The sequence below is a fragment of the Hemicordylus capensis genome, chromosome 5 (genome assembly GCF_027244095.1).
Source record: "Hemicordylus capensis ecotype Gifberg chromosome 5, rHemCap1.1.pri, whole genome shotgun sequence".
NCBI lineage: Eukaryota > Metazoa > Chordata > Lepidosauria > Squamata > Cordylidae > Hemicordylus > Hemicordylus capensis.
Genome location: NC_069661.1, coordinates 72,423,863 through 72,568,041, shown reverse-complemented (window position 1 = coordinate 72,568,041; position 144,179 = coordinate 72,423,863). Strand labels below are relative to the sequence as shown.

The 144,179-nt window shown below is 45.6% G+C and overlaps 1 protein-coding gene across 1 annotated transcript; it reads left to right on the top strand.

Annotated features, from left to right (window-relative positions):
• Positions 1 to 24,185: 24,185 nt before the first annotated feature.
• Positions 24,186 to 109,843, top strand: LOC128328161 (uncharacterized). Its single transcript, XM_053257863.1, has 3 exons — positions 24,186 to 24,200; positions 104,281 to 104,456; positions 108,002 to 109,843. The coding sequence occupies exons 1-3, from the start codon at positions 24,187 to 24,189 to the stop codon at positions 108,631 to 108,633; spliced, it is 822 nt and encodes a 273-aa protein (XP_053113838.1). The 5' UTR covers position 24,186; the 3' UTR covers positions 108,634 to 109,843.
• Positions 109,844 to 144,179: the final 34,336 nt, after the last annotated feature.

Here is a 144,179-nt window from a genome sequence, read left to right as displayed (position 1 = left end):
CTGATAGCATCCATTCCACGCCACATTGAGGCAGTAATTGCTGCAAAAGGGGCCCAAACCAAGTACTGAATACATATGCATGCTTATACTTTTCAGAGGTCCGATATTGTTCTATTCTTCAATCCTTGTCTTATTGGTTCCATGTAATATTCTAATTTTCTGAGATTGTGAATTTGGGGTTTTCATGAGCTGTACACCATGATCATCACAATTATAACAAATTAAGGCTTGACTTATCTCGCTTTGCATGTAATGCGTCTGTCTCATATATCAGTTTCACCTTTTAATTTGCATTACTGAAATTAATGGACTTTTGCACGATATTCTAATTTTCCGAGTTTCACCTGTATGTAAAATAATAGCATAAAGAATAGAGGACAAAAGGTTTGCTTCTCTCTTTTAAGGTTTTTGCTTTCTCTATCTTGAGCGTGGCTTAGTTATGACAAATGCCAACTATTAAAGCAAAACAGCATTATGAAAAAGGGCCTTGTGGGACACACGCCTTTGGAATGTTGTTTGAGTGGGTTTTCCCTGACAATATATTGCAGCAATATATAACAGAACAGCCATTTCTCTGAAGATGCTTGAGCGCTCACCAAATATGATGTGCTTTAAAACAAATCTCCGCTTGTTTACCACTGTCTGTGCCAAATAGTACTATGATGGAGAAAATGTGGGCCTGGCTGGATGTACAGTATACAAATCTAAATCTGAAGGCAGATTGAAAACATTTTGTGCCATGAATATGGCTGCAGGGACATTAGAGGGGTAATTCAGGGGTGGTATCAGGAGTTATTATGATTGGGCAGTTGTTGAGGTCCACGCCCCACTGAGAGTTCCTTAACATTGCGGATTCTCCTCTTTACCTCCCATTGGCTTATCTGCTTTTGGCAGGTTCCAGAGTGCCCTTTGTAGCCTTCTCAAGCCATAGTGAGGATTACTTGGCAGGCAGCAATCCAGAGCATCATGTGGTGGTTCACTGGTGTAGCTAGTACAGAGGAAAGCCTGTGTTCACTCCCTAGAACAGGACTTCATGTGTGGTGCTTACAAAGCATGCACCCCACCCCTACTCAACTACAGCAGCAGCAGGGCACCTTCTGCCACCTCTGCTGCCTGCTTTCACCTCTGTCCACGATCAGGCTCTCCTCACCCTGTCCACCTCCTCCCTTCCCTCTCCTCCTCCTGTATTAGTGTGACACTTGGATGTACTTCTAAGCATTATTCAGGCAGAGGAGGAGGAGAGGGAAAGAGCCTCCTCATTCTGTCTGCCGCCTCCTCTTTCCCTCTCTTAGAAGCAATTCAAAGGATCACATGGGCAGAGAAGGAGGAATGGGAAACAGAAGGAGATGGACAGGCTGAAGGGGGTTGGGTGGGTGGTGGGAGTGGATGGTCCCCTCGGGTGGATAGGCCCATGTTCAAGGGACACTCTTGAACACAAATAGCTCCACCCCTGTAGTGGTTGCACTGGTGGATCCCATCAGGCATCTGGAATGCTGATGCCACCCCTCTGCCCATGTAAGCCCCTCCCTCATACATTTGCAAGGGCCTTACTTGGGAAATGGGGCATCAGTGTAAAGCACTTTGCAGTGGCTGTGCTGGCAACCTCCATATATTGAAAACGATAATTCAAACTGCCTGTCTTGTTACTCTGACAGGGTGTACACATTGCATTGTTGCTGAAGAAGTTGGCTCCACCTGCACGGCTGCCACAAGGCAGTCCAGACTACTGTCTTTGCTCCCACCACCCATTAAGCCAAATAAGGGGAAGCTTTCCAAGCACCCTCCCTATCCATAAGCAGGCTTCCTTCAGAATCATGGCAGAAGCCTTTGGAAAATCCACCCCTGCAGGGGTGATGGACCTATTAGGATGTTCTGCACAAAAATGCTGCGGGATCCAGTAGGTTTCCAAAAGGCCTTGGAGGGTTTTTAAGTTGGTGTGGCCAGTGATTCTGTCGATGCCCTGGTGGGAACCTGGAATAAGGAACTCACTTGTTCTGGATGTGGTTACACTCCCCCGGAAGGAGCAGATATGCAGCTTGGGAGTACTACTGGACCCAGGCCTCACCCTGGTGTCTCAGGTGGAGGCCATGGCCAGGAGTGCTTTCTATGAGCTTCGGCTGATTCGACAGCTGCATCAATTCCTTGAAGAGGATGACCTCAAAACAGTGGTGCACCAGCTGGTAACCTCCAGGCTCGACTACTGCAATGCGCTCTATGTGGGGCTGCCTTTGTTTGTACATAGTTCGGAAACTTCAGTTAGTTCAGAATGCAGCAGCCAGATTGATCTCTGGGTCATCTTGTTATGGGTCACTGGAGAGACCATATTATGCCTGTTTTGAAACAGTTGCACTGGCTGCCAATATCTTTCCGGGCAAAATACAAAGTGCTGGTTATTACCTTTAAAGCCCTAAATGGCTTAGGTCCAGGTTTCCTCAGAGAGCAGCTTCTTCTGCATGATCCCCACTGCATGTTAAGGTCATCTGAGGAGGTCCGTCTCCAGTTACCACCAGTACGTCTGGTGATGACTCGGGTGGGCCTTCTCTGTAGCTGCTCCTGGGCTGTGGAATGCGCTCCCTGCAGAAATCCATAATTTGAACTCTTTACTGACCTTCAGGAGAGCCCTTAAGTCCTATCTGTTAGGCCTGGACCTGTAGAATTTTTAAATTGTTGTAAAGGTTTTTTTTAATGTGCTGGGTTTTTTAGGGTTTTTAAATTGTTTTTTAACTTATTGGTTTATGGTATTTTAGGATTTTTGTTTTTGTTGTTGACTGATTTTGACTGTTTTTGTTTGGTTTGTAAACTGCCCTGGGCCAAATTGGGAGGGGCGGTATGAAAACGCAATCAATCAATCAATCAATCAATCAATCAATCAATCAATCAAAGCCAGTTTGTGGATGGGGATGCCTGGAAGAGATTATCCCAGAGTGACTCACTCAACCAAGTGGTAATCTCTTGACCCTGTGGTCATCTCTTGATCATCCCCCTCTCTATGAATGGGAACCCTCCTGTAGAAGTTCTTTAATCATTACTGGGGCTCCAGGAGAAAGTTCCAGTTAGTAAATGGAGAGGGCAGGAGAGGGCATTGCCATCAACACAGAGATTGTCTCAGTTGAGAGTGTCACAACCTTGGCACTACATGAAGGCAGGCATAGTCAGGACCTCAGGACTCAGTTGTGAGCCTTTTAAGGCCCTGGGCTCCCGGCCAGTGCTCGATGTGGCTGACCCTGATACCAGGTCTGCTTCTGAGCAAATAAGAAACAGAGGTCAAAATGAAAACAGCAGCTGCCTCCAACCACCTCTCTCTAGCAAGTGATGAGGAGTAGCAGCTGGTGGCAAAGGTAGGGGTGAGGACATGAGTCCATGGAGTTAGGAAAGCCATTGGGACTGTCTTGCCCAAGAGCTCTCCCAAAACCTGGTGCAAGCACTGGGGAAAGTCATGGTGTTGGAGATATGTGTATCCCTTTCAGTCTGAGGAAAGGGCAGTGAAAGGTGCCTAATCTCCAAGTCACCTATGTGCCCCCAGAGGTTATTGTGTGCAGGCTCACATTTTCCAGTGATGCCTGCTCCCGCAGCACAGCTGCCTATGGTGACTGAGATAGAAGTAGAGGGAAGCCCTGATAGGGAAGAAGCTCTTCCCTTGGTGGGCATGGAGGAGGAGGTGACAGCTGCTAGTGCAGCAAGATTCCCCTTTTCCTCTGAACTAATCCCCCTTTTTAGTGCGACCCCCCTCAGCCGAGTCCAAGACTGAGGAGGAGCCAGAGGAAGTAATTCCTGTTGAACATGGACCTTCTCAGCCCTGGACAGAGGGCAGTGGGGGTACTGGTGCCCAACCAGCACACCAGCACCCAAATGGTCCAAGACCATTGGCAACACTGTGTGGGACCACTTTGAGCACTGCCAAAGTGAGCCTACATTTGCTGTCTGCACCCACAGCAGGGGCAAGGACACCAAACATCTGGGACATCATTGATGTGGGCTGATCTACTGACCCAGAAAAAATTGAAAAATTCATTTAGAAAAAACATAGGGCAATCAAGGCAATTTATTCGGAGCAATATGCTAAGATTATTGTAAATGGGGAATTATCAGACAATTGTAAAATACAAAAAGGAACTAGACAAGGATGTCCACTTTCCCCATTACTTTTTATATTAGTATTAGAAGTGCTCTGTAGAAATATTAGAGAAGATGATCAAATACAAGGCCCGAAAATTGGGAAACAAGAGTATAAATTAAGATATTTTGCGGATGATGTGTTTTTAAAAAGAAAATCCATTGGACAAGATCGGAAGACTCTTGGAAAAAAATACAACAATTTAGCCAATTGGCGGGGTTTTATATAAACAAGATTAAAACGAAGGTGTTGACTAAAAATATGGATCAGAAATCTAAGGATAGATTTTCGGAAATAAGTGAACTGAAAGTGAAGAAGAAAATTAAATATCTGGGTGTTTGGCTGACAAATAATAATTCTTTGTTGTTCTCAAACAATTATATTATAACATGGAATACAGTAAAAACTGACTTACACAGATGGTCTAATATGAACTTATCTTTAATGGGCAGAATTTCAGTGGTGAAACTGAATGTCTTACCCAAAATGTTGTTTCTCTTTCAGACTATTCCTATAATTAATACTTTAACTTGTTTTAAGCAATGGCAGAAGGATGTAACTAAATTTGTTTGGCAAGGGAAAAGACCAAGAATTAATTTTTAAAATTTAACAGATGCAAAAGAAAGAGGCGGTCTTACCCTACCAGACTTAAGGTTGTATTCTGATGCGGTTTGTTTGACGTGGTTAAAAGAATGGATAACATTAAGAAACTCTAGAATACTTGATCTGGAGGGATTCGACAGAAGGTTCGGATGGCATTCCTATTTGTGGTATGACAAAAGTAAAGTACATAAAGATTTTCTTAACCACTATATAAGAAGGAGTTTAATGGGAGTTTGGGTAAAATATAATGGTTGGAACCTAAAACTCCGCTATGGTTATCCCGATTGAAGCTTTAGCACGTAAAGAGGTAAATATGCAATCACAATACTTATAGGGACTTGTTATGTTTTAAAGAAAAGGACTGTAAGTTAAAAAGTTTAATTGAAGTACAAAATTGGGTTAGTAATTGGTTTCAGTACCATCAGTTAAATGAAGTTTATAAGAAAGATCTTAATGTTGGATTTGAGGATCAGACGTCGAGATTTGAGAAGGAACTGTGTGAAAACGATGAAAAATTAGTTTCTAAAATGTATAAGCTCTTGCTTATGGAGGAGACAAGAGACGAAGTGGTTAAAACGACTATGGTAAAATGGGCTCAAGATGTGGGCTATAATATAGAAATGGCAGCCTGGGAAAAATTATGGAAAACTGATTTAAAGTTCACTGCATGTTATCTTTTAAAAGAAAATTATTATAAAATGATGTATAGGTGGTATTTGACACCTAAAAAACTGGCATTAATGTATAAAAATGTTTCAAACAAATGCTGGAAATGTGAACACTCTGAAGGAACTTTTTTTCATATGTGGTGGTCTTGTAGGAAGGCTAAGGCCTTTTGGGATATGATATATAATGAGTTAAAGAAAAATTTTAAAATGACATTTCCTAAGAAGCCAGAATCCTTCCTGCTGGGAATAACGCAAGGAGTGTTTTCTGCAACCAACTTAACATTTTTTATGTACGCTACTACGGCGGCCAGAATAATATATGCGCAGAAATGGAAGAGTAATGAACTGCCTTCAAAAGAAGATTGGCTGATAAAAATTCTGGAATATGTGGAGATGGCAAAACTCACAGTACTGATAAGAGATCAAAATTTGGAATGCTTTAAAGAAGATTGGAAACCATTTTTATTATATTTAAAGAACAATTTCCCTAATATTGATTTTACAACAGGGTTTGAAATTTAGTAATAATAGCAGGTTGGGTAGATCAAAATCGAGTTTGTAAGGTTTAAGATATATGTTTTGAATTATTATTATAGCAAGGGTTAATTCTATAGTTGGTGATTCATGAGGAGGTGTGAGCAGGAGGTCAATATTGGTTTAATGTGATGTGAATGTTAAGATATTGTTAAAATCAATAAAAATTTAAATATAAAAAAAATTCATTTAGAAAAAAACCTGATTGCCCGATTGCTTTGCGGGTTGGGTGGTAGATATCACTCAACTCATTTTTGTGTCCCTAGGCACTACCCATCATCATCATCATCATCATCATCATCATCATCATCATCTAATGGGCCATCTTATTCACAATGGCAGAACCAATTCAAACTGATTTGAGTCCAATTCGAATTTGAATCAGACCATTGGCTAGTTCCATAGAACTGGTACTAAAATTGGCAGCCCTAGTTCAAGTCCAGTTTGAATTCAAACCAAACTGCCGGTTCTGGTTTTGTGCACACCCCAACCTGCATCCTCACCATGCCACTTTATAGAGATTTGGATTTGGCAGCATACTTCCAGCAAGGACATAGGCCTGCAGCCATTCTAGCTGTGACTAGTTTGGTCTTCAGTTCACCAATCATATTTACGATATTGAAATACTTTTGGCATCTTTGTGATGATATTCAGGACTTTCAGAATCCCTCCTGGATTTATTTCCAGATGAATTCTGCTGTGAAATACCATTACTAGATCCTGTGATTGTACATCTTGTGTTGTATTTTTCCTGTGAAATACATCAGCCTTTCACTAAACCTGTGCTGGAATGGTTGTTTTTCTGATGCCCCCACTACATATATATCCTGTCTGCAGTAAAACTGAGGTAGAGCTGGAGGAATCTAAGAAGTTGCATCTGTTTGTGATTATACATAAAACCAAGGCATGCTCAATTTCTTCCTTAAGTACAAGGTTGCAGCTTGGCACTGCTTTAGTCAGTGCAAAGCTGTGATTGATGTATATCTTCAGAACTACAGCTGTGACCTATAGTATTGTAAAAAGCCAAATCCTGATTTTGTTACAACCAATGGCTGACTGCCAATCTAAGCTACTCATGAGTCATCCCATTGAAATTAATGGGGCAAGTTAGGACTCACTTGTCCCATTAATTTCAGTGGGACTACTGATGAATAATATAGCCTAGAAGTCAATCACTGTTATTGGTTTTAGCCATCCAGACTTTTTTTTTTTTACACAAAATCAATTTCTTGCCTTGCTTGCTCCCGGCAAGTGGCATCTTGCTTGTTCCTGACACTGATGTATATTCACTTCCCAAACTTCACTACTAAGAACATAAGAACATAAGAACAGCACTGCTGGATCAGGCTCAAGGCCCATCTAGTCCAGCATCCTGTTTCGCACAGTGGCCCACCAGATGCCACTGGAAGCCACAGGCAACAGTTGAGGGCGTGCCCTCTCTCCTGCCATTACTCCCCTGCAACTGGTACTCAGAGGCACCCTGCCCTTGAGGCTGGAGTTGGCCCACAGCCCTCTGACTAGTAGCCATTGATAGACCTCTCCTCCATGAAGTCATCCAAACCCCTCTTAAAGCCATCCAGGTTGTTGGCCGTCACCACATCCTGTGGCAGAGAGTTCCACAAGTGGATCACGCGTTGTGTGAAAAAGTACTTCCGTTTGTTGGTCCTAGACCTCCTGGCAATCAATTTCATGGAGTGACCCCTGGTTCTAGTGTTGTGTGAGAGGGAAAAGAATCTCTCTCTCTCTCCACTTTCTCCATACCATGCATGATTAGACCTCTATCATGTCTCCCCGCAGTCATCTTTTTTCTAAACTAAAAAGCCCCAGGTGTTGTAGTCTTGCGTCATAAGAAAGGTGCTCTAGGCCCCTGATCATCTTGGTTGCCGTCTTCTGTACCTTCTCCAGTTCAACAATGTCCTTTTTAAGATGTGGTGACCAGAATTGTACGCAGTACTCCAAGTGTGGTCGCACCATAGTTTTGTATAAGGGCATTATAATGTTAGCTGTTTTATTTTCAATCCCCTTCCTAATGATCCCTAGCATGGAATTTGCCTTTTTCACAGCTGCCACACATTGAATCGACATTTTCAACGAGCTGTCAACCACAACCCCAAGATCCCTCTCCTGGTCTGTCACCGACAGCTCAGATCCCATCAGCATATACTTGAAGTTGGGGTTCTTCGTCCCAATGTGCATCACTTTACACTTGCTAACATTGAACCGCATTTGCCATTTTGTCGCCCACTCCCCCAGTTTGGAGAGATCCTTTTGGAGCTGCTCACAATCCGTTTTGGATTTCACTACCCAGAAGAGTTTGGTATCATCTGCAAATTTGGCCACATCGCTGCTTACCCCTGCTTCTAGATCATTTATGAATAAATTAAAACAACTGACTGGTTGTCAGTCCTTGATCCCTTCCCACTCCAATTCCTGTGCTACAGGGCGAGCTGGGCGGTGCCTACCTGAAAGGGCACTTACCTGAATGGAGTGCCAAATTGAGTTCCGTGGCTCACTGTTTGCAACTATAGTGTTTTGCAGTGAGCTAGGGAGAGAAAGAAGAACTGATAATCTAGCCAGGGCGAGCGGCACTGAAGGCAATCCTCAAGGTACTATTTATCCTAGGGCTGGCCCTGTATGGCCCCTATAGATTTTAGGCCCTCTGGGCAAGGATTGTGTCTTCACGGAACATAGCAGTGGCCTGCACAACACATTTATTTATTTAGTTAGTTAGTTTTTACATTTCTGTTCTGCTCGTCTTTTAAGGAGCCCAGAGGCTCCTAGGTGGGAGTGGAGTGTATGTGGTTATGTTTATCCTCCCAGCGACCCTGTGAGGTAGGTTAGGCTGAGGAAGTAGTGACTGGCCTAGTGAGGTTCATGGCTGAATGGGGATTAGAACTCTGGTTTTCCCGGTCCTAGACCGAAACTCTAACCACTACGCCGTGCTGTTTCTCCCATATGCATTCAAAAGCTATCTCAGTGGCTGGCCTCTTCATTCATCTCTGGATGCTACTGTAGCAAATAAGAATGCTGCCATAAATCCTGCTGGCAGCAGAGGACTGGATCCCCTTTTCATTGGGATGGCAGTGACATGGCTCAGAGGGCTGACTTCCCTCCCACTTCCAACATATTGCGGTGAAGAATATCTTGGAGTAAAAAAAAAAAGGTAGAGTCACAAAATGGCATGAGAGGGTAGTGGGAGGAATTGTGCCCTTCATCGTCATCTTTCATGTTACATTGTCCAGTACTGCAAATAACTTCCACACAGTCATGGGTGACTGAGATATCGGATGGGGGGGATTAAATTTACCCATCAACCAAATACTGTTGAGTGCTACAATACCTTAAGGGAAAACTTCTTTATTCTCCCAAAAAATAAATCACTGCACTTCTGTTGTGCTAAAAAATAAAATAAAATCATCATCTTGAAAGCCAAGGGAGCATATACCAATGGGAGCACATACCAATGGGATGGAACAAACAAATAAGTGCAGCACACACTCGATTATGCATAAAATGAAATATATACCATATAAATCATTCAATTCCTTATGTACGTTTTAGAAGTCCTCAGTTGTTGCTTTTTGAACATAGGGGAAATTGCCAATCCTGTCGCCTTCATACCATGTGTCAACATCACTGAATGAAATCATTCCTTTAAACAGCAAAAACAGATGTTGTCTTTTATATATGCATTTAATTGGGCACAAGAACTAGATGTAGGTGTCTCTGGAGAGTCATATGATCTATGTGGCTAATTTGTTAGGTGCCCAGAAAAACAATGATGATGTAGCAGCAGGGTGATAGTGCAGGAGTGTGCTTTTCATTCTGAGGGAGGAAAAGCTGTGTGTAGAATATTTATCTCACTTACCCCACCTCGGTTTCCATACTTCAAGCTTTCTAAAAGCCAGAAGTGGGGAAATGAAATAAATAAAAGTAGAACTCTCTGGGGCTATTCTCACGAGCAGCAAAAATCGGGCTAGGATTTTAGGATCTTTAGGCTAGGAGAGCCTAGCACGATTTTTGCTGCTTGTGTAAACCACCAGGCTCGCAGGTGAGCCTGGTGGCTTCCAAGCGGCTAGCCCGCTTTTGTAGCCCTCCCCTAAGCCCGGGTTTGTGGAGCGAGCACTCTGTAAACCTGGGCTTCCCGATCGCGAGTAGCTGTGGCGCGGCTCCGTGCCATGGCTACTCATGAGTAGACCCTGGAGGGGAGGCAAAAAGCCACCTCTCTGGGGGTCTCCCCAGTATGCCCTGCACACTCGTGCAGGGCATACTGGAGCTTCCAGGGGCCACACGGCCCCTGAGCTCCCCAGCCCCCTCCGGCTCTGTCACGGAGCTGTCAATCGTGTGGGCAGCCGATCTGGCCACCCAGGGCTCCCTCCCTGCTCGTGTGCGGGGAGAGCAGGCTTAGCCCGCTCTCCCCACACACTCTCCAAAACCGGTCTCACTGATTGTGAGACCCTGCTCTCTATGTAAGAAATGAGAATGTATTGAAACTTGTTCTGCTCCTGAATAAGCAACGTACCTGCAGTTAATCTTTACTGTCTGAAAACTTTTGCTGAAGGGAGACACTATGAAATTTCCTCACCAAGTTCAATGCACTCTTCCTATCTCCCTGACTCCAAAGCAGAGGTGCACCTAGGTAATTTTGGAGCCTGGACCTAAAGGCCTTTGGAGGCCCCACCTCCCCTGCAAATTAAGCATCATCATGCTTGGCTGGGTGACCACACCATCCGGGACAGACTAAAGAGGATTTAGGGGCCCCCAGGAGCTGTGGAGGCCCTGGACTTTGGCCCCAAAGTCCAGGGGTAAGAGCACCTCTGCTCCAAAGTCTTGGAAACATGTATAAAGCCATATCCTTTGGGCAATACTGTCTTTTTCGCCTACTGCTGGTAGTGTAGAGAAAGGCAGGAATTGTTAACATATTAACATTTTTTTTGGCTTGTTAAAGTTATATATTGGCATTTATCCATTGAGGAGGAGCTATAGTTCAGTGTTAAACACCTGATTTGCATGCAGAAGGTCCCAGGTTCAATCCCTGGCATCTGCCAGTAGGGTTAGGAAAGACCCCTGTCTAAAACCCTGGGGAGTCACTGATAATCTTTGTAGACAATATTGAAGTAGATGGACTAAACGGCTTGATATTAGGCAGTTCATATATGTTCATATGTTTATATGTCCCATTTTAATCTAAGTCCTATAACAAGATTACAAAACAATAACTAGGGATGAGCCTGAATGAGCTCAGGAAGCCACAGGTGGGGCAGGGAGTGGTTCCCTTAAGAAGCAGGTAAGCAGGGCCTTCCCTGCTCCTGCACTGCCCCACTTCTTTTCCGGGCACAGCGCTTGCTCGACAAAAGGCCACACATGGCTGTGGCACTGCTGTCTGCGGCCAGAGTGCAGCGTCAGCTGCAGAGAGCAGCACCACAGCCTTCTGTAGAGCAAGTACCACACCCAGAAAAGTGGGCAGGGGGTGGGATAATGCTCAAGACAGATCTCCAGATATTTTCAAATATCTCCCAATGATCAATCCCCATTAAGGAAACATCCAGCCAGTAATTTGAATAAGAAAAGAAATAGCTGGCTATCAGCCAGTACAGTGTGGAGAGCCTTACCGGGCTCTGCAGGGAGAGTGGGCTAGCCTTCTTTCCCTGTAGATGAGCAGGGAGCCGTCCCTGGGCGACCGGATTGGCTACCCACACAACTAATGGCTCCACCATGGAGTCAATAGGGGAGATGGGGATCGGGGGCGACTGAGGTGGGGATTGGGGGCAAGTGCATGGGGCATTCCGGGGAGACTCCTGAGGCTGGGAGGCTGCTTGCAGCCTCCCAGTTGGGGATCTACCCATGTGTCGTTGCAGCGTGGAGCCGCACCACACCAGCACACAATTGCCAAAGTGGCTTTAGTGGAGGGCTCGCTCCTCTAACCTCATTTAAGGGGGTGAACTTAAGCGGGCTAACAGCTGGGAGCTGCACAGCTTCCCAGTGGTTCCCATGACCACAGGAAAGCGGGCTTGGCTCCCTGAGCCCACATTCCTGCAGTCGTGAGAATAGCCTCCATGAATTATTGCTCGACTAGATTTTCCCCCGATACATCACAGGTGGTACCCATGAAAATGACTTCCGTGAATCTGAGTTGCAATGGCAGGTATGCAGTAAATAAGTGTTGGTAGTTATAATTAAAAAGCAGCAAACATTGTCTGATCCAAAGCTGCCCATGGCCTCTGTAACATCAGAGCATCTAAGCTAATAGCAGCCAACAGGGCAATGTCCTAAACAGCTGCATCAGAATAGTCCAGCCATTGGCATGGAGAGATGGGGGCAGGTAGAGGCATTACAAGATGAAGAAAAGATTTTGTGAGGAAATGAAAAACAGCCTTCCATACCTACAGGCCCTTAGCTATCATAGTTTATAGTGCTATAATTCATCAGTACTCTTTTCAGGAGAACCCATCTTACTAGATTCTCAGCATCTTCCACTGCATTAGATTTTAATTTTTAATGGAAACTGAGACTCTTTGATAATATGCTTGAGAACTGCAAGGCTGGCCTGCTTTAACATCCGTGCTGTCTTATCAATAGTAGTGTTTTGTTAAGCACCCTCAGGTGTTCCAAGGAGCCTTTAAGAGCTGGTGTTCTTTTCTTTTCTTTTCTTTTCTTTTATGTGTGTCTCTGTGTGTGCACGTGCGCACACAAACACTTGTAACTTGTGAGCTGCAAGGCATAACAAAACCAGTAATAGCAGTACAATACAATAAAACCAAATGTTAGACTTTATTGAAACTCATCCAAAAGAAGTCAAACATCCTGATGCCTTTATCACTGAAGCAAGGACACAATGGATTTGAAGGCTGTGGGCTTTTTTATTATTATTACTTAGCTGAGGGTTTTGCTGCTTGCTTTAAGACCCAACGTTGTGAATGTGCTACAAAACATTTTTGTAAATCCAGTTTGAATTCTGTAAGCAAATGTCACAGTACATCAGTATATCCCTGGTGTCCATCTGTTACCTGAGCCTGTGGCTGAGCATGGCGAGAAAACAAAAGTTAGTTACAATGACAGGAGTCCCTGCTCTAACTTGCATCTTATTTCATATGCATTTTTTCCCCTGTTTTCTGGACGGTGGGGTTATGGCTGGGCAAGGAGACAGCACTAGTTCTCAGTCCCAGCTTATTTTCACCCAGTTCAAAAGCTTCAATAGTTAACATTAAGAAGCAGAGCTCTTCAGTTTTGCACAACTGCTACAGCATGGGCTAAGGCATGTTTCTTCTGTCAAGACATAATGTGGTTATCTGAACCTCCAAAGTGTTCCATAAAGTCGGGGAGTTGTAAGGTAATTCCTTAAAAACTTGCCCACCAGCACCGGGGAGGGCAGTATTTCATATCAAGAGATTAACTGTGTCATTCCCCGCCCCACTTCAGAAAGAGAAGAGGTGCCAGGCCTTGGCTGGCCTCTGAGGTAGGTTGGCGATGTGAGGAGAATCTACATTGAAACCCCAGCTGGGGTCTAACTGCAGAGCAGGCAGTTGAGGGCCAAAGGGCCAGAAGCAGCAGACGTAGTGAAGACAAGCTGGGGTTAAGAACATAGGAAGCTGCCTTATACCGAGTAAGACCATTGGTCCGCCTAGCTCAGTATTGTCTACTACACAGACTGGTGATGGCTTCTCCAAGGTTGCAGGCAGGAGTCTCTCTCAGCCCTATCTTAGAGATGCCAGAGAGAGAACTTGGAACCTTCAGCTCTTCACAGAGTGGCCCCATCCCTGAAGGGGAATATCTTACAGTGCTCACATGTAGTCTCCCAATCAAATGCAAAACAGGGCAAACCCTGCCCGAGGCGTAACTAGGGAAAACGGCGCCCGGGGCAAGCACTGAAATTGCACTTCCCCCGCCGCCCCCCCTGCCGCCCCCCAGCATACATCTGACTGACACACATGTTTCAGAAAACTTTTATTTTAAAAATTTAAAAAATTACAAAAATTACCAAAAATTTCAAAATGCGATATATAACCAAAAATGCGATAAATAACCAAAAATGCGAACTCTCCCTCCAAGTAGCCCAGAGTGGTGCACTACATACTTAGGTTTTTCCTCACAAGCAACAACCCTGTGGAGATGGCCTGTATCTCAAACAACAGAATTATGATGCAATGATGATACACACCACATTATACTTAGGTTTTTCCTCACAAGCAACAACCCTGTTGAGTTGGCCTGTATCTCAAACAACAGAATTATGATGCAATGATGATACACACTACATTATACTTAGGTTTTTCCTCACAAGCAGCAACCCTGTGGAGTTGGCTTGTATCTCAAACAACAGAATTATGATGCAATGATTGATGATACACACCACATTATACTTAGGTTTTTCCTCACCAGCAACAACCCTGTGGAGCTGGCCTGTATCTCAAACAACAGAATTATGATGCAATGATGATACACACCACATTATATTTAGGTTTTTCCTCACAAGCAACAACCCTATGGAGCTGGCCTGTATCTCAAACAACAGAATTATGATGCAATGATTGATGATACACACCACATTATACTTAGGTTTTTCCTCACAAGCAAGAGACAATCTCCAAAGGTCCTGGCATATAACCCCCTCCCCCATTTTTCTTGCCAAACTTTGTGTCTTTAGCAGGATACCACAGGCACTTGTTAAAGCTAACACTGCAGGTTTTTCTGAGATGGAGCTGTTATAGGAGCACTTCAGCGTAAACTGAGATCACAAGGCAAGCTTTCACAGTGCAAAAACGAGCATGCCAGCAAGCAGAACTCATGGTAAAACTCTCTTGAAACACCTTGTAACAATGCACAGGCAGCTATGTTACACTGCTTGAGTCAACTCACACTGCTGTACTACCCAGGCTGTGGGAATTGACTCTCAGTTCCATATACATGCATGCATTTAAGATTGAGTGCCAAAGAATCTTTATGATTGTTTTTCTTTCTTTTGGGGCGGAGAGAGGAGTGTATAATGCAAATATTAACACCTGTTAGGCACCGACCATAGTTGGGCAGCTAAATAAAAGCCTGATTCTTTAATATGTTTCCCCCCCACATGTGGCTTCTGTAGTTTTTGCAACTCATTCTCACCCTGACACTTGTTCTGCTGCTTCCACCCGCCCGCCGCCGAATCCTTTCTTCCGTGCCGGGTGTCCGTGTGTGTCCTTGTCGTCCTGCCTGCGCCTGCTGCAGTGCAGCCCCAGTCCCAGCAATGACGCTTTCCTCCGCGACGGTGACCACGCCACCATGTGCAGGCAAACAGAGGAGGACGGATGCACTGCACGCATGCGCAGCGCGACTCGGCACGCTGGCCGAGTCGCGCGTGTGTGTGTCACTGACTAGAGACCCTCTGGCCGGCAAGCCACTAGAGGGCCTCTTTCTGGCTGTTCCAGACTAAGCAAGCGACGGAGCGAGTGAGCCTCAGCCAAGGGCAGGTGCAGTGAGCAGCATGAAAGGCGCCCGCCGCGGTGCCCGCTGTCAATCCAGGCCACTGACTGGCCGCAAGCAAAGCATTGGGGGGGGCGCGGGCGGGCAGGCACAGTGAGCAGCATTAAAGGCACCCGCCGCCACCAAGCCAGGCCACTGACTGGCTGCCAGCAAAGCAATGGGGGGGGCACGGGGGGCACGGAAGGGACCGCTCGTGGGGGAGGGGGCACCGACACGCTCCCTTGACTGCTGCAGTGCTGCTGCACTGAGCAGGAGAAATTTGTATTAAAATAAAAATAAAAAATTTGGTCATGGCGGCGCCCCACATGTGACCCGAAAAGATGGCGCCCGGGGCATGTGCCCCCCCTGCCCCCTATAGTTACTCCTCTGAACCCTGCCTACCTCTTGGGTAGGTTCCAGATGGTGTTGCTTGGAGACTGTTGCTCTTCAAAACAAGAGCTCCGGTATGGTGTCCCACAAGGCTTCATACTGTTTCCAATGCTTTTTAACGTCTACATAAAACCCCCTGGGAGAGATCATCAGTGGATTTGGTGCATGGTGTTATCAGTATTCTGATGCCACCCAAATCTATTTCTCCATGTCACCTTCATCAGGAAATGGTCAAACTTCCCTAAATGCCTGCCTGGAGGTGGTAATGGGCTGGATGAGGGATACCAAACTGAAGCTGAATCCAGGCAAGATGGAGGTATTCATTGAGGGAGGTCAAGACTTAAGAAGTGGTTTAGATCTGCCTGTTCTGGATGGGGTCACACTATCCTGGAAAAAGCAGGTATGTAGTCTGGACCCAAACCTCTCCCTGATTTCTCAGGCTGAGGCAGTGCCCAAGGGTGCTTTCTATCGACTTCAGCTGATTTGCCAGCTACATCCATTTCTGGAGATAAATGACCTTAAAACAGTAGTGCATATGCTGGTAACATCCAGGCTTGACTACTGCAATGCACTCTACATTGGGCTTTCTTTGTATGCAGTTTGGAAACTGCAGTTAGTACAGAATGCAGCAGGCAGGTTGGTCTCTGGGGCTGCCCAAAGAGATCATATTACACCCATTTTGAAAGAACTACATTGGCTGCCAATAAATTTCCAGGCAAAATACAAAGTGCTGGTCATTACCTATAAAGCCCTTAATGGCTTGGATCTGAGGTATTTAAGAGAACGCCTTCTTCTTCATCAACTCCACTGCCTCTCAAGATCATCTGAGGAGGTCCAGTTGAGGATGTTTGGTTGATGGTGACTTGAAATAAGGCCTTTTCTAGAGTTGCCACGGGACTCTGGAACTCACTTCCTAATGAAATTAGAGTTTCCCCTTCTATGTATCTTTGTAAGAAGCAACTAAAAATATACCTGTTTAGTCAGGCTTTTAGTTTATAGTTTTAAAGTTTTGGTTTTTAGAGTTTTAATGTATTTTAAATTGTTTTAATTATAGTAAAGTTTTAAAATGGTTTTAATATTGTGAACCACCCAGGGACATTTTGTATAGGGTGGTATATAAGTGCTAATAACAACAACAATAAAAATAAATAAATAAAGTGGTCAAGTACTGGTTTATGCAGGCAAGACAGCTGAGGCAAATCTGTGCAGTTCTCAGTCAAGTGACACTGCTTCTACTGAAGAACCAAGCCTGGAGTGAATGTTGATTTGGACCTATTGATTCTTCAGGTCTGGCAATTTCCCAGGTGGCAAATTTACTACAAAGTTCCCTGGGAGTTGTGTGTGTGTGCGTTTGCACATTGCGGGTGTGTGTGTGTGTGTTTCCTTGAAGTCCCTGTGAGGTATTAGGGATGTGCATAAAACCGGTTTGCCCGGTTCGGTTCGGATCCAAACCGGGTCCGAACCAGGAGGGGGTGGTTCGGTTTTGGTTTTGTCCGAACCACCCCCTGGTTCGGTTCGGATCCAAACTGGTTCAGATCCGAACCGAACTGGTTCAGATCTCAAAAAGTAGCTGGCATTAAAGATGACCTTGTGTTCCACCTACCACCCAAACCTCAAGTCGATTGGACCTTCCTCTGATTTTTTACAATTTTTTTAAAAAAAATTAAAATTTTGCCCATAACTCCCTATCTAGAGCACTTAGGGACAAGAAGCTGGGTGGGTGGTAGGCACCCATGGGTGTACCCCAACCCAAGAATCCCAAGGCAATTGGTTGCTCCTAGTATTATTGGTGAATTTTTGAAAATAAAATTTTCCCCATTGGCTAGAATGGGCATTTGGGGCAGCCCCGTACCGCCTCTGTGGGGTGTCTGCACCCCCAAAGTGGGTCCGTGGCCATGGTAAAAATGGCCGAAGTCCCTCCCGGCTATCCCCGGAGAGATAGGAGTGATGGTTTTTTTAATTAAGATTTTCTAAGGCATTAAATAATATCTAATTGGAAAGAATAGAATGTGTGTCACTGGGTGAAAGGTAAAAGCCACATAGAGAGACAGTTATTTAATGCCTTAGGAAATCCTAATAAAAAACCATCACTCCTATCTCTCCGGGGATTGCCGGGTGGGACTGAGGCCATTTTTGCCATGGCCCCAGACCCACTTTGGGGGTGCAGACACCCCACAGAGGCGGTACGGGGCTGCCCCAAATGCCCATTCTAGCCAATGGGATTTTTTTTCTCTCTTCAAGAAACCCACCAACAAAGCTAGGGGCACCCATCAATTGCCACCCCAGCTTCTTTGCCCCTCTCTCTCTGGGCGCCCTACACGTAACACCCAGTCAGTCCACCTTAATACCTACCTACTACCTACCCAAGCAACTAAGATGACACTCAGAGAGACAACACCATTCTCTGATCTAACAAAAAGGCCACTGCTGCTGCTGCCTGCCAGCAGCAGCAGTGGAGCAGCACAGCAGCACACACAGAGAGAAGAAGCAGGAGGCGGAGCAGAGAAGCAGACCTGCTGCTCTGCATGATGGGTGATGTGATGCCCAAAGAAGCCACCGCCTCACTTGGTGCCTGCCACTGAGGCCACCACAGACAGACAGAAGCCAGCCAACCTGCTCTTCTGCTCTTCTGCTGCTCCTCCTCCCCATGGATGATGCGCGCACACCCTACATCCGTGTCCAGGCAGGCCAGGGGGACCGAGCCAAACCAGACCAAGCGCGCAGAGTCAGCACAGGCCAGCCCAGCCAGCAACAACAACTACTAGTACTACTATTACTATTACCACCACCACAACCAGTGTTGCTACGCCAACATTGCCAGTCACACGCACCACAGCCTGAGCATAGCACACAGCCAAAAGCTGCTGCCAGTCAGTGCCTAGCAAGCCAACCAAGCCAACAAGAGGGGAGCTAAGTAGACGGCGCATGCACACCAACCCGTCACGACGTGCAACTGCAAGGGGAGAGGGCACAATTACAGGCAGGCAGGAGGAGGCGAGGCAATCCTAGCACAGATTTGAAAGTTAGAATCCAGGACATCTTCTACCACCAGCTGTAGTGTCTAGTAGTGAGTGCATTGAGTGCAGCTGAGCTGAGCTGCGTGCGAGGATGATAGTTAGTTTAGTTTCAGCAGACTGAACATGGAGCATGGCAATGGCATTGACAAGCAACACAACACAACACTCACCTGCTGCTGCTGGTTCTAGTAGTTGTCGTCTCACCTCTCCTTCGTGTGTGCGCAGTGAGAGTGCATGCCTTTTGCCTTACTTGAAAGAAATGGTTCTCTGGTCCACCACATATTTGCTCAAGGACACAGAGAGGCCCAAGGCACAGTGGTGGCACCAGTGTGAGTGCATGTGTGCTGGTATTTGCCACCAGGTGTTGTATGTGTGTGTGCGTGCGTGCTGCTAGCTAGGAGGGGGGAGGGAGGGAAGGGTGGAGGAAAGGGGGGGAGAGGGAGGGGGAGAGGGATGTAGCAGCAGAGGGGATTGAAGGGGGAGGAGGGTCCGTCTCAGAGTTGGTCAGCCGCCACATATTATGCACACATGTGATCACATGTGTGCTTCGGTGGGAGAGAGTCAGACCACATTCTCATCATTGCCAGACGGGGGTGGGGGCAGGTGAGGTGGGTGTGGAAGGGAGGATGGAGGGTGATGAAGAGGAAGGGGGGAGGGGGAGGGGAGGGATGGAGGGAGGCATGGGGGGAGGGAGTCTTGGAGGGGGGGAAGGAAAAAAACATGTAGACACTACAGAGACTACACACACAGCGCAGACAAAAGACAGCGCACAAAGTACACAGCAAGCATCCACACACAGAGACAGTGCTAGGCATCCATTCACACAGACAGACAGAAACACAACAGGAAGAGACAGAGCCCGCACCACACACACACGCACACACACACCCATTTTCCCCTGCATAGTTATCAATCAATATGTTGTGCTGGCAGCCAGTTCATTGCTATTATGATGGTTTTTGGTTTTTCGCCATCAGCCAACATCAACAGTGACCACAATCAAGATGAACATAAGATGATAATTCATTCGTTTCATTAAAAAAAATCCATTAAATTATTTTTTCCATGTAAACCAAGGCCCCCCCCCCATGATTTTGGGTAACATTTTCAATAAAATCAATTCATCTAGCATTCATTTTGTTCTCCCTTGGTTACCAATTTTTTTTCTTTTGAATAATTTTGAGGGTTGATTTTGACATGGGATTTTAAAGAAAAAACTATTACATGTTTATTTACATACTGGTATTTACATATTTGCACTGCATTAGAACGTATACCCGCCGCTGCCACTGAGTCTAGTACTATTAGGGCTGTGCTACTTTTGGGGTGTGTGCCGTGCCCATGCCAGGTCCCCAAATGCTGACAGGTGGAGAGATAAGGGCCTGTGCTGCTGCTGGTCAGCATTGGGTTTCTTTTTAGGTGGGCATGGGCGTTGTAAAAGTTTGGCCAGTTGCAGCACTACAGCTACTACTAACACTGCATCTCTGTGTGGGCACACTACACGCTGCGACTGGCTGGCACGGCTCAGCATCTGTCACGTCAGCTCAGCTAGAGGTGGAAGGGGGGAGGGTAGGGATAAGCACAGAGGTCGAGCCAGGCAGGTGACCAACCATGGGGCAACCCACGGTAATCACTCAACCGTCTCAAACTCCAGCTTGAGGTAGCTCAGCAGGGGGAGGTTCACCTTAAGGAAGACCAGCTGCTTCACCAGCCCAGCGTCCAAGTGGGAGCAAGAGGGTGTCACCACGTCCCCGGCATGTGAAAATACCTGCTCGCTCTGGACACTGGTCGGGGGGCAGGAGAGGAGGCGCACAGCAACCACCACCAGGTCCGGCCAGACTTGGCGGTGGGTCGCCCAGAACTGTGCGCATTCCACGCCGTCTTCCTCCACAGGCTCCTCCAAGTACTGCGCAACACATTGCTCAGCACTGGAGGGGGGCCTGGCAGGTCGAGCCTCCCGCATACCAGGCAAGGCGCCAAAGCAGACCCGCTGAAACCACTGGGCGGATTTCGCGGTGGGAGCAATGGGCTGCTGCGATGGCACTGCCTGGGATGCCACGCTGCTGGACTGGGAAGAGGGAGGGGAAGGGGAAGCTGACGCCGGCTGGCTGCCCACGCTGCTGCTGGGTGCGGGTTGGGCGGCAGGGGCTGCCCCTGCACTACTACCAACATCCTGGTCTCTGCGGGCCCTAGTGGCCTCCTCCTCCCTGACCTTCTGTACCAGGATGTCCCTCCACCTGGGCAATTCGTCGGCACTCACGGCATTGCCCTTGATGGCTGGGTTACAGAGACAAGCGAGGACATACTCCTCCCTGTCTCCCAGCGCACCAACGAGCCGCCTGTCAACCCCAGACTTCAGTCTCCCAGCCAGAGCAGGACCCTCTAGCATGGTCAGAGAAATCTGGAGTTCGCCCATCAGCTTCTCCAGACCCATAGCTGTGGGCAGCGCCTGGCTCAAGGGAGTGGTGTCGCCACACAAGCCCTTCGTGGCAAATTGGAAGGGCTCGAGTGCCGACACCGCCTTGGACATCTGCTTCCACTCTGCGTTCGAGAGGTCGCAGACGTCCAAGGACTCGTCCCTCGCCAGGGCGACAAGGGCTCTCTCCTGCTCCAACAGGCGCTGGAACAGGAGGAAGGTGGAATTCCACCACTTCTCAACATCCGTAGGGATGAGATGGTGAGGAAGCCCAAGGTCATCCTGCTTCTTGTGAAGCAGTCTCGCTGTGGTGGAAGTGGGCGGCCAGCTTGCGAGACTTCTCGACAAGCGTGGCCGTGGCAGCAACAGCACCTAGGAGGGGGCGGCCCTTCTCCTGGGACACCTTCAGCTCCTTAAGGCCAAGGGCGTCCCTGACGGTCAGATGGAGCGTGTGTGCCATACACCGTATGTTCACACAGCCCATGAACGTCTCGACAGCGGCGGTAATGTTGGCTCCATTGTCTGTGACAATGAAGCCGCGGGAGAGGTGTGGACACCCGCCAATCCACTCTTCTATATGGCGATCGAGTACGGCCGCCACCTCCTCCCCGGTGTGCCTCGTGTCCATTGTCTCCACGTGCAGAATGGCCCACCTGTGCCGTAGTGCAGCGGGAGTCGCGACAGACCCGGAAGCGTCACCCGAGGAGGTCCCCTCACTCTCCGGTCCCCACCAGTGGGCAGTGAGGGCCAGGAAAGCAGTGTGCATCCCACTGACACTGGTCCAGAGGTCAGTCGTGAAATGCACGCTGGTGCCCGCCGAAGCTGCACGCAGCCTGGCCGACACGAGCTCCCTGCACTTGCGGTACAGGGAGGGGACCACGTTCCGGCTGAACATGGTCCTTGAGGGGATGACATATTCGGGCACCAGGTACTGGAGTATCCAGCGGAAGCCGGAGTTCTCGACCACCTGAAATGGCTGGTCATCGGTGGAAATCATCTCCCCTATGAGGTGGGTGAGGTGATGATGGTCCACATGAACAGTACGCTGGCTGCCCGACAACTGCGTCCACCGCTGGACTGGCAGTGTAACCTGCCTTTTGGCTGGCACACTGCCGCTGTCCGCCCTAGTGGCAGATGCACAAGGTGCACTAGCGCTGCCAGCCTGTCCCCTGAGACCTGGGTGATGACACTCTATGTGTCTCCACATGGGCATCATACCCAGGTGCCCAGGGTTCGTTCCACGGCTGACCTGCATCCTGCAGTGGACACAGCGGGCGTGGAATGGGGCATCTTGAGGGACCTCAAAATGCACCCACACACCGCTGCCCTTGGCCTCCTGCGCCCTGGGCACCGTCCTAGGCTGTTTCTCACAGGGTGGCTGCAGTACTGGGGGGGGGGGGCGGCCGCCGCTGCCTGCCCACTGCTGCCACCCAACCTGCCCCTTCCGCCCTCCACACCAGAGGAAGGGCCCGGCTCCACTGGCAAAGGAGAGGCAGGCCTCTCCTCCACCACCTCGCCAGACCACTCCCCACCAGAGTGTCGGGCTTCACGAGGGGGTGCCCCACTGAGCAGCGAAAGGGCTGGGGGAAGGGACCCCAGAGGGAGGGAGAACCTGGCTGCACGGTCCTCACCGCCCTCTACCTGCTCTTCCACATCCTCAGTCTCCTCCACCACAACAACTGGCGGTACCTCAGCAGCACCTGGTGCCACCGAGGAGGGACCCGCCACAGCCCTAATGCCTCTGCCTTCACCGCAATTGCTGGCAGCAGGAGGGAAGAAATTAATCCTGCGCACCAAATTCGGAGCCGGGGCGAAGATTTGTCCAATGGGGAGGAGCGGGGTATCCACAGGCTCCCTGCGTCCTCTCCCTCTCCACGCCGCAGGCGCACCCTGCACCTGGCCTCTCCCACGTCCTCTGCCTGGCAACCTAGCGTGAAGCCTGGCCGGCACACGGCGCTCATATTGCTCAGACATTCTAGTTGTTATCTAGGAGGAGGGAGACTTTAAGAGTGAGGCCAGAAAGGGGCAAAAAAATAATTTGGAGGGGGTTGGAAGAAGGGGCAAAAAAACCCCAATTGATTTGGAGCCGGCGGGGGGGGAAGTCTGTTTTGAAAAAGTAAGCCAATTAGGGGGGAAAGGAAGACTTTTTGATATGGGGGGGGAGCCAATTGAAGTGAGGAGGAGGGTGACCTTTTAAAATTTGGGTGTGTCAAGCCAATTGGGGGGAGATAGGTCTGGGAGTTGTTTTTTTAAAATTGGGGATTAAAAGGTGGACCCTGGTGTGGGTGGCACGGGCAGTTGGGTGGAGTAGTTGTGGTGTGAGTGGCAAGTCTTTTTATTATTTTTGGGGAGAATGGATGGGGGGAGGACACAGCACCTACGGGGGGGGAGGGACGCAGTCAAAGCTTGGGAACCTGCAGATCAAAGGAGGAAACCCTTATTTAGTGAACTGAAACACAGTGTGGTATGGTTCTGGTGGGTGGTTTACAAGTAATGCTGTGGGGGGAGCATCAACCTTGCAATGAATGCAATGCAGCCTATTTAATGACTTTAACTTTCACACAACCAAAACCAGAACCCAGTCACACTTTCACAGAACCCACCCTCTGACTCTGACTCTGCCAGTATGCCCATGGCAAGCAAGCAGCAGCAAACACTTGATGGCAGCATGGATGGAACATCATCATCATATATCTTTCAAAGATTACTAGAATGACCCCAGGAAGGAAACCCTTCTTTGGCAAACTGATGATGATGAGCAGAGCCAGCCTATAGGAACTTTCATTGACACAAAACCCAAATTGCACTTCACTTTTACAGAGAGAGAGAGCCCACCCACGCACTCTGTCTGCCGCCCAAGGCAAGCAAGCAGGCAGCAAACACTTGGCAGAATGAACATCATCATAGATAGAGGGGCAGAAGTGAGGAGTCAACACTATTTGTGTCGCTCAACTCACCCCCAAGCAGAGACAAATGAAATCAACAACAACAACAACAACAAAAACGATGGCAGCCTCCAGGTGAGGTTCTTAAGTTTCCCCAAATTTCCCTGTTGTTTTTCTTTGTCTGTCCTGCTTTCCTCCCCCTCCCCCTTTCCCTTCTCATCCCTCCTCCTTGGGCCTACCCTCCCCCACTCCCACCCACTGCATTCATTGTTTTAAAAGTTCAATTTATTATTGCTCTTTGTGCCTTCTGCCTTGTTTTTGTTCAACTTTTTGATTTTCATTGTCCATTGGTTTCATTTATATATTGCTGCTGCTTTGCTTTAATTGTTAACTTGTACTTGTACTTAGCATTTTGTTGCTGCTGCCTGCCTGAGTTGGTCCCCCCCCTCAGAGAGGATTCTGTTGTTGCCTGTGCCTCGTGCGGCCGCCCTGCCTGTGTCCCAGCCCAGGGGTGGCTGACTGGCGGCGCCTCATCCGTGACCAGCAGTGAGCAGCAGGAGAAGGACCGGAAGAAGAGGGGTTAGTGCGTGTGCAATTGTGCATCTTTTGTTGCCCCCTTTCTCTCCCTAGTTGGTATGGACAGAGACAGACACACACAGAGAGTCACAGAGGGCAGGTGGACAAAAGATTAAAGAAGGTGGCACACAACAACAACAACAACACAGAGAGAGACACAGGACACAGTCAGGGACTCACAGTCAGACACCAGCAGCAAAGGAGCAAGCAAGGGTCTCAGATGATCCCACAACTGCAGCCAAAGAGAAGTTTCTAGGCAAGAGGCTTGGGTTTATATAGGTTTGAAATTCCCTCCTTTGGGAGCCCCCACCTTTGCACTCCCCCCAAGGCCAACAGGGTGCCAGCTCTCAACAGTACAACAGCCAAGCAGCCTACCAGAGCAAAGGACTCATTCTGGCCAATCAAAGGATCAATAGCGCAGCCAATGCAATGCCTGAAAATAGCCTCACAAAATGGATGCCAGGAGCAAAAGTTTCAGGAAGGAGCCACAAAATGGAGGACACACTTGAAACTTAAAAATAACACTCTAGACAGTCAATTGAAGGCAATGGGACATCCGAACTGGCCCAAATTCGGTTCGTATCGGGCCCAAAACGGGCCCGATTCGGTTCGGATCCGAACCGGTTCGAATCCGAACCGAACCGCACATCCCTACGAGGTATCAGGGATCACTCCATAGACGATTCACAATTTCCCCTGTATACTTGAGCTTAGCCCAGATTATCCCATGCTAATAAATTCCACTTTCTGTGGTGGCTTTTTGGGATACTTTGAAGTACCCCAATGTTTCTTCTAAGAAGTATGGAGGGGCCATAGTGATAGAGCAGATACTTTTTTCTTATTTTATTTTTTTTTAAGTTTGCTGGGTGATCTTCTGGAACACCAGCAAGACAACTGGCTTTGCAGAGTTGGTGGTCTTCCACAAGACCACTGGGATGGGTGGGGAGAATAAAATAAAATAAAAGAGAAAGAAAAAAGGATCTGCGCACCTGCCTCCGTACTTCTCCGCCTGCCCAGCTGGCTTGGCTTGCTCTCTCCGACTCCTCTGCAGCTGCTTTCCAGTCGGGAGGGTGGGAGGGAGGGGCGGGGAGGTATGGAGAGAATCTGCCAACTGGGTGATCTTGTGGAAGACCCCCGGAAAACAAGTTTTAAAAAATAGTAATTTAAAGATAGATAGGTAAATGTTTTTTATTCATTGAAATGAAAGTTTTTAGAAGTGCACACCATGCATGTGTGGTGGGGGGGGGAGGGAGGAGGCACAGCATCCCGCCTACTCTAGAAAGCCATTGGCCAGAGAAAGACCCAGGAGCAAGCAATATGAATGGTGCATGGGGAAAGGAATGGAGGGGACACAACATCAGGATTGAAAGGAATGGAGGGGACACCACATCAAAGCAGCCCTATGTGAACACCCTCAGAATTGTTATTATTTTGAGTTCAGGCTGCGGCTTCAGGCTGTGGCTTCTATGCGACTAATGATTCGTCACATAATCTTGCAATTAACCCTGACATCTGGGAAAGCCCCTGGGCTGAAGAGCTGTAGTACTGATTCCAGCCATCATATGGGCAGTGCTACAGGGTAGCAGAGAGGCTGAAAATTTCCCCTTTGTATCTCCAAGACTGACATAAAAAACAAAATAAATGAAATATCATTTTGAGAAACTGATGAAAATCTAAAGACTTAAAAAAAAAAAATCATATCTACCCTTACAGACCTCTTACATTTTCAGAATGGTAAGGGCAGAACTATGTGCTATGTTAGCCTGTTTTGAGTTCTTCCTCTCTGTAATGCATAGCGAAACTTACCTGTCTCCTGACATAACTGCATTGTGCATTTCCTCTTCATTCCCACTAGACGAACCTAATTATGTGGAGGATAGGGGAAGAACTTGGCACAAGATTATCATTTGTGGCAGCAGCCCATGTTTCTCAGAATCTGTAGTACTACCACAAAAATTGGGAAATGAACAAAAACAATAAATGTTTGATTTTATAAAATAAGTTCAACAATAGCCATTCTGTCAACAAAGTTTTATTTTGCTAAGTATTTAAACCAGTTTTATTTCAACATCTTATTGTGGCATGAGGAAAATAAATCCCCTACAGCCAGGCCAGTTATTTAAGTGTGGCAACCCGTGGGTTGTTGAGCCCTAAAGATATTACTACAGTAAATGTTGACACTTATTTTATACATATCTCCAGCACTGCATCCAGATTAAATGCAGGTAGCCTCCCCTGAAACACAGCTCTCCATTCTTTGCTCACTTTCCCTCATTGACGACCTACTAGGACTTGGGGCCAACTTGTCCTTAATTCCCAGTCACCATTAGGGTGTCTGGAACCAGTGTGGAACCTGTTTAAATTCGAACTGACCTATTTAGACAGGTTCCAGTTTGAACCAGACCACACACCCAAAAGATGGAGCTGCTCCAAGTTTGAATTGAACCAGGCCCAGTTTGGATCAAACCAGTTCAAACAGCTCGACTGCCCTGCTTCTAATGGGAAATCCGATAAGAATTCCCCTTTACAAGCAGCAAAGGGGGACTGCCAATGTTAAAAATGGGTTTGGGGCAGGCAAGAGGGCACCTTACCCCTTCTTCTCGTTGAGGCGGCTCACCTTCTCAAGTTCGCTCTCGCAGTGGCAGCATTTTCATGATGGTGGTGGGGGCCCTTCTTGGCCCTGCTGGTGTCCCCCCCGTACCTCCTGCCAGCCTGCAGTGTAGGGGAGGGGGAGAGCTCGCGGGGCCACCGTGATAGAGCCACCACCACTGGGGAGCTGCTGTTTACGTGAGAGCTGGTAAGGTGCCCTCTTGCCCATCCCCCTGAACCCATTTTTACATTAGCAACCCCCATTTGTTTTTAAAGAGGAATCCATATTGGGATTACTGCTTATACAAGCAGGGCAATCAAACTGGTTTGAACGGATTTGAAATGGTTCGACCCCTTCTGACAGCTCGAATCAAACCGCTGCTGGTTCTAACAAACTGCCTTGTGGACCAGGTGGCTCGGTTCGAGTTTGGTTCAAATTCAAACCAAACCACCCGTACTGGTTCTGTGCACACCCCGAATTACCACTCTCAAGCCATGAAGGCCTGGCATACCCAACCACTGGGGTACTGGACAATCTCTTACTTGGAAGCAAGTCCTATTGAAAGCAGTCAGGCTGATTTCCATTTACAAGTAATTGGAATCAGGCTGTTTCATTCTCAGATAAGCTTTGTATAATTCCTGTTCCACAAAGTACTACAATGCCTCTGATGGCTTCATGGCATGATTCAGCTGGTGCGTGTTTTCTAACGTGGTGTGTAGCAATAGAAAATGTCACGCTCACCTGTAGGTTTTTATCACTCTAGTAGCTATCGGCTTTCCTTGGTAAAAAGATTCCTCAAAAAAAGCTAATATAGGAAATTGTGCGGAATAGTTGGGTATTGTGTGGGCATCACAGATGTGGGGAAAATGACTCGTTTCATAATTACCATCAATCCCAGTTTTTTACTATCTCAGCACACCCACTTATGTCCTGACAAAACAGCGTTGGTGCCCAATACAATGAGTCACTTGTTACTCAAAATTTTTTTCAAGAAATAACAAAGTGTTGCTCTTTCACGCAATCTAGTAATGATCCTGAATTAGAACAAGGTCGGGTCATTGTTGTCACGCTTTGTTTAGATTAAGCTGAGCCTTCTGTCACTTTGCATGTTTTGATAAATCTCTCATTCATTTGCAAAATGAACTGAACTGAAATTTTGTTAATATTTGTTCTTACCCATATCCATCGATGAGATGTGACAGTTACACAGGGGCGTATCTAGGGTAGGGCAGGCAGGGCACATGCCCTGGGCGGCACTTGAAGGGGGCGCCATTTCTAAAAATAAAAAAATAAAAAAAGGATGACTGCTGAAAACAAAATGGCCACCATGCATGCTCAAATGGCCTTTGCGAGGCCCTAGGCCATGTCAGGCCTCACAGAGGCCATTTGAGCATGTGCGGCAGCCATTTTGTTTTCAGTGGCCATTTTTTTAAAAAAAAATTATATGGCCTCCGCACATGCTCAAATAGTCCCTGTGAGGCCCTAGGCCTTGCCAGGCCATGCAGAGGCCATTTGAGCATGTGTGGTGGCCTCCAAAATGGCCACCATGCCAATCTTTGCAGGTCCAAACAGGCCTGGAAATCAGCCTAGGACGGGATGTGGCAGTGAATTAAGAGGCTGGCGGGGGGGAGGGGGAACCTTTGCAGGGCCCCCCACAGCCTTTTGGAAGCCCCCCAAAGGGGCGACAGGTATTTTTTTTTAATGAGCCCCAGCATACTGAAATTTGTAATTTTCCAGCATTTTTGGGTCTGGCTACATCCACTGCTAAATAGTTTTTGAAATAGTAAGAGATTAAAGAGCTTGAATTGTATTTTTTAGCTGATGATATGGTAAAATTATCTGAAAGATTGGTGTCATATGTTTGGACAGGGGGCGCAATTTTAGTGCTTGCCCTAGGTGCTATTTTCCCTAGATACACCTGTGCAGTTACACTTTATAAGATTAACAGGAAAAAAGTTATTAATGGTTTTGTATCAAACTGAGTGTGTTATGAAACTTCTTAGCAAGTCCAGCTTCTATTCTGTAAGCAAAGATATGTCCTTTCCCAAGTACTCATTACTATTTGAGATAAAATGTATGCCATGAATGTTGACCATTAGATGTCAACATGAAACTTTATGAATTTTAGTCTGAAGAACAGTATTCTACTTGGAATTCCATCACCATTCAAGCCTACCTTTTCATAGGCTTCTGTGCTAGGATTCTAATGAAGCTAGAAGAAAATGGAGGTTGGCAAGATGCATAGGGATTGTGTTAGCATTAAGACAACATTTTTATATTTAGGTTCCATGTCCTAGACTTCATTCCTGAGACAGAGTTTGGAATGGAAATGGTGATAGTCAGGGTTCACAGCTCCTGAATAGCAATGAGAGCTGAATATTACTTTCTGTTAAAGTTCATGACTTCACAATCCCAGAGTAATGGCTACTTTCTCTTACCTGGAGCTGAGGACTTTTAATGACTAGAGAATGCTGACTGAATATATATATAATTCTCTGTGAATTGAGGGGCGGGACTTTGCACCCTGAAGAGAAGGGAAAATTTAGTTACAGCCTCAGGGGTGTTAAAAAGAGTGCATCAAATGTAAATACACGCAGATGTGGTGTACAGAATCATATCTGAAGCAAATGTTGCTATGTGCAGTTTAATTTCAGTTTATGTTCTAGAGAAATATAGCCAGACATAAAATGTAGTGCAATATACCTATACAGCTATTTTAGATGTGATTGTATATCACATTTGAACACGTGGGTTGGCTCAATGCACAGTCTTTATCTGTAATATATATATTACCAGCAATAAAAAACCCTTTAGTTTAAGATGAGAGTTAAGATGCTTTACATTTTCACTAGTGCTCCTAAAAAGATTGAGAATTGCAAGTTAAAGTGCCCATCTTAACCTCTGCTCCATATAAGCTGTAAAGACTTTGTACAGTCTGGTATATGATGATGGCTGTAGAAATGAGGCTCCATACACCCACACTTTGCCTTACTCTTTCAGTTGGACATTGGGCGGGGGAGTGATGCACTCAAGCAGATATTTAACAGGTGAAACTTCACTAATCACTTCCTAGAGATGCCTCTGATGAATTTGGTGCGTCTGGTGCATCTCTGATCAAGGCACATTGTATGTGCATGTGGCCCCATAAAGGGCCTCCGAACCAGTTCTGTGCACATCCCTAAAACAAACCTTTCCCCACGGATAGCTCTCTCATGAGAGTGTCATGAGATCACCCCCTCACAACTCTGTGGAGACAGGGTTGCTGGACAGAATTGTTAATAATGCACTATGATAGAACAACCCTTTTTCTACAGACCACTCTCTCACAAAAGTGTCAGGCCATGGGGTTCTATATAGAGCCAGGTCGCTCAATGGAGGAAAGCCACAGGGACAGGTAGCCCAGCAACTGCTCTCCCTGTCTTGGTGACTGCCTCCATGTAGCTGTCAAAGTATGTCCTTTGCCAGACCGTCAGTCCATGTAGACATCTGCACCCTGCTTGTGCCCCAAGATAGTGACCCCACTCTTCTAGGGTTGCTGGAAATCAGGGAACCGCTCTCCCATGCATCTCCTGGCTGGCAGATCTGTATATGGTGTAACGCCAGACTGAATCCAGGAATATTGAGTGGGAGTAAAGATCTGTCTCCACACCTGGTTCCAACCATCCAGAAATGTGGGCAGGCTCTGGCACATGGAATGACAAAATCTGGCTCTCCCTAACTTGAAGTTATATTATCAAGCTAGTTCTCTGACATTGATTGTAGATTGGATCAAAGCACCATATGGATGGATAATGAATACGGAAGGAGCAGGACTTTCAGATGGATTACATAAATGTTTTTGGACTGATACAAAAAGAACAGAGGTGGGGAACAGTTTTCTAAATATTTGGGACAAGTATAAAAAAGAACATGTTCGTCTTTATCACCTTTGCTTCAATAATAAATATATATTTTTTAGGGGTGTGCAATTCGGATTTTCGGGTGATTTGGCTCGGACCCGAGCCGAATCACCCCCGTTCTGTTTTGTGCCCGAATCTGGGTCACCCGAATCACCCTTGATTCGGTTCGGATTCGGATTTAATCCGAATCCGAATCCGAATCGATTCGGGGGGGTAAAAAGGGGCCCAGGGGCAAAATTTTGGGGTAGGGTGGTAGTGCCCAATGGGTAGAGTCTACCACCCCAATTTCAGGGGGATTGGGCAAAGTCCTGATTTTTTGTAAATTTTTAAAGTTTTAGTGACTTTGGGGCAGTTCGGGGGTATAGCATGGGATTTGGGCAAAAGGAGTGGGGTGGGGTGGTAGTGCCTAATGGGTGCAGGCTACCACCCCAATTTTAGGGGGATTGGGCAAAGGGCTGATTTTTGGTAAATTTCTGAAAATTTCATGTCTTTGGGGCAGATTGGGGCATATTGGGGCAGAAAGTGGGGGCTGGGGCAGAATAGTGGGGTGGGGTGGTAGTGCCTCATGGGTGCAGGCTACCACCCCAATTTCAGGGGGTTTGGACAAAGGGGTGATTTTTTGAGAATTTTTGAAGTTTTGGTGACTTTGGGGCAGTTTGGGGGCAGAAAGTGGATCTGCCCCAAAATAGTGGGGTGGGGTGGTAGTGCCTCATGGGTGGAGGCTACCACACCAATTTCAGGGGGATTGGGCAGAGGGCTGATTTTTTGAGAATTTTTGAAGTTTGGGTGTCTTTGGGGCAGATTGGGGGCAGAAAGTGGATCTGCCCCAAAGGAGTGGGGTGGGCTGGTAGATAGTGCCTGATGGCTGGAGGCTACCACCCATCCCCAATTTAAGAGTGATTGGGCAGAGGGGTGAATTATGGTGAATTTATTTGTATGAGGTTTGTCTTCATAAGGTGAAGTGTGCTAAATTGATTACTTCCTCATATTATTCATAGTAAAGGAAAGTGTGAAAAAGTGAAAGTGGGGTCATGAGAGTTGTTTAATTGAAAAAAATCTCATTTGCTATGATAGAATGAGAATTCACACCTCAGAAAAAACTTCTGAGGTGTGAATTCTCATTCTATCATAGCAAATGAGATTTTTTTCAATTAAACAACTCTCATGACCCCACTTTCACTTTTTCACACTTTCCTTTACTATGAATAATATGAGGAAGTAATCAATTTAGCACACTTCACCTTATGAAGACAAACCTCATACAAATAAATTCACCATAATTCACCCCTCTGCCCAATCACTCTTAAATTGGGGATGGGTGGTAGCCTCCAGCCATCAGGCACTATCTACCAGCCCACCCCACTCCTTTGGGGCAGATCCACTTTCTGCCCCCAATCTGCCCCAAAGACACCCAAACTTCAAAAATTCTCAAAAAATCAGCCCTCTGCCCAATCCCCCTGAAATTGGTGTGGTAGCCTCCACCCATGAGGCACTACCACCCCACCCCACTATTTTGGGGCAGATCCACTTTCTGCCCCCAAACTGCCCCAAAGTCACCAAAACTTCAAAAATTCTCAAAAAATCACCCCTTTGTCCAAACCCCCTGAAATTGGGGTGGTAGCCTGCACCCATGAGGCACTACCACCCCACCCCACTATTCTGCCCCAGCCCCCACTTTCTGCCCCAATATGCCCCAATCTGCCCCAAAGACATGAAATTTTCAGAAATTTACCAAAAATCAGCCCTTTGCCCAATCCCCCTGAAATTGGGGTGGTAGCCTGCACCCATTAGGCACTACCACCCCACCCCACTCCTTTTGCCCAAATCCCATGCTATGCCCCCGAACTGCCCCAAAGTCACTAAAACTTTAAAAAATCGCCAAAAATCAACCATGAACCGAATCACCCGAATTTTTTGTGCCCGAAATTCGGGTGATTCGGCTCGTGCCCGAAAAAATTCGGGGGGCATCGGGGGTGATTCGGTTCGGCCCCGAATCACCCGAAATTGTTCGTTTCGGGCACAGATCATTCTGTGCCCGAAATTTTTTGCACATCCCTAATATTTTTTGCAAAGAGGAATATACTAAGAAATTTGAACAATGGAGAGAAAAGGCATATAATTTGCAAAGTCTAACTGCTGGTAAAACAAAAATGAAATCAGCTAAGACTTTTTTCAGAGTGGACAAGTGCCCCTTCGTGGTTTCAGTATTCACAGATAAACAGTATAGTTCAGAAAGAGATATAAAAACAAGGGGGGAAGCTTAGAGAATTGACGGAATTTGAAATATTACTAACACAAAATTAAGAGCATTTATTAGGATTTATATACAAGTTGTTACTGAAGTATGACTCAGAATTGGAACAGGTAAAGTACTGCATGATTAAATGGATGCAAAACTCAAACAAAACAATTGATATGTAACAATGGAAGGTGAACATTAAATTTACATTGAATAGCACATCAAGAGAAAACTGGTATAAAATGTATTTTCGTTGGTATCTTACTCCCATGATGATTGCAAAGATAGACAATAAATCTTCTGAAAAATGCTGGAAATGTATGAATCAGGCAGGAACATTCTATCATATGTGGTTGACATTCTATCATATGTGGTAAAGCCCAGCAATTTTGGAAGACAATTCATTGTAAGATGCAACAAGTTATTTGCAACCAGTATTTTTTTTTTTTTGGTTAAATATTACAAAACCTTATATACCTGTAAAATATACTGAACTGTCTTTATATATGATAACTACAGCTCGAATTCTTTATGCTTTATACTGGAAAGGTAATTTAATTCCATCATTAGATGAGTGGCAACTTCAGCTTTGGGAATATGCAAAAATGGCCAAGATTACCTCATACGAAAAGAACAATTCAGAGGATAAATTTGTTTTAACATTATGATTTGTTTATACATTATAATTCGGTACATGGTTTTATGCCACATCTGAGATTTGGATTTTCTTTGTAAATAAGGCCACAAGTTTTATATTTTCAATTTTTTTTAACGCTTATCTAAATATGTAAATATGTTATTTAACTGCCATTGAGTTAGAATGAAACGATAAAAGGAGACATGATGGGGAAGCAAAATCCAAGTTGATGTATTAGATAACTGTGAGATGTCATATGTGCTTTCTTTCTTTCTTTCTTTCTTTCTTTCTTTCTTTCTTTCTTTCTTTCTTTCTTTCTTGTCTGGAAATAGAAAAAAAATGGGGGTGGGGAAGGATTGGCAAAAACTCCTTTGGGTGTGTGCAAGGCTTTCCAGGGGAAGAGGGGGTTGCAGTGCAAAAGCTCTTTTACCAGAGAGAGCGGGGTGCCCACCCAAGTGGGGCCCCCTTTGTTGGGTTAGCTCAACTCATGAGAGCGCAGTCCGGTGGAAGACCTAGGGTTTACAACCCCATGGTCCTCCCCGGTAGACTGGCCCTCTCATGAGAGGAATAGCCCACTGGCAGCAAGCTGCCAGGAGGTTTTTCACACAAGGCTCTATGCCTCAGGGTATCTGAAGAGCGAATCTGCTTTGCAGCAGATTCGAGGCATGTTAATTCAAGGAATTAGATGGATTATTTGCCTAGCCATCATCACCTCCTATGCATAGGCATCAGCACCTCCATCAACACCTTCAGAGAAAGCAGAAACCCCAGAGGTTTTTTCAAAAGCTGCTGGAAATAGAGGGGTTTTTTTTTTTTACCCTGGACATAACTCGAGCTAAGCCAGAATTCACAGCCTCCCTTCAGAGAAAAACAAAGCCCTGCCTTTCCTGGTCTCTGATAGCCTGCAGGGAGGTCAGGTTAAATCCAGCGAATATGTGGATTGGCACACTCCAATCAGGAATAGGATTCAGGGAGGAAGACCTGTCTGTAAAAACCTCCAGGGAAGCAAGAGTGTGGTTTAGTCCACACATACACTGCTATGCTGGGGTGATCCCTTGCAAAAGCATCCTAGGTCACAGTGGGACAAATCCCCCAGGATCCTTTGTCTTCCCTTATATACATATTCCCTCCAGGGAAGTCATCATTTTCCTTTCCCTATCCCAAGTTAAAGGGAAGTGGTGCCTCGCACCCCATCCCCAAAATTGTGCTTGTACTGGACTATTTTGGTTCAGGGCTCTTAGGAGGGCAGTAGCATGGTATGGCATGGTTAAAAGTGCTGGCATGGGATGGCATTTAAAGGGATTTAAATGCCCTTTCTATGCGGAGGATTGGCAGACTGCTCCAAAAATGCCTGAAAATGTTCAGCACACCCCCTTCAAGATCGTGGCCAATTGCGGCCGCTTTGCTGATGTGCTGATGCTTTGTCCACAGTTTGGCCATGGAGTTTGCTGGGATTAGCCTTGGTGGCTGAGCAGCAGAGAGGGCTCTCATCTCCTGGAACCAGATGAACATCTGTGATGTGATTTATAGTTTACAATTGAAACCACGGGTTTGTCAAACTCCAGTTTCACATTACGTTGTTGTTATTATTTCTTGTTCACACAGTCAGACAGGTGTTTTTGACTGGTTTGTTTTATCCAGACATCGAGTCCTTCCCAAGGACCTGGGATGCCAGAATTTTATTGTCAATGTTGCTGCTGTTGTTATAGATATTGTCGCAGAATATAGGCTGTTCCCAGTAAAGTTGCTTTTTGTAATTGGCTGATGGTGATTTGTGGCCCCTATGGTGTTGAGGTGCTCTTCAAGGTCTTTTGGAATTGCACCCAGGGCGCCAATTACCACTGGGATTATTTTGGTCTTCTTCTGCCACAGCCTTTCAATTTCAATTTGTAGATCTTTGTATTTGGTGATTTTTTCTATTTCTTTTTCTTCTCTTCTGCTATCCCCTGGTATTGCTATGTTGATTATTTTGACTTGTTTTTCTTTCTTCTCGACTACAGTTATATCTGGTGTATTGTGTGGCAGATGTTTGTCTGTTTGTAGTCAGAAGTCCCATAAGATTTTTACATCTTCATTTTCGACAACTTTTTCAATTTGATGGTCCCACCAATTTTTGGCTACAGGTAGCTTGTATTTTTTGCAGATGTTCCAGTGTATCATCCCTGCTACCTTGTCATGCCTTTGTTTGTAGTCAGTCTGTGCAATCTTTTTACAACAGCTGATTAGGTGGTCCACTGTTTCATCTGCTTCTTTACAAAGGCGGCACTTGCTGTTTGTGGTGGATTTTTTGACTTTTGCTCTTATTGCATTTGTTCTTAGTGCCTGTTCTTGTGCAGCCAGTATTAAACCTTCTGTTTCTTTCTTCAAGTTGCCATTCTTAAGCCATTGCCAGGTCTTGGTGATGTCTGATTTTCCACTTATATTGTGCAAATATTATATTGCAAATATTATTATTATTATTATTATTATTATTATTATTATTATTATTATTAATTCAATTTCTATACAGCCCTTCCAAATATGGCTCTGGGCGGTTTACACAGAGAAATAATAAATAAATAAGATGGATCCCTGTTCCCAAAGGGCTCACAATCTAAAAAGAGACATAAGAAAGACACCAGCAACAGTCACTGGAGGTACATATGAATGTGTCCTCTGTCTCTTTTCCTTCTGTCTAGAAAGCAGTATATTTTAAAAATTGTACACAAGTGACATAGCCTCTTGAGCATATATGAAGTAGATTTCTTCCCTTTAAGCCAGGCCTCCACTTAATTGTTAATGGCTGATAGGATAATGGCTTACTCAAAGTAGTCTCATTGAAATTAAAAGGCATTCCTTAAAATGTGCTTTTAATTCAGGAGGAAAACTTTGGGTAATGTTCCTCATTATGTCAGTCACTTTATCTCTTTCTTGCTGTATTCTCTACAAAGTAGGAGAGGATGGATTATTGGCATTTTTGTTTTAAACATACTAAACAGATCTTATGCTCTGTGGGATGTTTTGGCTAATGTTAGATTCATTGAGAACAATCTGTATGCTGGGTGAGGTGCTGGCTGGTTTGCCACACAGGATTTTTACATTGTTTCCCACTAACATTTTTAAAAGGACCTTTCCATTATTCTCGCCTCCCCCAAAACTTCGAAACCTTTTTTTTTTTTAGTTAAAAACCTAAACTGCTGTATCTCAGCCGTCTTTCCAATCATTTGCACCAAATTCAGAGGAGTGGTATCCTTTGTCCCATTGTTGATGGTTGCACAATCAGGGGGATTGGGTGTGCCAGTATAATTTATTGGTAGTATGATCAGCAGCTGCATAAATGTGTGCACAAGTACAGACTGATTCACCCTGTGATCTAACATTTTCACAGATCTGCAAACATACTCTATCTAGATGAATTCAAGACTTACAAGATCAAGAAAATGCAGTTTTCATTTTCACAGTGCCCTGAATACATACCGGTATTCTTCATAGCTGACCTCATTATCATAATCAAGCACAGAACACTTTCTCAGTAAAAGTTCTCTGAATTCCTCTGGTTATCATGCAGCTGTTAAATGCACATGACTGAAATGTGCAAGTTAATAAATGTTCATGAATTACAAAACCCCATGGTACATAGTTCCTTGATTTAAACCTTTAAAAAAAATCATTATAGTAATCTCTGGAGCTAAGTTGAACATATACTGTTTTAAGTTAGGTTGTTAAAATATCAAGTTTTCCTTTCTGTTCATTGTTTAAAATATCACATGAACAGAAAAATGACTGCAGTTATCCTGGGATCTTACTTCCTGTGTTGTACCTGTCAGAATCCAGATCTTAATGATAAGTCCACACTAGGATTGCCAACATTTCAACTACCCTCTGTGACTGCACCTTTGAAGCAGCTAATATCTGTAGATAGTAGCCGGTGATAATGCTTATTTAGTGCCACCAAAATGTTCATCTGCTGATGCTGCAAATCAAGCTCCTATCACAGCTCAAGATCAGGCTAGGCAGGCTTTTCTGTGAAGCGGGGAACTAACTTGCCGAGGGAGCAAGAGGTTGCTGGTTTGAATCCCCGCTGGTATGTTTTCCAGACTATGGGAAACACCTATGGGAAACACTATGGGAAATCGGGCAGCAACGATATAGGAAGATGCTAAAAGGCATCGTCTCATATTGCGCAGGAGAAGGCAATGGTCTCCTGTATTCTGGAGATGGCAACCCCTCCTGTATTCTACCAAAGAAAACCACAAGTTTCTGTGGTCACCAGGCACCGACTCGAAGCCACAAGTTTATTTAGCAGCGCTAACTCACATAGGCATGAAAAGCAAAGCCTTGGATCTTAATTCTCTTGGCAGAATCCTTGCAGCCTGATGCTTAAGAGTCGTTACTTAGAAGAAAGGATGAAGACTGATGTAAAGGAGGATTCAGTGTGTGTTCCTCAGCCCTGTGATGAGTCCAGGTTTTCAGCTGACAAGTCACGCATGCATGCCAGCTAATAAACAACTTGTGATCCCCACTCACTTGTCACTTCCTCCTATAGTTGGGGAAAGCTAACAAAACACCCAACTACTAGATGCTGGAGATGAGGGGAGATGAAGCTGCACTGCACGTGAGAGGCTCATCAACATGTAGCAGTTTGGAAGGATGAACGATGCGGCAAGCCAGAACTTCTCACTTTCATTGGTGGAGCCCCTAGACTTGTAAAAGAATATTCTCCGCTACATTTAATAAAATGGGTAGAATAATTATCTGAAATATTATCTCTGATGCTAAATAATGCAGTAGCATATTCTTTTACAAGTCTACAGCCTCCTCGCCTCTCAGTCAGCTGGCAGTGGGATGTTTTGTTAATTTCCCCAGTAAAAGGAGGAGGTGGTGGTGGTAGTGGCGAGCAGGCAAATGAACAAACCAAAGGGGTAAGACTGATATTCTAGCATTCTGTTCACTGGTATGCACATCTGTCTTTTTAGCTGTGAAGGTCGAAGGAAGCCACTGTTCCTTTGCATTATAAAACAAACATACTTTTATAATATATCTGTTCTTCACAGGAGTGTATTTTATAATACATCTGTCTTTACCCTGAACTTCCAAGTAAATATGCTTGGACTGTAGCCTTAATAATAATTTATTTAAATTATTATTAATAATTTATTATTATTTCTTGTTTACACAGTCAGACAGGTGTTATTGACTGGTTTGTTTTATCCAGACATCGAGTCCTTCCCAAGGACCTGGGATGCCAGAATTTTATTGTCAATGTTGTTGCTGTTGTTATAGATACCGTCGCAGAATATAGGCTGTTCCCAGTAAAGCTGTTTTTTGTAATTGGCTGATGGTGATTTCTGTGGCCCCTATGGTGTTGAGGTGCTCTTCAAGGTCTTTTGGAACTGCACCCAGGGCGCCAATTACCACTGGGATTATTTTGGTCTTCTTCTGCCACAGCCTTTCAATTTCAATTTGTAGATCTTTGTATTTGGTGATTTTTTTCTATTTCTTTTTCTTCTCTTCTGCTATCCCCTGGTATTGCTATGTTGATTATTTTGACTTGTTTTTCTTTCTTCTCGACTACAGTTATATCTGGTGTATTGTGTGGCAGATGTTTGTCTGTTTGTAGTCAGAAGTCCCATAAGATTTTTACATCTTCATTTTCGACAACTTTTTCAATTTGATGGTCCCACCAATTTTTGGCTACAGGTAGCTTGTATTTTTTGCAGATGTTCCAGTGTATCATCCCTGCTACCTTGTCATGCCTTTGTTTGTAGTCAGTCTGTGCAATCTTTTTACAACAGCTGATTAGGTGGTCCACTGTTTCATCTGCTTCTTTACAAGGGCGGCACTTGCTGTTTGTTGTGGATTTTTTGACGTTTGCTCTTATTGCATTTGTTTTTAGTGCCTGTTCTTGCGCAGCCAGTATTAAACCCTGTTTCTTTCTTCAAGTTGCCATTCTTAAGCCATTGCCAGGTCTTGGTGATGTCTGATTTTCCACTTATATTGTGCAAATATTGACCATGCAGGGGCTTATTTCTCCATTTTTCTGCTCGGTTCTTGACTTATTCTTTCTTGTAGGCCTGCTTTCTTTCATTGGTGTTGAATAGTTTCTCGTTATTGACCATTTGAAGTGCATCTTCTTCACTGTCCTTGATATATTCCTCAAGGCCTCTTTTCTCCTCCTCTACTGTTTGATGGACTTGCAGCATTCCTCTTCCACCTGAGCGAGGGAGGTAGAGCCTATCGACATCACTGCGGGGGTGCAGAGCATGATTGATGGTCATGATTTTCCTGGTCTTATGATCTAGCGTCTCTAGCTCTGCCTGGGTCCAGTCTATTATTCCTGCAGTGTATATGATAACAGGTATAGCCCAGGTGTTTATGGCTTTTATGGTGTTCCCGCCATTGAGTTTGGACTTCTTAATAATAATAATAATAATAATATTTCAATTTCTATACCGCCCTTCCAAAAATGGCTTCGGGCGGTTTACACAGAGAAATAACAAACAAATAAGATGGAACCCTGTCCCCAAAGGGCTCACATTCTAAAGAGAAACATAAGATAGACACCAGCAACAGTCACTGGAAGTACTTTGCTGGGGGTGGATAGGGCCAGTTACTCTCCCCCTGCTATATAAAGAGAATCACCACGTTAAAAGGTGCCTCTTTGCCCAATTAGCAGGGGTATATATCACCCACAAAGACTATCAAGGGTATTTGGGGAGAAAGTAGCTGGAAGTTTACTGCTGATGAAGCCTTCCTCCTTGTGCTAACTATAGAGTTGGTAAAATAGCCTTTTGAAAATAGGAAATTGTTTTTTCTGATTGCCTGGTCCTGAAAGTCGCAATAGATTGTACATGTGGTGGGATGGTCAGAATGTTAAGTATGATTTGGGCTTGTCTATTTTCTCCTTGCAAAATAAGTGATAAGGAGTCAACAAATTCATGGAAGATAAGTCTAACAATGGACTAAATCTAGCTTTAATGTTAGTGACTATGTGAGTAATCTCTGGGCTGTGTGTGTGTGTGTGTGTACACTATATATCCCATATTGTTTGTCATAACTAAACTCTGATGATTTATATATTTCAGCCAAAACTAGGTCACAATAACAAGTAAAACTTTAATCTTTTTTTTAAAACTGGGAGAGCTTTTGAACTTTTAACAGCTTCATGTCAAGGAGATTTTCATCAGGCAAAGCTTCCCCATCACTGCAGGATAGAAAAATCATCCCACTTGCATGATGTTGGGAAGGTTTCACTTGCTGAATTTCCTGCCATGTACTGGTTAAATATGCAGAAATGCTCTTGAAATAAGATGACTCTTCCAATATAACACTCAATAGAACAGAAATTTAGAGTGAAAAGTAATACTAGAGTATGAACACGTTTTTGTCCTTTGGCACATATTAATCACTTCCATGTCAAATGCATTTTGCAGCTCTTTGGATAGTGCAAGACAATACTGTACACTAGAGCATAGCAATAACATCACATTTCCTTTTTTAATGTTCTCCTGCAGTCACTGGGGAGTGTGTGTGTGTGGGGGGGGGGTAGGTTTCATTAACAAAGAAAGCACCTTGGTGGGATCATATCAATCTCTTGATCATCCCCCTGTCTAATTTTGATTGTATTTGTGAAATAATAGAGGAGCTCTTCTGTAGATAATGGAGCACCTGCCCGTTCTCTTGAGTGGTAGTAAACCATCACAGTCTCCTACACAGTGTCCATACTTGACGGAAGAAAGCAAGTAAAATCTCAGGAAGAAATTGCATTTTTGAGAGACACATTTAATATCTGTGAATCATTCAGGTCAAAGGATCAGTGCCTGCAATTCTTAATTTTGTTATCATTACATATATGCTACATATTAACAAGGGCATCTAATCAATTCATTCTTAGCTTTCATGATTTTTCTTTTTTGCAAAGATTTAGGTGGTGGTATAAGTAAAATAACAGGTGTTGTTCAAGCTCTGTTCCATCTTTTTTATTACCATTTTACTTGCAATATTCAGAATATTCCTACTGTGTTCAGTGAACAATACAGCCCAATCAATAGCAGAAAACTCTCTGTAGTAATAACAAAAAAGTAAAACAGTCAGAAACTACTACCTGTGTATAAGATGAAAGCCTTTCTAGACTTCTTTGCAAATGCTTCACCATATTTAGATAATCCTGCACTGACTCCCACCACTGCAGACATTTTGCTTAAAATATGGGTAGCCTAACTTCTGGCAAGTTTAGTTCAGAATCCTACACTTCTGGGACCAAGATCATTCTGTGGCTGAAATCAAGCACTGAGTACAAATAACTTCCTATATATTTCTCTGAAACTTGAGTGTGCATAACTATATGGTCAACTCCAGCCAATGCTAGTGATTCCAATGACCACAGTTGCCCATATTGTACATAGTTGGTTATGTAGGGTTTAATTTCCACCCACCTACAGTATATAGATCTTTTCCTTTCCATAACCAACTAGATGAAACTGGTTTTATTAATATTTGCAATTATAATGGGTGGCTATCCCAATCTAATGTAGCTTTTATTATAATTAGCCTTTATGATACTGGCACAGTGGTGTCATTATAGTTGAAGTGTGCTTAGAAATACTTCATTCCACCATTATAACCTCTGAGCATTCTATTTGTCAGAAAAACCAAACCAAACATTCAAATTGTGTGAAAATTGGCAAAGGGTAACTAGGCAACAAGCACCACCATCTCCCCAAATTTCATGCAGATACATTGAGAAATTATCTGGATACAGCAGTTTTTTTACATTTTTCACATCCACCCCACCCAATTTTTCAATGTAGATAGAAGTTTGTCCAGTTATGTACAGTGTGGGTAGAAAAACATTTTCCTCCATCCTCCAAAATACTAGAATTTGAAGTCATCCAATACAATTGATTGGCAGTAGATTCAAGACAAACAATATGAGTCACTTCTTCCTACATCACATAATGCATATCACTGCCACAAGATGTGGTGATGGTCACTAGCCATTACCAAGGGCCTAAATTAAATTCATGGAGAACAGAGCTATCAATGGCTATTAGTCACAAGGTTATGCAGAAATACGGGTTCACAAGCAGTAAGCTGTTGAATACTAGTTGTAGGGGAGCAAAATAAGAAGAGGGTTCTTGCTTCCATGTACTGCTTGTGGGTCTCTCAGAGGCATATGTTGTGGGAAACAGGATGCTGGAATAGATAGACTTTTCATCTGATCCAGAAGAGGGTCCTTCAATTCTTACAAGTGTTCAGTAGCACATCAAGAGCTGGTGCACGTGTCCTGTTTTATCCCTTGATTATTTTAGCAAGTGGTAACACCTGAGCTGATGCAAAATTATCTCTCAAGATACTACAGGTAATTAACTCAAGTTGACCAAGAATTTGCCAGCAATAAATGAAGCCTACTTTTAGAGCAACATTGGGACAGAGAGCAAATGACCCAGGTGTAAAACTGAACTGTAATTTATGCACAAATCTGGAGATAGAAAATAGATGCTGTCTCTTCCATTCACATTAAGTCCCGCTCTCTCCAGAGCTTTTGTCATTCTAGTTTGATAAAAGTTAATTACATAACATCTTGCCTTGATCTTTCTTTCATACTGAGAATGTAGGATTTGCCAGCTGGACTCCTCTCCATTTATGGTAAGGACTCTATTTACCACTGTTATTGAATGCACCTTACTTTTTGCCTCAGGGCTTCTGTGCATAATTTTGACAAGTTGCTCTTTATCAAAGAAATTGTATCAATCTTTCAAACTGGACCCTTCTTTATTTGGCTACAGGCTTTGAATAGCAAACTGGAAGATGGAGAGAAAAAAGCTACTCAAAAGCAAAATGTAAAGGGATTGTAAAATATAACAAAAGAAGGAGGAAGTAATGAATAAACACAACTTAAGGTGTTTGCTAGATGTTTTCTTTGTAGCTGTTTTTCCATAGCTCCGGTAATTTCCCTTGAATACCCCTTTGGAGCTTTACTGTTCTCCCACAGTCATTTTTTTAACCAATTTTTTTCATTGTGCCACAAGGTTGAGTAATTATTCAGTTCCATAAACAAATGCATTTGTTCTTTTTAAAATGAGCTAAGCACAGAATACCAGTATTTTTGTGTTGCTACCCTGTGACCATCTAATGCAGCATAATCTCTAGTTCTTGTTGGAGGGTAATTACTTATACAGCAGATATTTCAGGAGCTAACTCTCTCCCATTACAGCAGAAGTCTCAGGGGCAACAGCTTGTAAATGATAAGCACGGAGATTCATGTAAGGTTAAACTAATCTACTTTATTCAGAAGTCCATGGATAGGAAAGACCTATATCTAACTACTGGCTGCATGGTGGGCAGAGAGAGAGAGAGAGAGAGACCTATAGAAGCATGGTGCTCAGAGAGAGAGAGCTAGAAGCATTCTGGGAAGAAGAAGGAAGTCACTCTCAGGAAGTTCCTGAGTATATTCTATCAATAGAGGGGTCCTAGAGGCAGAGATAAACAGGAAAGAGAAGGAGATCCTAACTATCTATCTCTGCTCCTAATGCCTCTACTGGTCATTAGGGTTACTGGTGCAAAAGGTTGATGTCATCTTGAGCTGGATCTCCAACAGGTCTATCCATCTTTATAGCCAGTCCTATCAAAAAACCTAAGGACTAATAAAAGTAGTTCTCTATACTTGGGGATGTGCCAGAAAGCATACAAATGGATAAATATGCACAAGCTGGGTACAGCCATTATATAAAACCATGGTTTATTTAGATATACCAATAATTTGTGTATGTCTGAACCTGAGCTTGCTCTGTGGCTTGTTTGGGTTCAACAAACCAGGATCTGGATCTATGGTTCAAAGTTACATTGCAAATCAGATTCTGTGCTAACTGTGGGTCAGTTTGGACAAGTGCTGCACCATACACATGATAAGATCAGGGATAGGCTGAGAGCATGCCCACTCTGATGTCACCAGAGTACATCCCAACATGTTCTCAAGGCATCCCCTAATCATGTGAGCGGGACATTAATCTTAATCTTAATCTCCCCTCTCCAAAAGAAGCTCCTGGGTTTTGAAGCATGTGTAGAGGGATGATTCAGATTAACTTTCCCTCACAACTGAGATGCCCAAAGTGTGCATTGGAATGTTATCCAGTGACATCAGAGCTGATGCATTCTCGGCATGTCCCCAATCTTATCACATGTGCTTGGTGGCACTCGTCCAAACTGGCCCTGTAGTTTTGTGTTATATCTGAGTTCACAATTGATAAACCACAGTTTAGGGCCACTGTTTTGCCACTGTTTAGGGCCACTGTTTTGCCCCTATTCCAATGGTGCAGCTTGAAACTGAGCCCTGAGCAAATGGGAGACCAAAGCAGACAAGCAGCAATAAAACAACTGTTTGGCTGTAATACATCTAAATCTAGAAATGTAAACCATAGAATGGGTTCTTAACTATTGTTAACTATGGTTAACTGTGGCTTCACAATGGCCCTATTCATACGTAACAAGGAACTGCAGGTCCAATGGACCCACGGTTCTGTGCCCTCCCTAACTCTCCCACCTGTGTTTGGTTGTTGGGGAGAGCGTGTGTCTGCAGTCAGCAAGACTGCAGAGAGGTGGGGGAGCTAGCTATGTAGGCTTCCATTTTCACAGAAGGACATCCCATACAGTCCATTGGGCCATGGTGAGAAAGGATCTTCTTCCCTCAGCTCTGGCCCTGTGGGGCCCACACTGCAGCTCCAGCATTCCTATGTAATTCTGCCACCACAGAAATGGAGTCTGCGGCAGTGAAACTCTGTTCTGACTGAAGGTTCAGAGCAGAGTCACCAGAACCTAAGGGGTATACTCATGGGTCAAATGGGCCGTTTTTTAAAGCCAAATCTGGCCACCTAGGTTCAGAGTGGAGTTTGGTGAGGGAAACCATGGGTTGCTTTCCTCTGCAAACTCAATTTCCCTGGGTTTTTCAGGTTTGGAAACTGGAGGTGAAGGGACCCCTAGTTTTTCATTTTGTATGAACCGGGCCACTGTCATGGTTATCTTTACTCAGTCAGTAAAGATAACCATGTGGTCACCAAAGCCGACAGACCTTTAGTCTGTACATATGAATATGTATACCTTTTAGACTTAGAACATAAGGTATTTATGCTCCATTATTCTCTGTAGCTCCCTTGATTTAAACTAGAGGCATAAGTTATAAAGCTAGTTCAGCAAAGCAGTGAAATGAACTTTGTGAATTATTATGTGTTTGTTGTGTACTGCCTTTCCATTTAGAAAGCTCCCCAGGCAGCTAACAGTATTGAAATCAAATAGAAACTATATAGAAAACATCAGCATAAAACAACAATTTCTCAAAACAGCATCAAACTATTAATGGCAGCAAAGAACATGGATCTCCACCTGATGCCAAACCAGCCTAAAAATATGCTGGGAAAGCACGGTCTTAGCCAGATGCCTAAAAGACACCAGGGAGGAAATGAGGCACACATCCCTTGGGAGGAATTTCCATAGTATTGGTGGAAAAGGTCCTACTCTGTGTAGCATATTCCTGTTCCAGACAGGCATATGGAGCAGAGTTTCCAGAGGTGATCTTAGTGTGGGTAGGCTCATATAGGGAGAAGACAGTGTTCACAATAGTAGTTCAAACACCCGCATATTCTATCTGCCAGAGCCTCTACTCCACAATGCCCCTCTGGGGAGGGCCCTTGAAACTCCTGAAATCTACTTGAATAGACTGTCCAATGGACTCCGATCATCACCACACCAAATTTTCTCATGTAAACTGGCACAGGGGTCCTTTCCAGTGATGTGGTCAACAGCTGAGTGGTTATGTCTTTGGATGATTACTGCACAGAAACGAATAACTTGCCACAGAGAGCAATGAACAAGCATGTCGGGTGTACAGCAATATCTTTCTTTCACTGAACAAATTGCATTTATATCATTGTGTCAAATATACCTGGTGACCACTATACCAGAAATATGAGTATCAGTGTGGTGAAGCAAACTGAAAGATGCAATTGTGGAAGATGTATAAATGCAAGCATGTTGCAACGTTGATCCTGAACTATGTGCTTAGGAACCTTGAGAATCATCAAAATGCTTCAGACTATTGATTTGTGATTTGATTGAGATATATAGTTCTTGGAATTGCTCCTCCACTTCAATAGTTCTGGACAGATCATACTTTAAAAACAAATGCTACATTAAAACTGAAGGGAAACACTTTGTCCAAAAGTCTTACAATATTCCGACAAGACTGATATCCTGTTAGATATATTCCTTATCTAATAATTATCTAATATCTATTAATTATCTATTACCTAATTATCTATTATTTAATTGTTTAATTATTAGTGGTAAGATATCTTCCTTATCTAATAACATGTTAAAATTATCTATACCTGTTGATCATCAGTATTTCTGGTGCTGGTTACCATATCAATTTTTACAAGTTGTTCTCCTAAAACTAGCTGCCTACTATCCTTTCACTATCTCTACAACTGGACTAAATTTGGTTCAAACTGAGGCCCACAAGTTAGATCCCTTGCACCACTTTTGTCTCAAATGCTTATGCATCTGCCATCTTGAATTGGGGTGAATGACATCATCACAAACTATGCCATTGGGGCATCCCTATGTGTCCCTACAGCTGTAGCAAATTTGGTTCAAATCGGTTAAGTGGTTAACAAGTTAGCCCACTTGCGCCTCAAAAGTGTAAGTGTCCACCACTTTGAATCAGGGTGGATGACATTATCACAAACTATGCCACCAAGATGTCCCTGTGTGTCACTCACTACAACTGTACCTAATATGGTCCAAATTGGTTAGACAGTCCTCAGGTTAGTGCACTTTTCCCTCAAAAGTTCCCCTCAAAAGTTCACACGTGTACCATCTTGGATTGAGGTGGATGACGTCATCACAGACTATAGCATTAAGGTTTTCCCATGTGCCCCTACAGCTGTAGCAAATTTGGTTCGAATCAGGCAGTTCACAAGTTAGCCCAATTGTGCCTCAAAAGTTTATGTGTCTGCCATCTTTAATTGGGGTGGATGACATCATCACAAACTATGCCATTGAGGTGTTTCTGTGTGTCATTCACTACAACTATTCCTCATTTGGTTCAGATTGGTTAGGAATTCCACAAGTTAGCCCACTTGTGTCTCAAACATTCATGTGTCTGCCATCTTGAATCGGGGTGGATGACATCATCACAAACTATGCCATTGAAGCATCCCTATGTGTCCCTACAGCTGAGAGGAGAGCTGGTCTTGTGGTAGCAAGCATGACTTGTCCCCATAACTAAGCAGGGTCTGCCCTGGTTGCATATGAATGGGAGACTTGATGTGTGAGTGCTGCAAGATATTCCCCTCAGGGGATGAAGCCGCTCTGGGAAGAGCAGAAGGTTTCAAGTTCCCTCCCTTGCTTCTCCAAGATAGGGCTGAGAGAGATTCCTGCCTGCAACCTTGGAGAAGCTGCTGCCAGTCTGTGAAGACAATACTGAGCTAGATAAACCAATGGTCTGACTCAGTATATGGCAGTTTCCTATGTTCCTATGTTCCTACAGCTGTAGCAAATTTGGTTCAAATCGGTTAGGCGGTTCACATGTTAGCCCACGTTTACCTAAAACTTTGATGCATACACCATCTTGAATCGGGGTGGATGAAACAATCACAAACGATGTAGTTGAGGTGTCCCCATGTGTCCATACAGTTGTAGCAAATTTGGTCCAAATAGGTTAGGCATTTCACAAGTTAGCCCATTTGTGCCTCAAAAGTTTGCACATCTGCCATCTTGAATCAGGGTGGATGACATCACAAACTATGCCATTTAGGTGTCCTTGTGTGTCATTCACTAATTTGGTTCAAATTGGTTAGACAGTCCACAAGTTAGCCCACTTACACCTCAAACATTCACGTGTCTGCCATCTTGAATCAGGGTGGATGACATCATCACAAACTACGTCATTGAGGTGTCCCTATGTGTCCCTACAACTGCCCCTGCCCCTGAGCCCCTGGTGGCACAGTGGTAAAACTGCCGCCCTGTAACCAGAAGGTTGCAAGTTCGATCCTGACCAAGGGCTCAAGGTTGACTCAGCCTTCCATCCTTCTGAGGTCGGTAAAATGAGTACCCAGAATGTTGGGGGGCAATATGCTAAATCATTGTAAACCGCTTAGAGAGCTTCCAGCTATAGAGCGGTATATAAATGTAAGTGCTATTGCTATTGCTATTGCTACAACTGTACCCAATTTGGTTCATATTGGTCCAGACATTGCAAAATTGATGCGGGGGGCACACACGGACACACCAAATGCCGGGTGATCTCAAAGTAGGATAAAAATACATTAAAACTTCCATTAACATCTCTGATGGACAACTGGCAGCTTGCAACTGGAATGGCTGCAGATGTATCCAGCTCTTAGTGGGGAGGGGCCAGATGATTAGGTATATGGAATATATATTTCATTTGAAACTAATCAGCCTGGTGAGCTGAGGAATCATTACTATCTTATATCAGACATCTTTATTGTTTGATATTAGAACTGAATCTATGAAGCTGGCTTATACTGAGTGGCTGACATATCATGCAAGTGTACGTCAGTCCAGTAACATTGCATGTACATAAGTTGTGCAAATGATGTTACACAAGAATAAGCCGATTATTTTCAATCAACTTACTCTTTTCCAATGCTTGTGCAATCTGCATGCATGCAGTGCTAATGGGCTGACAAACCTGGTAGCCGCTCTGCAAGAGTTCAGACAAAGGTCTTTCTCATCCCTGTTGCTACTTGAGATTACTGTATTTAACAGTCGATTGAACCTTTCTTCATGAAGCACATGCTCCATAAGCATATGGAGAGGAGAGCTGGTCTTGTGGTAGCAAGCATGACTTGACCATTTAGCTAAGCAGGGTCTACCCCCAGTTGCATATGAATGGGAGACTAGAAGTGAAGTAGCACCACTATGGAGAAGGCCTGAGCCTTGGCCACTACTGTACCCTCAGTTATTAGGGTCTTCCTGCACCTTGTTTTTCCTAAAGATGATGGTAGTAGTGAATGTGAACATAGGAAGCTGCCATATACTGAGTCAGGCCATTGGTCTATCTCGCTCAGTATTGTCTTCACAGACTGGCAGCGCCTTCTCCAAGGTTGAAGACAGGAATCTCTCTCAGCTCTATCTTGGAGAAGCCAGGGAGGGATCTTGAAACCTTCTGCTCTTCCCAGAGTGGCTCCATCCCCTAAGGGGAATATCTTCCAGTGCTCACACTTCTAGTCTCCCATTCATAAGCAACCAGTGCAGACCTTGCTTAGCTAAGGGGTCAAGTCATGCTTGCTACTACAAGACCAGCTCTCCTTACTAAAGCTGCAGCAATCCTGCCACATTGATTATTTTAATACTTTCCACCCTTTATGAGTCCCTTAAGTTTCCTGTATGGTCAACATTGTTACATCTAACTGAAAAAAGGTTATTCTGAAAGCATACCATTTGTCTATATTCCAAGAAGGGCGAGGGCACAAGGGCTCTCGTCCTTGTGGCTCTCAGCCGTGGGGTGAGCTGCCTGGGGCCCTGAAGATCTTTTCCTTCTGCCCTGAAGATCTGTTTTCCCACAATCAAGAAGCTAGCAGGAGATCACGCAAGTCTGGTCTTGGTTTTTTATTAAGCCAAGAAGCCGTGGTGGTTTATTCTGGGGAGATGTGCCTGGGGGAGCGAAAAAGTGGGTCTGGAGTGGGGGCGGCAATATCACGGGTAGCAGGCAGAGGGAGGTATGGCGGTGGGAGTTCGGCAGGCCGTTACAGGGGAAATCGGTCCAGGCAATTGAGGCCTGTTCCTTTTTCCGGCCCTTCTCCCAACCCTCTGACCCTAGGGAGCTCTGGGAACACTCCTTCGAGGATTAGGGTGCTGCTGCTGAATGCCAGGTCAGTTAACACAAAAACATCTCTCATCCATGATTTGATTGTGGATGAGCGTGCTGACCTGGTATGCGTGACGGAGACCTGGTTGGATGCGCTGGGCGGGGTTGGTCTCTCTCAGCTTTGTCCTCCAGGTTTCCAGATCGTGCAGCAGCCCCGCGTTGCAGTCATCTTTCGAGAGACTCTCCCCGTTTCCAGGTGCCCGGTCAGGCAATCTCAGAATTTCGAGTGTTTGTCCTTGAGGGTGGGTCTCCGAGATAGGCTGGGGATTCTGTTGGTGTACCGACCACCCCGCTGCACTTCAGTCTCCCTACCTGAGCTGGCGGGGGTGGTCTCGGAGGTGGCCTTGGGTTCCCCCAGGCTTATTGTTTTGGGGGATTTCAATGTCCACGCTGAGGCCCCCCTAGTGGGTGCGGCTCAGGATTTCATGGCCTCCATGGCAACCATGGGCCTGTCTCAATTGGTATCGGGCCCTACCCACGTGGCGGGACACACTCTGGATCTGGTTTTTGCCGACCGGGAAATAAATGATCTGGAGGTGGGGGAATTTGAGACCACTCCCTTGTCATGGAAAGATCATCACCTGGTGGGGTTTAGTTTGACTGCTCCGTCTACCCTCTGCAGGGGTGGTGGGCCGATTAAGATGGTCCGCCCCCGGAGGCTTATGGATCCGCTTGGATTTCAGACGGCCCTCGGGGAGTTTCCAGTGTCCAGAGCTGGTGACCCTTTTGAGGCCTTGGTTGATCTCTGGAATGGAGAGATGGCCCGGGCTGTTGACACGGTTGCCCCCAAGCGCCCTCTCCGGCTTGGTGGAGCCCGTTCGGCTCCTTGGTTTTCCTCGGAGCTTAGGGCGATGAAGCAACTCGGGCGACGGCTGGAGTGACGCTGGAGGAAGAGTCGTCACGAATCCGACCGAACACGGGCTCGAGCCCATTTTAGGGACTACTCTGTGGCAGTGGGGGCGGCGAAGAAATGCTTTTTCTCCGCCTCCATTGCGTCTGCTCAGTGCAGACAAACAGAGCTGTTTCGTGTGGTGAAAACCTTGCTCCACACATCCCCCCAGACAATGGGGGAGGAGCCATCTACAGCTCTTTGTGATCGGTTTGCCTGTCACTTTGCAGATAAAGTCGCTTGCATCCGTGCTGACCTGGACTCCAGAGTTTTGGCAGTTCCGGCAGACGTGCCTTTGGTACCATCTGGTCCCGTTGTGTTGGATTCTTTTCGGTTGGTGCGGCCTGAGGATGTGGACAAGATCCTGGGAAGTGTGCGGACGACTTCGTGCGCTCTTGACCCTTGCCCTTCATGGCTAATAAAAGCTGCCAGGGAGGGGACAGGTAGATGGCTGGAGGTGATCGTTAATGCTTCATTAAGGGAGGGCAGGATGCCATCGTGCCTTAAGGAGGCGGTGGTAAGACCTCTATTAAAAAAGCCCTCCCTTGATCCCTCCAACCTGGACAACTATAGACCTGTGTCTAACCTCCCCTTTTTGGGCAAGGTGATAGAGCGTGTGGTGGCATCCCAGCTGCAGAGGGTCTTGGATGATACGGATTATCTGGACCCTTTTCAATCTGGCTTCCGCCCCGGGTATGGGACTGAGACTGCCTTGGTCGCCCTAGTGGATGACCTACACCGGGAACTAGACAGGGGGACTGCGTCCCTGTTGGTTCTGCTGGACCTCTCGGCGGCGTTCGATACCATCGGCCATGGTATCCTTCTGGGCCGCCTCTCGAGTATGGGAATCGGAGGCACTGCGTTGCAGTGGTTTCGGTCCTTTCTTGAGGGGAGGGTTCAGAAGGTGGTGCTGGGGGACTACTGCTCGGCCCCGTGGCCGTTGGCCTGTGGGGTCCCGCAGGGATCGGTCTTGTCCCCCATGCTGTTTAACATTTACATGAAGCCGCTGGGAGAGGTCATCCAGAGATTTGGACTGAGTTGTCAGCAATATGCGGATGACACTCAGCTCTATCTCTCCTTGTCATCTGATCCTAGGGAGGTGGTGGATGTCCTGAATCGGGGGCTGGAGGCCGTGATGGGTTGGATGTGGGCTAACAAACTGAAATTGAATCCAGATAAGACGGAGGTACTGTCGGTCAGTAGGAGAGCCAATCGGGATGAGGAGATTTTAGCGGTTCTGGATGGGGTTGCACTCCCCTTGAAGGAGCAAGTACACAGCTTGGGGGTACTACTGGACCCGGCTCTGCTTTTGGAAGCTCAGGTGGAGGCGGTGGCCAGGGGTGCCTTTGCACGGCTTCGGCTGGTGCGCCAGTTGCGTCCCTTTCTCGAGAAGGCAGATCTGGCCACGGTTACCCACGCCTTAGTCACGTCGCGGCTGGATTACTGTAACGCGCTCTACGTGGGGCTGCCCTTGAAGAATATCCGGAAACTGCAGCTAGTGCAAAACACGGCAGCGAGGGTTTTATCCGGAGCTGCCCGTTGGGAACATATCACCCCCATTTTGAAAGAGCTGCACTGGCTGCCGGTTCGTTTCCGGGTCCAATTCAAGGTGCTGGTTTTGACCTTTAAAGCCCGAAATGGTTTGGGCCCGGGGTATTTGAGGGACCGCCTGCTCCCAAGGGTTGCTGCCCGCTTGACAAGGACATCTGAGGGGGCCCTGCTCCGGGTGCCGACAATGAGGGAGGCCCGGCTGTTGTGCACTCAGGACAGGGCCTTCTCTGTTGCTGCCCCCAGACTCTGGAATGCTCTCCCAGTGGCCATTCATTCCTCGGACTCCATCACGGCTTTTAGAAAGCTTTTAAAGACTTGGCTTTTTACCCAGGCTTTTACATGATCGTTTTCTACTGCAGCTTCTCTGTGTTTTTATTTGTTGTATTTGTTGTATTGTTTTTATGCCTGTTTTTATATGTTTTTATATTTTTAACATGATGTTTTTATTGTCTTTTTATTGTATGTTTTTAACTTTTGTAAACCGCCTTGGGGTTATCTTTTTAACGAAAGGCGGTATATAAATGCAAAAATAAATAAATAAATAAATAAAAGAGAGTTGGGATACTCTGTGGCTCTGGGTGTCCCTTAAGGAGAGCTGGTCTTGTGGTAGCAAGCATGACTTGTCCCCTTAGCTAAGCAGGGTCTGCCCTGGTTGCATATGAATGGGAGACTTGATGTGTGAGCACTGCAAGATATTCCCCTCAGCAGATAAAGACACTCTGGGAAGAGCAGAAGGTTTCAAGTTCCCCTCCTGGCTACTCCAAGATAGGGCTGAGAGAGATTCCCGCCTGCAACCTTGGAGAAGCCGCTGCCAGTCTGTGAAGACAATACTGAACTAGATAGACCAATGGTCTGACTCAGTATATGGCGGCTTCCTATGTTCCTATGTTCCTAAGTGCCTTGGGATGCTTCGGAGGGAAGGAGAGAGGGAGGGTGTTGGGGGGTTATATTGTGAGGTGGTAATTTATCATTTGTTTGTTTGTTGTTTTGTTTAACACATTTGAATACTGCCCAAAACCTAAGTCTGTGGGCAGTTTGCATCATGTGCAAGCATCCACTTGGTAAACTGATTCTGAGGCCCCTTCACAAAGACACATCAAGCAGAGTGAATGTGATGTGAAGCCATGCTGCAGAGGGGCATGTGTTAATGTTGCAACCATGTGATTAGGGCAAGTCACAGAGGTGATTGGCCATTCCCACATGGTAACACAACTCTCATGTTCTTTATCCTGGTCAATGATTAAATGGGCCCTATATATAATAAGCTCTGATAGAACTTTGGAGAGTTCCATATATCGGTTATGTAAATTAATCCCAAAGTTTGGCCTGGTTCACACATACAGTTTAACTGCAGTTAAAGCTATTAGACTTTGTAACTGTAGTACACCCAAACATGCAAAACTGCAGTTAAGCCTCAAAAGTAAACTCCAGTTTGCCCTGACAAATTCCAATAGGGACCTGACGTTTTCTCCAAGGTTCATTGCCGATAACCACAGTTTTGCTGCTGAAACGTTACGCATGAAGGCAGACCCATCCCTAATCACAGTTAAGCACCAATTTCAAAACTTGAAACATACAGTAGAGGGCTGGTGGCACAGACCCATCCGAGGACGTGCTCCATGCTTTCGGCACTTCTTGCTGACAGCCTTTTGGAAAAGCAGCCCCGCCCCTCCTGTCAGCCGTGCGGTGATGGAGTTTCCTGGCTATAGGATGCCAACATCGCCCTGAGCCATTTTTGGAAGGGCGGTATAGAAATCGAATAAATAATAATAATAATAAATAACATGCCCCAACCCTGTCTGGCCATCCTGTCAAGCCACTCTGGGCAACCACTCATGGGTGTCCACAAGCACAAACACACCAAGAGTGTCGTCCGAGAGGCAGACTCAAGCAGGAGGGGCCACTTGTGGGGAGGGGGGCAGCACCATGGCTGGCGGAAGTGGCACTGGCATTGTGAGGCATTTAAAAGGCCTTCAATGTGCTTCCCCTGTCATGAGTGGGGTGCTCCGAAAAGGCACGCTCTCGCTTGGCACACCCCACTAGAGATTATAGCCAAATGCAGCTGAGCGGTGATGCTTTGCCCACAGTCTGACTGTGGAGCTGGCTGGGATCGGGCTGGGAGGCTGAGCGGCAGGGAGGGGGTCCCCTCTCCCTTTACTCCAGGGAGCTAACAGTGGTTAATTGTACATCTGCAGTGCAAAAGGAGTTTCTAATTATAACTCTGGTTAGTGTTAACTGCTGTTAATGTGTATGTCTGGAGCCACCCATTATTAGAAGTTTCTCAAGTAGATAGGTCTAAGATAACAGAAAACAGCTCATATAAGATATAAACCGCTAATAGAAGTCTGCAGCCAGGTCATAAGTTAGTCCCACATCACAGTGCAATCACAGTCATTAGATGCAAGAATCATGTGTCTTTTGTGGCGTATTGTCCATGTTAGAGCATGTGCTTTCTTGCCGATTTTATTGCCTCATCAGCTGGGTTTTTCTGAGCTACAATTCTGTTTTAACAAGAAATACAAATGGGAAGGGAGGCGGGGAGTCAGGTACTTAACTGTGGTTCTGGATTAGCTAAAGGTGCATAATAAAATGTAAGGACAGGACTGTATAAATGTCACCACTGGAAAATTGCTAAGAAATAAGCCTATTGATCTAGAATTAATGTAATGTTCAAAAGCAATTTTATAAAAATCTGTCTTCAGTGATTAGTTTCTCATGGGTCAATGAGCTTGTGTTTTTGTGTTATACAGCTTGGGAATGTTTCAAATTGCTGCTAAGTTAAAAACCAGTGATTTTTTTTTTAATGTGAAGATTAAGCAAAGACAGAATTGAATGAAACTAACACCATATTATACAGAAAGCCTGTTTACCTAATTGCATAAATTGAAAATGTGAATGCAGTGAAATTGTTAAGAAAGAATTCTTAAACCTCCCTGTACATATTTATTACTTATGGTCAAAAGCATACAATCCAGTTCTGTCCCATAGGAACTAATGTGTAAAAGCATATAATGACTAATATGTGGTTCAACATTATGTTTGCAGAAGCCAGGGAGGTGTGCAAGTGCTAGAAGATATTGTAGCTGCACTATTTCCAAATTAGTTATGCAACACAATGGCACACCTTGAACTTACCTAGTGTAAACACAGGCCAAACTGCTAACTGCTCTTGCGGAAGTCATGTACTGTGTTACACCAGTTTATTTCTTATGTGTTACGCCAGCTTATTTCTTATGCTACTGCAGTTGTCTTGTGGTAAGGTAAAGTTGTGCCATCAAGTCGGTGTTGATTCCTGGTGACCACAGAGCCATGTGGTTTTCTTTGGTAGAATACAGGACGGGTATACCATTGCTATCTCCCATGAAGTGTGAGATGATGCCTTTCAGCATCTTCCTATATCGCTGCTGCCCGATATAGGTGTCTGGGGAACATACCAGCGGGAATTCGAACCAGCAACCTCTTGCTCCCTAGGCAAGTTACTTCCCTGCTGTGCCATTGCGGTATCAAGCATGAATTGTCTCCTAAACAGGACCCACCCTGGTTTGCATTTGAATGGGAGACTACATGTGAGCACTGCAAGATATTCTCCATAGCAGATGGGGCCACTCTGGAAAGAGCATCTGCATGCTTGGATGCAGAAGGTTCCAAGTTCCCTCCCTGGAATCTCCAAGATAGGGCTGAGAGAGACTCCTGCCTGCAAGCTTGGAGAAGCCACTGCAAGTCTGTGTAGACAATACTGAGCTAGCTGGATGAATGGTCTGACTTGGTATAAGGCAGCTTCCTATGTTCCTATATTCTTAAGTTAAAACCTACTAGTCGGCAATGCAAGCTCCTGGTGATGTGGAAGTCTCTTGTGAATGAATGTTTCACTACCATAATGCCCTTCCACAACTGTAGCATTTGCACAACATGTTGGCTAATATATTTAGTAATTTGAATTGACTAAATTCAATTATTGAATTGAACTTAAGTAGAATTCCCTATTGAACTTAAGTAAATTCTGTTGAATCCTATTGAAATTCAATTGGATTCATCTCAACTGAGTCATTTATGTCAACTTGGGATCTCTTCATAAAATTTAATATTCGTCAAGGACATCATTTGTCCCCATTTTCTGGATTTGATTTGTGAAGCTTTATGTACCCAGCTTTATGCAACCAAGTGTTTATCAGATGTAATCAAATGTTGATCATTGCTGCCAAATTTTCTTAGAACTGTTAATATATTCATAATGTTTTCTTTCTAGCACTTGCTTAAAGAAATATCATGACACTGTTTTTCCTTTCTTTTGCTTATGTTTCAATAAAATTGAAAAAATGTGAAAAAAAATGAAATTCAATAGGATTCAATAGAATTTACTTAAATTCAATAGGAAATTCTACTTAAGTTCAATTCAATAATTGAATTTAGTAAATTCAAATTACATTATCTAAGTAAAATTCAATAGGGGATTAAAAATATTATTTCCAAGTTCTCATATGACCCTCAGATAATGTAGGAACAAACCAGTCACCACATTTCACTTTCTGTGCAAGGATGAATGTATAAATGTCCTCTTATGTCATACTTCAGCCACCATATAGTAGCTGTTTGCACATCTAAGCTAGCTTAGACCAGCTATTGCTGGCAGGGATTTTCCATTACATACACGGGGTTCCTGTCACTAAAGGCAAGATTATCTGATGACTGTTTCCCCACCTAATCATGTAAACTGGCCCTGTATTATGGGGCTGTCATTCCACTTCCATGGGGCCACAAATAATGCAACAAACCCGTCAAAGCCATTACTAACACTGATACTCACCAAAGCCATTACTAACACTGACTAGTAAATACAATGTACAGGTAAATAGTCAGTTTAAGCATGTTGATTCAAGGGGGAAATGTATTCCCCTTGGACTGGTTCTGTCCCCAGGTTTGGCTGCTTGGACTTTTCCCAGTGTCTGGTCCACGTAGATTGCCTTATACAGTGCTTCACAGGAAGAAAGAACAGCACCAACGTGCCCCCTCTGAGGCATCCCATAGGCTTGCACTGGTCCAATAAGGTTTCCCATGGCCTATGGATATTGAGCTAGACTGTCCTTGCCTGCACTCATCTTTCTTCCTCCTCCTTGGCTATATGGACTTGTAGCTCAGTGTTAGAGTATCTATTTTGCATGCAGAAGGTCCCAGTTTCAATCCCTGGCATCTCCACATAGGGTTGGGAAAGACCCCTGAAAATCTGCCAGTCAGTGTAGACAATACACTAGTGGATCTGACTCAGTATAAGGCAATTTCTTTATGTACACATACTTGTGTCTTAGGCCCCTTCAAAGGAAGAAAAAAGTAGCAGCCCTGTTCAAGGCTATACGTCCAACCTCTGGCCCTTTTCCAGGGCCAGCAGCACCAGTTTCTGGATCAGCCATGACCTTGTTGCTCCTGGGAACATCCAGCAGTGGCTGAATTTGGCTAACCCTTTGGTGGTACAGGCTCCTATCCACAGGTCATAGCAACAGAAAGACTAGAAAGACATTTCTGTAAGAGCAAATCGCTGTGCTATAATGGCCCATGGGTCATTTGCAGCCTCTAAATACCCCCTTTTAAATGTGCAAGGCAAAGGCAGAAAAATATGCTTGCTTTTAGAAGATACTGAAAGAACAGAGCTAAACAAGTGAAGATGCTTACCAGCAGGCATATAACCTTGTAAGTTCACAAATTATGCATTTAGAGGAAGGGCAAATCCTCATGAGAGCCAGAGGTCTTCTGTAACTTTGCAGATGATAATGAACTTCTCTGTCTCACCAAGCGTGTGAATAATGTGATGCTGTTGAAGTTCAACTGCAGAAGCATAGTTTGTCTTTTTGTACTGAGGGCTCAGCTTTAGAATCTAAGAGGAAAACAATTTGCAGCAGCAAGGTTGCGTATAAAGCCAATGAACAATGGCAAGGTGATGTAGCTGCTATCATTCATACTCATTCCGCATCCCCTTCTGATTGTGGTACAGCAAGATGGGTGATTGAGAACGGTCAGTTTGGTATATTAATTTATCACATTTGTATCTCAATTGGTATCTTATCACACTTTATTTCATGATTCCCACCCCACACCAAATATGGTACTCCAATGCAAGATGTGGCTCTGACTCAGTTCTTCTTGGCAGGTAGGGGTATGCATGGAATGGTTCTGGATTGGTTTGAATTCAAACTGACTGTACTGGATTCCTCTTTACAGGCATAGCCACCTGAACTGGGCCGAACTGGTCTGATCCAAACTGAACCCTGTTCGGTTGAAACTCAGACTGCTCCCCCTTTTTGGAGGCCGGTCCAATTCGACCATGAACCAGTCTAACCAAGTGAATTGAATTTGGTTTGATTCAAACAAGTTCTGCACACCCCTATTGGCAGGAATGAGGTTCAGAATGAGGAAGGCACCAAATCCTGCTGTGGTCTGCAATAGCCATTTGTATACAAGGGATGAGATGGACAAGATCCAAGGGAGCAAAACTAGTAGCCCAAAGATTAAACTGGGTGCAGCTGTACCTGTTCAGAGTCCTTCAACCCAGGAGTTCAAATAGGTTCAGTAGCAGTAGATCTACAAAGTAGAACATGACAGAAGAGACTCCTGGGATAAGGTAACATGATATATCAGGGACAACTGGCAGTGTTTATAAGCGTTTATAGCTGAAGACAGACATAGCATTCTAATGAGAGTTGTACAATTATAATTAATTAATTAATTAATTAATTAATTGAAGAGTTTCCCCACTGGCCTGCACCCTCACAACTGAACTGCCTCTCATCCAGTGCAATGTGAACACATTTTCCCATGCAGAGATAACATCCATGTTATATTACAAATGCAATGTAAAAAAAGGACAGACAGTAACTGATTCAGAGAAGATCAAACAGAGATGGAAGTAGTGTATTGAAATTCTGTACAGCAGGGACGTCAACATCCAAGATACTCTAGAAGAGAGTTTCTTAACTTTGGGCCCCCAGATGTTGTTGGACTGCAACTCCCACCATCCCCAGACATGTCCTTTGTGGCTGAGGATGCTGGGAGTTGTAGTCCAACAACATCAGAGGTCCCAAGATTAAGAAACCCTGCTCTAGAAGATATTCCCTACTTGCAAGAACCTCTAGTACGGGAAGATGAAGTTTGTTCAGAACTCTTGTCATTATCAAGTTGGAAGGCTACTGTTATTGATGGAATAGCTACAGAAATATGACAAGCAACAGAAGAAGAATCAGTCAAGGCTCTAACCAAATTATGCCAGCAAATTTGGAGAACAACACAGTGGCCAACAGATTGGAAAAGGTCAGTCTACATACCCATACCAAAGAAAGGACACCTAACAGATTGTGCAAACCATCACACAATATCCTTACATCCACATGCTAGCAAAATAATACTCAGGATCATCCAACGCAGATTAGAGCCCTAAGGGGAAAGGGAAACACCGGTTGTTCAAGCTGGATTCAGAAAAGGCTGAGGAATATTTGTTTGTTTGTTTAATTTTACATATTTTTATACAGCCCAAAACTTACGTCCCTGGGCGGTTTACAACAAGATAAAAACATTAAAACATTAGTTAAAAACAAAAACAAGAAATTTAACACAACAATTTAAATTTTTTAAAAACAATTTTCTAAAACAACATTAAAAACAATCAAAACAGTATCAGTTAAAAGCCTGGGTGAACAGATGCATCTTTAAAGACTTTTTAAAAATTGTCAGAGACGGGGAGGCTCTTATTTCACTTTCAAATGCAGACGGACCTCTCCTGATGACCTCAATGGGCGGTGGGGTTCATAATGAAGACGTTCTCTTAAATAGCCAGAGCCCAAGCTGCTTAGGGCTTTATGGGTTATAACTAACACCTTGTATTTTGTCCAGAAACATATCGGCAGCCAGTGTAACTCCTTCAATACAGGAGTAATATGGTCTCTCCTAGATGACTCAGAGACCAGCCTGGCTGCTGCATTCTGAACCAACTGTAGTTTCCGGACTACGTACAAGGGCAGCCCCACATAATAATCCAGTCTGGAGGTTACCAGCAGATGTACCACTATTTTGAGGTTATCTGTCTCAAGAAATGGATGCAGCTGGCATATCAGCCAAAGCTGATAGAAGGCACCTCTGGCCACTGCCTCAACCTGGTGTCCCAGGTTGAGGCTTTGCTGCACGTATCGCCTGAGCATAGGTCTTCAAACGAGCTCTATGTTGCAATCTGTCGGATTCAAGCCAAGTCTTTCTCCACTTGCGCTCCAATTGTCTACCTTGCTGCTTCAGCCCCCATAGTTCTTCCGTATACTGAGGGGCCAGTTATGAAGTGGGTCGGCCTGATGGATGATCTCCAATTGGGAATGAACAGAGGATGTGTGACTCTGTTGGTCCTTTTGGACCTCTCGGCGACTTTCGATACTATCGACCATAGCATCCTTCTGCTCAAAAGGCAGTGGTTTGAAGACTTGGCAGGTTGTCTTTATAGCATCAATCTATAGGTCAGATTTAAGACAATACTATATTAACATAATTTGCTTCAGTCTCAAGTAGTAATGGGTAACCCCCCCCCCAGCTTGCTTCTTAATTAGCTTGGTTTTTCCAAGCCATTTGGCTGTCTAGAAGTTTAGAATAGTTAATATTGCTATTTAGTGGCCTTGTGAACTTTTGTTTTCCTCTTGCCTAGAAAAAACTTCATGGAAACAACTGGTGCTGTTGTACAATGCCACACAGCAGAGTTCCCCCAATTTCCAGCCATTGATCCAGTACTGACTTGTTCCCTCACTAAATGGTGTGTCATTGCACTTAATCTGCATTTGGCACACAAGGAGAGGGGCTCTGATTTTCTGAGCCTTCCACATTCCTTTTGGAAGTAAATAAATAAGGTTCTCTGGTGCTTTGCTAGCAATGATTTCTGTAACTTAGCAATTCAATTAGATGGCAGCTGTCCTACATGATGTTTCAGGAGACCATAAATGAGGTATTTTGATTTACTGTCTTGGCCTAGAGCAATCAGAGGGAGATGCTTAACTGGGTTGGCGCTGGCAGATGCATGCGAGATGGCATAAAAAGACGCTTAGCAAATGAATTCCAGCCCACCCCCGTCTCTCAGGAATAAAGATGTAGCAATCTTCAGTTTGTAAACTTAACACTAAGATCAGAGCGAAAGAAATTGATTGGCATCAAAGTTTTTATTGCCTTGAGAGCAGGATGGTAGGCCTCTAGTTCCAGGTTTAGGAGCTAGAGGTACCTGACAAACAGGCAGAAACTCACCCTGAGTGTATTTTCTGGCTGAGGTGGTCAAGGTGGTTCATGAGGGCATAAACTGCCAGAATGAAATGATTTCACTTTAACTTTATTGCAACCAATATTAACAACATCCTTAAATTAAAACATCTTAAAACAAACTCTCATTACAATTATACATAGATATGTATAGTAAGAAGCAAAAGACATAAGAGTAATGATGAGCAATTCTGAATTCTTCTGATGTCCAATTCTACAAATTATAGCACAAAATCGTGCAACTTTGTGTGTTATTTTCTTATTCTGATCAGATAGCCACTAAGTGATATGAGATGCTTGTTATGGCCATAAAGACCAAAAGACTAAGCCTGAAAGACATAGGATCCAATCTATTACAAAGCGTGGGAGCAAAAGCAAGAGGCAGAAACTGAAGGTGAGGGTATTAGAAGTCAATGGAAGCAGGTCCAAGGGTTTCTGGGAAGTTATGGGCGGAGCAAATAAATTCTGGAAGCAGATGCTGAGATTCCTACAAGTGCTAAAGCACGAGGCCTGAGTGAGTTGCTCTGCATATTTTCACACCTCTTCTGTAGCTTTTTAAAGCTGTGCCCGGCAGTGCTTGAATTAAATAGGAAAAAGTAGGGGGCCTTAGTGAAACCCACAAGCCTCACTCTCTGACTCTTATCGATTTTAGTCAGATCATGTCTCCCCTACCACCATAGCCTTCTAAAGACAGTAGCTGAGAGGGACGTCGCAAGAGGCAGAGGCTGTGGAGACCCTTCACTCATTCGAGTAGTGTGCACTGGGAACATAAGCCGCTGACTGTGAGGGAGGTCTGTGAGCTCCCTTCCCAACAATTTTGACAAGTTATGACAATTAAATCTTACTTTAAATATGTAGTTAGCCCTTGAGTTTGCTTTCTGCATAGCAGCCATGGCAATGGCTCCCATATTGACTAGGATCCCAATGTGAAGGAAGGGTGGACTTAACGTGCAGTTGCCCAGAGGCCCAAAAATGATTCTCCTGGGTGCTTTCCAGTCTAGCTGCTCAACAGCAGCAAAATGCTCCCGTTCAGGCAAATAGCCTTCGAAACATAAACAGCAGGGGGAGCAGTCTCGCAAAAACTAACAACCTGAAAAAACAGCAACCCTTTTACTCCAGATACATGACGTCATAGCACTATCTCGCAGCGATCAAATTTGAAACAAGGCATTGGAAAGGTGAATGGCACCCTGCTGTTCAACATAGGGACTTGGTATTGCAACGCAGGAAGCGTGGAAGCGATGTGACTCCATTCAGGGTCTAAACTGGGAAGTGCCCAGTTCCGGCTGCCACTTTCCTTAGAGTACTGCCAAGGAGTAGTTGAGCTACCTTTCTGTCAATAGCTCTTGCTTTATACAACAGATATATTACCTGTTATTCTTCTAAGTAGAACTGATGCTAAAAGTAGTAATGGTCGACATCCTGATTAAGAAAGTGTTTGGGGAAGGATGTTATGGCAAAGCTTTTGCGCCAGTCGCTTGTATTGAGTTGGGAGCTTGCATCCTGCGCCGTGCCTCATTTGTTTTAAACAGAACCTTTGTGCAAGAGTGCAAGAATGCACATCCCTGGTTTTTAGCAGTTGTGTGATCTTCTTCTGCCAGTGCTTTGCTTGTTGCACAAGTGCTTCATTAGTCAGGATGTCAGTCAATCTGTGCATCTTTAAGGTGCCACAATTTTTTATTTACTGTTTTAAAAAACAGTTTACAGACAGCAAAAATATTCATTGCAGCACTTATGGGCTATTCAGGAGGTGCTCCCTGGTTTGTTTACATGTTGTGACCATTTGTTTTTAGTATGCATATATATACATCCAGAATGGTCATGAACCATGATGGCTGGGGACAGTGTTCCTTGTGATAGTGATTCCCTGACGTTATTGACTACAACTCCCATCATTCCTAGCTGTAATGGCCTGTGGCTGAGGATGATGGGAGTTTTAATCAATAGCATTTGGGAATTCCTGTTACAGGGAATACTGGTTGGGGATTGGCAATACATGGAAGTGTGTTGCAGAGAGAGATGGGAGAGCAGTGGTGAAGGGAGGCAAAAGGCATTGGCCAAGGCTCAGTGGTCCTGATGGCCAGTAATTCAGGAATGAAGCTCCACAAGGGATGCAGCTCTCTCAGACTATCTCTGATGTGATAATCTTTTATGCAGTAATTTTTCAGTTGGACATTTAGATAATTAAAATGAATAGAACAGTGAAAATCTAAATTCATGACTGTTGTTTACAAGTGTGCATTGGGTCAATAAGAGAAGTTTTTAGGAGAACTTCCCTGTGGTTGATTTCTGTGGAGTACAATCAGAAGCGGTTTTCCAGATTTTCCTTTACTAATAGGGCAAATTAGTTCCCTAGTTCCTTTGCCTGAGGAATCAAAACATGATTAGCATAATTAGCTATGTTAATATAAGAGAATCACAGGTTAACAGGTGCCAAAAATATGGACTCAGAAGCTGTTTTAAAAAGCTACAGTTTTCCTGACTAATAAAATAATTATATCTCAAGCAGAAAGGATGTGATTTGTTTGGGTCACAGCAACATAAACCTTAAATAAGGAACACATCCCCACCCCCGTCCCCCACCAAGGATTACATTTCACATTCTGTGTCTGGGAAAGTTTTAAACAATTGCTAAGATGTTTTATTAGATTATGTAGCTTAACTAAGGATATGCTAATTACCAAATGCACACTGCAGAATGGGGTTTTTAATGGCTTTTTAAATAGAGAAAAAGATAAAGCTGGATGTACTTTCAGCTGAACACCTGCAGAGTACTTAGCAAATTTAACAGCTGGGGATCTGGCACACATTTTTCTTCTTTGAGTCTCTAATCCTTTCTTCCTGACCACTGATTCAGTAGTATAATCTGATGGAATTTTACTCTAACAATTTTCCTTTCTGGCCTCTGCATTCAGTTTCAACTTGAGGGTGAAACATCATAAAAGACATAAGGAGACCAATCAGCTTAGCATGCCTGGTCTCTGAGGAACTGATCTTGTTCTGTAACGAAGTCATAGGTGTGTTGCCAGTCTCTTAATATCTGGAGCTTCTCCATCATTAAAAACCATTTGTAGAACGACACTGTTGAGCAACTGTGTAATGTGAATTACTGCCTATCTTGAAATGTTAGAAGACATACCAGGGCATGCAAGTATTACCAACACAAATATCCCATGGTAAGACTGCAATAAGATCATCATCCCTTTAGTGAGAATAGAAAATTCTGGAGACTTATAGGTGGAACTTGTTAAGAGTGGCTGTCAAAAACAGCCTCCCCTTGATGAATTGACTCCTGTTCCTGCATGTGACAGCTGTTGCATGTAGAAATACTCCCCAGTGTGGATGGGAGCCATCAGAATGTGTCAACAACCCAATCAACCACTAGGAATATGAAGTGAGAGCTTAGAGACTCAATGCCAGCATGGTGTAGTGGTTAGAGTGCTGGACTAGGACCGGGGAGACCCGAGTTCAAATCCCCATTCAGCCATGAAACTAGTTGGGTGACTCTGGGCCAGTCACTTCTCTCTCAGCCTAACCTACTTCACAGGGTTGTTGTGAAAGAGAAACTCAAGTATGTAGTACAGCGCTCTGGGCTCCTTGGAGGAAGAGCGGGATATAAATGTAATAATAATAATAAGCAATGGGGCCAGTCCATGTAGTGAATATTCTTACATGTTACCACCAGAGGTGCAATGATTGCCATGGAGCAGCCATTTTGGTTGGCTTCATTGTAGTAATCTGTACTTCAGCTCTTGACTGATTCTTCATACTTCATCACTAAACATCTCATCACTTGATTGCTCCCAGTCTTTTTTCTATCAAGAAGTATTCCACTTGTAAGCTTAGGGATGTAACCCCTCCACTAAGCATTGAGGGCCCCCCTCATTTTACTGAACTCCCCCCACCAACAACCCTAATAACTCATATCTTTCATCCCACAAAACATATTTTTTTCTCCCTCAAAAGTGGTTTTCCTCTGCTACCCACAAAAAATTAAATGAATTGCTCCTCAAGCTTTCCCTCTGTCTGCACTGCTGTGTTAGTTCAGATGATAAGAAAGTCTCACTTGTGATTCTTGATCCTCAATGACTGTTGAATCAACTAATGAATATTCACATGTGAATCACTTAGTGAACACACAGACTGACCACAGATCTGTGCTACCTCTATTTAACACTGATTGGATACCATGGATGCCTTAGCAACTGAATACTCACTGCAAAGGCTTACAGTCAATACATTATTACTTTACCATGTTTAGTCTGCCTTTCTTCAAATGTATTCTTGTTAAATAGATAATTACTAATTACATTTTTATTGATAGACATCTGAGGGTGAACAGGTAACCACCTAGAAAGTGAGCATGCATATATAACTAAGAGCCATAGAACTAAGAGCCATTCTTTAGATTGCTTTACTGTTATAAACAAAGGCATACAATGTTGTGTAACATGATGGTGCAGGCCAGAGGAAACAGCGACACCAGGAAGTTTTTTCAAGGCAGGAAATCATGGGCTGAAGCAGAGAACACAAATAGATAATAATCCTAGCTAGCAAATAACTCATCAGCTAACACTGGAAGCTCCATGTACAGGCTGGAAGGGCTGTTAATTAGGGATGTGTGAATTGATTTGGGTACAAAATGACTTGATTTGGGCGATGTGTAGACAGAACAAATCACCCCTGTGCTCAATTGCCCAGATTTGGGTACAAAACAAATCACCCAGATTCTGACCTGAAGAAATTCAGGGATTCAGACCTCCATTTTGTGGCCACAGTGGGTTGGGTGGTAGTGCCCAATGTATAGAAGCTACCACCCAAATTTCAAAGAAATTGGACAAAGGGGTGATTTTTAACAATGTTTTTGAAGTTCATGCATTTTTAAGCTTTTCCTCATAGGGAATAATGGGGATTTCAGCAGCCTTAGTTATAAACCTACATGGGAGGCACCAGGGTGTTCCACAGAGGGTTGTAGTGGTTGGTAGTGCCCAATGGGTGGAAGGAACCTACCACCCAGATTTCAAAGAAATTGGGCAAAAGGGTGATTGTGGATTCTAAGTTCATTCAGCATTTTGCACCAAAGAAGATTATGAATGAAAAAAGATGAGCAGTGATAGTGGATTCTAAGTTCATTCATCATTTTGCACCAAAGATAATGAATGAACATCTTTGTTCAGTCATAATGTTATTTGGTGCAAAATGATGAGTGAAGTTAGAAAGAATCCACTCTCATTTCGCACCAAGGAATCTACTCTCAGAACACCTCAAACATTGAAAACAAAACTCAGTAACCCATGGGCTTATGGTTTTGGGGGTGGTTGGCACCCTATGTGCACTACACCACAACCTGCTCTGGGCAACCCTGGTGCCCCCCTAGTGGAGTTATGGGGTTGCTGAAATCCCCATTATTCCCTATGGGGGAAGCTTAAAGACGACTAACTTCAATTTAAAAAAAAATCACCCCTTTCACCAATTTCTTTGAAATCTGGCTGGTAGCAGGCACTCATGGGGGCACTAACACCTGACCCACTCTTCTGCCCTCAGAACCTCTTTTTTGCCCTGAATCTGCCACAAAGACTTGCCAACTTTAAAAAAATGTTAAAAATCACCCCTTTGCCAAATTTCTTTGAAATCTGGGTGGTAGCTTCCACCCTTGTACACTACCATCCACCACAACCCACTCTGGGCCACCCTAGTGCCCTCCAAGTGGAGTTATAACAAAGGCTGCAGAAATCCCCATTATTCCCTATGGAGAAAGGCTTAAATACACATAGGGACATAGGAAGCTGCCATATACTGTCAGACCATTGGTCTATATAGCTCAGTATTGTCTTCACAGACTGGCAGCGGCTTTTCCAAGATTGCAGGCAGGAATCTCTCTCAGCCTTATCTTGGAGAAGCCAGGGAGGAAACTTGGAACCTTCTGCTCTTCCCAGAGTGGCTCCAACCCCTACTAACAGGAATATCTTACAGTGCTCACACTTCTAGTCTCCCATTCATATGCAACCAGGGCAGACCCTGCTTAGCTAAAGGGACAAGTCATGCTTGCTACCACAAGACCAGCTCTCCTCATGAACATGAACAAATTGTTAAAAATCACCTTTTTGCCCAATTTCCTTGAAACTTGGGTGGTAGCTTCTGCCCATTGGGCACTACCACCCACCCCACTCTTTTGTCTGCAGAGTCCCTTTTTGAGCACTGGATCAATAGAGATTCAAATTTGGAAATTTGGGTACAAATCAAACCTGAGGTGATTGGGGGGGGCGGAGATTCAGACCCAAAACAAATTGGAGGTGATTCGATTTGGGTAGAAATTGAATCAAAAAAATCAGTTCATGTACATCCCTGCTGTTAATGTTCCAGACTCTTGTTATATTTGTTTAATTTCATGCATATGCTATTGGTTATCAAATAATTGCAACATAATTATTTTCTGGTCCATACCAACATAGTAGCCTGGTTTAGACAGTCTTCATGATGTGCAGGGCAAGCATGGTGTGAGGAATTCAGATTGCTTCTTGCCCATCCCGTCTTGCTGGATGCCCTCATTTGGATGTAATAAGTTTGCTTAATCTACATGATTGATATCCTAAATACAATCCAGGAACTGCCTGTGTGATCTGGACATGTGTGCATTGGATTTGACACATGGAGGGTCATGCAAACATATCCAGTTACATATGGATATTCAATGAGCCCAAATCTGAGGCACATGTGCGCAGAGCTGGCAGGTGGGTGCAATCATCATCAATCATCAATTTTATTACAGCCATTGGCCAGCAGAAATAGATATAACAAACATATCCAATACAACAATACTAAAACACAATAAAACAAAATACAGTCATTCATAAAAAAATTAGTTAAAAAAGCATAAACAGCTCCCACAGTTAAGCACTTAATTGAGACCTTAGCCTAATGGCAATATAAAAATTTTTTGCTACAATTTTTGTAATATCAGAGCTTACATCCGCAAGACAGTAATATGTATAAAAACGTTCGCACCTCCCAGGAAATTTGAGTAACAAAGGGGAAATAAGTTCTTCTCTAGCATCCCGATACAAAGAACAGTACAGCAGAACATGGGTGACAGTTTCCAGGAGGTCAGCACCACAAGGGCAAAAAACAGGGGCATATCTAGAGTAGGGCAGGCAGGGCACGTGCCCCGGGCGCCACTTGAAGGGGGGGCACCATTCTCTAAAATTAAAAAAAAAATAAAAATGGTCGCTGAAAACAAAATGGCCACTGCACATGCTCAAATGGCCTCTGTTTTTAGTGGCCATTAAAAAAAAAAACATTTTAAACAATGGCCACCACACATGCTCAAATGGTCCCTGCAAGACCCTAGAGGCCAGCACAGGGAGGGGAAATCTTTGCAGACCTCCCCCCCAGCCTTTAGGAAGCACCCCAAAGGGGCTACAGATAAAAATAATATAATATAAGTCACTGTACACATATTTAGTTTGGAACTATGTACAGAGAATCAGGGCTTGTGAATACTGAACTGAAGCTTATGAGCTAGGATTGTATTCATTTGCTCTTACTTTGCGTCTTGTGATAAGTGAGTTAAATGTGATGTCTTAATAATATGGCTATTAATGGTGAGTTTGTCTTTGAATCAGTATTAAGGCCCACTGGGAGTTTCTTGCTCTCTTTCTCTCATTTTAACTATCTTTCTGAAATACTAGAATATATTCCAAGCAGTGACACAGTTTACTCTGCATATCCTTTAATTATTTTCAGAGTAGCTGGGAAAAGCCAAATTTCCCATTTATTTTTAAAACTTACGTAATAGTGATGCTACAATGCATAGTAGAGAATTAGACAGGTATTTCTCTTTAGTTTTCCAAGTACACCTCCACATAGTATTTGGGTATTTCATGAGCCCCAGCATACTGAAATTTGTACTGTAGTTTTCCAGCATTTTTTGGTCTGGCTACATCCATTACTAAATAGTTTTTGAAATATGAAAAGATTAACGAGCTTGACTTGTATTTTTGAGCTGATATTATGGTAAAGTTATCTGAAAGATGGGTGTCATATGTTTGGACAGGGGGCGCAATTTCAGTGCTTGCCCTAGGCACTATTTTCCCTAGATACGCCTCTGGCAAAAAAACCATAGCAGATTGGTCTTTAGCAAACCTCTGTTCCAAAAGAGAAGAGGGCAACACGTTTAACCGAGCCTGAGCAAATGAGACCCGAAATTTAGAAAAGTGCGACGTTGTTAAGTAATTTGCACCTCTATCTCTCTTAGGTGGCAAAATCCCAAAATGCAGAGGGGAACAAGTCCTGTTGGCCAAAGACATTAGTTCCTGACGTTCAGTGTCATGCAACTGGAGAAATAGTATTTCCTTCACCTTATTGAATTCCTGAGTGAGAAGTTCAAAAGGAGAAGGGCCCAGTTGCATTATTTTGTTATTTACATATGTTAGCCAAGGGTTGGGATAAGAATCCACCCATAAGTATTGAAAAAAAGAGAATTCTTGAATCTCTGAGCAGAGTTTACACCATCTGGCAAAGGTAAGCTCCCAGGCTTTACAAGCTATAGGTGGGTGCAATCCAACTCCCCCTTCCGCAGGTTACTTTAATCCAGAAAGATTATCTAAACTGCGCACCACACTGGCTCCCAAAGGAATTGTCATGTTGGAAAGAGACAGAGCAGAGAGACAAGGCAGAGAACTTGTTGGGCTTGACTTTACAACTGCTGACAGAAGTAACTCACAAGCAGCATTATGCACACATCAAAATGAGTTCAGTATTTCTGTTTACAAAGAAATGGGGTCTATTTTATTATTATTTATTTATTAACATATTTGTATATCACACAAAACACAAGTCTCTGGGAGGTTTACAACAAAACAATCAAAACAAAAAAAGGTTAAAACATTACAACAATTTAAAACTTAAAACAACGTTAAAACTATTTAAAAAATCATTCAACTATTAAAACAGTATCTAATTAAAAGCCTGGGTGAACAAATGTGTCTTGACTGCCTTTTAAAAAGTTGCTCTTATGTCAGCAGGGAGCATGTTCCAAAGCCTTGGGGCAGCAGTGGAGAAGGCCCGTCCCCGAGTAGCCACCAGACGAGCTGATGGCAACTGCAGATGAATCTCTCCTGATTATCTCAATGGGTGGTAGGGTTCATAGCAAAGAAGAAGTTCTCTTCCCGGTGAAACTCGGAAAATTAGAATATCGTGCAAAAGTCCATTAATTTCAGTAATGCAAATTAAAAGGTGAAACTGATATATGAGACAGACGCATTACATGCAAAGCGAGATAAGTCAAGCCTTAATTTGTTATAATTGTGATGATCATGGCATACAGCTCATGAAAACCCCAAATCCACAATCCCAGAAAATTAGAATATTACATGGAACCAAGAAGACAAGGATTGAAGAATAGAACAATATTGGACCTCTGAAAAGTATACAGTGTACTGTGCTTGATTGGCCAGCAAACTCACCTGACCTGACCCCATAGAGAATCTATGGGGCATTGCCAAGAGAAGGATGAGAGACATAACAATGCAGAATTGCTGAAGGCCGCTAATGAAGCATCCTGGTCTTCCATAATACCTCATCAGTGCCACAGGCTGATAGCATCCATGCCACGCCGCATTGAGGCAGTAATTGCTGCAAAAGGGGCCCAAACCAAGTACTGAATACATATGCATGCTTATACTTTTCAGAGGTCCGATATTGTTCTATTCTTCAATCCTTGTCTTCTTGGTTCCATGTAATATTCTAATTTTCTGAGATTGTGGATTTGGGGTTTTCATGAGCTGTATGCTATGATCATCACAATTATAACAAATTAAGGCTTGACTTATCTCGCTTTGCATGTAATGCGTCTGTCTCATATATCAGTTTCACCTTTTAATTTGCATTACTGAAATTAATGGACTTTTGCACAATATTCTAATTTTCCGAGTTTCACCTGTATCTAACAAAACTAACAAAGTTAATAAATCAGTAGGACTAAATTGAAGCTCACAGAGAGGCATTTTGGCTTGAAATCTGAATTAAATCCACTGAAATCTGACCAGAGAAATGAGAACAGCTTTCGATTCAAAGAAAGCAGAAGAGGGGAGCCAAAGGCTTTAGAGCAGAGATTAGTATAGCTAAGTCTGTCTGTGTGGGCCATTGTAGCTTGACTGATGTCAAGGGACCTCTTTCCTCCAGAACAGGCAGAAAGGCAAAAGGCAGGAATGGGGATCCAAATGCCACAGAAAGATCCAAGAACCAGGCAAAATTTCAAGAGGGTTTGATCTCGGGAGACCTGTATCTTTGCAGCCAAATATGCTGCACAGATTAGGCTTGGAAGCAGAGCCAATCTGGGGGCGACAAGCAGGATAGGAACAAGAGTCCAGGCAGAGTAAGATGGTGTAGCTAATGACCAAACGCACAAACACACAACTAGTGAATCCAAGGAAGAGACACACAGATTGATTATGTACTGGCTAGAAAGAGACAACATCTTGCCCTGAGGCAGATTGCTAACCACACTTTTCTGTCAGAAAGGGTGACAACAGTGACAGACAAAAGAGGTCACTGTGTCCATTTCAAACTTTGCTGGGTGTGCTTCTACCAGCATAATGAGGTGAATAGTTTAAGGAACCTGTGTAGGGTGGAATGAAATGGGCACATCAGAGCTTATCTTGCGGTCAGGAAGGACCTTGGGAGTGTCCAGGAATGTTTTAACAATTATGCCTCCCGTGCCCCAAGCCAGCCATTAACACTTGTGTTAGAGAAGGAGATGTGCCTGTAACCTCTTATCTTATTCCACCCTGTGGATGTAATAAGCTTGAACTGATCCTGTGTGCCAACATAGGGGGAGAGCATTTGCCTAGTTCTTTAGAAGAACAGCAGTTAACTCTTGTTACTCTGGCTTCCTCACTTGGGTTGGAATCGGGGAGGCAAGCAGAGGGAAGTCCTCCCGCAGTCATGGGTTAACATGACCGAGAGTCACCTTTCCTAAGCTGTGTGCCAAGTGACATACCACATGAGTTAGCTCATGTGAACCGAATGGTGAACTCATGATCCCGTGGGTTTAGAGAGACAAAGAGATCCTGGTCACCATGCTGTCTGCAATGACTGAGGAAGCTGCTGTTGCTATCAAGGCCATGGCTAAATAAAGGAACCACAGGCCAGCTGCAGCTCCAACTTGTTCTGAACCAGAGAGGATCGCAACCGGCAGATTGTCAGATTCGGCTCCAAAACCACCTGAATCTTTTCTCTCTCTCTCCTTCCTTTAAAAAAAGAAGAAGCAGAAATCGTTCCACCCCACCCTTTTGAATTAAACAAAAGAAAACAAACTTTTTATTTTGTGATCTTTTAAAAAGAAAGCCGGACCAAAAGTATTCCATTTTTTAAAGTCCCCGGCCACCACCACCACCCCGGTTTGGTTCCTCTCCCCCTCCCTGTGTTCCTCCCCCTCTCGGGTACTAGTAACACCACAGCTGTTTTCTGGCATCAGACGTTGAGAATTTGCACTTAAAGGAAAATATTTAAACTGCTAGAAGGAGGAGGGGGGGGGAAACCTTGCAAAAGACTCATGTTTAATTTTGTTCTTTAGTTTAATGTTTCTGTGAAGAAGTGGTGGTGGTGGTGGTGGTGGGGAGAACTTGCCTGTTTCTAGCGACAACGGAAAACAGAGCAAAACACTGTTGCAAACTGGGAATTCGCACTCTTAACCCTATCAAATGTGTTTGTTGTGAATGTTTCTGTCGAGGGGAGGTGGGAAGGGAGGTGTGGCCCTTTTTCACTGTCGGATGTTTGTGCGCCTCCCCCATTGGTGGTTGCAGAAGTTTCGCCAATTCTGTTGGATGGCATCCTTCCTTGTCCTTGGAGGTTTATCCATTAAATGTGTTTCTTTGGGGGGATTATTGCTCTGGTTGCTAAGTTTGCTTAATGCCCCTGCCTGCCCCAAATCCCTTCCAGAGCACACAGCCACCCTCCCCTCCACCCAGAAAGCAAGGAGGGGCAGGTCCCTGCCAGGCACGGAGCATGGTGCGCGTGTGCACTCCAAAGCAGAAGCAGACCCGCTCATGCAGCTGTCTGGTGAAGACACACCCTTGGTCCCCATGCCACCTGGGCTCTGGTCCCTGTCAATCATGTATAGTACCCTTCCTACCTTTCCTCCCCCAGCATAGTGCTGTAGCTGCCTCTGAGCCCCCCTCCCCGCGCTAGCAACTCCCTAGCACGCCCCACCCTCCGTGGTGTAGTGGTAAGAGTGCTGGACTAGGACCGGGGAGACCTGAGTTCAAATCCCCATTCAGCCATGAAACTAGCTGGGTGACTCTGGGCCAGTCACTTCTCTCTCAGCCTAACATACTTCACAGGGTTGATGTGAGGAGAAACCTAAGTATGTATTTATTATTTATTTATTTATTACATTTCTATCCCGCTCTTCCTCCAAGGAGCCCAGAGCAGTGTACTACATACTTGAGTTTCTTCTCACAACAACCCTGTGAAGTAGGTTAGGCTGAGAGAGAAGTGACTGGCCCAGAGTCACCCAGCTAGTTTCATGGCTGAATGGGGATTTGAACTCGGGTCTTCCTGGTCCTAGTCCAGCACTCTAACCACTACACTATGCTGGCTCTGGGCTCCTTGGAGGAAGAGCAGGATATAAAATAAAATAAAAATAAAACTGCATCCCCACCCAAGAGCTGTTCAAGGTAGGGATCTTCTGGGGTAACAAACTGGCACCCCAACCGTTTCCTTATTTCATATTTAGCCTCCCTGATGTTGACAGGTCAGCACTGTGGCCTCCCCCCCTCCTCTTCTCCCCTGTTAATCCAACACATTTGTTAATCAACCTCAATAAAACAAGTTTTTTTTTTAAGGAAACGATAAGCCTGTAGTTCCAAATCAGGTGTAGGGGTGCTCCTGGGAGCCTCCAAACAGGCTATCTGGGTAACAAAACCCACTGGGGGGTAACTCAGTCTCACTTCAGGATGCTTCTGAGTACCAGTCGCAGGGGAGTAACAGCAGGACAGAGGGCATGCCCTCAGCTCCTGCCTGTGGTGGGCCACTGTGCGAAACAGGATGCTGGACTAGATGGGCCCTGGGCATGATCCAGCAGGGCTGTTCTTATATTCTTATGTTCAGTTTCAGAGTTCTGTTGATATCAGTGCACACATCATTAATAGATTTGAAATAAAATCATGCATGAGGTTTGACACAAATAGTACAACCATATGAAACTATGCAGTAAACATGTAAATTCATTAGACATGTGGCATCTATGATAGAGTAGTTGACTAATTCTGGTTCTGCTGGATCTTTATTTCTGATTTGGAGATGGGGGGCAATTTTTGAACCTGAGCTGCATGTCTGGTTGAAGCCCTAGATGTTTGAAATGGTGTGAAACTGCCCCAAAGAAGCTAGGCTTTCAGCGCGGACTATTGCATTATTGATGACATCAAGGGGCAAGCATAAACCTGGAGGTAAGCACCACACCTGCTGGGTAAGCACCACACTTGCTGTGCCACTTCTGGTATGGATTCAGCCTTCCCCCAACACTACAATTATTGTTCAGGTGATAAGAAGGACCCAGGCAGTAATGAGAGAGGCACAACAAGCTTCAATCCCAAGCTTGTGCCCAGTAACATTTTTGAGCCTATAGAGTATCCATTGACTTATCCACTGCCAAGGGGACATGGGTAGATTTTAGGGAGGGTATGTGGCTTCAGGGGTTGGGAGGTGAGGTATAGATTGCTGTGGCCACAGCTTTTTTCAGTGAAAGTCCAGTTAACGGTATCATCAGGGCCATGCCATCAAATGGGGCTGTTTGCAGAAGTATTCCAAAATCTTTGGAAAAAGATATGATTGGAAGGAGATATGTCACTAGGGCAGGCACAACAGTGATGATAATGCCAGTGACTGAGGAAACAGAGAGGGGGGTCAAGGAAGAGACAGCAAAAAGGCTGGCTGTTCCCCCCACCCACACACAAGGGAGCCAGAGGTGAGTAAGGCTAACCTAGGGACGGAAGAAGAGGATGTAGAATGTAGGCGGTGATTACGAGGGGGTGCTGATAAGTCTTTGGTTTCACACCTTCTACTTTTTGCCAAAAAATGAAACATACGTCACATGAAAGTATATGTCCATAATTACCTTTCGACCAATTTGGATCCCATTGTGACAGTAATAACCATTTCATTTTTAGGTTTTTAGGCTGCCATTCAAGATACGTAAACCTTTCAAGTATGTAAAACCTATTCCCTTCCCTTCCCCCCCTCCCCCGCTCAGTCTGAGTCCATTGGTGGGAATATTTAAAAAGGAGGCTTGGCCCCAGAAGAAGCAGCGAGTCTCCAATTATAAGGCTGAGGGCCAATTATCTCCTTCAGTTATCAAAATCTAGAGACTTCCAAATGAGGGCCCTGATTGGGAATCAATCCAGGAGATATAGAAGAATTTTAGATGAGACCGAAGGACAATTGCCATTCCTAATATATTTTGAAGATTTAGCATAAAGAAAATTCATCATAAATTCTTTGTTAAACAAATTCTCCATTAAATCTAGAAAATGTGAAAAACAGAGTGCTGAGCTAGAACAGCATGGAAGCCTGGCAAGGGTGCCAATTTCCATGAGAACTGTACAGTTCTTCACCCATTGCCTTGCTCCTACTATCCCTCAACAGTTCCCTTAGCATTTTTTAGTCCAGAAAAAGACCTGAGTAGGCTGGATTTATACATTACAAAGTTCTGGTTGGCTAAATTTTTATGTACTGTCACAGCCAATGAAGAATCACTGGGGAGCTCTTCCAGGAGTCATACCCATGCATCATTAATTTTAAGACCACCTTCAACTGCCTACTTTTCATGCTTGCTTGTGAATAATTCTTCTCATCTCTGGAAACTTATCAGATCTTTAAGCATTTATATTCTATATGATGTATTCTCTTGCTCAGTCCATAGACATGGAAAATTAATGATTCCATTGAGCTGAATAAGTTTGTGTTGTAAAACTCACACTCCTCAATGGCATAAATAGCTGCTAATCAAAACCACCATGCATTATAAAGACAATGGCCCTGGTATTAAATACAGAAGGCTTTCCCAAAAGTAATTGTTAATAGTTCTGAGCCAGAGACAAAAGGAAAAGCTAGAAATCTCAATGATTAACATGGTAAAAGGAAGACCCAGTTATAAAAATGTGGGATGTGTTATAAGGAAGAATTTGTATACATGACCACCCATGCAATTGGATGGCCCATAGAAATAAATAGAAGCTACTGCCATGTTTCTTCTTATTATTATTTATTATTTATTGGATTTATATACTGCCCTTCCAAAAATGGCTCAGGGTGGTTTACATCAAAATAAAACAATTAAAATCAATTAACAATTAAAAACAAAACTATAAAAACAGCATAAAACTAATTAACAACTAAAACATTTAAACAGTTAAAAACCTGGGAGAGCCAGGCTGAACATTTACAGCAATTAAAAACAATTTACAACAAATTAAAAAACCTGAAAGGCCAGGCCAAATAGATAGGTTTTTTTGCAATTTGTGAAACATAGAGGTAGTTCAGATGACCTCAGCTGCATGCTCAGGAGGGTTGGGGGAAGGCAGGAGTGTACCTGACGTCTTGGGCTTCCCTGTGGAAAGACAAGTGTCAGACACACGGGGAAGACAAGCGGCAGATGTCTTGGGCTTCCCCATGCCACACACCCACATGAGTGGTGCCACAGTGGAGTCCTGAACTGGGATCAGGAGGAGGAAGTCCTCTCACAGTGTGTCCTATGCCAGCAGTGGAGCAACTGTTATCAGCAGAGCAGCCACTTGTTCTCAGTTTGGAGCAGCCACTCCCCCACCTCTCGCCACCACTTGCGACGGGCCAGGGGAAACCTAGCTACCTGGTGGCGATCACACAGATAATTGCCTGCCAAGGTAGAACTACCCTGGTAAAACGCCAGATAGAAAAGTCGGGCTGCCCTCAACTGGAGTAGCCGTGAGCAGAGGGCTCCTGGTGCTCCAGATGACATGAAATGCTTGGGGTCAACAAGGCAGCTTGAGTCATGAAAATGCCTCTCAATGTCCTATTATTTCATTCTCTTCAATTGTGGATTCACTACAAACCAGAAAGTGTAACACTGGCTTTCATGCAACTTCCAGTACTGTATACCAGGGGTAGGGATGTGTCAAAATGCAATTCAGAAGCTGAATTGTGGGGCACCTCTCTTTAAAAATGAGGGCATCCCCAACCCCTTTAAAGTAGAGGAGAGCAGGTCCATACCTGATCCTCTCCCAATTACCACCATCCCAGTACTCCTGGCGTTCCCCCCAGGATTAACTGTGCACCGGTGGGGTGTCTCCCAGCTGCCCTGTGCTGGACACTGGCATACACATGGTCTCTGCGCACGTGATCTTCTGATTCTTGTTTTGGCACATCCCAAATCAGGGTTTCCCAACCAGTGTTCCCTCTAATTTTTTTAATCAGTGAGCAGAAAGAGTTTTGTCCTGGGCAGCAGCCTCAAGTCAATGTGCATACATCACACACACACACACACACACACACACACACACACACACACACACACACAACTATTGCACTACACAAAGCATGCTGCACAAAATTATTTTACCTTTCTTTGCCCTGCTGGGTGTGGGGGAGCTACTACAACCTCCTGTCCTCCTCCCCCCGCCCCCAGCTCTGGTCTCCCTGGGTTCTGTCTGGGCTGCAGGGGGGGCACCAGAGGGAAGCCGCCACTGCCACCTCCCATCCTCCTCCCTCCCATCCTCCTCTGACTGCTCCATCTGCAGCCATGGGGGGAGGAGCCGCTGCCAATTCCACCTCCCATCCTCTTCCCTCAGTTCCACAGCTCTGGTCTCTCTGGTCTCTGTTTTGGCTGCCAGGTGGGGGGAAGCCAATGCCTCCTGTCCTCCTCTGTCTGCTCTGACTGCAAATCTCATGTGTGCTTCTGTGTGCTTCTGCAGAGTTTTTATAGGCAGTGTTGCAAAATTGTGCACTCTGCTGGTTTCGGCCATAGGGAACATGGGGAACTTGAAACACCCCATGGGTAGCTCCTAGTGACATCAAAGTGGGTTGTGTGGTAGGGCATGATGGGTGCTACCCACCACTCAACTCATACATTTTTAACCTTTCCCAATAAGTTCCTATGGGGGTTTGGGGGAAAGGTTAGAAATAAAATTAATTGGCCACTTGCCCATTTCTTTTGTGGGTTGGGTAGTAGGTAGCACCCATCATGCCCTACCATCCAACCCACTCTAATGTCTCTAGGAGCTACCCATGGGGAATAATGGGGTGTTTTGAGTTCCCCATTGTTCACTATGGCTGAAAAATTCAAAACGAACTTGAAACATTTTGAGTGTTTCAATGAAACATTTTGATTATTTTGCTTTTTCATTTTGAGCTCAAAGTGAAATGCAAAATCCATTTTGCGCACACCCCTAATAGTTTCTGTACACATTGGCAGTGGCTCTCTAATGTTTCAGACAGGGGTCTTCCTCCACCCTTCTTGAGATGTCAGAAATTGAACCTGTGACTTTCTGCATGCAAAGCATGTGCTCTACCACTGAGCTACAGCCCCATTGTAACTCCCACCTTCACTTCTAGCATAGTGAACTTCTCTACAATCTCAAACTACCAGCTGCATGGGTTACACAGAACTCTCCCAGGGGCTGGTTCCATGTGGGAAGCTGTCTTCTAATGATTTCCCACCGGAACTATCTCTAGCTATTGCAGGAGAGGAGAGCTGGTCTTGTGGTAACAAGCATGACTTGTCCCCTTAGCTAAGCAAGGTCTGCCCTGGTTGCATATGAATGAGAGACTAGAAGTGTGCGCACTGTAAGATATTCCCCTTAGTAGGGGATGGAGCCACTCTGGGAAGAGCAGAAGGTTCCAAGTTCCCTCCCTGGCTTCTCCAAGATAAGGCTGAGAGAGGTTCCTGCCTGCAAACTTGGAGAAGCTGCTGCTGGTCTGTGAAGACAATACTGAGCTATATAGACCAACGGTCTGACAGTATATGGCAGCTTCCTATCATTGGTCGGGTGATTAGTAGTGTGTGTGTTTTATATTTTGCTTTTGTAAGTGCAGCTTAGTGTTCTGTTCTAAAATGAAAGTAACTAAACATACTGGATGGTGACAGCAGGGGATTTGCTATGCATTCTACCAAATAAGAAATCATAATTACAGTAATTAGAAAAATTTGTTTTTAGGCATCCTTGACAGTACAGCGTTCTCTCTTTGCTAACTGTGTCAAAAGAATTATCTGATGACATGGTGCATAACTAATAGGCAACTGTTGTTTCTCCTTTGGTTAATATTTCCAACTATGAAAGAGGGTTAAACTATCCCAGAAACATCCTGCAGTCCAGAAATCTAATTACATTTACACATAGGATCCCCTGTTGTTAGCAAAAAGCTTTATATCACCAATTACTGTAATTTGATCATGGCATCCACACTGATGACAGAGCAAAGCGGTTTTATCTGGTAACTTGTGGGGCTCAAGAGCTTCTGGCAATGCACAGCTTTGTGACTAGGCTACAGATTAGCTCCTTGCTTGCATAGTCAGGGCCCATAACATTTTCTCATTATGCAGGGAATTTGGCTCTAAAACCATAAAAGTATAAAATATGCTGCTCCAGTTAGCACATAAGAAATGGGCATCTGCTTATTTTGAGTCAGATCCAGCTACTTTCCACTGTTATGCTATAGCAATAAAGGTGCAGTTGTCCCATCACTGCAGAGCAGGCCTGCTCATCTTAGGCCCCCCATCTGTTTTTGGATTACAACCCCCACAACCCCCAGCTACAGTGGCCAATAGCCAGGGATTATGGAAGTTGTAGGCCAACATCTGCAGGAAGGCCGAAGTTGAGCAGCCCAGCTGTAAAGGAAGCTAAATGTTTTCCCTTGCAGAAGAGGTTCTGTTGTGCAGGAACCACTTTTTACCAACACTCACAAGACAATATTTGATATGAGCATTTATATTGTGAGCATTTATATTTTCAGGCATTATTCCCTCCAGATACATGGCCTTACAGAGCACAGCTCTATTTTAGCTTCTTTGAGGACTTGCATCATCATAGGCTACACATCCCCTGGATTTGTTTCTCAGCTCCAGTCCTTGTCTTTCTCCCTCTGAGGGCATTTGTACTGGGAGGGGTTTCCCCAGAGCCCACTACCCTCATGTATTTTATTTAATTGATGAGGTTTAGTTCCTCTGTGTCCATTCTGCACCATGTCTGCAGCTGTCTGCCCTTCTTCCTGCTGCTGCTCCTCCTCCTTCTAGTCAGTGTCCTCAAATGGAGTGTTGTTTGAATCAAACAAATATCAGTCTAACAGAAATTAGATTCCTTGTTCAATAATACAAAAATGAGGTTTTGATGGTAGTCTACCAAAGACAAGTGTGTAGTGGCTAGAGTGCTGGACTAGGACCGGGAAGACCCGAGTTCAACAACCCATTCAGCCATGATACTAGCTGGGTGACTCTGGGCCAGTCACTTCTCTCTCAGCCTAACCTACTTCACAGGCTTGTTGTGAGGAGAAACTCAAGTATGTAGTACACCACTCTGGGCTCCTTGGAGGAAGAGTAGGATATAAAATGTAAAAAATAAAAATAATAAATAAAATAAATAAGTGTACAAGAATCTACATGGAGTTAATATGAGACCTAGGATGATAATGGTTCTCGGAGATATGAGTTATGAGGACCCCATCCACAAAGAATTACCATCTTAAAAGGCCTTCCCAAATGCCACCAAAAGGCAAAGCCATGCAAAGTGGCCCCGGAAAGCTTGTATCTTAAGTTGCTGTCATGTGAGCATGACACTTGAGAACTTCCCTACTCTCTTGAAAATATAGGGAATTAAAGGTACACTGAGTAGGAGGAAAAGAACCAGTTGCTTTTCCAAACACAAATGCATGTCTCATTCCTGGTACTTTGGATAAAGTCTTTCCTTATTAATGTAAGATTTTATTTTATAACATGTTATACCTTTTTATGCCTTTAGTTTAATTAATCTGAGAATGGCATAAAACAAAGTAAATGTATTATTTATTTATTTATTTATTTAGTACATTTATATACCACCCCATAGAAAAATGTCCCTGGGCTTTAAATAAGATATTCCTCCAAGAGGAGGAGGAGGAAGAGGAGGAGGAGGAGGAGGAGGAGGAGGAGGAAGAGAAGAAGAAGTGTGTGATGCCACATGTGCACAGTAGTTATTTGGGGACCTGATGTATTCATAAATCAGTTTCAAGCCCTGCAGGTCACTCCATCCTATGCTGGTTCCCTGCAATGCTAACTGCAGAATTAACACAGATGGTACAGTTTGCTTGTTGGGCAACCCATTCAAAGGTACTACCTTTACTGTGTTCTACAGTGCTCACTGAGGCCACTGTTTTGCAGATATGTCCTTATTCCAGTGCTTGAATTATAGGGGGGAGTAAAAGGAGACTTTTGTGATGTCCCCTTTATCTACAGTTTTTCGAAAACTACAGGGTGACCATTATTGATCTAAAATGGGAGGAGGCAAGGGGTAGGGCTTCTGAATCTCATTAGGTTGTCCCACCTCTTCCTGTATAATTTAAGCATTGGTTATACCATTGTATTTCACTGACAGCACCATGTATGGCCCTAGTTTCTTCTTTGGATAAACATCTCTGCATTTCCAGTAGTGGCAGATAACCTCTTTAAAAGTCTACCCATATCCCCAGAAACTAGGGCAATAACTTACATCATGTATTTTGTGTGGAACAGCTGAGAGACACATGCTAATTTCACACTCATCTTGAGACCTTGTAGAGTTTGTCACCAGCCACCTCTCAAGCTGCAAGTCGTCATTTGCATTGGGAATAATGGGATGAAGGCACAGTAACCAATGGTAACTCCTATAATAAGTGCACTGTGAAATCGGAGAATGGGAACAAAATTAATTAGCTGTTGACACCAGTGTGAGCTGTAGTTACAGACTCTGCTCAGCACTGCCGATATTCTGGCCTTTAACAGGGGGAAAGGCATTTTCACAGCAAAAAGCATGATGTCTGTGTGATCAAACAAATCCGCTATAACAAAGGGGATGAGAACAAAGCTGAGAGACATTTTACATCCAAATTGTTTAACCGAGATCTTTATGAGTTTGCTTTTAATTAAAGATGGAATGACTTAAAACTGGAAATAGCCAGATTGTAGTGATTATTTGAATGATGGGAGTGAGTGTGCCTCCTCCCCCAATCCAGCTTCTAAAGTGGAATCATCATGACCTTTCCCCACTGATTACGCTTATCATTTTAAAAGTTTACAATTTAATGGAAAAGCTTGAGGCAGGCTTTCAGAATGTGCCTTGTGCAGAACAACAAAGCAAATTATTTTAGGCTCCCTCTTTGAAACTATGAAAATGTGTATGTCCTCTTTAAAGCTAGATGGAATTTTATGCAGATCTTTCATCAACTGCAAGAAATACATATGCAAAGAAAGGCAGGAAGAAAATGCTCTGCACTGAAGCTTCTATTTGACATTTATTATTAGAGGCAGAAAAGCCTGCCGCAAATCAGAACTCTAGTAGAAAGAACCTGTTGCACAGGAGACTGACTTTCCCCCAAGTTGGAGCTTCTTTAATGGTTCTGGCCTTTCCTCCACTGTGATAAAAACATTTTCTGCTTCTGTCCAGGACCCGCTCCCACCTCCAATAACAGGAACACACCACTGCTCTTTTCCTGCCTTTTCACGCCAATGTGTCATTTTAAGCCCACTGTGTCTGCACATGCACCATCCACTTCACTAAGCTTCTGCCATGTGTGGCTGAAACTGTACAAATTAATCAAGGGAAGAAGACACAAATGTCTGCCCTGAGAGTTCACCATACAGATGGACAAATGAGAGAGAATAGAGATGGATAGATTAAAAAACAAAAACAAACAAACAAAAAACCACCAGTGTAGCTACAGGGACTTATAGGTACTAGCAATTTTAAAGATAAATGGGGGGAAAGAGAGATTAACTAATAAAAAAAATGCATTGATTACAGTGGGATGCCAATATTTATAGACTTCTAAAATTGAGAGCATACTCCAATAATGTGTGTGTGTGTTTCAAAAATATATATGAAGTATATTATTGGTGTATGCCCCAACATTAAACATATAGAGGTCATTTTCACAAACAAACAGGAGAAGAAGAAGGGAAGGCAGGCTCCTACCTGCCTCCTCCCAGGAGACAAGCTTCCTCTGGGCTCTGCACTTGCACACCCACATGAGCAGCATGGTGGCAAGCTCCAGAGCTCTGATGGTAGGAGAGAAACTTGAGCCAGGTCCTCCGGGAGCCCACAATGCAATGTACGAGCAGCGGAGTTGCTGCTCTCAGCAATGCAGCAGCTCCACTCTGCCTGCCACCGCTTTCCACAGGACTCTGTGGTCCTGACAGCCACCAGCAGCTGGAGCTGCTTTAAAACCATACTGTCAACACAGCTGACCAAATGACGAAGTAGGAGGAGAGCTGTTTTCCTTCTGCCTTGGTTGGCCCTGGGTTATAAAGTCAAGTTAGCCAGGTCTGAATAGGGCTTTCCATGCACCCAGACGACCATGAAGAGCTGGGCTCATATTTTATCCTCATAACAATTCTGTGAGATATGCGAAGAGAATATCCATATTCATACATCACAATCAATGCATGTACAATCTATGTACAGTGTACACATAATTGTTGATCTGTCCATACAGACAGTTATTTCACATGTTATGTTCAATATGTATAAAGCAGTACACATGGTTTGTACTCTGTGTTTTTGAGAAGTTCAATGCCCGTGTTGGCTTCTAACACAAATGTGCATACATATCTGCTGTACATATGCATAACATTATGTGTGATGTCCTGGTGTAGCTGGCTCAAGGACAGCCAGTGAACTTCATGACTGAGTGGGGATTTGAATCCAGGTCTTCATGGTCTAAGGCCAAAACGCTGTCCATTACACTATACTTCAGTTGGAGGGATTCTGAGACCTGCCTGAAAAGCTGCTCCCCAGAATTGAGGATACTCTGGAGAAACATCTGAAGCAGCCAGAAAGGAGATCATGGAAATGACTTGTGTACCTGGGCACACAAGTACATTTTTTTCACCAGTTCAAACCTAGCCTATGTATATCTCATTGATTCAGAGGAATGAACTCTACCTTGATATCTAAATAAGAGAGAAAATGTTCATCTTGTTGGTAATAAACCACTAAGTGACTGCCAGTTTCACCATAGCTATACAGTATATATCAGGATGCTTCTATGAAGATCAAAATGTTTCATGAAAGTAGTAACAAGAAAGCAGAAAGTCTGCTGGTATTTGACCTTAAAAAGAACCGTTTGTATTTATCTTCTGCTCCGGATGGTGCTTCAGTTCACCTTTCTGCTCCATCTTTATATGCCCAGTAGTCTTAAGGCCTGCAGATAATGTGAACAATGATACCCCACCCCCTCTTTCTATAGGTTCTGTTGTCACTTCAGCCTTGGGACTAAATTGCATGTTCTACACTTAAACACTTGTCTATGGAGTACATTATAGAGATAATCTGTATAATATATTTATCTATTTCCTTGAACACCAGCTTTCAGAACTGTGCCAGAAACGGCTAGTAAGCGGGGGGGGGGAGTTCATTTTACCCATGAAATAAATAAATTTATCATAGCTGTTAAGCACATCAAAGATAGCTATAGCTTTACGCCTGCTAAGATGTTAGTTGCTAAAATTGCATCAAATATGGTTTCAGGCAGATAAGTTTTAAAATGTATTATTTTGTTTCCTGTGCCTAGAAAGCTGATTGATTAGAAGGAGGGCTATGTTTATTACAGAGAACAAAGTTATTCAATGGGACTATTCACATGGGCATGCATGCATGCATTTGAGTGGGTGGAGTGAAGGCAGGGTTCAACCTGCCTTCCACTCTGACTACTCTGAGCCCCTGTGCCACACACTCACACAATCAGCACTGCTGGGAGCAGCATGAATGACAATCCATGCTGTTCCCGGCAACATGTGCAAACAGAAGCCAGAATCTCAGGGGACAGGCACTCTAGGCAGTCATCTCTGTGTCAGTGCAAGCTGCAAGCAGCTCATATTGACACACGGTTCCGAGAGCCAGGTTAAGGGTGTGTTTGTGCCCATAACCTCAGCTAAGAGCCAGACTTCAGTGCTTGGTTTAGCACTGCATCACCGCTAGGATCTGTTCAGATTCCAGTGGTTCTCATGGGCGGCCAAGCTCAGGCTTGGCTGCTAAAGCTTGGGCTTCACTGCTTGTGAGAACAGCCTCTATGTTTGTGGATGTCAAAATCTGCAGTATTCTTACATGTGCTCCATATGAAGCTTGTCCTGGAAATCAAGTCTTCTTTCCTTTCTCATAATCTCATAAACTGTCTCATAATCTGAGCCCAATTATGGCACTGTGTTCTCCCTCCTAGGCTGACAAGACCAATGTCCAATACTCAGAAAAGGAACTCCTCCTGAACTTCAAGAGAGTTTTAATACATGATTCTAATATTCAGATCTGCCCTTGAATCACACCAAAGCCAAATCACTTGATGTCTCTGTAGGTCAGGTCTGAGTCCTGTGCAGCAGCTACTGGCCAGCTGAACACTTCTTGCTACCCACATGACTGCATAATAATCATGAGTGTAAGAAGATTCACAGGAGTGTTCTGAAAACAAGGGTCCACAGTGATATAATGGTTAATTCTCTGATTGTCTTAGTTAATATTTTGTGTGTAAGAGATAAACATAGCATTAAACAATGCTTCAAATTATACTTTTTTTGAAATTTCAGTGCCAACTTTAAAAATAACGACGGGAGGAAATCTGAGGGAGGAAATCTGACTTTTGAGTTTCAGCATTTTAAGTGACACAGTATTATATTAATATAATACTGGGATTCCTATTGAATTCGGGGGCTATATGGCCTTCTAGACCCAGGTGCTAGGATCCAGGAGACACTATTTTGTATATTGCCAGGACCCTTGATGGAATCCATATGGGTGATATGAAATGGAACCCATATGGGTAATCACTCCTCATGCCTACCAACTACCTGCTCCATGTTCAACCTGAGCGATGCATGCAGTATGTTTTTGTTTTGTTTTTTGAAATTATGAGTATTATTCTACTAAGCAAGCAGCATTAATGTTTACTTTCCATCAAATTTAGAAACAATGTTTTGCGCAGTACCTACCAGTCTTCCTTATGGAAAATTCTGTATAATTACAGACCAATCCTGGGAGTAAGTCCCATTGAATAATGGGATAAGCAGACATTCATAGGCTTGCACGGTCAGTGATCTTCCTTAGTATCCTTGTATGTGTACAGAGGGAGCAAGACATAAATCTGTATCTAAACAGATATAAATCTGAAGCAATGTGGACTGTATAGCCATAGGCTCTCAGATTGCATAAAGGCTCTATTTAATTGTAGACCCAAATATTTTAACCATTACAGGAAAACATTAATATAAATGTTTCTTTGGAAAATATATGAATTTTAAAGGGAGGAAATCTGATTTAAACCAGTAATTTAAATTGGTCTCCTTCTTGATGATTTAAATCAATCCATCCTGCTGTAAACAACACTCCACGTGGGAGTTGCAGTATTTGGAAGTTCTGGGTTTCCACATGCATGAAGGCCACATGCAGTGCCAGACACTTTGGGACATGAAGGATAAGGCACCCCAAGAGGGATAAGGCACAAGGTCTGAGATCTCACAGTTGGTCTGGGCTAGAGTAGGGAAGAAGAGAGGAAATAATAGCAGTTGGGGTTTGAAAGAAGGTCTGTTGGAGTTAAAGAAAGGGTGAAGTTGGGGGGTTATTTGGGAGAGTGGGAGACAGTGGGAGTGGAATGTCAGACTGGGATAAATTACTGTGACTCTCAGGTACGTTACGTTCTTTACACAGGGCTCTTAGAATTAAGACTTTAGGCCAGTAGTAAATTATATAGAGTAGACCTCTCTGTTAGTATAGTTCTGAAATTTGTAGTAATAAATCCTCAGAATCATGCTACTGCATTCTACCTTCAGGATAACAAATTACTATTCTGAGACATATTTATATAGTCTGCATGCAAGCAAGCATATACAACGAGTTGCTGACGGATGTCAAGGTGAGGGTTAATGGCTCCAGTGCAGTGAGCTATAGCAAATGCCTCCACAAGAATGTAACTTAATTGACAAGCAGGTGCACGTAATTATGGAGCCACAAGTTGGGTATACAGGAGTTCAGTGTTAGCAACAGCAACTGACTATGGAATATATATATATATATATATATATATATATATATATATATATATATATATATTCCACATGAGGAGTTGTGGTAATCAAAAGTTATTTTGTAGTGTTCAGGGGGAGAGACTATCTGAAGTTTTCAGTGTTTGAACAGGGATGTTTGAAAACCGCAGACAATATTGAAGCAAATATACTTTCCCCAAGAACAGAGGATAACTAAATCAGCTTACTCAAGAGTATACAGCATATATGTATACCACCAGTATGTCTGGTGGCGACTCGAAACCAGGCCTTTTCTGTAGCTGCTCCTGGTCTATGGAATGCACTCCCGGCAGATATCCACAGTTTAGGCTCGCTGTCAGCCTTTAAGAGAGCCCTAAAAACTTATTTGTGTGACCTGGCCTTGCAAGGCTTGCAAAGTGTTGTTGTTTTTTAAATAGTATTTTAATTGGTTTTAAATGGTTTGAATTGTTTTTATATTGTTTTTAGCACTGTGTTTTGAATTGTGTGTTTTAATGTCTTTTTAAAAGTTGTTGTACACCACCCAGAGCCTCTGGATGAGGTGGTTTATAAATGTAATGAAGAAGAAGAAGAAGAAGAAGAAGAAGAAGAAGAAGAAGAAGAAGAAGAAGAAGAAGAAGACAATATAACATGTGATGACTACAGTGCTCTCACATGGGAGGAGTTAATCCAGAAGTAGATCTAAGCATAGTAGTCTACTTCTGTATGCAGATATGGAAGGAGGTCAGCGGTAGCCCAGGTACAGCTTTTTAAGGCAGGGAGAGCCACTCTGGCCATGCTGCAAATGCAGCGCTGTCCGGATTTTACTTGCAAATGGGGCATGTGGCCCCATTTGCATGCAAACCATGCCTAACATCTGACATTGGGGGCGTGGCTGGGGTGCAAGGTGCTGCCCCTGAAGTGCAGCGGCCCACGTTATTAAGACCCATTCACACTATGGTGTCTCCGCTAGTCTCTGTATATAGATTCTCCTTGTAAGATGAGAGAAAATACACTATGGGGGTTTGTCATAAACATGGATTGCTTCCCAGCAACACACTAATTCTAGATTTGTATCTGGGCCACATCATTGCACATGTTGGCCAAGAAAACAATTTCAGTGAACAACGTCTTTGCAAATAATTGATCTCTGGGCACTTCACAAGCGAAGAAGAATGCTTCACAACTGTGATCTGTACATATGAAAATGAATCCTTACATGTGCTCTTTGTGGCTAGTAAGGTTAGATCAAGACTTCCATCCCAGTGTTCAGACTTCTGGTGGTTCAGTTACAGTTCATTGTAGACAAAAAGCTGCGAGTTTTGTTTCCTTTTTCCTATGAGGTATCAAGAATTGTCAAAACTAGACACACAATGTTGGATTGCCATTCTGCTCCAAAAATTGCCCTTTGAGCAAGTATTCTGGTGTACATGGGGTAAGTGAGGTCCAGGTAGTCTGAGGAAAATATTTGCTGAACTGAATTTATTGCTTCCTCTTGAGCCAGAATAAAAATAATAGAAAATATGATCATCTTAAAAATCTTGAAAATAACTAACATGAGTACTTATTTTTTCTGATTTTCATTGGAGTCTAATGAAAATATATAATATAGATTGGAAAATATATCATAGGAACATAGGAAACTGCCATATACTGAGTCAGACCATTGGTCTATCAAGCTCAGTATTGTCTTCACAGACTGGCAGCGGCTTCTCCAAGGCTGCAGGCAGGAATCTCTCTCAGCCCTATCTTGGAGAAGCCAGGGAGGGAACTTGAAACCTTCTGCTCTTCCCAGAGCGGCTTCATCCCCTGAGGGGAATATCTTGCAGTGCTCACATATCAAGTCTCCCATTCAGATGCAACCAGGGCAGACCCTGCTTAGCTATGGGGACAAGTCATGCTTGCTACCACAAGACCAGCTCTCCTCTCTATTTAAGACCAGCTTGTTGCAACTCGATCACCCTATCGCTCTCTTTAAAGAGAAAAAAGTCCCTTTCCATTTATGGGAAACAAGGTGGCGCTTATACCATCAAGTACTACCACTTAATGCGACTAAGCCATGGCTCCCAGAGGACCAGCAAGAGTGCCCTAAAATCACCTGCAAACAGAAAGCTAGTGAGCTAGGCAAAACATTCAGGGAAACCCACTCACATTTCTTAAAAGAGTGTGTGGTAGCCAAAAGAGTGTGGCAGGGAGTAAGCAAGCTGTTAGAGTGGCCTGATTTGGAAAAACAGACTTGGGAAGAACTAACCTCGGGTTTGAGCGATAGAATCTCCTTTCGAGGTCCCAGAAAGAAACCTTCAAGGAAACGGGACGGAACAGGTGCCCCCATACTAGGGAATTGGAACGTTCCCCTTCTCGTAATCAGGTTAGTAAACTGTCATTTATGCAATGCTCGTGCATAGGAATAGGGAGGGAAGACGCGACCAAGAGGTTCACGCAGATGAGACAGTAAATCTCTTCTGGAAAAGTTTGTATGGTTATGTGCAAAAAGACGAGAGTATCTCTTCTAAACAGCAATGGGACAAATTGTGGAAATGGACGTCAGACGTAACCCCCCTGATTACCTGATGTGCCTTGTAATCCCCCACCCCTGAGTTACAGTACTATCTGCATATACTTCATAACTTGTGTGTTTCCAAATTCTTGTGTGTAAATCTTTGTAGATATATAATGTACAAACAACCACTTTGTATATAATTGTGATTTGGCAACGTACTGTATGCTTTGGTAGTTTGTTGGTTCAATAAAATATCTTGTCCTATCAAAAATCTTGTCCTATCTTGGAGAAGCCAGGGAGGTAACTTGAAACCTTCTGCTCTTCCCAGAGCAGCTTCATCCCCTGAGGGGAATATCTTGCAGTGCTCACACATCAAGTCTCCCATTCATATGCAACCAGGGCAGACCCTGCTTAGCTATGGGGACAAGTCATGCTTGCTACCACAAGACCAGCTCTCCATCATATGAATAGTCCATGGGTAATACTTGTGGATCTAGGGGTTCTCTCCCTTTGAAGATACAAACACCCTGAACCTACCTGTATGGTTCTGCCTGGTAATCTAGTCATCTTTTGGTAGAAAACAGGCTTTTGAATTACCTGGTTATATGGCCTTATTTTTCAGCTCTACTCTCTCAAAAAAGAAATCATGGGTTTATTTTTCCTATCCTGAAGATAAGCTATAAGCCTGTTTGATAGAGAAAAAATGAACACGTGAACTCATAGGCAATGATAACTTTATCATATCACCATCATGTTAATGGAAAGCATGACCCAAACATATAAATCTGCCAGACTTAGTAAACATACTTCACTTTTAACTCTCTCTATAAACTAAAGCAGTGTTTTCCAACCGTTTCCATCCTGAGGCACAGTTAGGGCACGCTGCCCCACCCAATACAGACACTTGCAGTATTACAACCTTCCCAGTGTTGATGGTTGAGCCAGCTCCAAAAGTGAAGATTTTAAACTTCCCACTTTTGGAGCTAACTTAGAGCGCGTCAGTGCAGCACACTGACCACTGTCCTGTGGCATGCTAGTTGGCTATGGCCACATTGTTTGGGTAATGGAACTGGCTTACTATGGGTGTCTTATGATCTTTTGGCCTGTTGTTGCTGCTCTTTCATTTCACTAAGGATTGATAAAATGCACAGACTATAAACTAGGTACAAATGTCACAATCTCGTTTTGAAGGAAGAGGTAATTGGAAATCCCTCAAAGAATTTCTAAGGAGTTCCTTGACCCTCCCCATCACCATACTATTGCCATCATCTGCTATTTGCTTCCAAAGTTTAAAGCACACTTTTTTTGAATTTAATTTGAAAGGTCTCCGCTTTTTCTTTATCCTTTTCAGCTTCCCAGGCTACGTAATATAGTTTGTCATTAAAACGATGCCTCAGCCCCAGGAATTTTAAGAAGTGCAAGCTGTTCTCTCTAAACACCGTCAGTTTCAGTTGTATTGTGCAACAAATTTAAGTCTCGGGAGGGGGGGAAATATATGTGAAATATGTAGTTCAATCGCTCCCTCATATCCCCTGTGGTTTTTCAGAATAATAAGGGTTTTCTTAGTAACAAGATGAAACAGAAAATAAGGTTTGCATACAGTGTGAAACTTCAGTCATCGGGGACTGACTTCAAGTAAAATGCTTCAGAATGGAAAAAACATTCATGTTTGTAACAGCTTCCGCTGTGTGCAACTAACATTGCAGACCGATCTCTCCCACCCACATTCCAGTGGAGCAGCCCACATAGCAGTTGAGGTACTTATGAGACTTCAATTACTGTATGTTATAACTAGTATGAGTCCCCCCCTCCCCGCCCAATAGCAGGGAGGAGGTGTGAGGCAACTTTCTGGAGTTTTACATAAGAACAGCTCTGCTGGATCAGGCCCAAGGCCCATCTAGTCCAGCATCTGGCGAGCCCACAGGCAAAAGGTATGTGCATGCCCTCTCTCCTGCTTTTGCTCCCCTGCAACTGGTATTGAGAGGCCTCTTGCCTCTGAGGCTGGAAGTGGCCCACAGCCACTAGACTATTAGCCATTGATAGACCTGTCCTCTATGAATCTGTCTAAGCCCCTTTTAAAGCCATCCAAGCTGGTGGCCATCACCACATCCCATGGCAAGGAATTCCATAGATTAATTATGTGCTGTGTGAAAAAGTACTTCCGCTTGTCGGTCCTAAATTTCGCAACCTTAAGTTTCATTGGGTGACCCCTGGTTCTAGTGTTGTGAGAGAGGGAGAAATATTTCTCTCTGTCTGCCCTCTCCACTTCATGCATAATTGTATACACTTCGATCATGCAGCCCCTTAGTAGCCTCTTTTCCATGGTTTTGTGCCATGTCTGCTCCTTTCCATGGCTTAGTGTTATTGCAAGAGCACCAGGGGTGCTCAGAGCAGGACAGTACTGGAACTCCAGCACAAAGGAATTCTTTCTTGTATTGTATTGTTCTTGTTCCACTTGAGCTTCTCAATGAACACACTTACACCACGGAGAAAGGGGCTATGTCACACACAGCTAGATGGGAAATAGCCATTCCCAAATAGCCATTCCCAAATAGTCATTCCCAATAGCCATTCCCAAATAGTCATTTGGGAAATAGCTGGTCTGCTCACTGAGGCCAGGACTCCTAGTCATGCTTGTCTGTTACTGCAGCCTCTCCAGTTAGAGGGCAAAGAGATTACATCTTCAACCAGGGAAGAAAGAGCATAGCTGAAGCTGAAATACATCCTGAGCATACCTCCTTAGCTCATCTGCTTTGGTTATCTGCATGTGCTTTATTACCTTCTCCCATTTATGACATGTGTGTAATCAGAATCGCACACCACATCTCCCAGGTTGCTTAACCACACCCCAACCCATTTGCAGGCATGTCCCTATTTTCAGTGTGAAATGTTGTAGGGTGTGCCTGCATTGTTCTGAGACTAGGCAGAGGTTGCTGTTGGGATCTGAGTAAGGTGCTTTTCCCCATTTAATTAGCCCTTATCCTGTTTGAGTGTTCATTTTCTGTGTGTATGTGTATGTTAGGGATTGTGGCTGGGCTGAACAACCCTGTCTTGAAGTGACTGTTTCACTTCATATGAGAATGGCTGCTACTTCTTGTATTCTATTTAGAAATCTTTTGTGTTTTGTTGTTTGAAAGTTTATCCCATTGGGGATCTAGTAGAAAGTGTGGGGGTGGCATCAGAAAGAAAAGGGAGGAAAAGGAGAGGGAGAAAATTGAGTTGTTTCTGAAATAAAGTCTTCGTTAAATCCACATAACACTACTTTGCGTTTGTGATGGAAGCACTTCATTTCACGGCTGGGCCTACATTCCTGAAATGCTTTCTGCTATTGCTACTGATGATTGGTTCTCCAGCTTTCTAACCTGAACAATTCCTGAAGATACTGTTTTCTTTTCAGTCCTGGATTCTCTTGTTCACTGGATGCCCACTGTAGCATGGATCAGATCCTCCACCACCTTTTTTCTTGTCCATGCCAGAAGAACCTGCCTGGAACAATGGAGGTCCTATTTCTGCAATTACCTCCTCACTATACAGACCCCCGATTTTATTCCAGCAAAGCAGAAGGTAATATTGCTTCACTGCCTGAACCCTGAAGGCCAAATGGCATATAATCATTTGCCCTTTCCTGCCAACTTGAAAGGGGATGACAATTCTTATGACGCTGCTCTTTAAGCCTTCAATGATCATTTCAACCCTACTTTGAATGTGATTGCCAGAAGTTACAAGTTCTGTTCTATTGCCTGGTGAATCTATCGACCAGAATGTCTCTGCATTGTGTGCCTTAAGTGTAACCTGTAAGTTTGCCAACTTTACTGATGAAATGCTCAGGGATCAGATTGTTATGAAAACAACCTGCTTCAAACTGTGTGAAAAACTGCTATAAACTTACCTTACATAAAGTTATAGAGATGGATTGGAGGGTGAAAATTGCTGTTCACTGGTAACCCAAAATCAACCTCCTGAAATCTAGGCTGTTGAGTCTAAATCCTTCCAAACCCAATATTCTCATTTGGCACTGCCCAGAAAGTGCAGCACAAGAAAGGAGCAGCTGCCAATGCGGAGACTCCACCCATAGAGCCAATTTTGCTCACTTTCCTGCATGGAAAGTCACTTGCAACAGGTGTAAGGAAAGGGACACTTTGCTAAGTTTGCAAGTCTGCTGTCCACTCCATTACTGATTGATTATATGATAAGGATGAGGCAGATGAAACACCTCCTTACAGTGGTTTAAGTGTGACAGAAGCAGAGCCTGCTTCTCCACATTGCGAAGTAAAACATAATGGCCATCAAGTGGGGATGCTGACTGATTCTGGTTCTTTGTATACTATCATTTCCTATCTACTTTACAAGAAACTCTTCACTACTTCAGCACTTGCAGCCTTCAGATATCCACCCTTGGGTGTATGTAGGTTCCCCTATTGCCATAAATTGATACTTCACTGCTGTCCTGGAATACAAAGGACGTACTGCACAACTTCAGCTAGTTTGCAATCTGCATCCCTTTCTTGAAAAGGCAGATCTTGTGGTAGCAAGCATGACTTTTCCTCTTAACTAAGCAGGGTCTGCCCTGATTGCATATGACTGGGAGACTAGAAGTGTGAGCACTGTAAGATATTCCCCTCAGGGGATGGAGCCTCTCTGGCTTCTCCAAGATAAGGCTGAGAGAGATTCCTGCCTGAAACCTTGGAAAAGGCATTGCTGGTCTGTGAAGACAATACTGAGCTAGATGGACCAATGGTCTGAATCAGTATATGGCGGTTTCCTATGTTACCCACGCTTTACTACTATGAACACTATGAATATTTATATACTTCTCTTCAACCAAAGTTCTCAAAGTGGGAAATAGAAAAATAAATAATACATAAAAAGATGTTCCCCTGTCCCCAATCTAAAAAGAAACATAAGGCAGATACCAGCAATAACAACTGGAAGAATGCTGTGCTGGGGTTGGATAGGGTCCGCCCCCCTGCTACAGTAAATATAAGAGAATCACCACTTAAAAGGGTGTCTCTTTGCTCAGTTAGCAGGGGGATTACTGCTGGATTGCATCACAGTTGAATTACTGTAACACGCTCTACATGGGTCCTCCCCTTAATAATATTCGGAAGCTGCAGCTAGTGCAAAATGTGTCAACTAGGGTTTTATCTGAAGCTGCCTGCTGGGATCATATTACACTAGGCATGTGCATATTGATTCAGGTACAAAAGGATTTGTACCCAAATCTACCTGTTTGGGGCAATTTGTGGACAAAACAAATTGCCTCTGTGCCAGCTGGCCAGATTTGGGTCCAAAACAAATCACCCAGGATTTCAGATGTGAAAAATTCATAGATTCAGACCTCCATTTTGTGGTGATCTCTCTTGTTGCCTCCATTTTGTGTTAGGAATTTTATTTTATTTTTTTAAATCCTGCCTTCCCAAGCTTGAGATTGGTGACTTAAAGTGTGCAATGATTGGCTGGAGATTCCCTCCCTGGTTCCAGATTGGCTCATTTCCATTCAAATCTTGTGTTGCCAGGGGTGACCGATCCCACATTGGCTAGGGGAAGGGTCAAAGAAGGGACAAGTGTGGGGGAGTTTAAAGGAGGGATTTTCAAATGTACTTGAGGCAGCCAGCCACCATTCTCCCTTTCTGCCTCGTGGGAGAAAAGATATTGAGCGTGCTGAAGGAGCTTTGCTTTGCCTTGCCTGCCTGCTGCCTGGAGTGGTTTCTCTACTTTTTGTTCCTGCTTTCCTGATTGAGGAAAAGAGAAGAATTTTTTTCCACCCCCTTCCTGCTGCTGAGAGAATCACTGCCTGTGCCTGCTGTCTGTGCAAATTGATTTGGGTACAAATCTATTTGTACCCAAATCTACCTGTTTTGGGAGATTTGTGGACAAAACAAATTGCCCCTGTGCTAGCTGGCCAGATTTGGACCCAAAACAAATTGGGAGTGATTTGATTTGGGTACAAATCAAATTTAAAAAATCGATTCATGCACATCCCTATATTACGCCCATTTTGAAAGAGCTACGTTGTCTACCAATTTGTTTCGTGGTCCAGTTCAAGGTGCTGGTTTTGACCTTTAAAGCCTTTAATGGTTTGGGCCCTGAATATCTCAGGGACCACCTGCTCCCAAGGATTTCTGCCCACTTGACTAGGTCATTGGAGGGGGCTCTGCTCCATGTGCTGACAATGAAGGAGGCTAAGCCATCATGCATGTGGGACAGAGCCTTTTTACCCATATGAGTGTTGTTTTTGTTCCTGCTGCTCTGTATTTTATGATCTCATTGTGTATGTGCATTATGTGAATTTGCGGAGGCAGGAACTGCCCAGCAGCTTCCTAAACAAAGCATCACACGCACTTGGGACTATGCCAGGGGGGAAGCAGTGCAGACCAGTTCAAAACCTTTCTACCGGTCTTGCTGCCCTTACATGGCTGCTCCTTCGCTGACGAACCAGTTCACCCAAACCGGGCTTGGTCTGGTTCGATTGCAAACCAAGCTACTCCCGATTCAGTTCATGATCAAGCTGCAGAACCGATCCGGTTTGAGGCAAACCAGTTTGGCAGCAAATGGTTGATGCACACTGCTACTCAGGAAAGGGTTCCTTATTTCTCTCTTGGAAAGACTCTCATGGGATCTGGCTCTCTTCTTACTTGCGACCACCTTATCTTGCCTCCTCTCTGTAATCCTGGAGGAGCTGAGCTTCCACTCATCCCCAGGGGCTTGTTTTCACTTTTGTTTTCTCATGGGGTGTACAAGTTCCAGGAATAAGGAAGGAGTAGGTGACAAGACAAGTGCCATTAAGAAATGCCATTAGGGGACTTCCGGTCAAGATAGTGATGTAACCAGTCACACTTCAGCATGCTCCGGAGCATTCTGCCTGGTTTTTCTTATCCTGAACTGTTTAATCTCTTCATAACAGTAGAGACTTGCTCATTATACAGGTGATTATTTTCCTTTTCTTTTGGGGGAGTCCTGCTGGTGAATTATATGATGGCTTCTAAGGGACGGATGGAGGAAGTTCACCCTCCTTCTACCCTTCCTCCTTTCCGCCAGAAAAGTTTTCAGATCAAGAAGGAGATATTATGACATTTCTTAAAACTATGTCTGCTAACTTATAATCAGGAAAATTACAAAAAACATCACAGCTTTGATTACATCATTCCAAGCCTCTGTTGATACTATCACTGCCAGATCGGGGGTGTTGGGAGGTAAAATATCTCAATTAGAAGATAAAAGTTCCTCTTGTTGATTCTGCTTTGGGTACATCACAGATGGTCAATAAGAGCCTGCAAGCCAGGGTGTGCACCATGAAATTAGAATCTTGCCATTTGAACTTGTGTATTTTGGGGATATTCACACCTCAGTCTCGATCACAGTTTTTAGAAAGCAAGTGAAAACTTTTAACGAGGCTTTTATATGAGTGTTGTTTTTGTTGCTGCTGCTCTGTATTTTATGGTCCTATTGTACATGTTTTTGAAACGTTTAATTAGGTTTGTATTTTAATATTCCAATTTAATATTTTGATTGTGTAACTGTTTCATAATCTTCTATTGTTTTAAAATGTTTTGTAAACCGCCTTGAGATTGTTTTAATGAAAGGTGGTCTAAAAGTCTAACAATAAATAAATAAAATATTTTCCTCCAGTTCATTCAGAGGCATAGCAAGGTTGGCTTAGGCCCTGGGATAAGAAGTGAAGATGGGGCCCTAACTTCTTGGTCAGTCAGGGAGGCAGAGGGGGAAGTGCAAACGGTCCCCCTATCCAGCGCCCTCTAGCCCTGCCCTCCTGGGGCCCAGGGATATTTGTCCCACCTTATTTACTTATAGCTAAGTCCCTTAATTCACTTATGAACTAATGAAAGCTAAAGGCCCATTCACCCTTGGTGTTCAATGCTCATACAATCAGGTGCAGAGCCTGACCGCCAGCGGCCCGTGTGCAGCCGCAGCCCTGCTCACCCTGCCCCCGCATCTGAAGTCAGCCGTGGATGCTAGCCACTCTCCCGCATCTTACATCAGATGCGGGGGGCATGGTCTGGCTCCCAAATGAGCCACGTGGCTCCGTTCGGGGGTTTGAGTCCGGCAGGCCATTTAACTCCCGAAAAGCCACTCCTGGTCATGCTGCCAATGCAGCACTGGCCATTTAACTGTTAGACTTGGGCTGGCACTGCGTTTGCAGAGCTGCCAGGAACAGCTCTTAAGGCAGGGAAGAACCGCTCCTGGCTGCGCCTTGCATGCAACGGCCATTTAACTCCCAAACGGGAGTTAAAGGAGTTAAACGGGAGTTTAACTCCCAAGTGGGAGTTTTAGCTCCCGCTCAGTAGCTAAACCTGCATCCCTGCATCTGACGTCAGAGATTTTCAATGAGACACCATGAATCCACTCTTATTTGCTGTCATAGAATCCACACTCAGAACACCTCAGAAACAACAGAACCAAGTACACCATGGGTTAGAAACCCATGGGGGTGGTTGGCACCCTATGTGCACTACACCACCACTCACTCTGGGCCACCCCAGCACCCCCCAAGTGCACTTATGGGGCTGCTGAAAGCTCCATTATTCTACCTTATGAGGAAAAACCTTAAAGACGCATAAACTTGAACAATTCACCAAAAATCAGCCCTCTGCACAAATCCTTTGAAAAAATTCAGGTAGCTTCCTTGCCCCTACCTGGCACTACCACCAACCCCACACCACTTTAGGCCACCCCTTTCCCCCCGACGTGAAGCGATACACCCTCCAATATACCTAATGGGGGAAAACCTTAAAGACGCATAAACTTCAACAATTCACCAAAAATCAGCCCTTTGCCCAATCACTCTGCTATTGGGGTGGTAGCCTCCACCCATTGGGCACTACCACCCCAACCCACTCTTTTGGCCCAGATCCCACGTTATGCCCCTGATCTGCCCCAAAGACACTAAAACTTCAAAAATTCACCAAAAATCAGCCCTTTGCCCAATCCCTCTGCAATTGGGGTGGCAGCCTCCACCCATTAGGCTCTACCACCCCACCCCACTATTTTGCCCCTGGGACCCAAAATTCGAGTAGAAGAATTTCAGACCTTTTTGCATTGAAGTCAATTGGAGGCAAAAAGGCGGGAAATTCAAATAGACATCAAAATCTGAAATTCTGAATATTCGGAGCCGAAACAGAGGTGATTCAGTTCAGCTATGAAATTTGGCTCGGATCCGAATCACCCGAAATTGGCTGTTTTGGGTACAGATCATTCTGTACCCGAAACGTTTCGCACATCCCTAAAATTTAGCACAACAGCCGTGCATGTTATGTAATCAATTTGAGGCTGTTGAAATTAAAAATGCATAGCCAGATGAGGGACGGGCCATTTTGAGGTGCAACTTATTGACTCTACTGTGTTAAGGGCTGCACAACAGGCAGGCATTTAATGCTGTACCTTCAGAAGTCTGTCACACAGCTCTTAAGGCCACAGAAACCCTGACAGGAAAAAAGTGGTAATCCTAAGAAAAGTGTTCCTGTTCTACAAATATGTGCTTTCAGTATGAGAGGCACTCAGCCCATACTCAGAAACCATTTATACTTAGGCCTGCCTTTAAAAGCAAATAAACCAAAACATAGTTTAATGGTATATAAAAGTTGTTTTGCCAGAGTATATAAAAGTTGTTTTTGTCAGAATTGTTAAAAAACAAAAGCTGTCAATTGCATTTGAAGCAGCTGCTACATAGTAGGCTGTTTTAGCCTATGATAAAGATTTAAACAAATGCAATCTGAAGCATGGAGGAATGTTCCCTGTTAAATGCGTCATCTCATAGCTTGCTAGCTTGCTTTTAAAAGAATCTCATAGTGCCTTAAGGAATGTCTCTGTGGGGAAATATCTATACCTAAACAACTAAATAGGGAAGCTCTTTCTTATCATGACAAAGGTGACTCAGTGTTGTTTGAAACAAAGCTCATGCTGGAATGTATGTCAAATATTTCCTCATAGCCAGCTACTTGATTCTTTTTGTTCTTCTGTGCTTTATTTCATTTCATATCAAAGTCCTAGTGTTTGGGCCCCTGGGCTCTTAGTGGATTTTTGGAAAGGAAGAAAAAATGCTTTTCTTCTATAGCATTAATAAAAGCAGAGACTATAAACACCACACCCTGTGAGTAGCCTGTGCTTCAGAATAGTCTGTTTTTGGTTTTTTGCAAATAAGTTTGTGAGTTAAAGAAAAGAGAGAAAGGTCATCTTTTTTGTTGTTTCTTATAGGAAATTTTATATAACGAATAAGCCTTTAAGATGGGAAATGTCCTGAGAGCAAATAGGAAAGGAAAAGAAAAGAAAAGAAAGAAATTAGTAAGAATTCCTTTGTTGATTTACATTTTGGTTATTTTCTTTATCACCTCTACCTGAAGATTTAATTTAATAAAGCACCTCTTTATAGCCAGGTAATTAGCCATTTTATCAGTGTGAATAGATGGTAATCTTCCCCCGGGGGAGGGGTACTTTTGCAGTGGGGAATGATATTGCCTTCTTCTCATAATTATCCCAGCAGTTTTAAACCTACCTGCTTTATATTGCCTGCAACTCAATTAATTTCCAGAAATTGGCATGTGTTAGCTATGCGTTTCCAAATATTTATTTCCCTTTTTTGGAAAAGTTCACACCTGCCTTAGGCTTGAAACCACCACCACCCCCTTAAAACCAAAAGTTCTACTAGGCAATTGCATATTCATGGAAAACAGACTGATACTGCAAAAGAACCATTAAAGCTAATTAAGTGTTAACACTAATTTTTAAAAGCCCTTCTAAATTATTCTAAATTCCAAACAAAGGCATCCATTCTAAATATGGCTGACGAGAGAGATACAGTTCATGGATTACCTTAACCAGCTTTCTTGCCCATGTGTCTATGTGAGGTGTATAATGGCAGAAAAGGGAACTCAGTTCAGTTCCCATGTGCAGTGGGTAATCTGAGACCAGAAGCATCTGCTCGTAGAAGCTGAACTGCAATCTTGTCAACATAAGAACTGCCCTGCTGGATCAGGCCCAAGGCCTATTTTGCCCAGCATGCTGTTTCACACAGTGGCTCATCAGATGCCTCCAAGAAGTCCACAGACATATTGCCACCAGAATAGTAGCCACTGATAGACCTGACCTCCATGAATTTGTCTAAGCCCCTTTTAAAGCCATCCAAGCTAGGGGCCATCACCACATCCCATGGCAGATAATTCCATAGATTAATTATGCACTGTGTGAAAAAGTGCTTCCTTTCATTAGTCCTAAATTTCCTGGACTTTAGTTTCATGGGATGACTCCTGGTTCTAGTATTATGCCAAAGGGAGAAAAAATTATCTCTGTCTACTCTCTCTACTCCATGCATTATTTTATATACCTCTATCATGTCTCCTCTATTGATTGATTGATTGATTGAGTGATTAAGTGCCGTCAAGTCGGTGTCGACTCTTAGCAACCACATAGATAGATTCTCTCCAGGATGATCTGTCTTCAACTTGGCCTTTAAGGTCTCTCAGTGGTGCATTCATTGCTGTCGTAATCAAGTCCACCCACCTTGCTGCTGGTAGTCCCTTTCTTCTCTTTCCTTCAACTTTCCCTAACATTATGGACTTCTCAAGGGAGCTGAATCTTTGCATAATGTGTTCGAAATATGATAGTTTGAGCCTGGTCGTTTGTGCCTCAAGTCGCCCCTATAATTGCCCATTTTCCTAACTAAAAAGGCCCAGATGCTGTAGTCTTGCCTCATAAGGAAGGTGCTCTAGGCCCCTGATCATCTTGGCTGCCCTCTTCTGCACCTTTTCCAGTTCTACAATGTCTTTCTTAAGAGACAGTGAGCAGAACTGTACACAGTACTCCAAATGATTTGTGTAAGGGTATTATAGACACTATAGATTTGTGTAAGGGTATTATAATATTAGCATTTTAATTTTCAATCCCCTTCCTAATTATCCCTAGCATGGAATCCCCCTCCCCTTGCCTCGTGCAAGTGGGAGGGTGTTTGTCCCAGCCCGGGACTCACGAGCCCAAGAAGAAGCCTGATTGGTTGGCTGGCTCGTGGTGGGCGGGGCTTGCTGAGAGGCCGAGCGTTTCCCCGCTCTGGCCTCTCAGTCGGCTGTTTGTTTCCGATTAGGAAGGAGCTCAGTCCGGGAGCTCCTTCCTCGAAGGCCTTAGTTGGGGGGGTGCGCCCGACAAGCGGGCGAGGCGGCATTCGGCGGCGTTCCGTCGAGGGGGCCATAGTGTCAGCGGTGGCCCCGCTGGTAGGGGGGTACTCCCGGGACTGCTCCCGGCTGGGTTGCAGCTGCAGCAGCAGCGTCTTTGGGCCTCTTCAGCGCGGCGTCGGCACTCGGCTTCCTGGGCGTGGTTCTCCTTCTGGGCGTTTGCCCTTTTGGTTTGTGGGGTATTTGGGGGGTTTCCATCAGCCTGGGTGGCTGGGCAGCGGCCCCTTTTCCATTCCCTGGAGCACTACTTTTGATGCCAACATTCTTTTATTTGTTTGGTGGGTAGCAGGTGGGTGTTTGTGCTCATCGGTGCCCTGGTGGGCCTGGCCTGGTTGAGAGTCAAAAGGCCTTTTCAAGCCTTCTCCTTGGGTGGGGGGCTCTGGTGCTTTCCTGGATAGGATTGAGTATTGTTTTTGATTCAGGACAAGGGCTTGGCTTTTGTTCTATATCCTTGCTACCTTCATTCTGTGCGTGGTTGGCGCTTTTTTCCTCCAACCCCTTTTGGAATCCCACTATTTGGAGGCAGTATGCCGGGGAAGGCCAAGGGCAAGAAAGGGGGGCGCCCTGTTAAGCAGCCCAAGAGGCCTGCTCCCCCGCAGTCCTCCTCGGAGGAGGAGGATGAGGAGATGACTCTGATACGGGGGTTAATTAATAGGATGGAAGCTTTAGAGAAAGCAAAAGCAGCCCCCTCCGACAAAGGTGCGGGTCCTTCAGGTGTGTGGGGGGGTGCCTCCTCCTAAGGTCCCTCGGAGGACCAGTGGTTCTGTGAAAAGCCAGCTGCTAACTTCTCTCTCTAGTAGGCTGGCTGCGCTGGAAGAAGGGCTGAACCCTGCTGGACCGGGCCCTTCTGCTCCTGCGTTACCGCTTCCTGAACCTGAGTCTCCAGTTCCGGAGTCGCCTTCACCATTGCTACCTCCGCCTGCGGCACCAGTTGTTCAGCCTCCAGTGGATACGGCTACTCCTTTGGCCCAGGGTGAGCCAGCAGCACCTACACCGCCCGGCGTCACCGGCCAGTGGCTTTGTCCCTGGCCGATGCCTGCCATGGGTGGATGGGGCCCAGCTTCTTACTGGCCCCCATATACACAACCTTGGGTGGCGGGTTCCCCGCCGGTTTTTCCTGGAGTTATTGCAGGCTTACAAGGCGCTGCGGAGCAGGTCTGGTTGGGCAACCGGCCCTCCAGCGGGTCGCTCCCACTCCCGGGGGTGGCCTCCTCTGCTGGATCTGCCACGGGGGTGCAGGTGGGTTATTATCCGATGGGGATTCTGCCGTCACCTCAGCATGCGTCCTATGGTAGCATGGGCCTCCCGTTAGGGGATCACTTACTCCCTTCTACAAAAGAAAAAATCCTTAAGGGTGAATATGTGGACATTTTTAGCTTGTTGTTCAGGGAACCTGAGGTTAAGCATAAAGAGGGGGAATCTTGTAAGGAGCACGAAGCCACCAGGAGAAAGCCGGTCGAAAAGACTTGGAATAATTGGCTTTCTGGCTTCACGATTTATATGGGGGTTATTGTCCAAGCCCAGCCCGCAAGGGGCCCTGCCCTGTTAAAATACATGGATATAATTCACAGGGCGGTCTCCGACTTTGCTGGATCTTCCTGGGTACGGTACGATGAGAGTTTTAGAATGAGGGCTGCCCTTGACCCCACATTGCCCTGGGATGCTCCGTTGCAGGAGTTGTGGCTGGTTACTATGTCTCCAGCCCGGCCCATAGAGGGAGATAGGTCTGACAGTGGGCATTTGCTTTCTAACCCATCGGGGGTTTTGCCCTCAGGGAGTCCTGGGCAACAGTGGGTTCAACCCCACCTTGTTTGCTGGGAGTTTAACTCCAATGGCAAGTGCTCCCGTTCCCCTTGTCGGTTTAAGCATGCCTGCGGGGTCTGTGGGGCGAGGCACCCCAGTTCCTCCTGCCCCAGGGCCAAGTTTGGGGGTTCCGGGGCTAAGTATAGGCAGGGGAGCAGTAAAAAGGGTGGCCCTCCTCCACCCGCTCCGAATAAAGGGTCCTAGCCCTATCAAGGTGAAGGTGCTTGAGCAGCTGTTGCTGGACTATCCTGACCAGTCAGCAGCTTCTTATTTGTTATGTGGCTTCCGGGATGGTTTCAGAATTCCCTCTTCGGCCCGGAGGGGATTAGGCAGTTCTCGCAATCTGAGATCAGTGGTTGGTAAGGAGGAAGTCGTTGTTAGGAAAATTGGTAAGGAGGTGGCTGCGGGCAGGGTGATGGGGCCTTTTTGCCAGTCTCCCCTTCCCCAGCCTTAGGGTCTCCCCATTAGGGGTGGTCCCTAAAAAGGTTCCTGGTGAATTTAGGTTGATTCACCACCTTTCTCATCCCAGGGGGTCCTCAGTAAATGATGGCATCCCTGATAGCTTATGCTCTGTACGTTATACCTCATTTGATGAGGCCGTGGAAGTGGTCAGGGGTAGGGGCCCCGGGGCCCTTTTGGCGAAGTGTGATATTGAATCCGCCTTTCGCCTGTTGCCGGTACATCCAAATGACTTCGAGCTGCTGGGCTTTGCATTTGCTGGCCAATTTTATTTTGATAGGGCTTTGCCTATGGGCTGCTCGATTTCCTGCGCAGCATTCGAAACATTCAGCTCCTTTTTGGAGTGGGCAGTTAGGCGTCAGGCGGGTCTTCCCTACACGGCTCATTTTTTAGATGATTTTCTTTTTACAGGCAGGGGGAATTCGAGGGAGTGCCACCATTTACTTCGCTCCTTCATGGAGCTAACAGACCGGCTAGGTGTCCCTTTGGCACGGGATAAGACGGAGGGGCCGGTCACGTGCCTTGCCTTTTTGGGGATTGAGTTGGACACTGTTGCCGGTTGCTCCAGGCTGCCTCAGGCCAAGCTGCGGGTTTTATTGGACATGGTTAGGTCCCTTGGTCGCGCCCGTAAGGTCTCCCTTAGGGATCTCCAGGTTGTTTTGGGTCACCTCAATTTTGCCTGCAAAGTGGTGGCTCCGGGCCGGGCCTTTTTGCGCCGGTTATGTGACCTGACTGTGGGCGTTAGGGCTCCCCATCACAGAGTACGAATTACGGAGGGTGCCCGGGCCGACCTGGCTCTTTGGGAAGCATTTCTCACTGATTTTAATGGGGTGTCTTTCTGGCGGGACGTTAGACTTCTGGAAACCGACCTGCAGGTCCACTCTGACGCTGCAGGTGGAATAGGTTTCGGGGTTTATTTCAGGGGACGTTGGTGTTCCGCCAGGTGGCCCGAGGACTGGTTCAGGCAGGGGGTTTCCCGGGACCTGTCTTTCCTAGAGCTCTTTCCAATTGTGGTGGCCGTGCATATTTGGTCCGCTGAGTTTGCCAACTCCTCAGTTGTGTTTTGGTGTGACAATCTGGCAGTTGTTCAGATTGTCAATAGTCAGACTTCCCAGTCCCCGAGGGTCATGGTTTTGGTTAGGGCATTGGTATTGCAGTGTCTGCGGGCTAATATCCTTTTCCGGTCCCGCCATGTTCCGGGTATCCGGAATGACTTAGCTGACGCTTTGTCTCGTTTTCAGTTAAACAGGTTCAGAGCGTTAGCGCCCGAGGCCACCCTTCACCCGGAACCCATGCCAGCTTTTCTGTGGGAACTTGGCAGGCGGAGGCACAGCGGGCCATAGCGGCATCTCTGGCGCCTAGCACCAGAGTGAGCTACACAGCCAAGCTTGAGGCTTTCTCTCTTTTTCGAAAGACTGAAGGTTTGGCGGAGGTGTGGCCGGTCCCTGTAGAGCAACTTCAGCAGTTTTTGGTCTTCCTCCGCAGGGCGGGGCGCGCGGTATCCACTTTGGGGGGCTATCTTGCCGCGTTAGCTTTTGAAGCCCAGGTTCGTGGGGTTGGTGATTCCTCCTCCGACCCGCGGGTGCGGCGCATGTTGGAGGGTTGGGCTAGGGGGGAGCCTAGGACTAGGGACCCCAGACGCCCTTTTACTCTGGAGTTGGTGGCTTCAACGCTGGGCCACCTAGTGGGGTGCTGCTCTGGCCCATGGGAGGTGTCGCTGTTTAGGGCTGCACTGTTGGTTGCCTTTTTTGGGGCCTTCCGTCCAGGGGAGTTGCTTCCCCGCAGCGGGTCTTCCCCCAGGGACCGCTGCTTGCAATATTCTGATTTATCGTTCGGTGACGGGGAGGTGCGTTTGCTCCTTCGTCGCTCCAAGACGGATCAGAGGGGCAGAGGCCAGACGGTTCGCCTCGCGGCGGCCGGGAATATCAATGTATGCCCCGTGGTGGCCCTGAGGCAGTACGCTGGGCTGGGCCCCTTTTCGGGGGGATGTCTTTTTACCCACAGCAATCAGACTCCTCTGACGCAGTATCAATTCTTGGCGGTGGTGAGGAAGGCTCTGTTGGCCGCGGGGGTTGCGCTCCAGGGGCTTACTCTACATTCATTTCGTATTGGTGCGGCCACCACCGCTACACGTATGGGGCTTCAGGAGGTCGAAGTTCAGAGGATTGGACGTTGGAGGTCCGTGGCGGTCAGGCGTTATGTGCGCTGACAGCGGACAGGTGTGGGCTCTACTGACCTGTTGCTTTCTTTTGGCAGGTGCTGGCGGGGCGGCGGTCCCGGTCCGAGTCCTGATGTGTGGCCATTCGTTGGTCTTCTGGGCTTTCAAGCGGGCCAGCACCACCCGCTGGGGATCCCAGTTGGGTTTAGGAAGCAAGGCTTCAGTTTATTGGTTGGGCATGAGGGGCATGCTCTGGAATCAGTTGCTTCCAGCATTGAGGGAGCATTTAGATAGGTTTCCCATTCCCGACATCCTGGTTCTTCATTTAGGGGAGAATGATTTGGGCCGGCGGCCTGGCCTCGCCATCCTTCAGCAAGCCTCCTCGGATTTGTCTATTTTGCGCAGCTGGATGCCTGGCGTGCGCATAATATGGGTTAATTGGCTCCAGCGCAGGGTGTGGCGGGGTGCTCATTCTTGCCTTAGCTTGGAAAAGGCACGCAGGAAGATTTCAGCCGCAATAGGTAAAGTGGTTTTGGCGGCCGGGGGGTCTGTGGTGCGGCAGCCAGATATAGCTGCTCGCTTTCCCGAGTTATTCCGCCCTGACGGGGTCCACCTGTCTGAGAAAGGTTGTGATTTGTATCTGCATAATATCCGGGAAGTGCTTGCTGAAGGTTTGGAGGGGGTGGGGCAGGAAGGTCAAGCGAGGGCTAACCTTCCTGGGTGGCGGTAACAGTGCGGGCTGTGGGTAAGGAGGTCTAGATTTCGGTGAGCACCCTTGGACATTTTAAGGTGGATTGGTCAATTGCTTCCTTGTGGCCTGTGCGGCATGGGAAGAATTACATTGCCAAGAAACCTGCTTCAGGACTTCACCTACCTTTGGGCTGTGCGGTCCGGGGAGGTAAAGATCTGAAGCTGTCCAGATCCCCTCTTCTAAAAGGGGTGGTTGGCTTTGAAGGAATTGGGCGGGAGCTACCTGCCTCTTTCCTGAGCCAGGGTGTGTCGCCCTTGCAGGCGATGGGTAGGACGTTTTGAATCCTAGCCCACGCCTAGGTGCCCGCACTGTTTTTATGTTGGTGATTAATCACCTTGTTTCCAGTCCGCCACAAATGTTGTTATATTAATAAAGCGTGGCCCGTTTCTCCCATTAAAAAAATGTCTCTGTGTCTTCTTGGGCTGGGGTCTGGGTACAATCCCCCTCCCCTTGCCTCGTGCAAGTGGGAGGGTGTTTGTCCCAGCCCGGGACTCACGAGCCCAAGAAGAAGCCTGATTGGTTGGCTGGCTTGTGGTGGGCGGGGCTTGCTGAGAGGCCGAGCGTTTCCCCGCTCTGGCCTCTCAGTCGGCTGTTTGTTTCCCCCTCCCTCCCTCCCTGTTGCAGAGCGGGTCTAGTGACTGGTCGCCTATGGGCCGAGTAGGAATTTTTTGCTCTCAACTTATTGGCTGTTGTTGGGGGTTTTTTCGCCTACTCTGTTCTGCAGTCAGTTGGTAGTTAGGTTCTAGGTTGGCCACGTTGGCGGTAACAGTGCGGGCTGTGGGTAAGGAGGTCTAGATTTCGGTGAGCACCCTTGGACATTTTAAGGTGGATTGGTCAATTGCTTCCTTGTGGCCTGTGCGGCACGGGAAGAATTACATTGCCAAGAAACCTGCTTCAGGACTTCACCTACCTTTGGGCTGTGCGGTCCGGGGAGGTAAAGATCTGAAGCTGTCCAGATCCCCTCTTCTAAAAGGGGTGGTTGGCTTTGAAGGAATTGGGCGGGAGCTACCTGCCTCTTTCCTGAGCCAGGGTGTGTCGCCCTTGCAGGCGATGGGTAGGACGTTTTGAATCCTAGCCCACGCCTAGGTGCCCGCACTGTTTTTATGTTGGTGATTAATCACCTTGTTTCCAGTCCGCCACAAATGTTGTTATATTAATAAAGCGTGGCCCGTTTCTCCCATTAAAAAAATGTCTCTGTGTCTTCTTGGGCTGGGGTCTGGGTACAATTGGCCTTTTTCCACAGCTGCTGCTCACTGAGTCAACATTTTCAATAAGCTGCCCACCATGCCTCTATGATCTCTCTCCTGGACAGTCACTGACAGCTCAGACCCCATCTGTGTATATGTGAAGTTGGAGGGGGGGTGTTTGGGGTTTTTTGGGGGGCCAATATGCATCACTTTCCACCTGCTCACATTGAGCCACATTTGCCACTTTGTCACCCACTCACCTAGTTTTGAGAGATCTTTTTGGAGCTCTTCATAATCTGTTTTGGATTTCACTACCCTAAATAGTTAGTCATCTATAAATTTGGCCACTTCGCTGCTTCCCCCACCTTCTAGATCATTTATGAACAAGTTAAAGAGCACTGGTCCCTGGGAGACACCACTTATTATTTACTTCCATTGTGAAAACTGTCCATTTATTCCCACCCTCTGTTTCCTGTCCTTCAACTGGTTACCAGTCCACACATGAACCTGTCCCCTTATCCCATGACTGCTAAGTTTACTCAAGCACCTTTGCTGGGGGACTTTGTCAAAAGCTTCTTGGAAGTCCAAGTATACTATGCCAACCTGATCACCTTAATCCACATGGCTGTTTACACCCTCAAAGATCTCCAAAAGGTTAGTGAGGCAAGACTTTCCCATGCAGAAGCCATGCTGGTTTTCCTTCATCAGTATCCTCCACTATGAAGAGGGATGCAAAAAACCTAATTTAGCTTCTCTGCAATCTCCTTATCTTCCTTAATAATCCCTTTCATGCCCTCATCATCTAAGGGTCCAACCACCTCCTTGGCAAGTTTTCTGCTTCTGATATATTTAAAGCTGTTATTCCCCTTGACACTTCTAGCTATATGCTCCTCAAACTCTCTTTTTGCATCCCTTATTGTCTCCTTGCATTTCTTTTGCCAGAGTTTATATTCCTTCCTGTTCTCTTCATTTGGGCAGGACTTCCATTCTCTGAAGGAAGTCTTTTTCCTTTTTAAAGCTTCCCTGACTCTACATGTTAGCCATGCTGCCATCTTCCTGAACTTGCTGATACTTTTCCTCCATCTTGGTATATTGTGCCAGTGGTGAAGCTAGGAGAATGACAGTTGAAGTTCTGGGCTTCTGAAGAACTTTCTTGTATTTGTGGTTGCTACCTGCAAGATAAAAGTTAGGGCATGCATCCAGGGAGGGATGGTTGTCACTGAACACACTAAAAAGATTACTCTCAGCCACAACCTTGAGTTTAGCTGGCCAAACAATCCCCTCTTCTTCCATTTTATTTATCTATTATGTTGTGAATTACACCTAGTTTCGCACTCTGTATATGCTCAAAGGGAAAGAGGCAAAGACATCATACACAAACTGAATTGGTTCTTGGAGATGGTGACCATGTAGGATCTGGGCATGCAAACAGAGATAGAGAGAGAGACACTCAGAAAGTTCAGTGGGCTTTATTATAGAAAGTTGCTCATCACAATAAAATTCAAACAAGTCATCCCAATTAAAAACATGTTTCCGATTCAAGGTGTAGTGTAATGTGCCTAACATATGTGTGTGCACTCAGTAATCACAGCTATCTAATAAATACTAATATAACATTTAGAGAAAAGTAGAGGAAGAAGGAAGAAGGGAGGGCTTAGGAGAGGGATGGCAGTCATTAGTAGGGAGGAGAGAAGGGAGCAGGCTGAGCTGTGTGTTGAATAGGCATCTCACCAGGCTCACAAAGAAGGCTTCAAGGGACTTGTTTGTTGCTGGAGCTTGGAAACGATGCAGGCTTCAGATGGAGGAAAAACGTGTGTGCTGGAGAACAGGAGCCTGGGATGCAAGCAGGCTGGGGGCAGCTGCTCAGAGTGAAGTGGGGAGTGAGAGCAGCATGGCTGAGGGAAGTCTCAACTTCTCACTGCACAGCAGAGGTCACAGACGGTCCCTTCTCCCTAGAAAGAGTTCCTGCTTTAGCCCCGCAGCTTGGAGCAGCGAACCCTAGGATCGTTCTTGAGCAAAAACTGCTGGTTAGGCAAAGCTTGCTAGCTCTCTGTTCAATGAGCTCTGTTCTTTATAGTTGTTTCTTCCTTTTGATCTCCATTGTCTTTTAATTATTGAAATCAGCTCAGGATATTAAGTCAAAACAGGATTTGAGTTCCATCTCCTGTTAGCAGAATATTATTCTATTGTCATTTCCAAAGCAGATTTGCCTCTCTTGGTCCCAAGAATGTTAAAAGTCAGAGGAGTTAGTGAAAGAATTAGATCTATCTGTGTGAGACAGCAATTAAATTACTTATTGTGTGCCTCTATCTAGTGTGTAATTATAACAAAAGAATGTTTAAAGTAAAAGCAAAAGGGGTGCATGTTTGAGGCTAGTTAATCAATACATTTGACCGAGGCAGAAGCATCCTGTCAGCAGAGGTAAGGGATTACCTGAGAGCAAGTTAGTTTTAGCAATATGAGACAGGTAATCAAGCCTGACTCATTGTGTCTCTTGTGAGTTTCACAAACACTGATAAACAATGCTAGAGTACCCCTGTCTTCACAAATCAATTACCAGAGGTAGTCATGAGACCTGGTCAGTTCATCTGAATTCAGGCATTAATTGATTCCTTAATAAAATGGAGTCAGACACGGGCCTGGATTCCAAATAATTCTGGGTTGGTAACTCTGGAGTTAATGTTGGGGTCAGGGTGTCCCCAACAATTATTTATCCATTAATTTATCTTATTTATTTATTATTTATTTTTCTATGTAAACTGCTTTGAGAACACGCATTGATAAGGGAGGCCCTGTAACAAGGGAGGGAACCCCGTAAGGCCATTAAGTCCAGAGTCTGAAATTACCTAGCTGCGCCCCTCGCTGTCGTCTCTCTTGTGTTTCTTTTTAGATTGTGAGCCGTCTGCTGACAGGGAAGCATTTTCTCATTTCTTTTCTCATGCAATCTGCTTTGAGAATGTTTGTGTTGAAAAGTAGTAGATAAATATTCTTAATAACTCTTAATAATGCTTAATGTGTTTTAAGCCATGGGAATATGGGATAGTGTAACCTCATGAGGGTGTGTGCATACCTCATCCCCACAATGAACAGCTGCAGTGACTGCAGGGTGGGCAGTGAGGAGGCAGATTCTACCTGTAAAAATTCATAAAATGTCCCATTACTGTACTCCCACCCACCTTGCTCTGTACAGAGTCTACCTGCAATTTGTGCCCTGCCATGCCACTCAGCTGATTGATGTGCATGTTTGGCAGCCATTTAAAGGGCCATGCATGTAAAAACACAAAACAAAAAACACCACCCCTTTTCTTGTCTGACCTCTCAAATAGCGGCCATGCATGAGAACTGGCCAGCTGAGTGGTGGGCAACAGGGTGTGCAGCTCAGCACAGAAGCAGGGCTACAGGAAGCAGCAGCGGGACATCTTATGGGTCTTTAAAGGTAGAATCTGCTTCCTCAGTGCCCCCCTGTTCCACGCAGCGCCAGTCGCCAAGTATGATTTTGGTTCCCCCTTCAGTTAAAATCATATTCTGTACAGAATATGTTTTTAACAGAAGGCGCCAAATCAACTTCGCCTAGAGTCCCAAAAACCCTAGGGCCAAACCTAATGTTTGCAAATCCTAAATAATAAAAATCAAAAGACATTATGGGCACATACCAGTTTTCTTAGGGAAAGATGTAAAATTTAAGTACAGTGACAGCACAATGGGTCATTGAGGGATATAAGATATATTTTATATCTTTATTTAAAATATTCTATTAACAGCAGGGTGTCATGATTTAAAATACTTGAAAGGAACTTACCTCCTTCTGTCTGTATTAGGAGTCTTTTGTTTGTTTCCATTTCACTAAGGACATCTTCTCTATTTCTTTGTCTCTAAGTACTGGTCTCAGTTCCTTTGGAAGCACCTGGGTTTCCTTTGTTTCCTTCAGTCATTTGCGTTTGCTGTTCTAAGAGTAATTTCATTCAGTGTACCTATTGAAATTAAACAGTTCTGAATGAATAAGATTAACCTTCTCTGAACCTCTGTAAAATGAGCAAATGTTTGCTGTGTCCTCAGAGCTAAAAGCTTGCAGGGACAAACAGAACTTTCATTTCTTCTCTGACTTAAGCAACAGAAAAATTGCAAGGGTTTCACTGAAGTACACCCAAAAATGTACCAAATGGGTACTATCTCAGGAATTAAAGCTTCAGGTTTGCTCCAGCATGGAAAGGAGGGGAAAATATCACTCTGGTGATAAGGTGGGAGAAGGTGGTGGGGAGCTGTTATTTTTAGAATTGTAAAGAGTTCTGTAGAGTCCTGTGGCAGGAGCAGAGTGGGAGGTGATCATAAATTCTGTTGGACCAGCAATTTAATATGAGGGCAAAAATATTAACCAGAAGTTTAGAGTTCACATAACTCTTCTTCAGGCTAAGCAGAGGCGCCCTTTGGACTAAACATCTGGGTGGAAGTCTGGTCCACCGCTCCGGGAGAGGCACTGGGGCCCCCAAAAAAGTCCCACCAGGTGCGCCACACTGAGGGTGGCTGCAGCCATCCTGTGGCCTGCCCACCAAACAATCTCCTCTCGTGTGCGGCCAGCGGAGGCTTGAGGGCTCAGTAGACCTGCCTGCGGCCAGCCCACAGCTGCCTGCCTCTGTGGTGACTAAATCAGTGGGCCCAGGCAGGGAGGCGAGCCACCCGAGATGAGTCGCTTCCCTACACCTGTGCCGTGCTTCTATCTATCTGCACCTTCTGTCATGTCCTCTGTATGTGCCAATGTATATAAGAAATGGTGGCAGCCCTGACATGGCAATGTGAGGTGTAGAATCCAGAAAAAAGGGTTGTGGCATGCAAGGACGAGGCAGTAGAACAGAATCAGGAATATGAACAGTTTAATGAAATAGGTATTATTTACAGTGTGACAAGTGGAGACCCTTTCCAATGCTCTTGCTGCTGGGAGTTTGTTAGCCTACCTCAACTCCAGGACTGGACTAACAGTAACTAAAACACCATTCAAAAGCTGACCTCGATCAAAGAATGAATTAACCAAAAAACACCACATGAGGGAAAGACTGGGATACCCATAAGACACAACAAGGCTGTTCTCATGTGCAGCCTAACCCGGGCTAGGGATGCCCAGCCCGGGCGTTAGGCTATACATGAGAGCCGCTTGGATCAGGCCCAATCCCAGTGGGCCAGTGCTGCCTAGCCCAGCTTTTAAGCCCAGTTGTTAGCCCAGTGAGTGCTCTCGTGTCACATGCTGCATTGTGGGCTTTAGAGAGGCCAGGACAATGAGTCCCAGCCTCAAATCAATCTGCCCTGCTCCACGCTGCCTGGGAGTGCAGAGTGCGCTCCTAACAAGCAACGAAGGATCGTCTGGGTGGAAAGTAAGGTCTGGGAAGCCTTCCCCAACCCCCACCCAGTAAGTCATGTGTATGGCCCCATTGTATGTCATTTCTTTTGGGGAAGCAATTTATTGTATATGTTTGACGTGTTTGTGTTGAGGAAGTTACTTTTCCTTGCTGTTCCTTTCAGCCTTCTTGTTAAAATTACCTGTCTTAGTCTGCCAAGAATGCCACTCACTGTTCTGAATGAAAAGGGTTATTATTCCAGTATTGTGTGTTACATGGACGCAGTCTGTTGTTGGTGAGGTTTTAGTCTGGTGTTATCAGCACTATTGTCTCTACCGGGGGGCGGGGAATTGAAGAGTGCAGCCCTAAACATTTGCTGTATGTATTAACAAAATGCTGAACTGTTGTGTAGGTATTTGACCGAATTATTACAATAAAGCAATTGAGATTACATATATTAATTCTTTTCACTACTCTTCCTGATATATTATGAATTAGACATAAAGATCTGCAGTCAAGACCTGTTCATATTTTCCCACCACTTCGTCCTCCACCTGTTGTTCTCCTGTTGTTGTTATCCAATGGAAGGAGGAGATATGCCACTAGATACTGGCACAGGAAATTCTGGGACATGGTGATGAATTTAAGGGAATACGGAGGATGCACAAAAACTATCAGGCAAGCTTGTTTTACTCCCGAAAGCTGTTTTTCTTTGGAATCCTCAAGCAAACTAACAACTTTGACAATCACTATAACTCTGGTTAGCCAATTCAGAAATCCCCTGAATTTGTCTAGACCCAGTGAGGCTATTCACATAAGCATGCAAAACCAAGCTATGGGAGCCCAACCTGGTTTTGCATGCTCGTGTGAACCACCGGCATTGTAGCGCAGTGGCTACACAGTGGCAAACCTTCCTATGTAACCTCCTAGTTAAGGGAGCACTCACTCTCCCTTAACTAGGTTAAGGGAGGTTAAGGGAGCACTCACTCTCTTAACTAGGGATGTGCGGTTCGGTCCGGATCCGGACCGGTTCGTCCCGAACCGGTCCGGATCCGGCGGCTCGATCCCGGACCGAATCGGGCCCTTCCGGGACCGAGCCGGACCAAATTCGAGCCGGTTCGGGAATGAAATTGAGTCTCTGGAGTGTCTCTTTAAAGTTCCAAGTCTGTCCTCCATTTTGTGTCTCCTTCCTGAAACTTTTGCTCCTCCTTGCATCCATTTTGTGATGCTATTTCCAGGCATTGTATTGGCTGCGCTATTGATCCTTGATTGGCCAGAATGAGTCCTTTGGTCTGGTAGGCTGCTTGGCTGTTGCACTGTTGAGAGCTGGCACCCTGTTGGCCGTGGGGGGAGTGCAAAGGTGGGGGCTCCCAAAGGAGGGAATTTCAAACCTATATAAACCCAAGCCTCTTCTCTGGAAACTTCTCTTGGCTGCAGTTGTGGGATCATCTCTGAGACCTGCTTGCCCTTTGCTGGCTGCTCTGGTGTCTCTGTGAGTCCTGACTGTGTCCTGTGTCTCTCTGTGTGTACTCTGTCTAATCCTTTGTCCACCTGCCCTTTGTGACTCTCTGTGTGTCTCCTCTCTCTGTCTGTCTCTTGTCTGTATACTGTGTGTTACTTCACTTTACTTTCTTCTTAATTTCCCCCAATTTTCCCTGTTCCTTGTCTGTCTGCTTTTCTCCCCCCCTCCCCCCCTTTCCCTTCTCATCCTTTGGGCCTACCCTCCCCCTCCCCCACTCCCACCCACTGCATCCTCATTGCTTTAAAACTTCTTCCATTAATTATTGCTCTTTGTCCTGCCTTGTTTTTGTCCAACTTTTTGATTTTCACATTGCATTGCATTGGTTTCATTTATATATTGCTTGCTGGTTTTGCTTAAATTGTACCATTTTGTTTGTTTCTGCTGACTGCTGCTGCCCTGCGAGTTGGTTCCCTGAATCCCTCCCCCCCCACCCCCAGAGGATTCTGTTGTTGTTTCTTGTTGTCCCATATAATCAGTTTTGGTTCCCTGCTCCCAACTTGCCCCTCCAAGTCCAACCACACCCCACCCCAACCCCACCCCATCCAGCCTTCTCCCAAGTTTGCTGCTGCCAAACCGAGTCCAGTTTTCTTTGCTTGGTTCCACTTATTCATTTGCTATTATTAATTTGCAGCAATTGTGGTTTCATTGTCTCTGTTCACTTAGTGGCCCCCCTCAGAGTCTGTGTTTGGTTCCCCCTCCCCACACCCCCACACCCAAGTTTTTTTCTGCTGGTTATAGTCTTTCTTTTCATTTTTTTTTTTAAAACTTCTGACTTGTGTTCTCTTGATATATATTGCTTTATATATTTTGCTACCCTCCTCCTCCTCCACCCCCCCTGCCTGCCCCCCCCACCCTCCCTCCCCCCAGACCCTAGCCCAGGCCCAGCTCCTCCCCCAACCACCCCATCCAGCCTAATCGCTGCTGCTGCCCGAGTTGTTCCAGTTTCTCCTTTGCTGTTTGTTGTTGCCCCCTCCCCTTCCCCCCAACACCCCTCTGCCACACACTAGCCCCCAACCACACACACCCTCTCTGCTCCCCCCACCCCACCTCTTTTTCTCCTTGCCCCTGACTCTCTCCACTTACCCCAGGCCCCCTGCCACACACTAGCCCCCAACCACACACACCCTCTCTGCTCCCCCCACCCCACCTCTTTTTCTCCTTGCCCCTGACTCTCTCCACTTACCCCAGGCCCCCTGCCACACACTAGCCCCCAACCACACACACCCTCTCTGCTCCCCCCACCCCACCTCTTTTTCTCCTTGCCCCTGACTCTCTCCACTTACCCCAGGCCCCCTGCCACACACTAGCCCCCAACCACACACACCCTCTCTGCTCCCCCCACCCCACCTCTTTTTCTCCTTGCCCCTGACTCTCTCCACTTACCCCAGGCCCCCTGCCACACACTAGCCCCCAACCACACACACCCTCTCTGCTCCCCCCACCCCACCTCTTTTTCTCCTTGCCCCTGACTCTCTCCACTTACCCCAGGCCCCCTGCCACACACTAGCCCCCAACCACACACACCCTCTCTGCTCCCCCCACCCCACCTCTTTTTCTCCTTGCCCCTGACTCTCTCCACTTGTGCCAGGCCCCCTGCCACACACTAGCCCCCAACCACACACACCCTCTCTGCTCCCCCCACCCCACCTCTTTTTCTCCTTGCCCCTGACTCTCTCCACTTACCCCAGGCCCCCTGCCACACACTAGCCCCCAACCACACACACCCTCTCTGCTCCCCCCACCCCACCTCTTTTTCTCCTTGCCCCTGACTCTCTCCACTTACCCCAGGCCCCCTGCCACACACTAGCCCCCAACCACACACACCCTCTCTGCTCCCCCCACCCCACCTCTTTTTCTCCTTGCCCCTGACTCTCTCCACTTACCCCAGGCCCCCTGCCACACACTAGCCCCCAACCACACACACCCTCTCTGCTCCCCCCACCCCACCTCTTTTTCTCCTTGCCCCTGACTCTCTCCACTTACCCCAGGCCCCCTGCCACACACTAGCCCCCAACCACACACACCCTCTCTGCTCCCCCCACCCCACCTCTTTTTCTCCTTGCCCCTGACTCTCTCCACTTACCCCAGGCCCCCTGCCACACACTAGCCCCCAACCACACACACCCTCTCTGCTCCCCCCACCCCACCTCTTTTTCTCCTTGCCCCTGACTCTCTCCACTTACCCCAGGCCCCCTGCCACACACTAGCCCCCAACCACACACACCCTCTCTGCTCCCCCCACCCCACCTCTTTTTCTCCTTGCCCCTGACTCTCTCCACTTACCCCAGGCCCCCTGCCACACACTAGCCCCCAACCACACACACCCTCTCTGCTCCCCCCACCCCACCTCTTTTTCTCCTTGCCCCTGACTCTCTCCACTTACCCCAGGCCCCCTGCCACACACTAGCCCCCAACCACACACACCCTCTCTGCTCCCCCCACCCCACCTCTTTTTCTCCTTGCCCCTGACTCTCTCCACTTACCCCAGGCCCCCTGCCACACACTAGCCCCCAACCACACACACCCTCTCTGCTCCCCCCACCCCACCTCTTTTTCTCCTTGCCCCTGACTCTCTCCACTTACCCCAGGCCCCCTGCCACACACTAGCCCCCAACCACACACACCCTCTCTGCTCCCCCCACCCCACCTCTTTTTCTCCTTGCCCCTGACTCTCTCCACTTGTGCCAGGCCCCCTGCCACACACTAGCCCCCAACCACACACACCCTCTCTGCTCCCCCCACCCCACCTCTTTTTCTCCTTGCCCCCGACTCTCTCCACTTACCCCAGGCCCCCTGCCACACACTAGCCCCCAACCACACACACCCTCTCTGCTCCCCCCACCTCTTTGGACCGCTGCTACTGCTGTGTCCTCCCCCCACACCTGAATCCCCCCTCCCTGCTGCGCTGCGCTTCTCCTCTCTCCTCTTTCTCTCTATCCTCTCTATTTCTCCTCTCTCTCTCTTTCTTTTCTCTCTCTCTCCTCTCTTTCTCTTTGTCCCTGCCCCCCCTCTCTTTTCTCTCTCTCTTAGTCTTTTCTCTCTCTGCTCCCCTTCACTTTCCACCTCCTCTCCCACAGCTGCAGCTGCACACAGTAGCCTACCCACCTGGCGGCTGCCATCGGTTTTTTTTTTCTTTTTATAGTTTTTGGTTGATTTTGTCTCTGCTTGGGGGTGAGTTGAGTGACACAAATAGTGTTGTCTCCTCACTTCTGCCCCTCCATCGTTGTTGAACTACCCCGGTTGCCTGTGTGCCTCGTGCGGCCGCCCTGCTGTGTCCCAGCCCAGGGTGGCTGGCTGGCGGCGGCGAATCCGTGACCAGCAGTGAGCGGCAGGAGAAGGACCGGAAGAAGAGGGGTTAGTGCGTGTGCGATTGTGCACCTTTTGTTGCCCCTTTCTCTCCCTAGCTGGCGGTTTTAAATAGGGACACCCCTATTCTGAAATGCATTTGGGTGTGGGGAGGAGGGAGGGAACCTTGGAGAGGAGATGTACTGTTGTAAAACTTGTGTCTTCATGCCCATGCCCAATAAAGAAATTGCTGCTGTGTGTTGCGTTGCATTGCATGCGTCTTGCAGGTGGTTTTTGAACAGGTGCCTTCCAGAGTGCTTCCTTGCCTCTGGGGCAGTCTGAGTGGGGTCCAGGGTTCTGATGCGATGCTGCCACTACATGCTGGGCCCATGCCATGCCAGAGTGCTTCCTTGCCTCTGGGGCAGTCTGAGTGGGGTCCTGGCTGGGCTCTGATGCTGCCACTACATGCTGGGCCCATGCCATGCCAGAGTGCTTCCTTGCCTCTGGGGCAGTCTGAGTGGGGTCCTGGCTGGGCTCTGATGCTGCCACTACATGCTGGGCCCATGCCATGCCAGAGTGCTTCCTTGCCTCTGGGGCAGTCTGAGTGGGGTCCTGGCTGGGCTCTGATGCTGCCACTACATGCTGGGCCAATACACACGTATGATGATGATCATGATGTTCAATCCATGAGGCTGCCATCAAGTGTTTGCTGCTGCTTGCTTGCCATGGCATTGGGCAGGCAGAGTCACAGAGTGGGTGGGTTCAACCTCTGTGTTGGTGTGACTGGGTTCTGGTTTTGGTTGTTTGCAATTTAGAGTCACTAAATAGGCTGCATTGAGTTTGATGCTCCCCCCACAGGAGCATTACATGAGAACCACCCCCCAGAACCCACACTTTGTGTTCAAGTTCACTAAATAAGGGTTTCCTCCTTTGATCTGCAGGTTCCCAAGCGTTGACTGCATCCCTCCCCCACCCCCGGTAGGTGCTGTGCCCTCCCCCCATCCACTCTCCCCCCCAAAAAAAGTTAAAAACTTGCCACCCACACCACAACTACTCCACCCAACTGCCCGTGCCACCCTCCCACACCGGCGTTCCACCCTTTAACCCCCTATTTTTCTAAAAAAAACCCTCCCAGACCCATCTCCCCAATTGGCTTGGTGGTTGACTCCCAAATTCAAAAAGGACACCCTCCCCCTCACTTCGATTGGCTTCCCCCCCCATATCAAAAAGTCTTCCTTTCCCCCCAATTGGCTTCCTTTTTTGAAAACAAACTTCCCCCCCGCCTCCTCCAAATCAGCTGCCTTTTTTTTGGCCCCTAAGCCCCTCCAAATTATTTTTTTGACCCTGTCTGGCCTTCCTCCTAAAGTCTCCCTCCTTCTGACCTAGCAGCATGTCTGAGCGCCGTGTGGCGGGCAGGGCTTGCTCAAGGCTGGCAGGCAGAGGTGGGAGAGGCCAGGTGCGGGGTGCGCCTGCGGCACAGGGAGGGAGAGGACGCGGGGAGCCTGAGGACAACCCAGTTCTCCCCATTGGAGAATTCTTTGCTCCGGCCCCATCTTTGGTGCGCAGGATTCAGTTCCCCACGCCTGCTGCCGCCAATCGCGGCAGAGGCAGAGGCACCGTTAGGGCTGTGGCGGGTCCCTCCTCGCTGGCGGCACCAGGTGGTGCTGAGCTACCGCCAGTTGTTGAGGTGGAGGAGACTGTGGAGTTGGAAGAGCAGGTAGAGGGCGGTGAGGACCGTGCGGCTGGCAGCGATGCAGCCAGGTTCTCCCTCCCTCTGGGGCCCCTTCCCCCTATCCTTTCGCCGCTCAGTGGGGCCCCCCCTCGTGAAGCCCAACACTCTGGTGGGGAGCGGTCTGGCGAGGTGGTGGAGGAGAGGCCTGCCTCTCTGATGCCAGTTGAGCCGGGCCCTTCCTCCGCTGTGGAGGGCGGAAGGGGCGGGTTGGGTGGCAGCAGTGGGCAGGCAGCGGCGGCCGCCCCCCCCCTAGGACTGCAGCCACCCTGCGAGAAACGGCCTAGGACGGCGCCCAGGGCGCAGGAGGCCAAGGGCAGTGGTGCATGGGTGCATTTTGAGGTCCCTCAAGATGACCCATTCCACGCCCGCTGTGTCCACTGCAGGATGCTTGTCAGCCGTGGAAGGGACCCTGCGCACCTGGGTACGACGCCTATGTGGAGACACCTAGAGCGTCACCACCCAGGTCTCAGGGGACAGGCTGGCAGCGCTAGTGCGCCTTGTGCATCTGCCACTAGGGCGGGCAGCGGCAGTGTGCCAGCCAGCAGGCAGGCTACACTGCCCGTCCAGCGGTGGACGCAGTCCTCGGGCAGCCAGCGTATTGTTCGCGTGGACCATCATCACCTCACCCGCCTCATAGGGGAGATGATTTCCACCGATGACCAGCCGTTTCAGGTGGTCGAGAACAACGGCTTCCGCCGGATTCTCCAATACCTGGCTCCCGAATATGTCATCCCCTCAAGGACCACGTTCAGCCGGAACGTGGTCCCCTCCCTGTACCGCCAGTGCAGGGAGCTCGTGTCGGCTGAGCTGCGTGCAGCTCCTGCCGCGACAAGCGTGCATTTCACGACTGACCTCTGGACCAGTGCCAGTGGGATGCACGTTTTTTTCCTGGCCCTCACTGCCCACTGGTGGGGACCGGAGAGTGAGGGGACCTCCGCGGGCGATGCTTCCGGGTCCGGCGCGGCTCCCGCTGCACTACGGCACAGGTGGGCCGTCCTGCACGTGGAGACGATGGACACGAGGCACACCGCGGAGGAGGTGGCGGCCGTACTCGACCGCCAGATAGAGGAGTGGATTGGCGGGTGTCCACACCTCTCCCGCGGCTTCATTGTCACCGACAATGGAGCCAACGTTACCGCCGCTGTCGAGACAGTCATGGACTGTGTGAACATACGGTGTATGGCACACACGCTCCATCTGACCATCAGGGACGCCCTTGGCCTTAAGGAGCTGAAGGCGTCCCAGGAGAAGGGGGCCCGCCCCATCCCAGCTGCTGTTGCTGCCACGGCCACGCTTGTGGATAAGTCCCGCAAGCTGGCCGCCCACTTCCACCGCAGCGAGAAGTCCAGGAGACTGCTTCGCCAGAAGCAGGATGACCTTGGCCTTCCTCGCCATCTCATCCCTACGGATGTGGAGACGCGGTGGAACTCCACCTTCCTCCTGTTCCAGCGCCTGTTGGAGCAGGAGAGAGCCCTTGTCGCCCTGGCGAGGGACGAGTCCTTGGATGTCTGCGACTTCTCGAACGCAGAGTGGAAGCAGATGTCCGAGGCAGTGTCGGCACTCGAGCCCTTCCAGCTTGCCACGAAGGGCTTGTGTGGCGACACCACTCCCTTGAGCCAGGCGCTGCCCACAGCTGTTGGTCTCGAGAAGCTGATGGGTGGACTCCATATCTCTCTGACCACGCCAGAGGGTCGTGCTCTGGCTGGGAGGCTGAGGTCTGGGGTTGACAAGCGGCTCGTTGATGTGCTGGGAGACAGGGAGGAGTATGTCCTCGCTTGTCTCTGTCACCCAGCCCTCAAGGGCAATGCCGTGAGTGCCGACGACTTGCCCAGGTGGAAGGGCATCCTGGTCGAGAAGGTTAGGGAGGAGGAGGCCGCTAGGGCCCGCAGAGACCAGGGTGTTGGTAGTGGTGCGGGGGCAGCCCTCGCGGCCCAACCCGCACCCAGCAGCAGCATGGGCGGCCAGCCGGCATCAGCTTCCCCTTCCCCTCCCTCTTCCCAGTCCAGCAGCGCGGCATCCCAGGCGGCGCCATCGCAGCAGCCATTTGCTACCGACTCGAGATCCGCCCAGTGGTTTCAGCGGTTCTGCTATGGCGCCATGCCTGGTATGCGGGAGGCTCGACCTGCCAGGCCCCCCTCCAGTGCTGAGCAATGCGTTGCGCAGTACTTGGAGGAGCCTGTGGAGGGAGACGGCGTGGACTGTGCACAGTTCTGGGCGAGCCGCCGCCAAGTCTGGCCGGACCTGGCGGTGGTGGCTGTGCGCCTCCTCTCCTGCCCCCCAACCAGTGTCCAGAGCGAGCGGGTGTTTTCACGTGCCGGGGACATGGTGACACCCTCTCGCTCCCGCTTGGACCCTGGTCTGGTGGAGCAGCTGGTCTTCCTTAAGGTGAACCTCCCCCTGTTGGGCTACCCCAAGCTGGAGTTTGAGCCGGGCGAGTGATTACCGTGGGTTGCCCCATGGTTGGTCACCTGCCTGGCTCGACCTCTGTGCTTATCCCTACCCTCCCCCCTTCCACCTCTAGCTGAGCTGACGTGACAGATGCTGAGCCGTGCCAGCCAGTCGCAGCGTGTAGTGTGCCCACACAGAGATGCAGTGGTAGTAGTAGTTGTAGTGCTGCAACTGGCCAGATGTTTACAATGCTCACGCCCACCTAAAAAGAAACCCAATGCTGACCAGCACAGGCCCTTTATCTATCCACCTGTCAGCATTTGGGGACCTGGCGTGGGCACGGCACACTCCCCAAAGTAGCACAGCCCACGGAGTACTAGACTTAGCGGCAGCGGCGGGTATACGTTCTAAAATGCAGTGTAGATATGTAAATACTGTATGTAAATAAACATGTAAATAATTTTTTCTTTAAAAACCCCATGTCAAAATCAAGCCTCAAAATTATGCAAAAGAAAGAAAAAAAGGTGACAGAGGGAGAACAAAATGATGAATGCCAAATGAATTGATTTTATTGAAAATGTTACCAGAAATCATGTGTGGGGGGCTTGGTTTACATGGAGAAAATGATTGGGTGATTTTTTCAAATGAAACGAATGAATTATTATCATCTTATGTTCATCTTGATTGTGGTCACTGTTGATGTTGGCTGATGGCAAAAACCCCAAAACCATCAGAATAGCAATGAACTGGCTGCCAACACAACATATTGATTGATAACTGTGCAGGGGGGGAATTGGGTCTGTGTGTGTGTGTGTGTGGTGCAGGCACAGTCTGTCTCTTCCTGTTGTGTGTCTGTCTGTCTGTCTGTCTGTGTGAATGGATGCCTAGCACTGTCTCTGTGTGTGGATGCTTTCTGTGTGTAGTGTGGTGTGCGTCTGTCTACATGTTTTTTTCCTCCCCCCCCCATGCCTCCCTCCATCCTTCCCCTCTCATCCTCTCCCCTTCCTCTTCACCACCTTCCATCCTCCCTCCCTTCCAGCCCACCACCGCCTCACCTGCCCCCAACCCCGGTCTGGCAGATGATGAGAGTCTGGTCTCTCCCACCGAAGCACACACGTGAGCACGTGTGTGCACAAATATGTGGCTGACCAACTCTGAGCCGGACCCTCCCCCCTTCAATCCCCTCTACATCCCTCTCCCCTCCCCTTTCCTCCCCCCTGCCTCCCTCCCTGCCTCCCTCCCCCCTCCTAGCTAGCAGCGCACACATACACACACAAAACACCTGTGGTGGCAAACACCACCAGCACACATGCACTCACACTGGTGCCACCACCTCTGCCTTGGGCCTCTGTGTCCTTGAGCAGATATGTGGTGGTGGACCAGAGAAGCATTTCTTTCCAGCAAGGCAAAAGGCATGCACTCACTGCACACACACACACACACACACACACACACGAAGAGGTGAAAAGACGAGAAGAGGCAACTTCTAGAACCAGCAGCAGCAGGTGAGTGTCGTGTAATTGTGTTGCTTCCCAAGGCCACTGCCCATGCTCAATGCTCAGTCTGCTGAAACTAAAGAACTAGCTACAATCACCCTTCCTCACACGCAGCTCAGCTCAGCTCAGCTGAGCTGCACAGCACACTGACTAACTAGACACTACAGCTGGTGGTAGAAAAAACAGAAGTCTAGATTCTAGAAGATGTCCTGGTGGATTTTAAACTTTCAAATCTGTGCTAGGATTGCCTCGCCTCCTCCTCCTCCTCCTGCCTGTAATTGTGCCCTCTCCCCTTGCAGTTGCGCCGTCGTGATGGGTTGGTGATGTGCGTGCGCCGTCTACTTGTTAGCTCTCTCCTCCTCATGTTGGCTGGGCTTGCCAGGCACTGGCTGGCAGCAGCTGTTGGCTGTGTGCTAGGCTCAGGCTGTGGCAAGCGTGACTGGACTGGGAATGTTATTGTAGCGGCAACACTGGTTGTGGTGGTAGCAGTAGTAGCTGTTGCTGTTGCTGGGCTGGTGGCTGCTGGCCTGTGCTGACTCTGCGCACTTGGTCTGGTCTGGTAATTTGGATGCAGATGTAGGGTGTGTGTGCATCATCCATGGGGAGCAGCAGAGCAGAGCAGAGCAGGTTGGCTGGCTTCTGTCTGTCGGGCCTAGTCAGTGGCAGGCACTGAGTGAGGCGGTGGTTTCTTTGGGCGTCACATCACCCATCATGCAGAGCGGCAGGTCTGCTGCTCTGCTGCTCCGCCTCCTGCTTCTTCTCTGTGTGTGCTGCTCTTGTGCTTAGTGTGCTGCTCCGCTGCTGCTGCTGTGCTGGCAGGCAGCACAGCAGTGGCCTTTTTGTTAGATCAGAGAGTGGGTGTTGTCTCTCTGAGTGTCCTCCTCTTACTTGCTTGGATAGGAGTGGTGGTAGTAGGTAGGCATTAAGATGGACTGACTAGGTGTTACGTGTTAGGGCGCCCAGAGAGAGGGGCCAAAAAGATGGGGTGGCAATTGTTGGGTTGCTCCTAGTATTATTGGTGAATTTTTGAAGAAAAATTTTTTTCCATTGGCTAGAATGGGGGTTTGGGGCTGCCCCAGATCCGCCTCTGTGGGGTGGCAGCACCGCCAAAGTGGGTCCGGGGCCATGGCAAAAATGCCCTCAGTCCCTCCCAGCAATCCCCGTAGAGATAGGAGTGATGGTTCTGTTGTTTTTCTGAGGTGTTCTGAGTGAGTGTGGTGTGGATTCTGTGATAGCAAATGAGAGTGGATTCATGGTGTCTCATTGGAAATCTCATTAGCTATCATAGAATCTACACTCAGAACACCTCAGAAAAACAACAGAACCATCACTCCTATCTCTACGGGGATTGCAGGGAGGGACTGAGGGCATTTTTACCATGGCCCCGGACCCACTTTGGGGGTGCTGCCACCCCACAGAGGCGGGTCTGGGGCGGCCCCAAACCCCCATTCTAGCCAATGGAAAAAAATTTTCTTCAAAAATTCACCAATAATACTAGGAGCAACCAATTGCCTTGGGATTTTTGGGGTGGAGGACACCCATGGGTGGCTACCACCCACCCCAGCTTTTTTGCCTCTAAGGGCTCCACATTGTGAGTTATGGGCAAGAATTAATTTTTAAAAAAAAATTGTAAAAAATCAGAGGAAGGTCCAATCGACTTGAAATTTGGGTGGCAGGTAGAACACAATGTCCCCTTCAAAACCAGCCACTTTTTGTGATCCGAACCGGTTCGGTTCGGATCCGAACCGGTTCGAAACCGAACCAGACCGGGGGGGTGGTCCGGCAAAACCAAAACCGAACCTCCCCGGTCCGGTCCGGACCCGATTCGGACCCGAACCGGGAGAACCGGTTTTATGCACATCCCTACTCTTAACCTCATTTAATTGATTGTGTATTGGCAGGCACACTCAGGCGGGGGGGGGATCCCAGTAATGCACCGTGCATTTGTGCAGTGAATTATTGGGGCTCCAGAGGGTGGGGTGCCTTGCAGAAGAGCTTCCCTGCACTCGACCCTGGGTGCTGCCGGGCGAGGCGCAGGCGGACCACAGGAGAGCTGCTTCTCATCTGGGCAGGTGATCCGCCCACCCAGCAAAGGGTGAGTGATCGTCTGCAGGGAGGGTCAGGCAAACCCACTCTCCCCACAGACCTTGGAGGAGCTTTTCTTACTGATTGTGAGAAGAGCTCCAGTGTGTATTCCAGTTATACCTGAGCTTTTCTGGATAGTCCCAATGTAAAAGCAATAGCACAACATCCAGCAGTAGAGGACATGTTTAGCCTTGCTGCTGGTGGGGAGAGGGGCAGGACATAGTCTCCCTATGGCGTGGTAGTGCGCGCAGGAGTATGGCAGAAAAACAGAAAAAGGGACATGGAAAAGGGGGAGTAAATATCCTTCAAAATCCTAAAGACAAAAAAAAAAAAAGAGCTAGATGTTTTTTTAAAAAAGCTCTGTAGGCAAAACAAAGGTAATGTGAACTGGGCTAATGTTCCATTACTGGATGATTTTGAAGCAGTGATTCTAAAGTAGTAAGCTGACACCATGGAAACAAATTGTATTTGAAGTGATACGAAAACTATCTGAAAAGTTCCTTCCATGAGTATACCTGGGGAATAAGCTGAAACCTGTCTGTTGGCCAATGGGAAATGGGGGTTGAAGATAGTGGGGTTCCTGAAACTGTGGAGACAGACTGCAGCTTAATGGTAGAGCACATGCTTTGTGTGCAGAAGGTCCCTTCTTCGATTTCCTGCCGTCTCTGATAGGGCAGGCAGAGACTCCTGTTTGAAACTCTAGAGAGCCACTACCAGTCCATTAGACAACACTAAAATAGGTGAAATGATGGTCTGATTCAGTATGAGATGCCTGATGAGGCACATACTTAAGTAGTATGCTCAATAGTTTTGGAGACTGAACTGGGTCTGAACCAATTCAGCCTGATTCGATCAGGTTTGACCCAAATTGGACTTCTGACCAGTTGATTGAATGGGGTCAAACCAGCCCAATTCTGTCCATTCCAGATTGAGCCTCCAAACTCCATCCTCCTGGATCTCCTGGCCCCTGTACTTACAGGCTGGTCAGGAACATTGTCTTTCTTCACTTCATTCTACTCCCAGCAGTGACAGAGCAGCAACTGACTTTTAAACAGATTTCCAGAATTTTCCTTCTTCCCCTGCAGTCCTTGAAAAGGCATACAAGAACTGTAGTTTCTTCAGGGTCTGCCATTGTTCCTGCCTTTGTAGTAAGTACAAGGATTGGGTGCAGAATTGGGTTGGGAGTTCCATCCAAAATTTCAGCTTCACTTCATATCAGGCCAAATTTCCCTGCTCTATCTCCCCCAAACCTGAAGCATGGATTCAAACGGGGCCCCTCAGAGGCACCAAAGTGGGCTTTGAATCAAATTAGTGCTGGTTTGCACCCCCCTGTTAAGTATATTTGGAGAACAATGATGGCTCAGTTGCCTCTTTTCATGAGTTTGAAGCTGTAGAATGTTGTATTAGAAGTTGTCTCCCATGGGTACCAAGATCAGATTGAAAGCAACACCTCCTCCTTGCTCCTCACCACCCATTTCCTTTTCCTAATTTTTAAAATCACTTTTGAACAAGGATGAGATGAAAAAAGGAAACAAAATTGAAGTAAGCATTAATACGTTTAAATTGTTCTCAATAAAAACATTAGTAAGAGATAGGTAACAATGTGTTTCTCCTTCACTGTGTGTACTTGTATTCCCCACGTCCCCTTTAACCTGCTGTGAAGACCAATCTCTGGGCTCATATACTGATGACCTGGGAAACTATTTCATTATTTTTGGCTTTGTTCCTTATACTCTTGTGCTAATTTTATGAATCTTTAGAGCAGTGTCTCCAGTGCGGTCAAAAAGCTCTTTCTGCTTGAGGGAATGAGCTTTCCTTCTATGCAGTTTCATTTTCAGCATGGATCAGCTACTGTTGACATAGGCATAAGGTCTTTATTACATAGCTGGGAGCAGATGAGATGCTTCAGAATCCAGACTATAATTAGGGTTTTCACCCTTAGCTTTAAAGCTAAACTTTCATACCTACTTTTTACTTTTAATTTTTCTTTTAAATAGACATAGTTAAATTGAGTAATTCAATGACTTCAATCTTTTGATAAATGATGCTCCAAGACCTGTTACTGAGACATTTCACAGAAGAAACAAGACATCCTCCAGACTGGAAGAAAATTAATTATGATGGAGTGTGTACATTTTCCTCTAGTGAAGAGTATAAATGAGCTTAAATCTGAAAATGTGTTTTAAAGGAACATTTGCAATCAATTATTTGGGCTTTGATCCAGTCAAGGTTAAGGAAAGGCATGTGTCTCCCTATGTGAAATCAATGGGGCGTAAAGGTCCTTGATGCTGGCTTTATTCAGTCTTTGGATATTTAGGGGACATTGCAGAATCTAGGTGCCACTACTGAGAAGGCCCTGTCCCATGTCTCCACCAACCACACTTCTAACTGTGGTGGAACAGTGTGCAGGGACCTGCCAGGAGTATCAATGGGTAGGCAGCCTTGAGGGGCAAAAGTTGGCAATCCTGGTATTCATCCCTGAAGGATCTTATAATATTTGAAAATGCCATGAATGGTTGTTTTCTTCTTTCCTCTTTGAAAATACATAGTTAAGCACAAAATGTTTTATAAAAGTTAAGCACCACAAGATTGATGAACTGCTTAGTTTCTTCCTAGCCTGATCATTCACAATGATGACCTTCTGTCAGCATATTTGGAAAATTTGCAACACTGAGTTTAAAAAATCAATATACTAGTAATCATAGCCCTCTCTGTTGGTTTTAATTATTTCTGTTTGACAACATTCAGAATATGGTTATTGGGCAGGCCAGCTTTGCACCATGGAATTGGTCTTCACTGTTTCTTCAAGCTGGGTGCTATTGCTGATGCTGTTTAAGAACTATATTATTCTTTTGGGAGAAATCATATTGTGCTAGTAATGTTGGGTTAGAGAGGGATGAATCCAGACAGAAACAGAATTCAAGATGCAGCTTTCCTAATCACCTGCTAAAAGATGCATTTGATGGATTTTTTCCAAATACATTGTCCACTACTGGGACATTATTCATAGCATTTCACAAATGAGTTGTCCAAAGAATGTGCCATGCAGCAGACCTACATTCTCACAGCATTCAGCTGTAATCCTCAAATAACCTGCACTGGAAGAAGTATTTACAGTCCTGGAAAGTTGTCCTGTTTGGCATCAATTGCTCACACCTCAGCCAAAAATGGTATCAGCACCTGGAAGAATTGCAGAGAGTTGGATCAAGTTATTACCTATGAGCATTTGGATTTTATTCAGATGTTAAGCATCTGAGTCAAGTCTTTGAGAGGAACTTCTGTCAAACCTGAAAAATCATATAGTAATAGCATGTCTGCGAATGAAAGAGATTCCAGAGTTATAGCCATTTATTTTGTCAATTGATCTTGGAACTTGATAACACAGAATACAGTAGTGGCATACCCTGTATATTTTGATTATTTTCAAGAACAAAGAAAACTGAAGTGGCATCTTTGACTGAAAATGGATGGATAGAAGGGAACACTGAACAACAAGGGTTGCAGCAGCCAAATAATGGGGGAGCATCATTCACCAATTTCCAGGTCTATCACAAAAGCACCTTTCTGTGATAGATTCTTTGTGATTTTTGCTATTTGGAAAGAGAGACTCTGCCAGAATGTGCTGAGGCAATGAAGTAATATTCCCTGTCATTTTATTCTGTATTTGCACTTGGCAGGCAAGGAAATACAATGAAAAACAAGGCCCAAAGCCAGGAGGAGTTGCAGCCTAGAGATCATGCCTCCTGCCTCCATTCAGTCTGAGGGCCAAGATGGTCCTTGCATTTCAGTGAAGGTGGAGGCTTACTGATAGGTGAAGCTACTGCACCTGTTGAATTTCTGCCTGGACATTTACTGTAGTGGGTGAAAGGGATGTGTGAACTGGCTTGAGGTTTAGCTAGTTCGCTATTGAACTGGTCTGGTTTGAGGGCTCGCCGAGCTCTCCCCCACCACTGACCTGGGGCCAATTTGTGGTTTCTAAACTTTAAAAAAATCAAACTCACCGCCAGGGTTCCAGCAGTCTACAGGGGTGCTGGTGCGGCCAAGGGGGTATGTGTCTCTGCAGTCTCCCTCTCCCCAACACTGGGCCATGTAAATGGCCAGGGAGTACAGCAGCCTCCAAAATGGCCTCCACAACCAGGAAAAGGGCCAGAAAACAGGCTGAAATGTCCCTTTTAGGACCAGGGAGAGGCCAGCGGGGCTGGGGGAGGGAGACTGTGGAGACCCCCGCGGCGGCACCAGCACCCCCTCAAGGCTGCTGGACCCACAACATTGAGTTATACAGGTTGAGTATCCCTAATCCGGACATCTGAAATCCGTAATGCTCCAAAATCCGGAAACCACCACGGCATGCGCTCACAGCACCAACCCGTTGTGACTGAGGGCCTCATAACAAAGCAAAAAACAAAATGCCTCAGCTCACTCATTCACTTTGGCACTAGAGACAAAGACCAGCCGGGAGAACAAGCCCGGCATCTGGAGCAGCAGCTGCTGCCACCGCCAAAGTGTAAATTGAGGACAGGAATGGAAAGGAGCGGAGGGGGATGAGGGAGAGTGGGATGATAGGGGAAAGCCCCCCTCTTCCACTCCCTGCTCAGTTTGGTGTCTGCTCTGTTGGCATCTGTTTTGGCGCTCTGTTGGTGCCTGCTCTATTTTGTAATGGTACAGTACAGTGTATTGTCGAAAATGTCAAAAAGGCCCGCAGATACTTGGATCCCAGGCCCAAGATATCTCATTACAGTATGCAAATATTCCAAAATCCAGAAAAATCCAAAATCTGGAACATTTCTGGTCCCAAGCAGTTCAGATAAGGGCTACTCAACCTGTATATATTTTTTAAAGTTTAGAACCCCTGAACTGGCTCAAATTTGAGCTGGGCCAGGGTCGGGTCGGAGTGGTTCCACAAAACCGAACATGCCCAGTTCAGTTCTAGTTCAATTTGGAATTGAACTGAACCAGGCAAACTGGTTTTGTGCACGCCCCTAGTGGGTGACATATTGCAGCAGCACTGAGCCTTGTAGAGATGCATCAGGCAGAAATTGAACAGGTGCATCTCTAGCCAGTGATTGCGGAAACTGCACCTGCTGAATTTTTGCCAGGATAGATCCCATAAGTGAAAACTGTAAGCACCTTAACTCTCATTTTAAAGCACAGTGTTTGTGTTTTTAAATTCGAATATATCTTAGAAACTCCCTCTACCTGTATAAACACATAAGGATTAAGATCCTCTGTGAAATAATATACAGCTAGAAGCAGGACTTTTGCTGCATTCACTCTGAAGTTTCAGCATGACTCTCCCTCTGGAGGTCAGGAATATACTCCTCCCTTAGGACCTTCTTCAAAGGCTGCAAGACCCTTTTATTCTGGGCAGCTTTCAAAGTCTGAGTTGTTCTTATGGTTGATATATTTTTTCTGGTGGCTGCTGAATTTCTTGGTTTGTTGTGTTAATTGTTTACCGCTCTATTTTCTATTGCTTTACTATACTTTTGATTTTTTATTGCTTTAGTGTATTTTCTGGGAAATTTTACATTGTTGCAAAACCAGCTATTATAGCAGCAGCCCTATTTAATACTTCTGATATCCAACTGACCTTTTGCAGTTTCCTGCTGAAACCATTCTGGATAAGATGTGACACTGTATTCTGATGAGACTCTGCCTTTTCTTTTTAAAAATATTCATCTAGGAAGTTGCTTCATATCACAGTTTTACAGAGTCTGGGTTTCATGATCTGAAGATCACCATGTAGAAGTCTGCTATTTAAATATGTAATTAATTTTAATTAGTTAACAAGGCCAAATAACCAATCAAAAAGTCACAGTAATTTTGTGGAGTTATTAAAGAAAATTGAAAATTTGTGGTGTTGATATTAAAGCTAAAGTTCGCATGCCCATATTTTTTAAAGTATACATATTTAAATTCAGTTTCCAAATGTAAAGTTATTTTCAGTATAAGTGGATACTATACTGGTTGGAACTCGCTCATATATTGAGGCTATTCCCACGATCACTGGAAAGTAGGCTAAGGGAGCTTAGCCTGTTTCCAGTGATCATTGGAACCACCGGGCTCACCCGTGATCCCGGTGGTTCCATGGCAGCTAGCCCACCTAGAAAACCCTGCCCTTAAAGGAGGTTAACGGATCACTCGCTCCATGTTTTTGTGATCATGAGATGCCACGACTCTTGAGGAGACCCCCACCAGGAGGCTCCAACAAGCCTCCCAGCCTTGGAGAAGCCTGAGGATCAGGGATGCCACCTGGTGTCTCCAGGATGCTCTGTGCATCCCCGTGGCTAAGCCACTCTCCCTGCACAAACCCTGATTGTGCTTCACACTAATTGTGTGAAGCATCTCATTGGCTGTGTTATTGTGGACATATCATGATCAGGGATCCTTCCACAACTGAGAGGATCCTGGTGATGAGGTGAACAGTTTAGAGTGCGAAGACACCATGATCCAGATTATACTTCACTGTTGGGACTTCTTGCAGGAAGAAATAGGAGGACCAGACATAGCACCCCATCACAACATGAGGACATGCCCCTGCCTTCATCCTCTTATTCAGTGAAATCCCTTGAGGATTTGCCACCCCAAAAAGAGATCCTTCACAGCTGCCAGAGCCAGGACTCAGAAAATTTTAACAGAACGTATTAATCCCTGGCCTGTACAATCTTTACCTCACCTCTGTCAAATTTGAGTTAGGTCCATGCTTGTACCTTTAACAGCTGTGCAATAATCAAATGTTTGGCAGTACAACCTATCCCATCATAATGCTGAGGAAGTTCAAATAAATGTAGCTGTAGTTTTCCTCCATGTCTGTGTGTCAATTAAAGGCAAGCAACTGTCAAGGCCAGGAAAAGGCATGTTGCATTTAGAAGCATCATACAGTAATGTACAGCAGTTTTAGTTTCTCAGCAACTACTTAAGCCTCACCTGAGGCTCAGATTCTCTACAGAATGATGTGCAAAAGTGATAATAATTTCTTATAAATGGAAGCTGGATAATTGTATGTTTGACTTTGGCTACCTGTTTTGATAGTTCTTCACTACACAGATACGGTCTTATTGCATCTGTGAAACAAGCCAGGGAATGACAATTGGCTGGAGAAATGTTTCCAGTTAAAGCTCTTTTGTACTCTGTAATAAAAGTCTTTGTTCCTATTCTTGAAGGAGACAGAGTGAGTCCCTTTCATTTCTAAAGAGAACATGGACCTTTTGTTAGAAACTCACTGAGTAAAATGTGTCCTGGATATTGAGCTCTAATTGCAGACCTGCTTGTTGGCTTATGAGCTATTAAATGTTTATTTCTTGAAGAGATGTTCATAGATTTATATGGCTAAGATCTTCAGCAGAGGAGAATACTATCTGAATCTAAGTCTACAGAATGAGCGGTGGGAATGGACTGATTCTCACATTATGAATTTCATAGTAAGGTTAGGTTAGGGCACCATAATGTAAGTTTACCACATAAATTTCATTTGAACTGCTTGCCAATTAAGATCTTTAGTGAAAGCCCTTCTGTTGGCACTCCCACCTTCTTCTGACATTGGTTGGCTACTAGAGAGAGGGATTTTCTGTCATCGCAGCAAAACTGAGGAATTATCTCCCATGCCTTTATCATTATTTTAGATGCTAGATGCCCTTTTTCATAAGAACACAAGAACAGCCCTGCTGGATCAGGCCCAAGGCCCATCTAGTCCAGCATCTCGTTTCGCAAAGTGGCCCACCAGATGCTGCTGGAAGCCACAGGCAGGAGTTGAGGGCATGCCGTCTTTCCTGCTGTTATTCCCCCACAACTGGTACTCACCAGTTACGTGGGGTGGGGAGGCATCCCACCCCCGAGGCTGGAGGTGGCCTACAGCCCTCTGACTAGTAGCAGTCAATAGACCTCTCCTCCATGAAGTTATCCAAACCCCTCTTAAAGCCATCCAGGTTGTTGGCTATAACCACATCTTGTGACACAGAATTCCACAAGTTGATTATGCGTTGTGTGAAAAAGTACTTCCGTTTGCTAGATTTCCTGGCAATCAATTTCATGGGATGACCCCTGGTTCTAGTGTTATGGGAGAGGGAGAAGAATTTCTCTCTATCCACTTTCTTCTTCTTCTTCTTCTTCTTCTTCTTCTTCTTCTTCTTCTTCTTCTTGATAATGGTGTACCAGGACCGTAAGGTCCCACTAACACCACCTACTGGAAGTCCAAAAAAAAGAGCTCAAACGTCCAGAAAAAGAATGGACTTATAAATATTCAAATAGATGGGATGACTTGAGAAAGCTCCACAAAAGAGAGGTAGCAATCTTCCAGTTCCGACGATCCGAAAATAACGCTTGAAGAGACCTGCCACAAAATTTAGCAGAATGAAGAGACAGAGAGAAACGCTCATGAGCGTCACTAAATTGAATGCAATCCCACAAAAGGTGATCCACAGTCTCAAGCATAAATCATCCTCAGATTTCCCAAGGAGAAATAACTTGTCCCTAGTCGAGCAATGACCCAACAACACCCTAAACAAAGAGACCTGTCGGGACCTACCCAAAATACAGAAAAGTCTAAAATCTCTAAAGTCGGACAAAAAGCATAAACCCTCTGACCTGTAGGATCCACATCCCATTCCTTTTGCCAAACCTTCCGCAGCTCCGACCCTACCCAAGACCTGACTTCCGTACCATTAAAGGGAATCTTGCAATCCACACCCAAACGATCCAAAGATTGCTTTGCTATCGTGTCCGTGGGCTCGTTCCCAAAGATCCCAACATGAGAACGAACCCAGCGGAACCGAACGTGGAAACCCCTCGAATGAAGAGAATTATTCAGATTCCAGATAGCAACAACAACAGGGGATTTATTCAAAAAACTACCCCCTTAGATAGCCTGCAAACCTGACATAGAGTCCAACAAAACCACAAAACTCCCAGGGCGCATGTCCTGGACCCATTCCAGAGCTAGGAGCATCACAGTTAATTCAGCAGTCATAATGCTAACACCCCCAGTCAACCTATAACCCCTTTTTATTCCCAAACTGGGTACAACAAAAGCAGCAGACACCCTATCACCCTGGACAGACCTGGAACCATCCGTAAAAATTCTACAGGAGTCAGAGTCAGCAGATAACCTTTCTACAGTCAGGGACTTCAATTCAACATCAGACCTATTAGCAAGGCCATTCTCCAAACCATCCAGCAGAACCACAGGGGGACAATAAAGCCAGATCGGATATATTAGAGGCACATTTCTCTCCCGCCACAACCCCCCAGGAATGTCAGACTCAAGCCACCTAGACAGCCTAACCACATGAGGACAACGGCCTCCAGAAAACTTCCCAGGGTCACTAAACTCCCAACATTGATCCCAGTTCAACATTGATCCCAGATACATTACCCCAGTTCCCAAACGACAAATCACGTAGCCGGTTCCAAAGCACAATATCTAAATAAGACTGACACAAACCTCCTGGCATTTCGCCGGTTACACCCCAAAGCACGCTAAAAGGAGTGGTAGGAAAAGCCCCACAAATAGTCCGAAGGGCCATAGACTGGATCACATCCAACCTTTGCAGAGTGGACCTGGGAGCAGAGGAAAAAACCTGACAACCATAGTCCAAAACCGACCGGACCATGGCACGATAAACCAACAGAAGAGACCCCCGGTCCACTCCCCAATGGTTACCAGAAATACTTCTCAACAAATTGAGGCGCGGCCTACACTGATCCTCAAGAGAATGAACATGAGGGGCCCAAGACAATTTAGAGTCAAAAATAACTCCCCAAAACCAAAATTCAGAAACAATCTTGATTTGAGAGCCATACAAAAATAAACAGGGAGCCACCGGAATCGCCCGCCGCATAAAGACCATTCCCTTCGACTTTAAAGATGAAAACTTAAAACCCCAGTCATTTCCCCAGGCTTCCAAGGCAAGAAGGGCCTTGCTCACCTTATCAACAGCTCCACCCAAATTCCTGCTCCTACACCAAATCGCGCAATCATCTGCATACATACTACAAGCCACGCCTTGTGGCAAAACCGAAGGCAGATCATTCACCATTACATTAAACAGCGTTGGACTTAAAACGCTGCCCTGAGGAATCCCGTTCTGAACATCACGAGGCTCGGAGACAGAGTCCCAGACCCAGACCTTAATTCGTCTCCCCGCGAAAAAGGACATCAGCCATCGAAAAAGCCTACCTCGGATACCACAACAATACAACTTATATAGCAGACCCTCCCTCCACACCATATCATAAGCTTTCTCCAAATCCAAGAACACCACGATCAAAAACCCTTTCAAACAGAAGGTCTTCCAAACATCAGTCTCCAGTCTAACCACCTGGTTCAAAGTACTACGCCCCCTCCAAAATCCACTCTGAAAATCCGTAAGTAAACGGTTCTTCTCAAGATACGACATCAAACGATCGTTTATCATACGCTCCATGAGCTTACATAGACAAGAAAGCAAAGCAATGGGACGGTAAGACTACGGATCGGACAAGTTCTTGCCCGGCTTACCCACGGGCATCACAATAGCATCCTTCCAGGAAGTAGGGACAACACCCGCTTCCCAGATCAAATTATAAAGGTGAAGTAAAAGCAGCGAAGTGTCCTCAGGCAAATGCCGAAGAATCTCATAACTTATCCCATCCTCACCAGGAGCAGACCTCTTCTCCAGACTCACAGCTCTCTGGAGCTCCCAAGGAGAGAAGAAAGCATCAAGTTCATACTCCAAATAGGGAGCAGACATGTCAAAAACTGCCCTATGGCAATCCATAAAATCTGCCCAATGCCGCTTAAAGGAATCTGGCCAATTTTCCAAACTACCAACCCGTTGGAACGTATCAGCGAGCGTCTCAACCTTCTCCACGTCCGAAATAGAAACAGAACCACCAGCTGACACCAAAGCAGGAATACCTGCAGACTTTTGATAAATCCCATTCATCCTCTTAATTTGCTTAAAAACATTCCCAACAGGGACATCTGCCGATAACCTACCACAATAGGACCTCCAACTTTTCCTCTTTGCCGACCGAATGACCAACTTAACTTTAGCCCTCAGACGCTTATAGGTAAGCAAATCAGCCCCAGACATAGAGCGTTTAGCTTTTCTAAAGGCACGATTCCTAGCCCTCACAGCTGATCTACATTCCTCCGACCACCAAGGAACTAAGCGACGAGACGCGACCTGGGCCCCAGTCCTAGGAATAGCAAGAGAAGCCACTTTGCAAATACCAGTAGAGAGAATATCAGAAAGCTCCTCCACCGAAACAGAATCAGGAACTAACATCACTTCCCGCTTGCACAGCGACTGAAACAAACCCCAATCAGCTTTCGCGTAATTCCATTGAAGGCCAATTGATCCCTGTTCAAAACACCCCTGTTCTCCTAACCACAACAAAACAGGAAGATGATCGCTCCCCATATGAAGGTCAACCAGAACCTCCCAAGAACACTTCCCTGCTATAGAGCTAGAAACTATACCCAAATCCAAAGGAGACATCAATCCAGTGCTGGAATCAAACCTAGTCAGTGTATCATCATTAAGGACTACAAAACCATTATCAGCACAAAAAGCCTCCAAAACTTTTCCATTGGGATCAAGCTTTGAACTACCCTACAGGGGATTATGACTGTTGAAGTCCCCACAAAAAATAACCGGACCTCGAGCACCATCAATCAGAGCTTCCAAAATGCTTCTAGAAAGAGGCCGACACAGGTTATACACATTAACAACCCGAACTGGCACTAAAGAACCTGCTAATGGAATTTCGATAATCAGAACCTCAATATCTTCAATCCCGACATCAACTTCCAAAAAATTTAGACCCTCTACAATTCCAAAAGCAACACTGCCACCCCTCCCCTCTTTCCAGTCTTTACGTAAAAAAACATATCCTGGCAGTCGGAAGGCCAAAGAAGATACCAACCAAGTTTCCTGAATACAAACAACCGAGGGGGGATGCAAAGTGTTCAACAAAACATGCTTTAATTCCTGGCCATGAGCATAAAGACTGTGAGCATTCCAACTAAAAATTGATAAAGGCTGCAACCTAGGTTTCAGGGTGACCCAATTCTGCACATATCTGGCCAACTGTAACCGAACCCATACCCAAATACTTCTCAGTGGCCTTCAAAATTATCGCCATCTTTTCAGAACGGCGTTCAGCCTGGGCAGTACAGTTTATCACCTCCACCATGAAAGGCAAAAACTTTTCCTTAGCAGGGAAACGGCAAGCTTCTCCTCCAACCGCTGCCGTGGAGGAAGAAGAAAAAGTGGAAGAAGGAGAATTCCCAGCCTCCTCCACCACCCCACCAGCCTCCTTATATCGTTTAACAGCCGCAGAATAAGAAATGCCCTGCTCTATTCTAAGCGTTTGAACCTCCCAGGCTTGTTTAGAAACCGCACAGCCACGATATCCCAGGGTATGGGCGCCACCACAGTTGCAACATTTCACAGGCAAGGAACTCTCGCATTGCTTCATGGAATGCGCACCACCACACTTCCCACAGCGAACCTGACTGCGACAGACCGCAGCCACATGGCCAAAACATGGCTGGCAGTTATAACAACGCAAAGGAGGAGGAATAAATGGGCGAATCTTAAAGACTTGGTTACCCACTTGTTTGGGTAACTCCGAACCCCCAAACAGAGCAAAAACCATGAGAGAAGGGAGAGCTTTGCCCTCCCGCTAAGAGAACAGGCGTTTCACTTCAGAAACAACATCACCCCCATCTCCATACCATGCATGATTTTATAGACCTCTATCATGTCTCCCCGCAGTCGTCTTTTTTCTAAACTAAATAGCCTCGTGTGTTGTAGCCTAACCTCATAAGAAAGGTGCTCTAGGCCCTTGATCATCTTGGTTGCCCTCTTTTGCACCTTTTCCAGTTCTACAATGTCCTTTTTTAGACGTGGTGACCAGAATTGTACGCAGTACTCCAGGTACGGCCACACCATTATAATGTATAAGGGCATTATAATATTAGCAGTTTTATTTTCCGTTTTATTTCCTAATGATCCCTAGCATGGAATTGGCCTTTTTTTTACAGCTGCCGCACATTGAGTCAACACTTTCACCACGACCCCAAGATCCCTCTCCTGGTCAGTCACCAACAGCTCAGATCCCATCAGCATATACTTGAAGTTGGGGTTCTTCGTCCCAATGTGCATCACTTTACACTTGCCAACACTGAACCACATTTGCCACTTTGTCGCCTACTCACCCAGTTTGGAGAGATCCTTTTGGAGCTCTTCACAATCAGTTATGGATTTCACTACCCGAAAGTGTTTGGTATCATCTGCAAATTTGGCCACCTTGCTGCTTACCCCTGCTTCTAGATCATTTATGAATAAATTAAAAAGCACCGGTCCCAGTACAGATCCCTGCGGAACCCCACTTCTTACTTCCCTCCATTGCAAAAACTCTCTATTTATACCTACCCTCTGTTTCCTGTCTTTCAACCAGTTAGCAATCCACACATGTACTTGTCCCCTTATCCCATGACCACTAAGTTTCCTCAAGAACCGTTGATGAGGAACTTTGTCAAAAGCTTTTTGGAAGTCCAAGTATACTATGTCAACTGGATCACCTTGATCCACATACTTGTTGACACTCTAAAAAAACTCCAAAAAGTTGGTCAGGCAAGGTTTACCTTTGCGGAACCCATGCTGGTTCACTCCCAGTAGGGCCTGTTCTTCTATGTGCTTTACAATTTTATCCTTGAGTATGCTTTCCATCAATTTGCCTGGAACGGATGTTAAGCTTAACCGGCCTGTAATTTCCCGGATCACCCCTGGATCCCTTCTTGAAAATCGGTGTTACATTTGCTACTCTCCAGTCCTCTGGTACAGAACCTGATTGCAGGGATAAGTTATATATTTCTGCAAGGAGGTCAACAATTTCACATTTGAGTTCTTTGAGGACTCTTGGATGGATGCCATCCGGCCTTGGTGATTTGTTAGTTTTCAGTTTTTCCAGACAGTTTAGAACATCATCTCTCATCACTTCTATCTGGCTCAGTTCTTTAGCCGCCATCCCTGAAAAGCCTGGTTTAGGAACAGGTATATGCTCAGTAGGGGTGTGCATTTTGGAATTTTCTTGTTTCGATTTGTATCTGAATCGAAACACCCCCGTTTTGTTATGTACCCAAATTTTCTGAATCCAAATCAGCCCTTTTTTTTTGTAGCCGAATTTTCCGAATCCGAATCCAAATCGATTTGGATTTTTTAAAAGGGTCCCAGGGCAAAAAGAGTGGGTGGTGGTGGTAGTGTCCAATGGGTGGAAGCTACCACCCAAATTTCAAAGGAATTAGGCAAAGGGCTGATTTTCTGTGAATTTTTTAAGTTTACACATCTTTAAGAATTTTCCCATAGGGAATAATGGAGATTTCAGCAAATGTATCACTTCAAATCAAGGGAAAAGGGATGACCCAGAGTGGAGTGTGGTGGGTGGTAGTGCCCAATGGGGGCAAGGAAACTTCCAGAATTATTTCAAAGAAATTGGGCAAAGGGCTGATCTTTTGTGATTTAATTAATTTTACGTGTCTAAGATTTCTCCCATAGGGAGAAATAATGGAGGTTTAGGTTTCAGCAGCCCCATAATTCCACTTGGGGGGCACTGGGATTGCCCAGAGTGAGGGGTGGTGTAGTGCAAATAGGGTGCCAACCACCCCCATACCCACAAGCCCGTGGGGTACTGGGTTTTGTTGTTTCTGAGGTGTTCATTGTAGATTCTCTGTTAGCATATGTGATTTTCAGTGAAAAACAAGAACCCACTCTCATATGCTACCAGAAAATCTACACTCAGAACACCACAGAATCAACAGAACCCAGCACCCCATGGGTTAGCAATCCTTCCCCTGGCCAATGTGGGGCCAGTAAAGAGTGGCAAGAAGCAAAATAGCCAATGGGGAACAAGGAGGGAATTGTCAGCCGGTCAGCCCATGATTTAGGTCCCCGATCAGAAGGCTGGAAGGGCGGGAAATTCAAAGAGATGTCAAACACAAAATGGAGACTGACTCAGGGATCACCACAAAATTGAGGTCCCAAACAACAAAACATTTTGTAGCTAAAACAGGGGCATTTTGTTTTGTAAACAAAACTTTTGGATCTGGAAAATGGGTGTTTTGTTTTGTCTACAAAACACCCGAAATAGGCTGTTTTGGGTACAAAACATTTTGTATCCGATCATTTCACACATCCCTAATGCTCAGTATCCTCTGCTGTGAAGACGGACACAAAGAACTCATTTAGCTTCTCTGCGACCTCCATATGCTCCTTAATAATCCCTTTCACTCCCTCATTGTCTAATGGTCCAACTGCCTCCCTGGCAGGTTTCTTGCTTCTGATGTATTTAAAGAAGTTTTTGTTATTCTCCTTGATGTTTTTAGCTAAATGTTCCTCACACTCTCTTTTTGCCTCCCTTATTGTCACCTTGCATTTATTTTGCCAGAGTTTGTGTTCCTTTCTGTTCTCTTCATTTTGGCAGGCCTTCCAATTTTGGAAGGAAGTCTTCTTCCCTTTTATGGCTTCCTTGACAGTACCCGTTAGCCATGCTGGCATCTTCCTGGACTTAGTAGTATCTTTCCTCTTTGGGGGTATACAATCTAACTGGGCTTCTAGTATTGTGGTTTTGAGTAAACTCCGTCAGAAGTGACTCTCCTGATTTTCCCTTTCAGCTTCCTTTTCACCATACTCCTCATTTTACAGAAGTTTCTTCTTCTGAAATTCAAAATGTCTGTGTTAGACTTCCTTGGTGATTCTCTCTCCACATGTATGCTGAATTTGATGGCACTATGGTCACTGTTCCCTAAAGGGTCGATGACACTGACATCCCGCACCAGATCCTGGGTACCACTCAGAATTAAGTCCAAGGTTGCCTTCTCTCTGGTCGGTTCCAAGGGCACAGTCATTTAGCGTATCTAGAAATTTGACCTCTCTGTCATGACCCAACTGTGAATTTACCCAGTCTATGTGTGGGTAATTGAAGTCACCCATAATTACAGCCCTGCCTCTCCTTGATGCCTCCCTGATTTCCTGCTGCAACTCCCAGTCACTGTCAGTGTTGTGATCAGGAGGGCGATAGCACATCCCCAGTAGCACGTTCCCTTTCAGGCCTTGTATTGTCACCCACAGGGTTTCTGTGAAGGACTCCCGTCCACCCAGGTTTTCTAGCTTGTTCGATTCTATGCCATGTTTAACATACAGTGCTACTCCACCTCCTGTCCTTTCTATATAGTTTATATCCAGGGATAACAGTGTCCCACTGGTTCTCACTGTTCCACCATGTTTCTGTTATGCCCACTATATCTATTTCTGCGTTAGCCACCAAGCACTCCAGCTCACTCATTTTGGCTCGGAGGCTTCTGGCATTGGCATATAAGCACCTATACACTGACTCTCTCACCTGATGTACGCTATCTTTCTTTTGACTCTTTGACCAGCTGGCACAGTCTCTCGTCTGCTCTTTATGCGGTACTGCTCTGTCCCCTTCTGTTTTATCTGAATCCTTCGCACCCTTGCACTT

Coding starts and splice junctions, on each gene's coding strand:
- LOC128328161 (XM_053257863.1), top strand. Junction 104,457..108,001: donor GGCTACTCCTTTGGCCCAGG/GTGAGCCAGCAG, acceptor TTCTTTTGGCAG/GTGCTGGCGGGGCGGCGGTC.